The sequence below is a fragment of the Adiantum capillus-veneris genome, chromosome 4 (genome assembly GCF_014529385.1).
Source record: "Adiantum capillus-veneris isolate H3 chromosome 4, ASM1452938v2, whole genome shotgun sequence".
Taxonomy (NCBI): Eukaryota; Viridiplantae; Streptophyta; class Polypodiopsida; order Polypodiales; family Pteridaceae; genus Adiantum; species Adiantum capillus-veneris.
The window spans coordinates 106997919-107142097 of record NC_140934.1 but is presented as its reverse complement, the minus strand read 5'-3'; the positions used below and the strand labels follow the sequence as shown (position 1 = coordinate 107142097).

The window sequence follows — 144179 nt, the reverse complement described above, 5'->3', positions numbered from 1 at the left end:
ATTCATGTACGCTATAATTGCAAAACCCATGGACAGCTTGATTGCACTCTTTGAATGGACTGATGAGTGTGAATAATCCTTCATAAAGCTTGAGGAAGCTCTCACTTCAGCCAATATTGAAAGCACCAGATTGGAATAAGATATTCCACATACATGTAGATGCTTCCAATTTTTCCATTGGGTGTATACTAGCTCAACCAGGAGACGAAAAATTGCTTTTCCTATTTCTTATGCTAGTAGATAGTTAAATATGGCAGAGAAAAATTGTACAACCACCAAAAGAGAAGGATTAGGAATGATATATGCCGTACAAAATTATAGACATTACCTATTAGATACCAAATTTGTGTTCTTTGTGGACCACCAAGCCTTATTGTACTTGGTCAACAAGCCATGCAACACAGAAATAATAGTGAGATGGTTCATCATTCTTTTGGAATTTGATTTCATTGTAGTTGTGAGAAAAGTCACCACTCACCAAAGAACAGATCATTTATCAAGGATTATTTCTGACCAACCACCAAAGGGAGTAGATGATGATCTACCAGATGCATATCTGTTCTTCGTGGAAATGATACCCCGATGGTCAAAAAATATGGTATCATTGATGACCATAGCTGAAGTGGATTCGCAAATACCACTTCCTATTACAACAGGATTAATTAAGCAATTGGCTATGTATCAGTTACTAGCTAGAAGGCTGTACAAAAGAAATCAAGATGAAATATTGCTTTTGTGTATTAATTATGAAGAGAAAACCCAATACCTAAGTCAAGCACATATTACCATAGTGGGACTTCACTTTGCAGAAGACCAAACTATGCAACGGATCCTGAGACTTGGAGTATTTGGCCAACCATGAAGAGTGATGTTCATTCATTTGAAAAAAATATCCTCGATGCCAGAAAAAAGCATCCATACCTCATGTGACATTGTTCCAAATATCACTCGTTCCTAAGTGGAGTAACTATCTAGTTGCTTACTTATCAAGCTGAACATTTCTTGAGGTTATAAGTAAACGCCACCAAAGAGAAATTGAAACTGAAGCAAGAGACTATGCTTTTATTGGAAACCAATTCTATCGAAGAGGAAAGGATCAACATCTGCGTCTCTGTGCAAATGAAGACAAATATATTCCCATTGTAGAACAAGAACATGCTGGATTAGCTAGAGGTCACTTATCTAGTGAAACCACCACAAGAGTAATCTTAATAGCAGGCATATGGTGGCCAACACTTTTTCCAGATGCCAAAGAATATGTTCAAAGGTGTGATGCATGTCAACAAGAAACATTCCAACCCGTGTTGATAGCGTGACTTTAAGACCAATGATGGGGGCCAGAGCTTTTGCAAAATGGGGTATAGACTTTGTTGGGCCAATATAGCCACACGCCCAAGCTCAATATATCATTGTAGCTACGGACTATTTGACCAAGTGGGCAGCAGCTAAAACAACCCAAAAGAATGATTCCAAAACCATAGCTGCATTCTTGTTTGAGAATGTGTTCGTCAATGAGGTAATTGAGTATCTGCTTAATGAATTTATGGTCATCCATAACAAATCGTCTCCCTATGACCCACAAGAAAATGAACAAGCTAAGCATACAAATAAAAATTATTAGCTCGGTATTGACTAAAGTGGTTAGTTCAGGACGGATTGATTGGGAAACGAATCTCCATGCCGCTCTATGGGCTTATAGAGATTCATTTAAGATAGCTTTAAATGCTACACCCTTTAACCTTGTTTATTGTCTGGATGCCATACTGCCAATAGAATTTATATTGCCGACACTAAGGGTAGCTAAGGATCTTGAGTGGACTGGACATGAATTTTCAGAGAGGCTTGAAGATTTAGAAAACCTTGATGACCAAATGCTAACAATTGTAGCTCACATCTATACACAAAAGCGGAAACAAAAACAAATTTTTGATTCCCATCTAGTTATTACAAAAATCTTCAAAAAAGGGGACTTAATTTTAATATATTCCCTTAAGCAACACATTCCCAAGATTAAGAAAGATGGAAACAGACCATTTATCATTGAAGATGTATCTCCAACTAGAGCAGTTATGTTGTCCACCCTAGATGGTGAACCAATGGATGCCGTTTAAAGAAGTACAATTTGCCACTAACCAATGAATTGCTAGAAAAGATGCACGCAGCAAAGCAAAGAAAGATAAAACGACAGCAGGTCATTGATGAAGCCCAAGAGGAAGCTCGGCTTCAAATACTCAAAAGGAAAGCTTCTCTCAAAAATCAGCAAATACCTATTCCCATCAACACTTTGGGATTAGGTGAACAACTATGGGAATTACAAAGGCATTGGTCAATACAGGAGCTCGCATAAATGCAGCCAGTTATTCTACGTACAAAAAATCAACGAATCAATCTTTGACAATAGGAATATCGGCTATTAAAGGATGCAACAAGAACCCAACACCGGCCCTAGGAGTAGTCAACTTAATGTGGTAGTACATGGATGTTCATGCCCTCATCAGTTTGTATGTTTACTAGATGAACACATGAATGAAACAATGATTCTTGAAATCTCATGGATGCGGACGTACAAGGCAGTACCAGATTGGGATACCAATCAACTCAAGATATCACCTAAAGGGGGGCAACTCATTGTTCCAATTGCACCAAGCAAAGAAGAATGGAAAAGAGGTTACCAGCAGAACAAACCACGAAGCAATCAATCTTCTCCATCATATCAACAAGAAAATGCTACAAGTATCATGCAAGGAGTCAGGCATATCTGGGTACCAAAAGCACAACTTAAGGACAAGCCGTTTCAAATTTGGGTGCCCAAAACATCATCTATTGTACCAAAAGACGATTCCAAGGTTCAAAACACAAAGAAGAGTATCTCCGAGCAGGGAACCTAAAACAAGATGGATTTGGAGGAAAAAGGAGCACTTATCTTCTTCGCAAACTGTAAAACCAATGAAGCAATGGAGAGTTAAGTCTCAAAACACTCAACCACAACATTTCATTGAAGAAAAACCAGGATACCAATGGTGAGTTAAAGCTCAACAACCATCATCATTGATACCAAAAGATCAGGAATTCAGAGTGCCAAAGCATCCTGGTGGTACAATAAAGCAAAGAGCACACAAGCTATAAGATTTGCTCTTTGGGAGACAACAATAAAAAAAACCTTAACCTCAGAAACCCTTGAGTTAATTACTCAAGACCCAACTCTTGCATAGCATAATGGTTTGAATTGCATTGATCTTCGAAGCATCATAGAGCCAACCAAGGCTATGCATAGACACGATTGTTCAACCCATGCACACAATCATCCTGGAATACTCCATCTAGGAGGGGTGGAAGGGAACTAAGTAACTAAGGGCAATGTTTGAAGAGGGAGGAAAACGTTGGATGTTAATGTGGGATTTTTTGTGAAATTACCTAATAATGCCCTTACAAAATCATCAACAGGGAAAATTTAACTAGTAACATCTCCCCGATGAGTGTAAATAGTGCATATACTATCAGAAAATCATCAAAAAATGGTCTTTTTGTTTATTTTCATCATTTTTTCTTGATATTGGGACTTAAAAATGAAGAAATCCACCAAAAAATAATAAAACTGTGTTTTTCAATGGATTTTCTTAATTATTGGATTTTCACTTTGCTTTTTTAGCGCATTTTGTTATTTTCTTTGATTTTTTTAATAAAAAGGTCAAAAATTAATAATAAATAGCAAATGAGCTCAGATGGAAAAACTAAAGATACACTCATGATTAGAAGGACAAGGCAGACAGGCACAAAAAATTTCGATCAAATCAGCAGACGGAAGCGAGAAGCCTAAATTAGGCTGCTAAGGCCTACTTTCGTAAATTCTTGCAGAATGAGCTATCGGAATCCGATTGAGGAAATTTTTGAGTCTAGCATAGATTTCACAGTCTAGTAGGACTAACAAGGAAATTTGGGGGAAAATGTTTTGGGAAGTTCGAGTATAGATATCCAGGGTAATCTAAAATCCCCTCATTTCCACTAGTCGCCCTTGGAGAAGAGAGCTCTCGAGCTTCTTCGAGCGCGATTTTCGGAGTCCACAGTCACCCGTTTATAGCGCCATCTCGCACAAGACATGAGGGGTAAGTTCTAAGCTTATCAATGGACAATTCTATATGGCCGGGTAGCAAGTCTAGGCTAAGGAAAAAGCCCTAGAAACCCAGCAATGCGCGAAGTCCTATGACACAAAATTGCCCATACCGGCCTGTCAGCTCAACCGAATTCGAGTGACTTGAACTGTATCATGACCCTATATAATAGAACACTTCCATATCACCAGATGACCATTTGACAGGGGTCGGAGAGGGTCCTAGGTAAATAATCTAGGTTTTTGCTAGATGCCAAAATTGGATTCTGACTCCACAGGAAACTTATAGACTACGTCTATACACAATGTACCTGGATGGTTTCATGTAAACAGTCAAGGCAAGCTCTCGAATAGCAGAAAATAGCTAAAAGACTACAAAGCGTCAAATTTGACATATGAAGTCAAATTGACTCCAAATGGGCCAAAACTGGATGGGTAGCATCAGAACTATGTAGTAGACAAGTCCATAGCTTCAAAAGCAACTAGCCAACTCCACATGCCATCTAGTCACAAAAATCAATGATTTCAGAGTCAACAAGAGCATGAAGTAATGCCGACACGACCGAACTTTACCAAATTCATTTTAGGACTTGTTTTCGATGTATTAAATATGTTTAGGTCATCAAATTGCCAAGTCTTGCAAAAAACTGACTGTTGTAAACAATTGCGATTATCTACTTTTTTGCTTGTTTGGCTTGAAATTGATCTCTACACATGTATGACATGCCAACTGTCAAGTATGAGCCAAAATGATCAAGAAAAACTATGAAATTATCAAAAAACGCACCAAAGTCTTTTCAATCCATTTTTTGCGTTAACTCACTTTTTTTGATCCAAATCACCCCATATCTCATATACAAACTCTTATCGTGCCTAGAACCAAGTTGCAACAAAAAATGTACAATTTGATGAAAAAGTTAATAATCACGATTATTTACCCTTTTGCCAAAATGGGTGCAATTTACAATTTTGACCTTATGGGACCAAAGAACATGATGTCCCAAGTTCACTAACCAAGTTGAGCAAGTTTGGATCTCAAAAACTCAAAAACTCAAAATCTCTTTATATCTACTTTTCGGAGTCTAAAAGCCTAAATCTGGCACCATTTCCACCTAGTGCAATCAAATGAGCCCACACTTCACTTAGAGTACCTAAATGCCACATGTTTCAAGCCAATGATGTCAAAAATGCAAAAAGTTGGAAAAATTTCCCAGCTGTAAATAATCGCAATTATTTACGTTTGTTGCAATTTTTGCCTGAACTGTATGATATTGATCTCTATATGTTTTTATGCATCTATGCATGCCCCAAAATTGACTTGAAGCAAAATGAACATCATTTGTCAGCAATTCAGAATCAAGGCATTTCAGAGCGGAATTCGTAGAATTTTCTAACTTTGACACTGTATTCACTTAATAGGAGCAATGCAAGCGATTGACAAGGCAAAGAAAAGGGTGTCCCAAAAAGACAAGTTGCAAGAGTTTCCACCATACCAATTAGATCCAAGCTCAGTGAAGACAGCAAAGGCAACCTACTTATCTAAAGAAAATCTTGAAGAAAACAACACAACGGTTTTCATTGGCAGGTTAAAGAGCGAAGAAGGACACCAGGTAGGATTGCAAATGCTACCAAAGGAGATTTATGATGTAGCTGCAAAGCCAGACACCAAGGAAGCCAACAGAAGGCTAGGCCTAAGAGATTTCTACGACCAAGAACCATGCGGTGTGAATTTCTAGAAGGCATATAAATTACTATCCACGATCAAAGAAGATGGGTCAGCCCAAATCATGGATCAACAAGGGCAAAATATAGAAGTGGTAATCACTAAAGAGATAGTGGTCGAGGCACTGAAGCTGCCAGCAGAAGGTATGGGGATGCGGGCCAGAGATAGAAAGACAGTAGGTACTTTTACAAAAGATATTGTTGCTGCCACCTTTCTGATCTCATCCAAATGCAAGTGGAAGAACCAGCTCGCCTCTACCATCAACATTTCCACTTCCTATCAAAAAGGCTGCCATGGTACACAACTCCAAACCATACGGTTGCGACTACCTTCACTCAAGTATTCAAGTCGACAACCAAGCAAGAAATTGATCATGCACAATATGTGCTTACAACACTGAAATGCACAAAGAAAGAGGGCAAGATCACATATCTGGGAACTCAAGAAGTGCTAACCAGAATAGCATATCATGCTATTGGAATGGCCAACAATTTTGCCAGCCCAAGATCAGAACACCTGGATCATGTCCGCTCAAGCTTCTCCAAGAACCACTCGATCAACAAAGAGAGTGTACAAGTCAGATGAGGAATCTGTACAAATTTCCCATGAAGCCCATAGCAGTGAAAGCTCTGACAATGAATAAAGAAGGGCAAGGATTGAAGAAATGAAAAAGAAAGCAGTAGCATCTCACCAAGAGGAACCGCAACAAAAGAAGGCAAGATTTGAAAGAGAAAAGAAGACATACGAAAGGAGCCACCAAGCTGTAGGTGAGGACCCTGAAAGATGGATTCCAAGAGATATAAGGGGACCAAGAACCAAGAACCCTGCAAGGAAAGGGACAGAGGATCCCAAAGATTTCCTTGAGCGGATGTATGCAGAAACTGAAGCTTTAAAGCTGAATAAATCTCAAAAGGCTCAAAGGAAAGCAAAGGAAGAAGCGATTGAGCAACAGAGACAAGTGGAAGCTGGTGAACAAAGTGAGTCCCATCATGACCATGAGGAGATGTCTTCAAGACCCACTTCACCCACTACGGAGCAAGAAGACCATCCCATGCCAAGCCCAAGCCCTTCACCAATTGCTAAACCCAATGAAGGCGAGGATGCCAAGGGGAAAGAGAAGCAATAAGATGCGGCCAGTTTTGAACATCCAAAGGGAACAGACAAGACTAAAGCTAGACCTTCTGCAACAACCCAGCCAGAATCAATCGAGGCATCAACGGAGCCTCAAGAAGCAGAAGCAATCGAGGCAACCACAAAGCCCCAAGAAGGAGAAGTAGAACCACCTCCACGGACATGCAAAAGCCACCGCACCAACCAAAGAGCCACAAACTAAAACAACCCAAACCTCTAAACAACCCCAGGTAGAGCCTGAAGAGTGGGAAACAAATGATGAAGTCATCATGCAAGTGAATGAATACGCCAAGCAAATGTAGCTGATGAAAGACAAGATGCAAATAGAAACACTTAGCCGTAGTGCTAAGGCTAAGGAGCTTGAGCTAGTCATTGATGCTCTACAAGGAGAGCTAGATGACAGCATGAACATCATTGAAGATCTTCAAAGGCAGAGCAAAGAGTTAAAAAATAAAGCAGAACAACACAAGATTGCAAAAGAGAAACAACAAAAAGAGATGAAAGAGCTAGGAGAGCTTCTGACTAAATTATCTGATGCATGCAAAAGAAAATATCAACAACTGATAGAAGTAACCAATGAACTTCTAATAACTACTTTGTCAGTACAAAAGATCCAAGAGCAGCTCGATGCAGCTAATGCTTCTTTGCAATACTCCAAGCAATGGATCAATGCTTAAGTAGTATTTTTAAGGCAGATAAGAGAAAACCGTGTTGTCGCCTCAATCAAGGAAACAGATGAAGTCTACAAGACTTTGGAAAAGAGAAATAAAGACCTTGAGCTAGAGCTAAAGTTGAAACAATCGCAAAGACGAGACCTTGCATTGAAATAGAGGAATTAAAGAGAGTCAATCAGTTGCTAAGAGAGGGACAACTAGAAACTTGGGATGAAGCAGGAACCTTTGAACAACCAGCCATCGACATACCCTCAGTCCCTTTTGCTGATATGGAAACACAACCGTCAGAAGAGCTAGCAGGAGAGTCTCATTTTCAAGTCCACTCACTTAAGCCGAGCAAGTGTCCATGGTCGAGCTTTCTAAAGCTGAGGAAGATGCACTGAAAGAGCAGATTGTCCAAGAAACAGATGTTGAATGGAAAGCAGCAATAGATTGGGAGTTGAGAGTTCTCCACTTAGTAAATGTAACTCAGCTCACTTCCACCCAAATCAATGCTCAATAGCATTAGCAATCACTACCCTACCCATTGATAAAAGTGGAGCTACTGCAGGTTAAGGAAAGATTGTACAAAGGATATGTAGGCAGAAGGCTCAGAGGATATCCACCCCAAGTGGAGAAAGAACTAGCTGAACAAAAATTCTAGATACCTAATTGTTAGCAGCAAGTTAACTTGAATATCATTTTTCGAAGCTTTCATTGTAAAAATGTTTATTATTTTGATGAATCAAGAATATTGTAACTCCTACTTTTTAGATAAACATTGTAATTGATGAGCCGGGGCTACAAGCTTTCAGATTGTATCAACCTATCTTTAGTTAGAGCTCCCAGATAATTAGTTTTGATCACAAAAACCTTGGCTAAGGTATAAAAGCCAATTTTTGTAAGTTTTTGATAAGTTTTTGGATAATAGAAACACAACGTAAGCTAATGGCACTCACTTGTCTCCTTCTTGCGCTTCCTACTCCCTTCCTGATTGTCACATTGCAGTCGTGTTTGTTGCATTGCAACAACAGGTAAGAGCTCTATGCATTGATGTAAACATTTCATGGTAATCCGTAGCTTTTGGCATCACCGACCTGTGGCATAATCTCATCATAAGTAGGAATTTAAGCTTTAAAATAAAAAACTAAGTATAGGCGGGATATTGGGGCATCATTGCTAACCATTTAGATGCATTTTGGGTTGAAAACGACTAAGTCAAAAACTTACTGCTGTTAATAATCGTGATTTTTGCACTTGACCTAAAGTGAGATTTGAGACTATAAGCATGTGTGCTTAGATCTTATAAACATGTCCTAGAAGTTTCATAACATTTGGATGTCGTTTGATGCTGTAACAAATGTGATTTGTTTGCCGATGAGCGATTAGCTTTTGGTAATTTCAGTCATTTGAGTGTAGCGTGAGTTAGATGCGAGTTGTGTGTTGTTTTCCAAGAGATTGAAAACCTCTTGTAGCCTCTATGCACTAGTCAAGTCAGCTTTGTCCCATGGATTGACAATTATATTCGTGGTTCTCGCTATGTCTGCAGTAAGATAGGAGTGAGGTTAGACACCCGTCCCACATTTGGCATTGTCGCCCGGGATTGAAGAGACTTAAACTAGGGAAAAACACGAGTGTCTTGTGAAGTTATCCTTTAACTTCCTCTAGGATCTCCTAGAATCAAAACTTTCTTTTTAAAACCGCATAGCTTAAGATTGTCGTCTTTTGTTGTGTAGAGGTACCTTGGAAGTAAGTCGTACTTGCTAAGTACCTTTTAGGATTGCAGGATTGTAGAATTAGGTTAGGATTTTTAGAATGATTGATGGACAAGACAAGTCTTAAGATCAAGGCTCAAAAAACCATTAAAAAACAAGAAAACGAGTGTTTGTGGACACTTTCCACAACCCCATTGCAGTAGAACCTAGGAGTAGGGTAAGTAGAATCCGAGGTGGAATCTCAGAACATTGCTCTCTCCAAAAGAATCAATTGTGAGTTGTTTATGTGAAGTGACAGAATTTCAGGTCTACAGCTAGAAATAGCACCAAAAGACTGTCAACCACTCGATCCGGCTAGAGAGTATGCTTTAAAAGCTGTATGAACAAGTGGGTAAGCTTAAGGACGCATTAAGGTAAAAAATTTAAGAGTTTGTAAAAACTCAGATTATTTACTTTTTCTTGACATTTTAGGCCATATTAAGTTTTGACTTGACTCAGAGGCTTAAAATAGCTCATGAAAAGATTGTCCAGGGAAAAAGTTCAAAAAAAATGCTCATTTTAGGCCTAAAGTAAATAATCACGATTATTTACTTCTGGCTCAAAAGTGACCAAGGTTGATACCAAAGACTCTATGCATGTGTACAAACATCTTTTGTAAAGGCCCATAGAATTTGGATCACCAAACTGACCAAACACTTGGTAGAAACTGAATTTTGTACTGACTTTCGAGAACTTGAGTGTAAATTGGAAAAATTTTGTTCAAACTCAGTGAAACTTGACTCATAGGCTTATACTGATGTGATAAAAAAGTGTACATGCTCAAGTGTACATGTTTACAACTGTCCCATTTTTCAACTTTTTTTACCAACCCAGCACACCTTTAGTTTTAGCATGTTGTAGTAAGCCCAAAAACCAAATTTGGTAGGAATTGGATCATTGGATTGAAAATTGTGGCCAACTTTGCAAAGTCAGTATGCAGACACAAAACTGTTGATGACCATTAGAAAAAATTTTATCCAAACTTGATGAAACTTGGCTAGGGACCTTAAGTTGAACTGCTTAACAGATCTGTGTCAAGATTGTGTCAAAAACTTGCATAAAAATAGCAAAAGTAGATAATCGTGATTATTTACATCTTCTACAAAATTGGACATTTTGCACATACCACAAGGTTAAGCATACCAAGTAGACCACACAAATCAATTTTTGTGAAAATTGGATCACAAAAGTGAGATTTAAGTCAAATTCTTGAAAACTGAGTCTACGAAAACGAAACAGTTGATAACCTAAATAAATTTTATTCAAACTTAGTAAAACTTGTCCAAAGACCTCAATAAGTTGCATACTTGGCAAAACAATCTAGAAAGTGCAAAAAATTGAGAAAACTAAATAATCGCGATTATTTACTACTGATACACAGAGACAAACTTTTTGACTTTTGAACTTGTACAATGTTAGTCCAACATAATACAAGGCCATCGGGCAATTTTGGGTTCAATCGGGTCCAAATGGGTACATGTTTACTCTGTTTTCAAGTTGTAGATTAGTCCTTTAGCTTTTTGCAAAAGTAGAATCTAAAGTCTCAATTGCTGACTTACTTAGCTTGATTTGAAGTCATATACATAAACCAGTCACAATAGCTAGCAAGAATTGTACAGTCTCTGTGAAAGAATAGCTAACTTGATTAAAACTGATACAGGAATCAGGTTGCAGACAAGGAATTGAAAGCTTGCCAAAAGTTGCAATCGAGTCAAGTGGAAGAAGTTGACAACAAGTCAATCCGGCGGTAAGTACTCTATCCAGGGCTTCACAAGTCTATATGAACCTTAGATATGGTCGTATACTGGAAAATCAAGGCATATTTTGAGAGACCGCTAGTAGAGTATCCACCGAAGAGAGTGTGAATCAAGGCGAGCACTTGGACATTATCTTTGAAGAAGTCTCAAACACTTTTTCAGAATTAACATCTGAAATGTCTTCCTATTCGACTCATTCAGAAACCAGAACAACAGTGCGTTATAAGCATATACTCTCTTTTTAAGATTCTAATCGCCATGGAGCTCAGGTTTACTTGGATCCTAATGAAGAGTATGCTATTCGCATTGATAACCATGGAATAGAGTTTGAAGAGGAAATCAGGGGAAACAAACAAGGGAAAATATACATGGATAGAAACGAAACTCAGTATTTACAAGCTGAAAACCTTGACGTGATAGACAAATGGGTGTTAGAAGTAAATACATAATTTCAGATATGGTAGCAAAAGAAGGACCACTGCCTTTAGAGTTTGAAGGATACAATCAAGTTGATTTGAAGACTTTCAAACGGCTTAGTACGGATAATCCTAGGATCGGAGTCTACTGTTGGGAGGATGGAAATGTCAAAGATCTTCTATGGACTTCTCATGCCAAATCCAGACAGTTAACACTCATGAAGATCATCTATACCTTCAAAATCAAAGACAAGGGTTCAGTAGATCTACCAGCCTACCAGTCTAGGGATTTTTATAACTTTATTATGATATGATGACTCTTGAGGAGGTGGAACAAACCAAATATCAAGGGTACTCCATAAGGGAGCCAAAGACCAGAAACTATTCCAAGAGATGAGCACCGCGAGAGATTTTTTGAGAGTAATGTTAAAAAACCAGAAACCACCTCATCATAAAGAAAACCGGTTGACACTAAAGCCAGTCGAGGGCTACATGAGTCACTATTTCCAATAGACTGGTTTGAAGGACTCGGAATAGGACCAATTGCTTGGAGACCGAGAGTTGAACCAAATAGACTTGTCAAACCAGCTAATTTTAAGAAATGGATCATAAAAACAGTGGATCTCAGGATCCATATGACCACTTAGCAAGCTTTAAGCAAGTGCTAAGAGCCAAACGCATATTTGATTTCCATACTCAATTTGAGGGTTTTGGAATGACATTAGAAGGAAAAGCACTGACATGGTTCCAAAACATTCCACCAAGGTCAATCATGGACTTAAATATGTTAGCTCAAGGATGTGTAGCTGCATGTTCCAAAACGGGGATCAAACATAATACAGTAGCTCAAATCTATAGCTTCAAACAAATGACCAGAGCCGCCTGATAAGAACATTAAGCCATTTGAAGCTTATTGCATACAACGTTGCAAAAAGGGAGGAAACTTCCCTAAAGATTGTCCAAAAAATCCTTTAAACAAGGATAAAATAGTAGTGAACGTAGTCCAAGTGATACCTAGTAGCTCTTCAGAGAGTGAATCGATAGTTCCAATTAAGGTAATCACCAGAGCCCAGGCTAAGAAAAAGAAACATAACTCCTCTTATGATTCGGAGAATATTAAAATTTCCTCTCAAAAGACCAAAAGAAGCCAAAGCAAAAGGTATGAGATGAGAAAAAAGAAAATCAAGGAAAACGAAAAGAAATTATTCCAGGAAAAGGTGAAAGAAACTGGAAGTAAAATCAAGGAAACCACCATGAAATGTGGAGGATCCATTTTGGTAGACAAAATTTTTGAGCCAATTAATGCAGCCTTGGAAGCTTACCAAGCAGGACTTAAAGCAAAGGACTTAAAGCAAGCCAAAAAATGGAAAACAAATGAAAAACCTATCCTTCTACAAACATGGAAGCAGCTAAGCTTGAAGCTTATCAAAATTTGGTAAGAATTACTCAAGAGATGCTGGAAAAACAATAACCCAAGCTCGAGAGTATGGCCAAACCTGAGGAGCTTATGGTAGGAACCAGTAAAGAGAAATCCAAAGTGGTGGTAGAACCCCACCTTGAAACAAAAGAGCCAGAACTTATAGTGTCGGACAACGAAGATGCCTTTGACGAAATTCCATTCGTAGAAGAAGACTGGCAAGGACACTTATGGGAAAAAGTTAGAGGGATTAATGATGGGAGCCTAACTTTGAAGTCAGCTCCTATAAAGGAAGTTTGGATAGACAATCTACCTCTTGATATGGGCATGGATGTACAATCCTTGTATGGGGATTGCGGTTCTGAAGCTTCAGGAATGTCTAAACCATTGACTTTGAAAACGCTACCCTCTTACTTGGGAGATAACAAAGATGAATCCATAGTGTGTAAAACCACTCAGATAAAGAAATCGGAACAGACCCTAGAAGTAGACAACATCCATTCAATCATGTCTACACCCATTCAATGCACTCTTACTTTAGGAGAATTGATAAAAATCAAACCATATTTATGGGATGATCTACAGAAAACTCTAGAGAAGGTGGGGATAACAAGGCTAATTGCAAAAAAATTGGGAAAATTGAAACACGAATTGAATAGCAAAGAGATTAGATCTGTTCCAATGAACAAAGTCAGAGAATACTACGAAGGGAAAGAATGAAACACAATCCTTCCAGTGAGATATAATGATATAGAAACCATTGGCAATACTGGATAGTGGGGCAGGCATAGCCATAGCCACAAAAGCAATAAGGGCATCATGGGGAAGACCAGCCATTAGACAATCTCGAATGAAATTGCAATTGACTGATGGACACATCAAAAGACCCTTAGGACTGCTTGAAAAAGTGATAGTTAAATCCTGTGGGGTTGATAATCAACACGCTTTTTCCATAGTGGACTTTGGAAAGAAACTCAATTATGAAATGATCTTGGGAAGACCTTTCATGCAACAAGTACAACTTATACAGGATTAGAAAAACAATTGTCTGTACTTGAAGCAAGTGGGATCAATAACAAGGGTTAATCTAAAAGATCACACTTATAGAGATGTCATGAAAACACCCATACAAGAATTTGACTCGGCCTCTTTGGCTTAAACTAAGCTTCCATCTTGGTTGAACAAAGACACACCTATTTGGATGTGCGGAGCCTCAAAAAACGGGAGCTTAAAGAGAGAAGAATGTATCTTAGAAAGGGATTTCACAGATGAAGCCTTGTTTGAGCCATTTGAGTGGACACAAATTTTGGAAACAATGGATGTATGTGTAAATACGTCTATGCCTACTCAATTTTTCAATGAGGATGGCTATGACATAATTCCCATACAAATGATTTCAACCCTTCACATTGAAGACAAAATTCAAGAATCCAAGGACTTGACAAAAGCTCAACAAGTCTTTTCAGACCTCTACTATGATGCAACAGATGAGCTAGAAGAGCATTCAGCTACCTCAGATGATTCGGGGTCGAAAAAAGAACATGTGAGAGCTAAGCTACTCATGAAAGGAGGGGAGGATAATTTTTTTGACTTTCGAAACCAAAAACCAAGAAGATAGAAATGGTATAGAAGAGAAAGAGACACAAGAAACTTGAAATCTAGACTTATGCCATCAGTCTCTAGTAGAACACAGTTCTTGATGCAGATAGATGCACATGATTGTGTGAAGGACAAATCACTGGTAGATATCCTTTGAACGAAAAATAGGAAATATAAAAAACATTGAGAAAAATGAGAAAGGGAACTCAAGCAAAACCTAAATGCCAGAACAAGGATTCAACCATGACCCAAGTTGAACAAAGAAAGAAATATCAAGAGTTGAAAAAATCTCTAAAGGATATATATACTACTGAAATGAAAATCACTGTGAGGAGGATGGTAAAGATGTAATTGAACACACAGATTGGGTGTCTCCAATTATGGTAGTCCCCAAGAAAAATGGAAAATTAAGAGTGTGTGTCAATCTCAAGAAAGTGAATGCAGCTACCATTAGAGACAACTTTCCTCTTCCAATCACTAAGCATGTTTTAGAACCAATGGCAGGAAAAGAAGCTTACAGTTTTTTATATGGATTTTTGGGATACAATCAACTTTTGGTTGACCCCAAGGATCGGTATAAAACTACCTTCACAACTGAATGGGGTATTTTTGCCTATCGGGTTATGCCTTTTAGGTGAACTAATGCTCCAGCCACCTTTCAAAGATTGATGAGCCATGATTTTAAAGAATATCTTCGGAATTTCTTGGAAGTAAATATGGATGATCTATGCGTACATTGATCACTCTCAAGCTGATCATTTTGAACACCTCAAAAAGGTATTCGAAAAATGTAAACTTTATAGAATTTTCTTAAATCCTAAAAAGTGCACATTTATAGGAAGACAAGGAAAAATTCTTGGGCACATAGTGTCTAAAAATGGCATAGCTATTGATATGGATAAAATCCATGTTATTGTTGATTTGCCTATACCTACAATAGTCAAAGGTGTTCAAGCCTTCATGGGACATTGCGGATATTACATACGGTTCATTTACAAGTACGCTATAATTGCAAAACCCATGGATAGCTTGATTACACTCTTTGAATGGTGTGATGAGTGTGAAGAATCCTTTATAAAGCTTAAGCAAGCTCTCATTTCAGTTCCAATATTAAAAGCCTAGATTGGAATAAGATATTCCACATACATGTAGATGCTTCCAATTTTGCCATCAGTGTATACTAGCTCAACCAGGACATGGAAAATTTGATTTTCCTATTTCTTATGCTAGCAGACAATTGAATATGGCAGAGAAAAACTACACAACCATCAAAAGGGAAGGGTTAAGAATGATCTATGCCATAAAAAAGTATAGACATTACCTATTAGCTAACAAATTTGTGTTCTTTGTGGACCACCAAGCCTTATTGTACTTGGTCAACAAGCCATGCAACACAGGAAGAATAGTGAGATGGTTCATCATTCTTTTGGAATTTGATTTCACTGTAGTTGTGAAAAAGGGCACCACTCACCAAAGAGTAGATCATTTGTCAAGGTTTTGTTTCCGACCAACCATCTAAGGGATTGTTTCCGACCAACCACCTAAGGGAGTATACGATGCCTACCAGATGCATATCTGTTCTCTGTGGAAATGATACCTCGATGGTCGAAAAACATGGTATCATTGATGACCATAGGTCAAGTGGATTTGCAAATACCATTTCCTATTACAATCAAAGTAATTGAGCAATCAGCTATGTATCAATTATTAGCTGGAAGGTTGTACAAAAGAAATCGAGATGGAATATTTCTTTTATGCATTAATTTTGAGGAGAAAATCCAATACCTAAGTCGAGCACATATTACCATAGTGGGACTTTACTTTGCGGAAGACCAAACTATGCAACGGATCTTGAGACTTGGAGTATTTTGGCCAAATATGAGGAGGGATGTTCATTATTTTGTAAAACAATGTCCTCAATGAAAAAAAAAAGCACCCATACCTCATGCAACATTGTTCCAAATATCACTTGTTCCTAGGTTGGATCAGTAACTATCTAGTTACTTACTTATCAAGCCGAACATTTCCTGAGGATATGAGTAAACGCTGTCAAAGAGCAATTGAAATGGAAGCAAGAGAGTATGCTTTTATTGGAAACCAATTGTATAGGAGGGATAAAGATCAACATCTGCGTCTTTGTGCAAATGAAGACGAATATATTCCCATTATAGAACAAGCACATGTTGGATTAGCTGGAGGTCACTTATCTAGTGAGACCACCGCAAGAGCAATCTTAATGGCACGCATATGGTGGCCAACAGTTTTTGCAGAGGCCAAGGAATATGTTCGAACGCGTGATGCATGTCAATGAGAAAAAATGCCAACCCGTGTAGATAGCATGCAATGAAGGGCCTTAACGTTCAAAGAAAATGATTGGGTCTTACTTAAGTTTCCTAAGGCTCGATTGAGGCAAACAACGGCAAAAATCCTATGGGCCATCAAAAGTATTATGCTAAACTAGCAAAAAGATACTATGGTCCTTTTCAAATTTTGAAGCCAATCAATGAGGTGACTTGTCAACTCAATTTTCCTAACCATTGGCTCATACACAATGATTTTCATGTGAGCCTACTCAAGCCCTATAAAGGAGAGCCTCAAAATGAACCAATTATTGAAGATCCTCCCAAAATCGAAGATCAAGAAGAGGTACTACAACCCGAAGCTATCCTTCAGCATAAAGACAAGGTACTACTACATGGTAAGATTATTTGACGGTATCTTATTAAGTTCAAAAATTATCCTTTGGAAGATGCTAGATGGATGCAAAGATAAAGAAATGGTTCGGTGGGTGGCCGGATGTTCAATAATTTTTTTATGTTAAACGCTACCATATCTGAAATTATGTATTTACTTCTAACACCCATTTGTCTATCACGTCAAGGTTTTCAGCTTGTAAATACTGAGTTTCGTTTCTATCCATGTATATTACTCCGAATCCGCCCACCCACCGAACCATTTCATGAAAATTCCTTCTCGAGGTAGTACTTAACTACTACAAAATCGAGGAAGACAGTCTATCAGACATCGCCAAACAACAAGCAGCATGCAATCTGTTGCATATCCTCTTTTAGGGAAATTCATCTGGTTGTTTCCACCAGATCTTTATTTAGAAACTTTTAATTCATTTATTTTTCTTTATCTGCTATAATTAGCTTGTAACTAGTTCCCTAATTAATCATGCAACACATGTAGTTTCAACCAATTCATCTCGCCTTACTCAGGACCGAGATAATCGGTTATTACAACCATCAGAATGGTGACATCTTCACAATATTTACCAAAATCAAGTGTTTGGAAAAGGCTCTTCTAATTTGATCATTCCTTCTTAAGCATTTTATTTCGAGAGGTATAGCACCATCTGGTGACAAATGCACAGGATAGCCCCAGCAGTTCCTTTTTACGCAACCAAATTGAACAAATTTACTTAATTCAATTCACATCATCCTCCCTGAGTATGACCTTCTCATCCAACTATTGGCATCAGGCCATACCGAATTATGGCCATTTTCCCATAAGAAACCGCGGGTACTTTACCCGGCCGGGAAAAAATAAAACAAACCCATTCATCCCTTATCCCTCGAGCATGACCTAGGTATAACAAACTTGCCGATTACGCTGCCTTGCCGAAAAGGGCCGATCTTCGTCAAGTTTCTCAAGAGAATCCTCTCAATGGGCCGGCCTTTCAATCAAATTAACCCCAAGAAGATCCATCTCGGTTTCCGGTCATTTCCAGACAATCTTCAAAACTCCTAGTTAAATCTATGTTTTGCAATGGGCTATCCCTATCACCTCTCGAGATTCCTTTTTAACTCCTAGTTGGTAATTTCCAGGTTCATTTATTTATCAACCTTAATTCCTACTTTCATTAATTATCTACCAACCAGTTTATTTAGAAAATACAAGCGAGTTTTTGCCATAGGAATTTGATGGTTAATGTCTTTTCGAAAATGCCAACTTTTTAAGTTCAATCCCCGTTTTGTACGATTCCCACGTTTTTGCAATCCTTTGCCATCCATGGGGCATCTCCATGGAAGCTTGTAGAGTTTTCGGTTCAAACAACACGGGGATCAATTCCAGTTATCCCCTATCTCCCCCATCCCGTATTTGCAAACAAACTTGAAATTGACAACTTTAGAAATACTCTTCAATACCAAAAATTGAACCACTTCTATCGAGCTTAGACAACTACTCTTTTCTTATGGTGCGTAGCTTTTCATTTAGGAAGCTAGAAGGTCGTCCTATAATTTATGAGTCTTCGAGATTTCCATTAAAGCTCGCTTTGGAGATAAAATGGGAATCTAGAGTTTTCCATTAAAGCTTAGAAGAGAGGATTATAACCATACATTCTTCCTACCGTAAAGAGACATGCAAACCCTAAGCTTGATGACCATAATGAGACTAAACCTTTCTCTCTTTAATGAGACAAGGTTTCCATGGAAGCTTAACCCTAATCACATAAGGTCACCATGGAAGCCTAACCCTAATCACACACAAAGTCACCATGGAAGCTAAACCCTAAATTGCAAGCTTGTCTTTCAATGCTTCTCCTAAGTGCAAAGTTACCATCAAAGCTTAGCTTAAGGATGCAAATCTACTTTTGAAGCTTAAATTAATGATGCATAGATACTCTTAGCACTTAACCCTAATTGCGAGGTTACCATTAAATCTTAAACCTAAAATACTTACACCCAAGTGCAAAGTACCATTAAATCTTAGCTTAAGGATGTAAATCTACCTTTGAAGCTTAACTTAATGATGCATAGATACTCTTAGCACTTAACCCTAATTGCGAGGTTACCATTAAAGCTTAAACCTAAAATACAAGGTAGTTACTAAAGCTTACACCTAAGTACAAAGTTACCATTAAAGCTTAGCTTAAAGATACAAATCTACCTTTGAAGCTTAACTTGATGATGTATAACTACCATTAATACTTAACCCTAATTCCAAAGTTACTATTAGAGCTTAAACATAAAATACAAGGTAAACACTAAAGCTTACACCTAAGTGTAAAGCTACCATTAAAGCTTAGCTTAAGGATGCAAATCTACCTCTGAAGCTTAAGTTAATGATGCATAACTACCATTAATTACTTAAGCCTAATTCCAAGGTTACCATTAAAGCTTAAACCTAAAATGATGCACATAAACCTTCCTAGTATTAAAATACATGGTTTAGGTTAATTAATCCTACTAGAAGTGAAGATTACCTTCTCTAATAAAGAGGGAAGTGGGTTGAAGTCTTTCTTGAAGAGATGTGAGGCGCAAGGAAGAAGGAAAGGGATTTAGGATGAAGAGGAAGGAGAGAGGAGGTTCTTCACAAAACCCTCAAGGGTTTGGCCTTCAAGAGAGGGAGAGAGCAAGAGCAAGGTTTAATGAAAACCTTGATTTACTTAAGCATAATCTTGAGCATGGCAAGTATGCAAGTAGCTTAGCAATATATGTCTAATATTACAAAGGAGAGGGGGTGCTTTATATAGGAAATGGTGGGTAGAATACTCAACTCCTATTGGACCCTAATTCTTATTAGATCCCAATTTCTTCTCAATTCCTATTGGACCCCAATTCTCTTCTTAATTTTTATTGGACCCCAGTTTCTTCTCAATTCCTATTGGATCCCAATTCTCTTCTTAATTCTTATTGGACCATAACTTCTTCTCAATTCCTATTGGACCCCAATTCTCTTCTTAATTCTTATGGGACCCCAATTTCTTCTAATTTCTCATCTCTTAACTTTATCTTTCAATCAAGTTAGTCCCTTTTTCCTCCATTTCTCAATCTAGATCAGTTCCCACGTGGCTTTTTGATGAAGAAGTATAAAAATAATCTTAATCTTTTTTGGAAAAATATAGGGATGACGTAATTTCTTATCCAAAATATTCTTGTCTTTTTCACCTGGAGTAAAGCCTCATTGTCCGCATGACTTCTTTGTCGATCTTGCTTTTTCTAAATTATTTTCTAGGCTGAAAAAGTTCTGAATGGCTCTAGGGTTTAGGGGGGGACCTTACATACCATGTAGAATTTGTCACTCTACTTGGGAAGATGAAATGGAATAAAGAGCATACATACTTGCGGCAGCTATATCTCCCAAGCACCAAATGGATTAGTCATCCATCTTGGAATGATGTTGTAGGGTAAAAAGGAATCCTCTATCCGCTAAGACAAATTGACTAATGACTATGACTTTATCTCTTTTACCTCATAGTCGAGGACGACTATGATTTCAAGAGAGAGATAATGTCATTAAATATCTAATATCTAATCAACCCAAATGATTTTCTCATATTAAACTAATCATTTAATGTGGGATAATAAACAGGAACAAGTGTTAGAATATAGATATGTGCTTACGGATCTATCTCAACACGGGGCCAATGGTAAAGGGACCCAAATGAGAGATGGTCTATCAAAGAGAAAGGTTAACTAATGGAGCTTAAAAGACATTAGGGTTAGCTTCATTAAACACCTCCAATGGTTAGTGTTAAAAGTCCTTTGACCTTAAGCAAGCTAGGGCTGAGCTTGAGGTGGAAACCCGACCTAAACTTGCCTTTGACCTTAAGCAAGCTAGGGTTGTGCTTGAGGTGGGAACACAACCTAAACTTTCCTTTGACCTTAGGCAATCTAGGGTTGAGCTTGAGGTGGGAACTCCACCTAAGATGCTTGCCATGCTTGATGACTAAGGTACTTGAGGTACTTGTCATACTTAATGAGGAAGTTGCTTGAGAAGCTTCCTATGCATGGGGGGGTAAGATTCTTCAGTCAAAAAGAGACCCTACACACTTAATGAGGAAGTTTCTTGAGAAGCTTCGTATGCATGGGGGGGTAAGATGCTTGAGTCAAAAAGAGACCCTACACACTTAATGAGGAAGTTGCTTGAAAATCTTCCTATGCACAATTAATGAGGAAGTTTCTTGAGAAGCTTCCTATGCATAAAAGTTCCAAAGTTAGGGGAATCTTTGACCTAACCTTCCACTCACCCAAGGGGCACCCCTTTTCTAAAAGGGCACATGGGACACATGTCAAACTCTCACTAAGCTTAACCACATGGGGTGCTTGAATGCTATTGATTGGGCTAAGGAGGGGTCCAATGAGCTTCTACTTCCATCCAACAACTATCTATATATTTTCAAGCTCTCTCTCTCTCTAAGGGGTTAAGGAGGACACTTGTCAAAAGACTACCCATGTACTTGATTGCATGCTGCATGTGATTGGCTAGGGGGAGAGGGGTCCAATGAGATTGAAGCATGTGGAAAAGCTACCACTTGCCCAAAGCAAGGAGGGGGGGTACTAGGGGGATATACTCCACACACACACTCATTTGCAAGGCATTCTCACTTGGTGAAAGTTGAGGAACACCACCTCCTTCTCCAAGCTTGTGAGAAGTGAGAAAGACCCTACATCAACACTCTTGGCTATGGAATGCAAATCCAACCAAGAGCCATGTTTCAATGCTTAAGCTTGTCATCTTCTCCATCTCCATTACTATGCTATTATGTATGCTAGCAAGAAGAGTAATGATAAGTGAGGAGCTATTTCTTTCTCCTATGGGATGTTTCTTCTTCCTCTTCCCTACCCTCATTCCCCGCGAGCTCTATCCACCTTTGAAGGTGTTTGAGGCCTTGAGACTGAGGCTTGGGATAGTTAATGCTTTCTACAAGTTTATGTTATGCTTGTGATGCATGAAGCTTTCCATCTTCATTGCATCACTCATGTCACAAGTTTATGTTATGCTTGTGATGCATGAAGCTTTCCATCTTCATTGCATCACGCATGTCACAAGGAACACAAAGATTGTATTGTACCAATTCTCTCTTGATGGGAGAAACTATTATACAAATGCCTATTGGAGGGGGGACCGGCTCCATATGAATCCGGTCCTCATTTATTGTCATGTTCTCTAAACTCTCTCTTGCAAAAGTATTGTTTATACCAAGTTAACTAAGTACCATGTTTATGTTGCTACCACCAATTAAGTTCACCCGCTATGCTCACAAAGTAATCTCTCAAAAATGCTTCACCTAATTTCCTAATTCCGCTACTCTCAAAGTTCATTGGCCATTTCCAATACACATAGAGTCTACATCATGCCTAGAACCAAGTTGCACCAAAAAATGCACATTTTGATGAAAAAGTTAATAATCGTGATTATTTACTTTCTTACCAAAATGGGCGAAAATTGCAACTTTGACCTTATGGGATCAAAGCACATAATGTCCCAAGCCCACTAACCAAGTTTGAGCAAATTTGGATCTCAAAATCTCAAAATCCCTTCATATCTATTGTCTCAGTTAGTGAAAGCCTCCTAGATCTGGTACCATTTCCACCCTGTGCACTCAAATCAACCCACACTTCACTTAGAGCACCCAAATGATATATATTTCAAGCCTATGATATCAAAGATACAAAAAGTTGAAAAACATCACCAATTGTAAATAATCGCGATTATTTACATTTGTTACAAATTTTTGCTTGAACTGTATGATTTTGATGTCTACATGTTTTTATGCATCCATGCATGTTCCAAAATTGATTTGAAGCAAATTGACTCAATTTGTTAGCAATTCAGACTCAAGGGTATTTCAGAGCGAAAATTTGCAAAATTTTCTAACTTTGGCACTTTATTCCTCTAACAGGAGCAATGCAAGCGGCCAAGAAGGCCAAGAAAAGGGTATCCCAGAAGGAAAAGTTACAAGAGCTACCACCTTACCAACTGGACCAAGTTCAATAAAGACGGGCAAGGCAACATACTTGTCTAGAGAACAGCTTGAGGAAAATAATACAACGGTTTTCACAGGAAGGTTTAAGAGTGAAGAAGGACACCAAGTAGATTTGTAGATGCTACCAAAAGAGATCTACAATGTAGCTGCCAAACTGGACACAAAAGAAGCCAACAAAAGGTTGGGACTCAAGGACTTCTATGACCAGGAGCCATGCGGCGTAGATTTCCAAAAAGCCTACGAGCTACTCTCGACAATTAAAGAGGATGGATCAACCCACATTACTGACCAACAAGGACAGAAAGTTGAAGTGGTGATCACAAAAGAGATTGTGGCTGAGGCACTGAAGCTGCCGACCAGAAGGGATGACAATGAGGGCCCGAGATAGAAAGACGGTAGGCACCTTCACTAAGGAGGTTGCTGCTACAACCTTTGCTAACCTCATCCAAAGGCAAGTGGAAGAACCAGCATGTTTGTATCATTAGCACTTCCAATTTTTAGCAAAGAGACTGCCACGGTACACCACATCAAATCATGCAGTTGCAACTACCTTCACCCAAGTGTTGAAGTCGACAACCAGGCAACCAATTGATCACGCATAGTATGTGCTGACAACGTTGAAGGGCATCAAGAAAGAAGGAAAAATTACCTATCTGGGTGCACCTGAAGTATTGACAAGAATAGCATACCATGCTATTGGCATGGCTAACAATTTGGCACAACCTTCTCCAAGAACTACACGTTCGTCAAAGAGAGTTTACAAGTCAGATGAAGAATTGGCAGAAAGCTCTCATGAAGCTCATAGCAGTGAGAGCTCAAACAACAAAGAGAGAAGGGCAAGAATAGAAGAAGAAAGGATTAGTTGCACACCAAGAGGAACCTCAGCAGAAGAAGGCGAGGTTTGAAAGAGAAAAACAAACTTACAAAAGAAGCCACTAAGCTGCATGTGAGGACCCGGAGAGGTGGGTTCCAAGAGAGATAAGGGGTCCCATAACCAAAAACCCTGCAAGGAAAGGAGCAGAGGAGCCCACGGACTTTCTTGAACACATGTACGCAGAAGTGGAGGCTCTAAAATTAAAAGAAGCTCAAGAGGTTGAAAAGAAAGCAAAAGAAGATGCAGCAGAGCAACAAAAACAAGCAGAGGCTACAGAACAAAGAGAGACACATCACTATCAAGAAGAGATGTCTCCGAAGCCCACCCCACCAACTACGACCATAGACCACCCAATGCCAAGCCCTCCCCCTTCACCAATAGTTAGACCCAATGAGGGCAAGGAAGCCAAAGACAAAGAGCCTAAACCACAGGAAGCAGCCAGTTTTGAGCAGCCCAAAGCAACAAAGACAAAGGCCACCCCTTCTACAACCACCCAACAAGAAACAGCAGAGGCATCCATGAAGGCTCAAGAAGTAAAGGCAGCCAAGGCAACTGCAACGTCTCAAGAAGAGGTAGAACGCCCGCCGCAACCACAAGCAGCCACCACAGAACCACCCAAAGAGCTACAAGCTAAAACGGTTGAAACATCCAGATAGCCTATAGATCCTGAAGAATGGGAGACAAACGATGAAGTCATCCTACAAGTAAATGAATATGCCAAGCAGATGCAGTGATGAGATCGAGAAAATGCAAACAGCGGCAATTAGCCACAGTGCTAAGGCTAGAGAGCTGGAAATGGTCATTGATGCTCTACAAGGAGAGTTAGATGACAGGATGAATGTTATCTCAAATCTACAGAGACAAATCAAAGAGCTAAAGGATGAGGCAAAACAGAACCAACTGGCCAAAGAGAAGCAGCAAAAGGAAATGGAGGAGTTGGGAGAAATTTTCACCAAGTTATCAGATGCCTGCAAGACCAAAGACCAACAGCTCTGACAGAGGCAACAAATGAACTCCTGACCAGTGTTTTTTTTTGGGCTAAAAATCACCAATTTGGCGAATCTTGAAATTTTTGAGCTTTTTTTTGCTCTCATTGGTGTAGACCTTGAGATGTTTTTCGCCAGACGTTTATATAAGGTTTTGTATTTTGGGGTAGCTAGCCAAAGATATGCCCACTGAAGAACTTGATGGTAGGGGAGATTGATGGCCAAGTAAGGTTGATGAAACACATCACATTATGACATGGGGACCCAAAATATTAAAGCCTACATGTGGTTGTAAGATTTTGCTACATGGAATTTCAATGGGCTCCTATCATCATAATTACTTTTCTTTTCACTCTCCTAACTTTTCTATGATTGACCTATGCATGATTAACTAGATTTTATGTAGGAGGTCTGAGATCTTCACACTTTCTCATTTAGTTTTCATATAGATTTCAAAGACTTTACCCTACTCAACAAGACGTTGTCTCCTAGCAAAACCATAGTACATATAAGGTGTGTTGTGACATTGATACTTACTTGAAAAGTCTAGGTGGCACTACTTAAATCACTTCTTTCTATTATATAAAAGTTGTAAGAGATGTTCCTTTTATCCTTACTTGTGATATTGAAAAAAATGACCAATTAAGGTCTAAATTAAATTTTTTGTTGAGAAAATGATAATTTAATTTTAAATATTTTGCTCGCCAAATTCATAAATTTAGATTCATTTTGAACCCGACAATCCAATTAGTAAGCATTTATTGCTATAGTTGAAATTTGTTTACCATAAGTTATAACATGTTTGTGACTAGGTTTAGTCTCTTCATGTATAAGTTACGTTATCAACCTTGCACACTAGTTATGGTGGGGTTGTTTACTAATGAAATTTGAGAACAAGTCAAGGACTTAAACTCGGTTGATGAGTTATGTTAGCACGTTACTTGCATCGAAAGTGACAAGAGGTACTCTTTCCGGTACATCTTTGTTGTGATAACTCGTTTAGCATGCTCATGTGCATTCTAAATGGAGTCTACACACTATGTTTGCATAGGAACCATTATAATCAGATGGTTGCAAATGGACAACGATGTGGAAAATCAAGATGTTACTCTTGGTTTCATCGAACCTCCTATTGAACCGTGTTCCAGTCAAGCAAACAGCTGGATCCATGAAGGATGCCACTGTGGAAAACATTAGTGTATCAATTATCTTGTTTTTGGGGACGAAAATGCTTCTCCAAAGTGGGAGTAATGTCAGGCCAAGGGTCACCCTGGAGGTCAAGGACCGGGGCCTAGGGTCGGCCACTAATGGAGACGAAATCCTAGGGGCAAGGCCTATAAAGGAGGTTTGGCGGAGGATCAAGGCAAGGCAGTCCCAGGGTCTTATAAGCTTTGGGAACCTTGAGTGTTTTTTTTGCAAGCATGTGACAATGTGTCTTAAAGAATGTTCAGCTTGTGTCTATTATTTTATGCCAAAAGAACCAATGCACAACAAACTATTTATTCATTATGACAAGCATACACACATGGTTTCTAAGGGAATGTGCCTAGCATCGATACGTGATATCAAGGCCTTTATAGAATGTGAAGTGGGCATCGACCACAATGCTGGGCCCATAAAGGTACAAATGATTGTGGCAAGAGAGGTGGTTCTAAGAGTGTTCACTAATGACATAGGTACATGGAGAATTCATGACAGAGAGGGAGCTCTAGTGAGATGTCGCAAGAGTTGCAAAGTTTGATAAATGTCAAAAAAATAGAAAGGAAGTGTAATTGAGCAAAGAATAGTATGCAATTATTATCTTTAATACACTAAGTATGCTTTATGAATGCAGGGTGAAGCAGATGGTAATCCAAACACGAAAAACAACACGGTCTATGGGTGAAGGATATGAAGCCATTCTTAATCTAAAAAGAACAATTCATTTTGAGTTCTTCCATGGTTCCTACTTTCCATTGTAGGACACCACTACTACTGAGCGTTGTTTTATCTTTAAGATGTCTACTAATGGACCTGGTTCTAGGATTGACATTGTTTAACAAATGGACAAGTATGGTAATGGAGATCTTCATCAAGCATGGGTCTACTTTGATCATGTTCATCGAGGGGATACTCGATGGCATACAATGGGAGAACATGTTTATGACCACATGTTAGTTATAAGCGACTCAGAGCATTGCTTGTTCTGTGTCTTTAATATAACTATGCTTCCATTTTTGGCATGCAAGATTGATGAGCTACTGACAATAGCAACTTGTGAATTTGGTGATGGTGGAGCACATTGGGAAGGTCGTAATTTTTTTTGGGTTTATGTAGGGATGCATTGTAGCACGACCTAATCGCAACCCACAAAATTATCAAATCGTGGATCGGCAACCTGGCTAGGGCATGGAAGCACGAGCCTAAGATGTATAGATATAGAGGATTCAAGGGATCCTTCTACTCATCATAGAGAGAAGCCATGGAAAAGGCTTCCTCTAATCAACAACACATTCCTTCTTACTAATCACTTGCACACAATCATGCGGTTGAAATTAACCTCTCACATCAATCACTCTTATTCACAACTCTTAATCACAACTACACAAGCATGCAATTAACATACCTACTTCGCATTAGTGTGTCCATTCTGGCACAACCCCTCAATACGACTACGTATGCACACACACTAACTACACCTTGTAGAGAGAGCTGAAGAGAAGGAAGGCACGGCCGTCACACACCATGGCCAATGGTGTGGATAGAATAGATTAACTCAAAAAAGGGATTAGAGATCTACCATCACACTAATACAATCTCACTCCACATAATGAAGCAAAGAAGACTAATAAGAAAGAAAGTGTAATTGATTATTAGAAATTAAGAACTACATGGGCATGGAAAGCCTATGAGCCTCATGACCATCCACTCTACAAAGAGGAGTCCTCACCCAAGAATGACTACTCATTAAGCATAGGGCTCTTTTATAGCTTTGGGCCTCAAACCCTTCAACTATGGGATAAAGTTGAGCTCTCTAGCTTAGACTCATACAACTTTGGAACTCCTAAATGAGCCCAAGCCCTATACAATGAAAAGGAAATATTGTGCACTAGTGCCGGTGAAGCAAGACACGGTGACATGGTAGAAAGCAAGTCCATGGAAGAAATGTTGAGCTGCAAAATATAAGAACAAGTAATGAGCATCAAAGGCCACCAAGTAAATAAAACATGAAGCACAAATGAACAATCATGCAAAGTGATTTTTTGCTTCTAAAAGATGAGTCAATCATAGTCGAAAACTAGACAGCATAAAGCAAAAAAAACACTCAAACTATTGTGAAGATTAAACCACTTGAAATTTCAGTTTTATGCATGAAACACAAGCAATCAATTATGACCCTAGGCTAATGCAAGTTCATAAACCTACTAGCCTAAAAACTATGTGAACAATCTTAATAAATCATCCAAGTCTATCATGACTACGGGCTATAAAAAAGCTCTTAATCTATTAGTACATTGTCAAAGCTTTTTGAAGCTCAGGGAAGTTTTGATTTTGTCATTCATTGAAAAAAGTAAAGCACAATCACAAGGCTACCACCCCAAGGCAAGTCTAGGTGCGACTCTCGGCTCTTTGAACACTCAAGAAGGTATTCCAAAAGCCTACTAGCATACCAAGGCGACGGCTAACCCCTCTCAGCCCAAGGCATCGGTTTAGGGCCTTGACCAAGAGAGCCAAGGTGATTCTCCTCATCTGCCAAGTGCCAATAAGACGCTAGGCCTCACAAAGACACAACATAACATATAAATTTTCTTTTCATGTGTCTAGTAGCATTTTTGCTACTTTTTCTTGACACTTTTTTTCTTCATTGATTCATTTTTTTTTAGCACTTTTTATTGCTTCCAACCATATATGCTTATGGCAATTGGACTAAATGACTAAAGTCTAATCATAGCCCTAGGTCATGTTAAAAATGAATGGAGTATTAAGACTATCACTAAGAGTCTAGGACTAATGAGAAATGAACCTACATTAAACTAAGGTCAAGGTCAATTACCTATGATTAGCACACATAAAACCTAATTTTTTGATGAGTCAATTTTCACAAAGCAAAGTGTTGAAACTTTAGGATGCCTAGCTTTCGAACATGAAAAAACCATAGCTTAGAAGCAAACTTTCACTTAAGCCAAGCATAAAGAATGAAGAGATGAACAAAAGAGCAAAATCATGGAAGGATTACACCTATTCATGCTCTTTGAGCATTCTTGAGCAAGCATCCCCTTTGTATAGAGAAGCCTCTTTATCTTTTTATTTGCAAAAGAAGCTGATTTGAAGACAAGTGTGACCACAAGCTCCAAAAGCCAATTATTGAAAGCCAAAAGCACACAAAAACATTAATGAAAACTTAAAGCTAGGGTCTTGCTAACCCAAATTTGCCAAAGGGAAAAAACCCAAGAGAAAAAAGTGCCTTTGGTTATGCACATGATGCTCTTTGATAGCAAATTTATGCATACATAGCAAAAAATGAGAGAGGTAAAATGCTTCTATATAAGCAAATTTTGCAATTTTTACAATCTCTCATGCATGGTTCAAAGTTTGATTAATTTCTAGCTCAACTTGAAATATGGAAAAACAAGTCAAGAGCTGAAAATAATGCAACCTCTGAATGAAATGAAGTGGCTCTCGAAAGCCAAACTTTACAATTTAAATCTTTTCAAAAAGTTGGCTAACAACTAGCTCACATGAAATTTTACATTTTTTTTATAGCAATCTATGAGCTAGAGATGACTGCAACTTGATGAAATGAAGATGAATAGCTCTTACTAGCCAAATTATGTACTTGAAAGTTCAAAAAAGTTGGAAAAACACTAGCTCAAAATGAAAAAAAAATTTAATTTTTGACCAAGCTATGAGCTAGTATGTATACAACTTTAATCCAAACATTTGGAATGGCTCTAATTACCCAAATTTTGCAATACATTACAATGATGACCCCTTCTTGGATCATTTGAAAGTTCTTGTTTCCCACCACCCTTCAAAGCAACTCAAATCAATATTAGTGCTCTTTAGCATACAAACATCCAATACAAGCACTAAAGATGCACAATTAACCACAACCCCAAAAGTTTTAATGCTCTCTCTTGGCCATTAAAACAAGATCAATGTTAGTGCTTTGTAGTGATTTTTGCATTCAAATAAAGCACTAAGAATTCACAAGTGAAATTTTTAAGCTTAGGTTTGGCCTAAGAAAGCTCAACTTTTTAGTGCTATGCAATGATTTTACAATAATATCAAGCACGAAAAATGCACAAAATACGTCAAACCAACATGGATTCATGCCCTATGCAGTTCTCACAATCGAGAAACTCACATGCATTTCAACAAGAACTTTCCTTTTAGTGCAATGATAATTTCAAAAAAGGACTTAAATAATGCTTGAATAAAAATCTCAATGCAAAATTTTCAATGTCGCAATATAGGCACACACAATCAATGGCTGCATGCTCTTATGTGACAAGTTTTTCATACATAGCATAGGAAAGTAAATGTCATCTCTCTCAAAACCATCAATACCCACTTTTTATAGAGTGAAAAAAAGGATCTTTTACAGCTTGAGTGATCCTTTAGGCTCATTCTTTTCATCGCTACGTTTTACTTTTGTTTTTTTTTTTCCCTTGAATTAGGCTTGGTCTCACCTTTTGTTGGGCTCAGTTTTTAAAAATCCTCAATTTGGAGCTCGAAAGTGAGGAGGGTGAGAACCTTCCTTTGTTTCCATTAAAAAAAAGGCCTCTTGTTTTTATAAATATATTTGTGGTCGTTTTTTAGTTCCAGGTCGGAAACAGTAGCAAGTGAGCATCTGCGGCTGCGCTTTTTTAGGCTGCAGTGTGTGTGTGGAGGTTTGCGAGCTAAAGGTGGGATGGGATAGGCTTTGTGTGTGCGCTACAAGCCAGGCAGGCTCTTGTTTGCTTTGTTCGTGTGTGTGTTTGCAGGCTATGAGCCAAAGCAGGTGGGGTCGCCACTCCGAGTGAGCAGGTGTGTGAGTGTGTGTGGGGTTTGAGCGTGCACCGAGCGTGGGTGTGTGGGGTCTGAGCCCTTGAACTCGGATGAAAATCGTAGCTTTTCAGGTGCTACCGCAATGTTTAGTGTGTATGTGGGTGAAGTCAAGCCAAGGCAGGTCCGGTAAATGGTGATAGGCTAGAGTTGTGGGGCCTGCGTGAGTGAGGCCAAGGCTGAGAATGGTGCCAGCCTGTGTTGCATTGCGGTTGTTCACGTGTGTGTGTGTGTAAGAGTGTTGTGAGCGCCGAGCACCATTCCAGGCAAGTAGGTGTGTGTGAGTGTGTCGTGAGGGTGCGCCATTCTAGGTCCGCATGGCAAGTGGGCGAGGTAGGCAACAAAGGTCCCTTTTCTTTTCATTTTTTTTGAAAATCTCATTTAGGGCTTGTTCTCACACAAGGTATTCTGTGTGTGTGTGTGTGTGTGTGTGTGTGTGTGTGTGTGTGTGTGTGTGTGTGTGTGTGTGTGTGTGTGTGTGTGTGTGTGTGTGTGTGTGTGTGTGTGAGAGAGAGAGAGAGAGAGAGAGAGTATGAGTATTCCCTTGAGAAAATTTAGGATGAGAAAAGATACGGCCTATAATGAATCGAATCACACATTTTCCCAATGTCAAGTCCTCCGCTCAATGCTCATACAACTTTCATTACAAGGAAGTACTCATAATAATTAAGACAAATTTCCTTCACATGCATATCTTTGCATATAATTGAATGCTCGCAATCCACAACTCCACTCCACAAGGATCAATTGAGTGGCACATACAAAAAATCATATTGATGATGCCACATTTTTCATAGTGTTTTCCATATTCAATTGATTTCAACACAAATCTCAATGGAGACCCATAAAAACTTCTTGTTTTGGCATCAAGGACACAGTTGCAGTCCAATTTCAATCCAATTCATAGCACATAGGAAATCAATTAAGACATACATACTGCAATTGAAGCATAACGCATACACACTATTAAGTGCAACACTTCTCCCTATTTGCAAGTCCATGTTCAATTTTCAATCATTGCAACATAAGTTGCTCATATTCGCGAATATCCACAATTAGGAAAACCCAATTGGCGCAAAACATGGTCTTTTCTTTTAATCATCACAAAATTAATTGCTCAAATTTCAAAGCCCTAATCATCCAAATTCTATCGGATTTGTCATCTTGGTTTGTGAGGCTATTTGATTATGGCATTTGCAAATGCACAATCAATCAAAATTCTTACCATATTTAATCAAAATGGCATACATGACAATGGTAATACGTAAAATCACTTTCAATTGTGTATCAATCGAATCATCCCAAATCAACTATACACATAGAACATCAACCATTTTAGGTCTTTTGATCATCACAATTGGCAACCAAGGCCAATCATTCATCTTCAATTTGGACTTTGAATGCCATTGAGTAGGCACACACACCCAAATTTAGACCAAAAATTTATGCAATTAATCCATCAATTACACATTGAAATTATCAAATTTCAAACTCAATCAAGCATAAGTGAATGCATGCATGCTAAATTTCTAAAAAATTAGCATCATTTTTACCCGATCAAGCAATGCACACACTCGAAAATTAAGCACAAAAGATCAAATTTGGCTCAATTGGCAATGCATTTAGGCTTATACCTAATCATTGCACACACTTTTTATAATCATTTCACAATAAAAAATCATTTAGGTGCCCTAATTGACCATCAATCATAGAAAATCAAGTGGTCTTGGATAGGCACACACACTCAATTTTTGCCAAATTTTTTGGCATTTCGGCTTATCCAATGTTTGAATTAGCCTCACATACTGATCATTTACATGATTGCATACTCATGTATCATTAATTTCATCAATTTTTCTGTATGCACACATTCAAGATTAGGTGCACACACACTTGAAAACTTTGACAGTTTTTTCCCTCTTTGGTGTGTGCACATACACAATGATTTTTATGCACACACATGATTTCTTATTGTAAATCAACCTTAATCTTGACACAATCATCATTCATTAGTCAAAATTGACCATCAATTTCATCCCAAAACAATCAAATTAGGTGCAAGGTGTAGGTCAATTGATTTACACACATAATTTTAGCAATAAATTAGCAACACATTGGAATCAAATTAACCACTCAAAAATTGAATGAAGTAGATCAATGTACTTACATTTGATTGCATCCAAGCTAATCCTTGTCCCACGCGACGATTCCATCATGCACACACATGTGTGACTCTTCCCAATTAGCCCAAAAATTGACCATTTGTAGGTCAAAATCAAACACTCAAATCATTCGATTACGCATAAATTGGCACAATTAACTTGATTAGCGTTGTGAGCAGGAGGAAAACACACACAGCGCCTCTATAACGACCTGACACACACTCTTGGGAAGATACACACACACACTATGGGGCACCACTCGGCTTAGACAACACACCTGGCCGAGACAGGGAACAGACCTCTGGAGTGAGAGGAGAGAGACTATCCACTTGCCCACTCCACACACACACACACACCCAAAAAACTCAGCTCAAAAGAGGATAATTTCTGATGTTTAGATACAAATGAGCTTGGGCCAACACCAATGGGGTAAACAGCTCACACAATATGGGTAAAAGATACCAGATACAATCACAAACTGGAGGAGAAACTTCGCTCATAGGAGAAACTTACACAGCCAAAACAACAGAAAAAGAGGGAGGAATTTGGCAAAATGGACAGCGCCATCGCGTCCAGAACGGCCCAAAACCCCAGTCTACAATGTCAAAGTGCTCAAATCCGACCTCGGATGAGCAGTTTACGGCCAAAACAGGCTCCAAAAACCCCAAAAACACACATGCGGCTGTTCCTCCTCTCTTCTCCACGTTTTTTTTGGTCTTCTCTCTGTTTTTTCAGTTCCCACACTTAGCTTTTTTAGTTGGGCACCCTTGGCCTTTTAGATGACCTCAAACGGACCCCGAACAAGCCAAAACGTCACTTTGCAGTGCATAGTTGTCACCTTTTTGCATCATCCGCACACCTGGCACTCATTTCTTTTCAATAATGCGTCTCACAACCACGTGAAGTGGCCCCAAAAAGTGGTCCTAATGATGACCTTTCTGCATAACTCTCACAAGAAAACACCCACGTTGTGTCCGTATTCATCCACGTGCAAATATTGACCCCGTTCGGCCTCCTGACGCCACTAGATGCCATATGACGCACCTGCCTACCTCATGACGTCGGCCCGTAGATAGCTTCCTCGAGAAGTTTTACGCACTATAAACTCCTCATTATTGTAGAAAAAACATACTGGTACTGGTGATAGTGAAAATCGATGCACTATGTACATGTTGTCCTACATGTACACATGTGGGCCCCACGTAACCACCTGGCTCTGGAAAATGGGCAATTCTTTATTTGATGCACCATGCATGTGTATGTACATATGCGCAATCCCTTGCTCCAAAAAACTCCTGACATAATTTGCCCCTCCCCTAGCCTGCTAGATCATTCATGATCAGCAGCAGCAAAGAGAGATATGAGACTCGCCGCATCACAGGTCTCCTCATCCCTCACCAACACTGCTTTATCCACAGACAGCTCATCTTGCTCCACCATCATCAATCTAGCATGATACAATTTAAGACGCAATCCATTTACCCTTGACTTATGTAGAACACCATCCAAGTTAGCCAGCTGATATGTGCCATTTGGAAAACACTCCACTACCTTGAAATGGCCTTCCCACTTAATTTGAAACTTCTTTTGGAAGGTGTTGTCCAGCTTACTGTTGTAGCGCAAAACCAAGTCATGTTTCTTGATACCCTTACTTTTGACCTTTTCATTTATCTTTGCCAAAGCCTTATCCTGCATCTGCCCATAATGCTCCAATGCACTCATCCTATCCAACTGGACCTCTTGTAACTGCAAGAGCCTCTCTTTGAATGCATCACTAGGTGGCCCAAGCAACTTCTCTAACATCTTGACCGCAGGCAACTCTACCTCCACAGGCAATAGTGCTTCCTTTCCATACACCAAATGAAATAGAGTAAACCATGTACCTGTCTTCACCAAAGTACGGTAAGCCCATAATGCACTAGGCAATTCCAAATCCCAATTGTTTCCTTGGTGCTCTGTCACTTTAGAAATAATTTGTACCAACTCACCATTGAATCTTTCATTTAATCCATTACACTGCGGGTAATAAGGAGTGGTATGCTGGTGCCTAATCTTCATCTTTGTGCATAAGAAGTCTAGCAGTTTAGCTCTAAATCCTGGCCCCTTATCTGAAAGTAGCTCTAATGGCACCCCAAACTTGCAACATATTTCATCATACAAAAATTTTGCCACATCCTTTGCAGTGATCTGTTTTACTGCTATAGCCTCTGCCCATCTAGAGAGATAGTCCACTGCCGTCAAGATATAGCTTTTGCCCCTGCTTGTGATAGGTAACGGGCCTATTGCATCAATCCCCCACTTTTCAAACACATCAAACGCCATAATGGTTTTTCGTAGCTCTGGCTTCAACACTCTCTTCCCAAATGCTTGACACCTATTGCAAGACCTACACCAATGGTGAACATCCTTGTGCAAACTAGGCCATACATACCCCTCTTGCAAAATCTTATGCAAGGTGATCTTTAGAGCAAAATGGCCACCACATGCGCCTTCATGATTCTCTTCCAACACTCTGTAAAGCTCCTCCTGCCAAGGTACACGTCTCAACACGAGATCAGCCCCTTTCATGTATAAGACATCACCAATCAATTTGTACCTGTATGCTCTACACACAAAGCCATACTTCTTAGACTTCTGAATCTCCTTTGGAATGATTCCTGTTAGCAAAAACTCCTCTTCTTGAGCCAAACTTTCCCGGCCATGATAAAGAGGTAAGGTGGTCCTCAACACAAATAGCTCCCCAATCATACCTTGAGCTGCTTCATGTGCCTCTCCATTTAGAGCACGTTCAATGTGTCTGATGATCCATGCTTCGAACTTTTTTAACAGGCCTTTAATTCTGAAGCACATTTCCTTCAATGAGGTGTTCTTGCTCTTCCACACACCCAGCACTTGCTTCACCACTAACAAGGCATCACCTTTTATGCTCAACCTTCAAACCCCATGCTTCAAACAAATGTGTAATCCGGCTTCCAGAGTGAAATATTCAGCCTCATTGTTACTATGAGCATCCAATTTGAACCCTCTCTTGCATACTAGCTTCCCCTCTGGGTCATAAAGTGCTATACCCCTTGAAGCTGCATCATGGCTCTTTCTGTATGAACCATCAAAGAACAACACATGTGCATTGCTGATCTGTGGCACTTCTTCAACTACCTTTCTCACCACCTCTTCCTTAACAATAAGGGGATTCTCCTTGTAGGTCAACAAATCAGCTAGGGTAGCCCTTGTACTATCTTCCACTAGAAAAGAGAACTCAAACTCTTGCAGCTCAATTACCCATTTCTTCACCACATTTGACATGTTAGTACCATTAATTAACTGTGGTAAAAAGGCATAACTCGTCAAGAAAACAAAAGGCCGTGGTAGCAAGTAATGACAAAATCGTCGACAAGCAAATATTACACTGGCCATCACTAGCTCTACTTCCGAGAACTTTCTCTCCGCTACCAACTTCACTCGGCTTGCACAATACACTGGCCTCAGATAATGGCTGCCCTTCCCCTTTTGCAATAGCATGGCTCCAATGGCATCATCCCCTACTGAGGGATTTACATAAAAAACTTTCTCCCAATCAGGAGCCTGCATGGCTGACAACCCCCCTAACACCTCTTGAAACACTTCTTCACACTTGTCATCCCATTGCAATGGATCATGCTTTGCCACTTATTGTAATGGATAAAGAATCTGAGAAGACAATGGAATAAACCTTGCCATGTAATTCACTTTGTGTATAAAGGTTGCCAATTGCTTCGTACTCGTAGGTGATGGAAGAAGAATAATAGACTTAACCTTGTCTGGATCAGCCTCAATGCCATTTTCTGACACCATGTGGCCCAATAACTTCACCCTTTGCTGTGCTAGATGACATTTCTTTGGATTTAGTTGTCCTCCACATTCATCATATCGAGCCAATACCATCTGCAGCTTCTCATGGTGTTCAACCCTACTGCTATAAACACAGAAGTCATCCATAAAAGCTTTAACACAACTACCAATGAATGGTTCCAACACCCAATTTGCTCTCTCTTGATAGAAGGAAGGTCCATTTGACAACCCAAATGGCAATACTGTGTAGCAATAGCAGCCCCATGGCGTAATAAAAGTTGTCTTTGTGCGGTCTTTAAGAGCAATCTTCAATTGAAAATAGCCTGAAAAACCATCACACACACTGTACCTCTCATAACCTGCCACTGAATCCAAGATCTGATCGATGAATGGAAGAGGATATGGGTTCTTCTTAGTGGCTGCGTTTAAGGGTTTAAAATCTACACAAATTCTCCACTTCCCATCCTTCTTTGGACTGACTACAACTGGACTCACCCATTCTGTGGTCTCCACAGGGACTATGAACCCTGCCTTTAATAACTTGTCCACCTCTTCTCGCAAGGCTTCCATTTGCTCTTGACCCATCCTTCTTAGCCTTTGCCGCACTGGCTTAGCACCTTCTTTCAGCTCTATATGCATCTCTTCGCCCTTGAACCCTCTGATCTCTTCATATGAAGTAATGAACAAATCAGGAAAACTAGTCAGCATGTGCAAATAAATATCCTTCTCCATAGCTGAGAGGTCTCCACTGATAATTTGTGTCATCAATTCCTGCTTCTTTGACAACTCAACCTTAGTTTGCATCAGCCCTTCAATCACTTCATAAGGCCCTTCACTTTCATCTTCAACCTCATTTGCAAATGCAACTAAACCAAACTCCTGGATTTTTTTGTCCATCAAAAGAAATGCAACATTAGCATCCTCATCACTGCTGGTAGTGCTATCACTGTCCTCATCTGTCACCGTGGAAGAGTCTTCATCACTAGACTCATCCTCATCTTCATAAAGCTCCTCTAATCGTTTCCTTGTGTCCATATTATAAATCTTCTTGGTACATGTCTTTCCATAGAGGCTAATCGTACCATGTCGCCAATCTTGAACAGCTCCCACTGCACGTAACCATGGTCTGCCCAGTATAATAGGATATGCTCCCAACCCTGTTGGCATCACATGAAAATCAACCACTGCCTTTGCATCATATGCCTCCACTTCTAAGCTCTTTACAACACCCAATCATTTTACTTTTTGATGGTTTGCCAATCTAATCCGGAAACCTGACACCCCAGCCACTATGAGACCCATCTTCTCAACGCATGAGTGTGTTATGACGCATATTTGGGCTCCGCCATCCACATAACCTTGTCCCAAATTTTTTCTTTTATGCCACACATTTACTATTGGACAAATGTCTGGTAGCTCATCCATTGCCAACACCTTTACTGAACCTCTCTCTGGCTCTTTCTCCATTGGGTTAACCATCCTCTTCCACTGTCGCTTTAGCTTAGGCACCATCTCTATAAGCTGCCCAAAAGTAACATCTGCCTTCCTGCTCGTCAGATCCTCCTTCAAGTCATAGCTTAATTGCCCATCCCCTAGTGGAAAATCTGAAACATGAAACTTTCGACGAGCTCTCCTTTTCCTCTTGGCCTTGACATCCTCGCCTTCATGGCTCTTTCCTTTCTTCTTACTAGGACTTGGGGCACTTCTTCCTTCCTTATCCTTTGTGGTCCTCTTCCCAATAGGCATCACTAATGTATCCTCTAGCTTTGATGCCTTCTCCAAGGTGACTACACTTAGCACTTTGTCTTTCCCTTTTCCTCCTGGGTCAGTCCACTGGTTCCTTCGTCTCCCTTAATTTCGATGCCATAATCATTTGACCTAGTTAGCACATGTCTTGGCAATGGATACATGTCTCCCCCCATCCTTGGTGGCTTATCACATTGCGGGCTGATGTAACCCAACTCTTCACAATTATAACATGTGGGCGTCTGCCTCCAAAACCTACCATTGCTTTGTCCAACACCATTCCTAGGCCTTTCTTCACCTCCTGGCTGATTTGCAAACCTCCCTCGACCTCGATTATTTCCCACTTGACCTAGCATGTTTAGGCTGAGATTCTTCATCAAATCTACCACTTGCCTCATGTCTTGCCTTAGCCCATCATCTTGCACCGATGTAGTGACCACTGCTGGCATAACCTGAGTAGTAACAGGAACCACTGGTTCATGATGAACCTCTGACATGCGACCTTGTAAAGACTCTATAGGCTGAAATTCAGACCTCATTGGCAAAGACTCCACCCCTAACTGGCTCATTTTCCTCAACTTCCACTCTTTGTTCCTTGATACCTCTAGTGCATCTTCATATGTCCTAGGCTTCTTTAGCTCCACTCTCCAACGTATATTCTCCCAAAGACCAGCTAAGAACCTGTCCTTCTTCATCATGTCAAGCGGGGGTACCTGTGGTGCTAAGGCCTTGCACATTCGCTCCCATGCCAATGAAAACTTACGTATGTATGCATCTACTGGCTCACCTTCCTTTTGCACCAAAGCCTGTACTTCTTGCCACACTTTGTCAGGATCTTCTATCTTCACAAACTCCACTTCCAACCCGTGTCGTAGACTGTCCCAACTCAACCTTACAGGTGGATCAGCCACACGCAACTCCTCTTCAAATGCTTTAGACCAAACTCGTGCATCACTCTTCAAACGAATTTGGAGAAGGTGTAACATCTGCGCAGGGTCATGAATCTGGTTGCTAATGCAGGCAACCTCCATCTTTTCCAAAAATTCTTCCACATCTTCATCACTTCTTCCATGAAACTCCGGATAAGAGAAAGCCATGGCTACCCAAGTTTCAATGCTTTGAGAACCCCTTTGAACACACGTGCAAGAACCCAAAACTTTTGACTACCCAATCCCCAGAAACTTCAATGGAGCTCAACTTTAGATAAGGACAAACACATGCACATCAAATGAGTTTTCATAGTTGATCATCGGAATTACAACAGGCAAAGGACATTCCAGGATCTCTCTTAATCTTCTTGGCCCGAACATAAAGACTATGCGCTGCTGGAAAAAAATCTTCCTGGACACATGAACATTTATCTGGATGCTTTGAGTTAAATGAAATGGAGTGAATTGAGGGCCATTTTGATCATCCATTAAAGCCAACCATGAAGCTCCCAAGAAGGCAGACCTGACTTAACCTCTGATTTTGCCAAAATTTCAGCAGCATAACAGTATAAATGGCTCAAAAGACCAAAAAACCAGCCATCATAACTTGGAAAAATTTTGGCAGAGTTTCCCCAGAAATAGAGCAGTAGGAACCCAAAATATAGACTGTATATGTATGCATAAACTGTCAACAATAGAACCCGAGCATCAAGTAGGACTCACTAGTACATAGCCTATGGCGAGGTCACAAAAAGGGTGCTCCAGCTACCTGTATCACCGAAAGGATCTCCACATTTGAGAATCCCCCAGCTCAATAAAAACCTCACGCTATCGACCGTCACACGAAGGCTAATGCAAATCGCGTATAGTCAAGTCTCAGAAATGACTATCTTCCAGACCAAGTCTTAGAAATGGTTGGGACTGCCAAATACAACCAAGTATGGCTCCAGAAATGCGTACAATGGCAATTTCCACAAGTAACGTACAATCCAGTAGACAATGCTCTCAAATAGGCGCCAAGTGATGCATACCCACAACAACTGCAAGTGACATAACTGCTAGTATATCACTGTACTCCAGCTACCTGTACCTGTGTGAATCACCTGTACCTGTACCTGTCCCTATAACATGTAACCTGTAACCTGTAACCTGTAACCCCGAATCTCGAGGCTTGAAGCTCGAAGCAGAAGGTACTCGAAGAAGATCCTCCGTGGGGCCACCAAAAGAATGTGAGCAGGAGGAAAACACACACAGCGCCTCTATAACGACCCGACACACACTCTTGGGAAGATACACACACACTATGGGGCACCACTCGGCTTAGACAACACACCTGGTCGAGACAGGGAACACACCTCTGGAGTGAGAGGAGAGAGACTATCCACTTGTCCACTCCACACACACACGCACACACACACACACACCCAAAAAACTCAGCTCAAAAGAGGAGAATTTCTGATGTTTAGATACAAATGAGCTTGGGCCAACACCAATGGGGTAAACAGCTCACACAATATGGGTAAAAGATACCAGATACAATCACAAACTGGAGCAGAAACTTCGCTCATAGGAGAAACTTACACAGCCAAAACAACAGAAAAAGAGGGAGGAATTTGGCAAAATGGACAACGCCATCACGTCCGGAACGGTCCAAAACCCCAGTCTACAATGTCAAAGTGCTCAAATCCGACCTCGGATGAGCAGTTTACGACCAAAACAGGCTCCAAAAACCCCAAAAACACACCTGCGACTGTTCCTCCTCTCTTCTCCACGTTTTTTTTGGTCTTCTCTCTGTTTTTTCAGTTCCCACACTTAGCTTTTTTAGTTGGGCACCCTTGGCCTTTTAGATGACCTCAAACGGACCCCGAACAAGCCAAAAACTCACTTCGCAGTGCATAGTTGTCACCTTTTTGCATCATCCGCACACCTGGCACTCATTTCTTTTCAATAATGCGTCTCGCAACCACGTGAAGTGGCCCCAAAAAGTGGTCCTAATGATGACCTTTCTGCATAACTCTCACAAGAAAACACCCACGTTGTGTCCGTATTCATCCACGTGCAAATATTGACCCCGTTCGGCCTCCTGACGCCACTAGATGCCATATGACGCACCTGCTTACCTCATGTCGTCGGCCCGCAGATAGCTTCCTCAAGAAGTTTTACGCGCTATAAACTCCTCATTATTGTAGAAAAAACATACTGGTACTGGTGATAGTGAAAATCGATGCACTATGTACATGTTGTCCTACCTGTACACATGTGGGCCCCACGTAACCACCTGGCTCTGGAAAATGGGCAATTCTTTATTTGATGCACCATGCATGTGTATGTACATATGCGCAATCCCTTGCTCCAAAAAACTCCTGACAGCGTGATGATTCCACCTCTTACAAGGGGATTTCACATACTTTACACTTAAAATGTTAGTGGTTAGGTTAGCAAAGTTAGTCAAAATAAGTAGAAATTAGCATGGAAACAAAGCGAAATTAGCAAGGGTTAGCATGAAATTAGTGAAATTGGGGGTTTTGGGTATTCATAACTCAACATTAGCATCAATGTTTTGCACAACATCATCAAATCAAACCAAAAAATGAGTTACACACACTCAAAAACCAAGAAATTAGTAATGAAATTACTCTATTCTACACATCTTAAACTCACTAGCTTAGGTTATCGATCCCCGGCAGCGGCACCAAATGTAGGGATGCGTTGTAGCACGACCTAATCGCAACCCACAAAATTGTCAAATCGTGGATCGGCAACCCGGCTCAGGCATAGAAGCACGATCCTAAGATGTATAGACATAGAGGATTCAAGGGATCCTTCTACTCATCATAGAGAGAAGCCATGGAAAGGGCTTCCTCTAATCAACAACACATTCCTTCTCACTAATCACTTGCACACAATCATGCGGTTGAAATTAACCTCTCACATCAATCACTCTTATTCACAACTCTTAATCACAACTACATAAGCATGCAATTAACATACCTAATCCACATTAGTGTGTCCATTCCGGCACAACCCATCAATACGACTACGTATGCACACACATTAACCGCACCTTGTAGAGAGAGATGAAGAGAAGGAGGGCACGGCCCTCACACACCATGGCCGTGTGGATAGAATAGATTAACTCAAAAAAGGGATTAGAGATCTACCATCACACTAATACAATCTCACTTCACATAATCAAGCAAAGAAGACTAATAAGAAAGAAAGTGTAATTGATTATTAGAAATCAAGAGCTACATGGGCATGGAAAGCCCATGAGCCTCATGACCATCCACTCTACAAAGAGGAGTCCTCACCCAAGAATGACTACTCATTAAGCATAGGGCTCTTTTATAGCTTTGGGCCTCAAACCCTTCAACTATGGGATGAAGTTGAGCTCTCTAGCCTAGACTCATACAACTTTGGAACTCCTAAATGAGCCCAAGCCCCATACAATGAAAAGGAAATATTGTGCACTATAGCACATCCATAGCTTGGTGCATATTTGGTGTAGCCTTCGTTAGCCGCTGCTAACAGTTTATGGTGGATGAGGCTGGCGCTAATTGGAATGTAATGAGACGTGTCTTCAATGATGGCAAGGAGATGATTGAAAGGGAAAGGCTTTTTTATGGCATTGGGAAGACAACCTTCATGTCCACATGCAGAGGTACATTTATAGCCCACATCAAGATAAGCACAGGGAGATGTTTGAGAAGTGGAGGACTGCCCCAGATAAAGAAAGTGCACGTGAGCACTTTCGTAGGATACAAGCATGGTGGTCAACTAGCAGGGAAGCTGATAGAAACACCCCTAAGCTTGTTAGCTGGTTGAGTTGGTGGCACTACAGGGTTAGTAAGTGGGTCATTTCATTTTAAAGGTAATGTTTGTAAGAGATTATTCATTGTATTATTGTGTGCCTCCTGCTTATGTGCACCCGCATTATTTTTAATCAATTTCTACTGCTCTCTTGTAGGATGGAGAGCCTATTGTCAATGCTCTTGTCCAAGGACAAATATGTCGGAGACCAAGCATGCGAGCTGGTTGGCAGGGGAGGGGTATAGGCAAAAGATTAGTCTTTATGATGCTTGTGTAACAGATCTAATCAATGCTAACTTCCAATGTGCCTGACAACTGGCTTTCTTGGAAGGAAAATACACAAGTTGTGGTCCTTAGAGCTTTTGGTTTTGAGAGCTCTTTCTCGACATAAAGCAAGTCCATCCCCAATAGCTACCTCATGAGCATTAAACGATGCAGTGGTGGCAGAAACCCCTATGTTTTCAAATAGGGTAAAATTCAAGGGTAAGAATAATATTGTTCAAGCCAAAAGGCCACTACACAACTTGACAGAAGAAAACTTTAGCAACCCTAGCCATAGGCCTGAGTTTAACTATGTGACAACAAAGAGGTTGGAGCCCGCAATAGAGGTCGATGAGCAAAGCAAAGTTTTAGAGAGCCTCAAAAGTGATGTGTATAATACAAAGTGGGCCTTGTAGAGGATATCAATAGTGAATCGAGTTGAATGCAACCACTGGGCATCAAGGAAAAAGTGTAGCACAAAGTTGTGAGGGGCTGATGTTACACCTTGTTTTTGGAGTGATTGTCAAAAACAATCCTCCTGTGGAGAAAGGATAAGTATTGATATTTTTGTAATACAGAGGCTAGGAACACTTGGAAAATTACAAAGACCATATTACATCCACCAGAGGATGTCCCTTGTGTTTGGCCCATTGCTAAAGTTACCAAGTTACAAGTGAAAGAAGCCTGCAAGCTTCTTATAGCAGGATATGGCATTGGTATTCCTATTGAGTTTTTTCTAGAAAAGGATCTTGCAAATGGTGCTGGCAAGACAAACAAGGAGGATAAACTATTTTCATATCGATGACAAGGAATTTCAGAGGCTGCATTTGGTCAAATCACTGCGGCCTTAGATATGTATGTAGAAGTTGTAGGCAGTCATATACATATAGACGGGGTAAGGGAAACATTTAGTATTAACCCATTGACCAGTGGGAGCCAAGACACACCTCTACTAGAGATCACTATTCAAAAGAATCCAATGTGTCAGTGTGTGGAGTTCAGAGATAGAGTGGCCAAGAAAAGACCATATCTTCCATGCAAGCACATATACTTTGTGTTCATAATGATTCTTGGACAAGATGTGAATAACAATATGCATATTCATCAAGTTTGTAATTCTTATAGCATTGTAAAAGACATTCTAACTAAGTCTATTAGAAGTCATCCTCAACAACTTTAGAAACCTGCAACCCACCTTAGTTGAAATATGTATGGGGTTCGTGTCATACCAACTGAACCGTAGTACGTGTTTATTAGTTATTGTTTTGGAAATGTTTTGGTTATTTTATAAATTTTCCTATCTATTGTGTTTTATTTGCTAATGGCTCTCCAGCATTGTGAATACTATAGATTCGATATCTTTTTAGTGAGCCAAGCAATATGGATTTAATAGTGATTTTTTGTATCTGCACCATTGGTTTGGAAGTGTTTTGATTGCAACGGTCATTTTAGAACATTTCATGTCTTCTTTGTTTGATTGCTACAAAATTGCACTTTGGTTCCACTCTTCTCTTTAACATTGCATGCTCACTTAACATCATACCATGTCCCTACTTGGTCAATTTCATAAGAACTTGAGCTCTACTTATTGCTTTGTGCTCGCTGGTCTTGGCCCGCTTTTTGACCACCCCCACCTAACGCTAACCCAGGAACATTAGCAAGTGCTACACCATGGATACCACTTTTCAAGAGGTACTGCTTAGGCTACAATATGAAACATTTTCCGAAGGACTATCTACTTAAGCCCATTGAAATCTCACACCCTCAAAATAGTGTTGGTGATCCCATCTCCAAAAACATAGAAGAAGGTAGTATCATCGAGAGTGATTACAAGATACTAGCAAACGAATGCTTAGATCCAAGCGAGAATTAGCCCTAGAGTGGGACAAACAATAAAGAGAGAACCCAAGAAAGAGGAGAGACCTTTAAGAAGAAAAGCATGGAGTCAATGGAGTAAGAAATACAAGGAAAAGACCAACTCATACAAAGAGGATCCCATTCCAAGACATTTAGAAGGACTTTTTATACCAAAGAAGAACCTTAAGTCACAATCAATACCCCAAGGTAGTAACCTAGTGCAAAAGGAGAAAGTTTCACTTTGAGAAGGATTCAAGCGGATTTTTTCCTGTGGAAAAGGAGAATAAGCCATTAGACACTATGTCAGAGGTTCCAAAAAAGCTACAAGAGTACCCTAATCCTAGAGGGTAGAAGATCAATAGTTATACATCAGCAATTGATTAGGCATACCCAAACAGTTTTGGAGGGACCACCAACCTGCTTACAAATGGAACCCAGGCTCCTTGAAGCCCAATTTAGAAACAATCATTGAAGAAAATTCTAGTGTAGAGAAAGGAAGTGAAGTGTATCTTTTCCTCCTTTTGATAGCACAATGATTGGGGACATACCAATTGTCAATGTACCTACAAAACCTTTCACGATTGTGGACTTCAGAGATGAGATCCCTAAGTTTGAGGAAGCATTGGCTAACAAAATGTGAGAAGTAGTGCATACACAAGTAGAAGGATGATGGTCTTTGGACAAATCCCCACCCTTCTCTATTATGGATTTCACTAGTGGAAAGGCTGTGGATGAAGATAATTTATCTCTACCAAAGGAGAAGCAAATTGGAGTGTTAGCATCCATCAAGCATACCCTGAAGCCATGACCTCATACTTAGGTGAGTCAAAAATATATACTCAAATCATGAAAGTACCATCCATCAGGAAAAATATTGGGAAGGATAAGGTGTATCTAACCTGCATGCTTTGATGAAAACTCTTGCCACTTGTACACTTCCATTAACTGATCTTTAATTGAAGATCCAGACCTGAGTTGTGGGAAGAGATAGCTACATGTTTGACTAGGAGTGGATGTCTAAAAAAGAGCTCTTGTCCCAAGAGTGAATGTAGAGCTGAGATTCTAAAATTTCTCCCAAATAACCCATTACAATGCCACTCAATAAGGTGGGCCAGTATTGTGAAGACAATGAAGGGAATGCCACCATCCTATAGAAGTAGATAAGGTTATATCTATAGCTATCCTAGATAGCAAAGCAGGTGTGACTATTGTGACAAAATCCATATGGGAAAAGTGGGGAAAAATAGCTATTCAAAGAACAAGAATGAACTTGCAATTGGTAGATGGTAGGTGTGAATATTGTGAGAAAATCCATATGAGAAAAGTGGGCAAAACTAGCTATTCAAAGAACAAGAAAAGTCTGGGATGCATTATGTGAAGATACACATTCATAGTGTATGAATTATTTTATGTGGTTGACAAACACTAAGTTATAGAGTAAATTGTTTTAGGCAGGTATTTGAAGTCAACAAACTACAATTTGGATTGGGAGCTTTGCTAGTACACCATGCATGTACACTATGTATCCCTAATAGGTCTTTTTCAAAGACAATAGAGAAGGAGAAGAGCATAAAGTTTCCACAAAAGCCATCAACATTGGCATACACATCAACAAAAGCTGCCACAAAGAACACGATTTCTCATTCCAAATGAATTTCTACTTCAAGCAAAAGCATGCCTTCACAAAACCGAGCTCAACTAAGGGGGGAAACATTGATGCGGGTCCTCTGAAAGAAGCTATTATGAATCTTATCCTTGCAAAGAGACCATGCATGTGTTGGGGTAGAGGTCTTACATGGAAGTCAAAGGCTAGTTGGTGGATGACAAAATGAAATTGATGGAAGCTTTGATCCACCAGCTTTATACCTTCAAATTGAATCAAGCATGTCCATATCAAGTGTAGGAATTTTTTGAACATTCTAATGGAAAATTTTGGGACACGTCAATAAAGATCAAGCTACTGAGCACACACGTGTTCTTATGTGAGATTGGTGAAGTGCTCTGGACTTGGCACTTTTGGGTAGTTGAGGGCCAATGGGAACCTTTCTTGAACCTTTGCAAAATCATCCCAACTATACCGGTGTAGATAAGGGCAATAGGTTTGATCTATTCTTAGCTCCCTTGGCGAGTTCCTATAGATTTCCAAACTACTTTTTGTTTTTTGCATCCACTGCAGCCTCTAGGGAACTTGATTCTCTAGCATTTGTCTTCAGCATATTTTGACCTTGTCCACTTCATATCCTGCTTGAGTCACTTTTGGATTATCTAACTCCCACTTCTCCCATTCAATTTCTATTTTCACTCTCAAAAGGAGTCCGTTGAGTAGCATATTGTATGTCTTCTTTATCTCTGGCCATAGCCTACGGCCTATGTGCCTTCATACTTGTAAATCTCTTTGACATTCACCTTGAGCTCTTGGAAGTACTCTTTAAAAAACTCTCATTTCGGGTTGGTTCTTCAATGTCTCTTGATCAAAATGAAAAGGGCTATGAGGTGGTGGGGGAACCTTTTCTTGTTGGATAGGGCCCATTAAAGTGCGTGCTTCTGTGAAGGGAGGGATCACCGATGCCTTCGATAGCTTTTGTTGTCCTCAATCATTGCCTTCTAGAGCTTCGCCAACTAGGTTCCAATGGAATCCACATTTAAGGGAATATTGAGTACTAGTTTGTTGGTATACTCAACAGCTACACCCTTTTCTCCCATGCTCAAGCAGTGAGGGTTTGTCAGTTTGCAACAGATTTTGAGTGCAAAGCTAAAAAGCAATCCGGATCTCTTGATGATTGAGATCGTCCCAAGTGGTATGTTCCACTACTAAACATCTCTATTGGTCTTCATTAGTGTGTGTTCGATCATTGTATGAAATTTTTCCTTCATCCAATCCCCAAGATTGTCTCACCAATGGCCTTGTGAGCACTATTTCTCTCTGTTGGCCTTCAAAGTTTGTCACGCTTCACCTGAATCTACCTTTCAAGGTAGTCAATACTTCCAAGGATCTATTGAAATCTAGACCCTAAGCATGCAATTCAAAATATCCTCGTACGCTTAAGCTCTCCCATAGTTGCGGTACATTTGTATCAATGGTGTGTAGGCCAAAGGAACTTCTTGTGGGCACATGCACAAGCACCCATCTTCCTACTGTATCTCTGAAGTGGCCTCTTGCCACACAGGCATTGTGACCCAACATCACTTGTGTCAACATAATAGTTAGTCGAGTACTATTCTAGCATGAATTCCAAGGGCTATGGGGCAACATTGTTCTAGTACAACATGAAGGTACACATTGTATCCCCAGCAAGTCCTTGTTCAAAGACAATAGAGAAGGAAAAGAGTACACCTTAATCACTTACAATCTCAATGGGTAAACCATAGCATGTAAAAACATACTCATACAAGAATTTTTCCATGGTTCTAGAATCATTATTGATGGTTGCCTTCACTTCATACAACTTTAACTGATTTCTAACCAGTTTTGATGGGACAAAGGTGTCCCATGAATCTGGTGACAGAAAAATGATATTGTAATTCTGATGCATGTAGGTTGTAGAGAATGTTCTTCTCATTCAAATGATATCTTGAAGTCCCAAAATAGATGAGTTTTGACCCCTGATTTAGTGTGGGACACTCTGTTTTTTCCTAAAGTGCAAACTCGATGGTCTAGATGACCAAATGAGCTCCAATTTTGAGGTGAGACTAGATTTGTCATGTGCAGAGCATAGGCAAGCTGAATGTGCAAGTCTGACTCATTTCTTACCACTCTTGATGGAACACGCGTGTCCCATGAATCTAGTGATAGAAAAATGATTTTTAAATTATGATGTTTGCATGTTGTGGGAAATGTCTCCTCTTTCTATTGATATCTTGAAATCCCAAAATGGATGAGTTTTATCTCCCTTCGACGTTTTTTCCAAGTGTCTCACCCTTTCTTGATGAAATGAGTGCCAAATGATATGCAAATTGAAAAACAAGAGTGGACAGGTGATGTGTAGGCCCCTAGGCAAGCAATATGAAGCATTTTAGGTCAAAGTGATGAGGTTTGATGGGAAACTTGTGTCCCATGCATCTCCCTACAAAAACTAATTTTTTTAGAATGGACTAGTGCAGGTTGTAGGGCTTATTTTTCTCATTCCGATGATATAAATAACTCCAAAAATGGACAATATTTGCTCATCCAAACATATGCATGAACGTTATGGTCAAAGATGCACTAAATGCAATGTGAGTGCATATGGGCATGCTGTGGCTGGGATAGGTGTATGCCTACTTATCCTACTCCTAGAAAACATGTATGTACATCTAATCTAAGAAAAGACCGTGCTCCATAGAGATCTTGAGGGTCCTAAGTCCTAAATGATATGCATATGGTGTGAAACCAAGAAGGCAATGAATGTCACACACTCATTCCTTACTCAATCCACTCCTTAATCCTAAGTGAATGCCCTAGGTGATCCTCAATCCTAGACCACCCTTGAGGGCCTTAGAAACCCCGTTCCAACGTCACACTAATCTAACTGAATAACAGTGATGATCCTCACCTAGCACACTAGAAGAAAAGAGCTTACTATGTGAACACTCTAATCTAAGAACACCGTCCCTGGCAACGACGCCATTGTTAGCGGATCTCCATGCAATGGGCCTCACTAAGCATAGCTTTAAGCATTGCTAACAAAATATCAAATGTAAGGGAGCGACCAAATTATTGCATGGAGGCTACATTTGTGTGTCAAGCCTAAGGCATTCACATACACAAAAAGGAATACTTCTTGCATCATACACACATTCAAGCAAAGAGGCAACACCTAATGGAAGCCTCACACACACTTTGAAATAGAGGAAATAGGAGTGTAGCCTATCAATCCGCTACACATAAGTGAAAATTACTACCCCACACTCTTAAGCAAGCTAAATCTACACCATTCAATGACTTAAGCACAATCAAAACACTTTTAATCAACACTTAATCACCACCATACACACTCTTTTACCTAGAGAAACACAAGCTAGAATCACCATTTCTCAACCAAAATCAATGAAATAAAGCTTGTAGAATGGACAATAACAAGAGGGAAAGCCTTGCCTTGCATTAGAATTTAAGAATGTTACATAATACGCACGCAATGAGCGCTGCAAGAATTACCTTCTTCTCTTGTCAAAAGATCCTCCTAATGTAGCTGAAGTGAGAATCCTCTAAAAATCCTAGAAATTGACTTATATACTTAGGGATTTTTTTTGGAGATGGCTTCATACTAGGCAAGAGCTCTATTTTACAACTTGGAAGCCCAAGGCCCCAATTATAAACATGAATCATTATTACACGGCTTTTTAGTAAAAAATAAATAAATGGGTGCGGGAAAATCAAAATAGTCTTCATGTAGCTTCTTCCCGCATCTGCTCCCACTTACTTCACTTTTCCTGCTTAATTGCTTTGTGGTCCTATTGCATTCCCATCACATTCCCATTCAAGCTTATTCTCCCCGAGGAATCCCAAACTCCGAGCAAGTGTTTCCAAGCTAATACAAAATCGAGCAACATCTAGCAAAGCACCTTGAACATATCCATGTTGTAAAATTGATGCAACTCATGATCAAGCAAGAAAGCATATTCAAAAGTACTTTTTTACAATTTTTAACTTCACATATGCATCTTCTCCATCATCTATGTTACGGCCTCCAAACATCACTTGTGCTTCCAAAATTTCAATGGACAGAAATATACATGGTCTCCCATAGGCCATCTATGGTCAACTTTCCAAAAACCAAAAGTCACGTAATGGTTTTGAAGAGTCAACTGTCCAAAAACCAGATAACTCTTTTGGTGTGTCAATTGATTAATATCCATCTCTCTCTCTCTCTCTCTCTCTCTCTCTCTCTCTCTCCCCCCCCCCCCCCCCCCCATAGTCAAAGACTCAAATGTCATTTGCATTGATGATAGACACATGCGAGTATGAATGTAAAATACCTACAAAATTCAAGTCCTAAAAAATATCGCTTAGTTCTTGGATATCTTTGTGGTCTTGCTAAACGTGACTATAACTAGAACAACTTCAACACCAATAGCTCTTCCCTTCTTGCACCCTTCCTCTAACAAATAGCCTTTCCTTGGGCTCTTTGATATTCAAATTGATTTGAAAATGTATTCTTGCATGCCTTTTTAGCCTTTGACATGTGGATACTCTCCACAAAGAAGTCAACGTAGAACACGCATGCATCTCAGCCACAAGACCTTGGATGGAACCACACTTCATCCTTGGCTTATAGTAAATATTGGCTAGATTCCAAATTACAAAACCATCTTTGATGATCTTGGTGATGTCCTGCCATACTGAAAGTGAATTGGCCAAGGAAATCTCATTGACCTCATTGGGATTGGGCCATTACACATTTGAGAATGCTGGCTACCAGGCACTTCTGCAGCTTGAGAGAAACCATGGACTTCACGCGAGGTGACACTCACTATTCGCCCGTCTCTCTCTCTCTCTCTCTCTCTCTCTCTCTCTCTCTCTCTCTCTCTCTCTCTCTCTAAATGGACACATACTTAGGCCCTGGCCCTAATGCTATCGATAGAGAGTACGTGGAATGCAGCTTGACAATGGGGACCACTAGAATGGTATAACCTCTCTATCACACAAGTGTGGTAGATTCGTTATGCCATTTACCTCTTGAATAACAGGTCTTGAGTTCAACTCTCCTCGGTGAATAGATCTTTAAGGTCATTCTTGTGTGTGTGGGTGTGCTAATAAAGAGGAAAATGGTATAATCTTTTTATCACCGAAGTGTGGTAGATTGGTTATGCCATTTCCGTCTTGAATAAGAGGTCTTGAGTTCAACTCTCCTCGCCGGATAGATCTTTAAGGTCTATTGGGATAGTTTCCTACAAAGTTAAAATTCTCTCCTTCTTCTTCTTCTTCTTCTCCCTGTGTGTGTGTGTGTGTGTGTGTGTGTGTGTGTGTGTGTGTGTGTGTGTGTGTGTGTGAGAGAGAGAGAGAGAGAGAGAGAGAGAGAAAATATACCGACTATAGTATCTTCTGAATGAGCAAGGAGAGGATCCCCGCTGCAGGTTGCAAGCCTGCAGGCAAGCTGCATAAGCTCTTGCTCACCTACTGGCTCTCTCCTTAAATAAATACCGCTAATACTTTAAAGATGTTAGATTCCTCATGCAGGTTGCACCATCCTCCTCAGCCTTCGCATGCACCTCTTGCTCCTTCTCCTTACCATCCTCCTCAGCCTTGTAAGCAGGATACACCTCCCCCAAGCCCAAGGGCTTCCTCCTCATAGCGACGCACACAGAGAGCCGTAAAATATCTTGCAAAATATTGGCTAGGCAAGTGATGAATGAGTTTGGCAGTTTCCTCAGGAATCCCATAACTTGGAAGAAACACCCCAGCTCGAGCTTCACCATTCTCGTTGTCCTCATTGTCATCATCCAAACCTAAAAAGTTGATGGGAGCCCTTTAAGAGAGCAGCTGCTCCGCCTGAACCTGCATTGTGTGCAGCTATGCTAGATTTTGCAGCTTCTTCATCACGAGGAAAAAACAGAGAGAGAGAGAGAGAGAGAGAGAGAGAGAGAGAGAGAGAGAGAGAGAGAGAGAGAGAGAGAGAGAGAGAGAGAGAGAGAGAGAGAGAGAGAGAGAGATCAATTAGCATACAACCGGATGAGTAGCTGAGAGAAAGAGAGAGAGATTCTCTTTAAACCTCATCCACTCACGGCTGGAGACACAGGAAAACGTCTCTTTGTGTTATTTGAGCGTAGAGGCTTCTACTCTGCATCCATCGCTACAATATAGGCTTGATCCAAAGCTCGCAGAAACAACGAGAGCTAATCTGATGAGTCAACCAAAAGTGTTGAAGTGCACACCGTCGCTTGATAATGGCCACGGCTCCATCTGCTCTAACCTCTCACATTATGCACGGGAGAGAGACAAAGAGAGAGAGGAGAAGAAGAAGGAAGAGAGAGAGGGAGCTGGGAGATAGATAGATTGAATTATTGTCCATAGAGGTCAGATATGACCCATGGGACCGAAAACAAAACATTACAACCACTTTTCTTAAGTGAGAGCGATCGATACATATCAGCTAGGGACTGAGGGTCCATCAAAAGAAAAAGTAAAACCTAAGGGGGGTCTTGTGTGGCACGGGCCGGTTTAGGAGTTCGAAACTCCTAGATGATAGCCTTCCCTCCGCGGTAAACTGCCCACTTGCCTTTGGCTCGTGCTTCACGCACTTTCTTCAGCTCTTCACCTTTGTGCTTGACTTGTGTAGGAGTGAGTTCTTCGGCTATCCAAAATCCGGTGTCTCTAAGGAGATGTGATTGCTGGAGTAGTCGAAGCCGTTCCTCTTTGTCTTTGAACTCAAGAATGACATGTCCACTAGGTGTGCGCTTGGTGTTGAATTTGTTGACGATACATTCTACCGCATCATAGTCGACATGGACCGGTTTAAGAGTTTCATTGAGGAGGTCAATTAGTTTGCAGAAGTCTTGTTTGCACTCATTCCATGCTTGGGGCAGCCCTCCAATGCGAAGCTTAAGGGCATTCTCTTCTTGAAGCTGACGTTCCTGCAGTTCTGTTTTCACATAGGTTTCCACTTTGGCGAGTGCGATCGTGTGAGCTTGAGTGACTTTTTCTTCGACTTCTTTCACCTTGTCTGTTGTGAGGCCCGCCATGGAGTCAAATGGTGCCTCGAGCGTGCTAAGGCGCGCTTTGAAGTGGAGGTTTTCTTCCATGACCATGTTGAGGGCAGCTTGCAATTGTCCAATACGATCGATTTTGCTCGGAGCTACTCGGACCGCGACAAAGCTAGCCTGCTCTCCCCGTTGTTTTTGGGCTGTTAGTCGCCATCTTTTCACTCGCTGGAGGGGGCTTTGGTGAGAACATTAGTTTACTTACTGTCGCAAACCAGAGCAAAAATGCTCACTGTCGCAAAAGAGAGCAATCAATGCGCGAACCGGGGCTCTATTTTCTTGCTTAATGTTGCTCAATATTGCACAGAATCAACCTTCTTACTGTTGTTTGTGAGGTCGACAAACCAGAACCATTTGCTTACTGTTGTTTGCAATCAATGTGGGAACAAAGGCTATTGCTCACAAAATCAAGCTGCTTACTGTCGTGTGTGAGGTCCCAAACCAGAACTCGGCGGCAGGAAACCAGGTTCTGCTTGGCTTCCTTCTTGTGGTCGGCAGACCAAAAATAGCTGATGTTCTCGGTCAGCTGCACAGGCTTGCACATTATACCTACGATCCTACCAAATTTAAGGCTATGCCCTTTAGTACTGTCATTTGATCGAATTAGATACATGCAGTACTAGTCGGATCTGCATTACATAGCCCTATATAGTTGTTACCTCACAAGATCTTCATGAGCTCGATGCATCATCCTTTCCAAGAGTTCCAGAAGATATAAAGACGTAGCACTCTGAGAGCGTTTCTTGAGGGGCAGGAGAAAACTGAAAATCGTTGGGTCGGCTTGGTTGTCGCAGCAGGTCGAACCAGTAAAACGAGTCTTAACTCACCGGCTGTGAATCGATAGGAGGAGCAGGGCGAAGCTTGGCTAAACCCCCCCCAGGGCTGCCCTTCGCCCAGGGGGGACTGTGGAAAACGCGAGAGAGAAGGGGAAAACTAGGGCACGAGCTTTGAGAGAGAGAGAGAGAGAGAGAGAGAGAGAGAGAGAGAGAGAGAGAGAGAGAGAGAGAGAGAGAGAGAGAGAGAGAGAGAGAGAGAGAGAGAGAGAGAGAGAGAGAGAGAGAGAGAGAGAGAGAGAGAGAGAGAGAAGCAGACTTTCATCTTTGCACTGTAGCATGGCATTAGACAAGAAAAAACAGTGACGTGAAACTATCTGTAGCCATCCACGCCGGCGTGGATGGCTATAGGCAGTTTATTTTTGGGATAATTATCAAAATACCCCTTTAGTTTGTGGAAATTTCTAATACATAGCTACTATTATTTGCTTGTCTTTTAAAAAATTCAATAGATAGGCATATTCCGCGTTTTACCTCCCCCTCGCCCCGCCCCCCTCCTCTGCTCGATCTGAGCCCGCCTCCCTTCTTCCTCCGCTTTCTCCCTCCTCCCCTACCTCCCTTCCCCTCCTCTCCTCTTGGTGCACAATTTCTTCCCCACTCTGCTTCCAAGACACCTTGCCTATAGAGAGTGCTTTCGCTATGCACACACATACAGAATTGAGAGAGAGAGAGAGTACGGCCTTCACCACCACGACAGCGTTGAGGGAAGGAAAGAGAGAATGGCCTTCGCAGGCTTCTGTGCATGCGAAAGAGAGGGAAAAATGCGGTTTGCAAAAACTGTGTTGCGCATGCGACAAAGAGAGAACGAGAGAATTCACACCACACATGTCTGCAAAACGAGTCGCCTCCCGAAATAGAAAGAGAGAGAGAGAGAGAGAGAGAGAGAGAGAGAGAGAGAGAGAGAGAGAGAGAGAGAGAGAGAGAGAGAGAGAGAGAGAGTCGCTACGACTAGAAAGAGGAAATCTGTAAAAGATTATGCATATTTTTTTAAAAAAAATTGAACCACCTACTAAATTTCAAAATAAAAAAACTCCCAATGTCACAATGGTACATACTGGCTCCGCTGATATTATATTCATCGGATACTCATCATATTCCAGTTCTGAGTTGAGATCTCTCTCAAGAGAGTAAAAGGCGGATGAGGAATTCGAACGCGCGACATAATTATGGTACGACCTCACAATGTTCTCGTAGCCAACATAGCATGCAATAGGTGTTGCGATGTTGAGCACAATTCCCTGCATATAAAAAATAGCATGAACCTCCTGCGCTCCCATAGCTGCCAGTTCCTTGTGCAATAGAATGCAGAGCAACTGCAGCATGTGGCTGGAGCATGAGCAGCCGAATTCGCCTCGCATCTCCCCCCTCGCTCAGACATTTGTCTGTAAACTTCGACACCTCTCATTCAGCTTCAAAATGGATCTCACGTGATTCTATCGTTTTTTCGATTTTCCCCAGCTAGGTACCCCCTACTTCGTGATAAATTCCCAAAATGCCTTTCAAATTTTCCAAAATTCCCAAAATACCCCTAGTTGTGAGAGTAAATTTGTCCGAAGATTAAAAAATTTGTAGCTTTTCATAAGAAGATTGATTGTCTATCAATACAAGATACTTAAACTAGAATTTGAGCTAGTTATGTAGGTTTTGGAGCTGAATTGCTTCATTATTTTTAGACATAATTGTCTTTTTTTGGGAGGTAATTTGTGACAAATTACATGCTAAGCACTAAAAACAGATCTCCATTGTCAAAAAAGAATAAAGATTAGGAAAACATCAATATAAATAGTTATTGATCGCTATATTCTTTTTTAAAAACCATCAAAGTTTAATGCGACATATCAACTCAAAAGTTCATGCATTGCAAAATAAAAGAATTGCAATTTTGAGCACTTTTTGGGTCAATTATAATGATAGAAATCACCCAAATATAGCGTTATCGTCGCAAATAGGCATGTTTTCCTTTTGGGTCAATTATAATGATAGAAATCACCCAAATATATTCTATGTTTTCTGATCGCTTTTTCCCCTCATCCAACTAGACACATCTCTCTCTCTCTCTCTCTCTCTCTCTCTCTCTCTCTCTCTCTCTCTCTCTCTCTCTCTCTCTCTCTCTCTCTCTCTCTCTCACACACACACACACACACACACACACACACACATTGCTCGCTCGATTTTCTCCTTGCTCAAAAATATTCGCTCGCCATACGGTAGGACTCTTCTCCCCTGATACTCTATATTTGCTTTATAAGTGCTCCTATTCTGCATTTCGTGCTTTAGCTTCGTACAATCAATGCATTCCTAGAGACAACTATCTGTGAAGGCATCCCCTTGAGCAATTGTCGTGCCTTTGAAATAGCATCGCACTTGGCATACGTGCATTCATTCGCAAGAGAAGCTGGAATATCCATGAAGGCATCCCCTTGAGCAATTGTCGTGCCTTTGAAATAGCATCGCACTTGGCATACGTGCATTCATTCGCAAGAGAAGCTGGAATATCCATGAAGGCATCCCCTTGAGCAATTGTCATGCCTTTGAGACAACATAGCACTTGGCATGCATGCATTCATTCACAAGAGAATGAATATCTGTGAAGACATCCCCTTGAGCAATTGTCATGCCTTTGAGACAGTATCTCACTTGGCATACACCCATTCATTTACAAGAGAAGGAATATGCACATGTGATCCCATGATCATTAACATAATGCAATATAGGGAGAAGGCATACAGTGTGGCATGTGTTACCCCTACCCCTTCTTCCATTCTAAGAATGCATACATTCGTCGTTACACACAATGCTCACTTGCCACGGTTGGTAAGACCCTCTCCTTTGTCTTTGATCAAAACACCGCTATGGTGATTCGACTTAAGGCAGGATGTTGCCCCCTTAGATGCAAGGATAATGCTCATTGTTGATACATGACTTTCATTGGATAAATTTCTCAAAAAAAACACCAATGAAGATAATGATAGCTTTGTTTCCCCTTGTTAGCTGCTCCAATCATGGCACATGCTTTCAATATGGATGCATAGGTCAAAGGATTCCCTCACACTGCATCTCTTCAAAGCTTCCTCTGAATATCCTACAATAAACGTAGTCCAAGAGACAACATTCCAAGAAGGTAGCCCATGAAGCACCTTTGAGAAAACACCGCACATTGCATATATGTGTCCTAGAGTACCGCCCATCTCAATGTAACCACTACCTTGCAATCTCGTTGTGGATTTTTTTTCCATTGTCAACTCATATGATCCTATCACATGCTTTCAAGATGCACATGTTGGTCACTGCATTTGGAAGGATGCGTTCATGGTCAAGTGCTTCCTAGGCATGACCACCTAGTGTATATGCTGCAATTAGTGCATCCCTAGAGACAACATTCTCTGAAGGCAACCCATTCAGCATTTGAGACATCATTGCATTTGGCATATGTGTCCGCTAGAGCATTGCCCAACAGAATGTCATTTTGCAACAACCCCTGCCTTGCAGTCTTGTCATGGACTTGTTTCCCCTACTCCAATCATTGCACATGCTTTCATGATGGACATGTAGGTCACTATATTTGGAAGGATGGCCTCACGATGCATTTGTTCAAAGAAATCTAAAGCAATTTGGCTATGCCAGTCCTTGTGACAACATTGTTGTTTCTCTTATGCATGTCTAGTAACTCATTTTCCTTTCAAAGCTCACCACATTTATGTGTACATGATTGCTAGACTAACTTGCAATCTTGTCATGGATTTGTTTCCCCTTGTCAAATGGTCCCATTGTGGCACATGCTTTTAAGATGCACACATAGGTCACTGCATTTGGAAGGATGCCTTCACAGTGGCATTCAGTGCATTCCAAGAGACAACATTCTGTCAAGGCATTCCATTGAGCATTTGAGGCATCATTGCACTTGGCATATGTGTCCACTAGAGAATTGCCCATCACAATGTCATTTTGCAACAACCCCTACCTTGCGGTCTTGTCATGGATTTGTTTCCCCTTGCCCTTAGAGTGCATTTTTTTCAAAGCAATCTAAAGCATTTTGGTTGTTGTGCCAGTCCATGTGACAACGTTGCTGCTATGCATATCCAGTAAATCTTTTGCCTCTCAAAGATCACCACACTTTTTTGTACATGATCACTTCTCGTGTCTTTGAGACAACATTGCACCTGTCATACACATCTACTAGAGCACTACCCAACACAATGCTGTTCTGCAGCAGCAACCCCTGCCTTGCAATCTTGTCTTGTATATGTTTCCCCTTGTCAATTGCTTCGATAGTGGCACATGCTTTCAAGGTGCATGCATAGGTCAATGCATTTGAATGAATTGCCCTCACACTGTATCTCTTCAAATCAATCCAGTGCTTTCTTGGCGTGACCTTCTTGTGCATATCCTATAACCAATGCAGTCCAATAGACACATTTTGAGAAAGCCAAGCACAATGTAACCCCTGCCTAGCTTGCAAGCTGGTCATGGATTTGTTTCCCCTTGTTAGACGGTCCGATCGTTGCACATGCTTTCAAGATGCATAAATAGGTCAAAGGATGCCCTCATGTTGAATCTCTTGAAAGAAGTCTACTGTTGGTGTACAATCAATGCAATCCAAGAGACAACATTCTAAAAAGCACTCCTTGAAGCACCTTTGAGACAACACCACACTTGGCACACAGTCCCACTAGAGCATTGTCCAACAAAATGTAACCATTGACTTGCAATCTCGTCATGGATTTGTTTACCCTTGTCACCTAGTCCCATCACGGCACATGCTTTCAAGATGCATGCATAAGTCACTGCATCTAGAAGGATGCCTTCACGATCAAGTACTTGTTGGGCGTGATGGCCTTGTGTATATGTTGCAATTAGGGCATTTGAAGAGACAACATTCTGTGAAGTCATCCCATAGAGCAATTGAGACATCACCGCGCTTGGCATATGTGTCCATTAGAGCATTGTCCATCATAATGTCATTTTGCAATGACTCGTGCCTTGCAATCTCATCATGGATTTGAAAAGCCGTGTATATTTTCACATGCGGCAACACATTTAATTTTTTGCCATGTATATTTTATGAAAAACTGTTGTAAAAAAAGTGAGAAGCATTGGACATACATTTGATAAAAGGAAGGGGCCAAAGGGCTTCCAACTTGTAATGATTAAGGGGAATGTGCCTAGGTCAAGGGAAGGTAGTATATATGCCGGAAAGGCTTCTGTAAAAAGACCTCAAAGAGAATAGAGTGAATGGTGTTCTGTGCAACTGTGTAGTGAGTTTTCTCTCGCTATTTCCTTGTCTTTTGCTTTGAGTATGTGAATGATTCTATGTACACTTGTTGTCTATGTTATCATCTACTACTTGATGTGATTATTGCATGCTTTAGTTGTGATTAGCATGCGGCCGTAGATTGCCTATATCTTGAGCTAGAGTTATCCATTTTCTGTATGGGATATTGCATTAGGATCCCCTTTTGATGCACTACACATCCACACCAATAAGTGATCAAGTCTATAACCTGCAAGACCCAATACGCCCTTTGGACAAGTATCCACAAACCTAATTTTAGATCAAAACACATATTTGTGATCCTTATGCATTGGAGATCATGCTCATGTGCTCACCTGACCCAAACCAAGTGGCGCAAGGAGATTCTCAATTTAGCCGTGTAAATAATAGCAAGAACGTTTTTTACACTCTCTCGTAACATTCAAAATCGCTTCGCTGTCTCCCTCATGACAGTAGCAAAAATTTCTGCACGAGAGTTCTCTTTTACCCGAACTACCTCCTCGTGCACTCAGGCCGTCTCTCCCCGAACAGTCTCTTCGTTCGAGAGATGGCCTGGATTTTGGGAGGGCATTGCCAGCTTCCTTGGATGATAAATAGCTATCATATTTGCCTCCTATGGACCGCTTCGGCCTGCATCCGACGGGACAGACATCCTCCATGCATTGGAGGATTTATCATTGTAGATTCACTGGTTGGTCTTTTGAACATCCCCTCCAAGTTTATGAGTGCAGGAAGCGGAAGAAATTACAGTTGCACAGACATTGTGCTTTTAGATACCTCTTGTGCAGCACAGACATTGTGCTTTTAGATACCTCTGTTGCACAAGAGGTATGTGATAGATCAGCATTGTCTGTGCGTGTGTTTGGAAACGGTGAAGGAAAGGGCAACTGACAGTTTCACATGGAGGACAATGAAGAGCTTGAGAATGCCCTCAATAATCCCAAGAAGGTCAAAAAGGTCTTAGACACTATTCAACAGATGTTCGGTGTAACACTTGCTATGAAAACCTTACACTTGTATCATGATGGTGCAACGGAGACCTTTGTGAAAGAGCAGATGGCATACTATGCTCTAAAGGAATTGCAAGGAGACTGTGTCCCGTTTCTCTTTGCAGTTCGTCTTCTTCATTGTAATGTCGCATACTTGGTCTTGTCAGATTGTGGCACATGTTATCTTGCGTTGGTGAAGTTGACAAATGGACGTAGAAAGAGTATCGCATAAAATCTGAGAAAAATTCATGATTGTGGTGTTTTCCATAATGACCTAAGATCTTCTAACATTCTTATATGTGATTAAATGTCAATATTCAATGACTTTGAGCAGAGTAAGATTTTAGTCAACATGGAAGCTTTTCAAAACGAAGTTCAAGAAATGGAGGATATGTTAGTATGTACTTTATCTATATGAACCCTTCTCTTGATCGGCAAGTGAGAAGCTTATGCATGCTACTTACTAATTATTAACATGCTTTGCAGACATCTCTTGTAGCTGAGATAGCGGTGGAACAACATGATGACTCTTGGACCACTTGTTTCTCTTACTCAGGTATGTATTCTCTCTTCTTTCCATGATGTATGTGTCTATGAAAAATGTACGGAGTTGCACACTTTTGCTTTATAGTTATTTATGTGGTAGATATACTCTATGGGACTGGATTCGTCTTCCCTTTAAGGATGTCATTGTATCTCATGTGTTACTCTTTTAAAGAATTGGTCACCTCTTTAGGAGGGTATATAAATCCCCTTGCACACCATTGTAAATTACTCTTTATAGCTAATGATCTAGCTGTTCGTCTCTCTCTCTCTCTCTCTCTCTCTCTCTCTCTCTCTCTCTCTCTCTCTCTGTGCGCGCGTAAAAATTACAATTAATGTACGCCATGTATGCTTAATGTGAGAGAACATGTATGTATAATGTGGAGGCACTTGTGTGTGTAATGTGATCTCCTTCCGTCGCAAAATTCTTCTCGTTTTTGGCAGCGACCAAACATGAGGAAGTAGAATGATAAACCCGATCTCTTAAAAGGTGCAGTCAAAAGTGCAAAGAAGAAATGATCGAAACCATTAACAAGATTAACCACAACTATTAAGGACAATAAAAATGCTCGAAGATCACGTTTTGGCTCAAGAAAGCAAGAGCATTACAATGGGAGATCATGGGACGGTCCAAGACGAAGAGATTGCGTCACTCAAGACTGAGCTCGCTGAGACACGATCACGAAACATGCTTGAAGAGGGAGAATTACAACCCTCTGTAATAGAAGAACTCAACACAATCAAAGAGAAAGTGCGACCCATCAAAGAGGGGGAAGAGCAGCATAAAGAAATGATGATTTCTTGGGTGTACGTTATTACAAAGACTCAACAGAAAGCAGATGAAGCTGAGAAACGGATTGAGATTGCCAAGAAAGAAAAAAGAAAGGAAACAACGTTCGCACCGACCATTATTAACCTGACACTAGAAGAGAAACAAAGAAAACATATACGCTCTCAACATGTGAGAATTTGCGGCCTTAAAGAAAAAGATAATGTAGACGAAGAGGTAAAATAACTCATGGCTTTGATGGAGGTTCGTGAGCCGATGCACTCAAGAGCTTGGAGAGTGGGGCATGGGGAACAAGAAAAATAGCAACAAGGGGGGAATCTCGAAAAAAAAGGCACTCATCCTTCGTTTTCCTTCTATGGAAGAGAAGAAAGACTTTTTGAAGAAGAGACCAACTCTTAAAACGACGGGTATCTTTCTCGGGGATGACCTTATCCTCTCACAAGTCACCTATATGTAGGAGGTAATGCCAAAGATTAAAGCGGCAAAGAAAAAAGATAAGATTGCTTTTCACCGAGATGGAAGAGTGGTGATGTTGGAGCGAGGCTCCACATGACGGTGTGAGGTCTATGGGACCGCACTTAAAGTTGCTACCTAGAATTGTAATGGATCTATGCGCCTTGATGTGTGTGGTTTTGAGGAAAGTTTTACCTGGAGAGACATCATCTTCTACTCTGAGACACATCAGGCCCCTGGGCAGTCTATGTCTCACATTAGTGGATACAGATGGGAGACAACTTGTAGACAGGAGACACGATCAGAGCACAGAGGGCAGGGCTCAGGAGGAGTGATAGTGTTATTCAAGGAGGAGTTGCAGCCATTGATACATATAGCCCGCAGATATGAGCAAGCTAGGTACATGTGGGTGAGATGAGTCTTACAAGATGGTGAGCGAGTTTTTCAGAGCGAGGGAAAACACGAGTAAGTCCTTCAATAATGTTTGGAGGGTGGATAAGGGAAAAGATTTACATGTTCTTTAGAAAAAGTGAGAGGACCTTGCATGCTTAAATGTGCCCAACAACGTGCCTCTAGTCTTAAGCTAAATGGCATAGTGCCACCATAGACATCTATTGTCTTCCACCCTCTCATTTGAAATCCCTTTCCTTATCAACCTAAGCTTGGCTTCTCTTGAAATTCTTGCCTTGCATTGAATGGTCAAAAGACATGCATATCGACCAGCGAAAAGTATTGCATGTTAGAACATTATAGACGTGCAAAGGCTTTAGGGGTTAAAACATGAAATTGTGAATCTTTTTTTTTTAGGCTAATGGACAATTTTTTTTTTTTGGGATGTGGGCTAAGTGTTTTTTCTTACGGGCTGTCAACAACAATCGACATTGAGGGAGCCTGGATGAGCAGCCATCTTCCTTTAACTCTTTCTAGACTTGGAAATTCCAACTTTAATGCGCTGGTCGTACATGTAGACACACACACAGAGTGCTCTGTGTTTGTGTTTTTGTCTTCTTGAATGAGTGTGGCCCGTACGAGCTCTCTTAGTTTCCTATTGGATTTTTCTACGGATGGCGTAGATAAGCCATCCCAACAGTCATTTTATCTTTCTTGTTACAAGGTACATGGCTATGGTGTATCTATGTTAGGTGCAGCGGAATGATTGTTTGCGCTTTGCTCAAGATGAGTGCTCCGAACTGTGCTCAAGGTTTCTTTTGTTCTTATGGAAGGTAGAGCCTTCCGTTCTTAATGAGAGAATGATATGATCACAAACAAAGTGAATGGACATTGTGCGTGCAAGTGTATGAGACTGAGAGATAGAGAGAGAAGAGAGTACGACACCAGAGACTATTGTAAAACCCTCCTCCGAAGGCCCCACTCTCGTCGGCGAGAGTGGTCTACTTATTATTGCACAAAGTGGTACAATGATGATGCATGGAAATTGATGCAACTTGGGACTGTCGGTGATGACGACGGGGAGGTCGATGATGACCTAAGGGCTGAAATCGGCAACCTTCTAATGGCTGAAAATCTGCTGAATCTGGGGCTGTTTTGGGTGGCTAGGTTTTAGGGCTGAAAAACGCTGATCTTGGCTACGTTTTCTTGATGCTGAAATCATTGACAAAAACACTGAGGCTACTGGTTTTAGGGTTGAAATCGTTGGCTCATCTGCTATCCTTAATGCTGGAAATCGCAGCCTGATCGGCTATGCCTTTAAAGCTGAAAAACGCTGGATGGGCAGCCTTGCTGGCGTTAGTGGAAAACGCTAGGTCTAAGGTATGCTGGCGATGAGGGAAAACTGGAAATGCTAGGGCTAGGGGACTATGGGTGATGATCAAAACGCTAGGCTGACATGTTGGCGATGAGGGTATGAACCAAAAACGCCAAGTGCTTATGGGTGCTGAGGAGTTCTTGCTGAGAGAGAGGGAGTACCTGTTGCCTAGGGGCCTGTTGTGCTCTTTGCTCATCTGCCCATGAGTGCTAGCTTTGGTTTGCTTATATACAAACTTAGCAAAATTACCCTACCTACTTTTCTTGGGAAGTCACTTAAATTAATAAGTGAAAAATGTCAAAAATAGGAAAAATAGGCTAAAATCACTGGAAAAATCCCCTAACTGATTCTAATGGATTCTGATGGGAATACTGATGATCATGCTGTGTGCAACCAGAGGATATGCATCTACACTAAGTGACAGGGCATGCACGGTCTACGAATAGACTCACAAAAAGTGCCAGATCACTCCTAATCTAGACTGACTGAACTCTGTTATGCTGTAGCTCGTCCACGAACACAGGGTTTGATGTGTCACGTGACATCCCCTCCTTTTCAAAGTGAGGTACTGGTACCGAACTGTATGGCGTCGAGGGAGATCGCCAATAGTATCCGGAATCCTGGAAGGGACTCTTCGCCAGCCCACGCTGTTGTGTGGGTCGTGCGGTACTTGAACTTCATAAAGGTCTGCAACGCTTGCTTCTTTGGGCTGCACCGAAAGTGACAGTCTTTCCTTCAATGCTTCAACTTCGTCGAGAGTCATGCTTCTTTTTTCTTTAAGAATCTCCATGGTTGAAAATTCCTGAAACCATTTCCAATACAAAACCATGAACATACCGATTCCATGTAAAGTGAGTGGAAAAAATCTTGTCTTCCTCAAAGACTATGCATGCAATGTAGATGAACAAATAGACGGAGTGACAAACCGTTCATCAAACACATGCAAACAATGAGATCGAATCTTTCTCTTTTGATCTAGAGCAATCAACTGTGGCAAAACACAATGGAAATGCCCACGCTTGGTGCTCATACTCTCATGTGCTCGTTCGGAAACTGTGTCATGCCAAGGAAGAGACATGAAATGTGACTTCCTTACATACATACTTTTCAGCTTTTCATGAAAAATCCGCATACATTCGTGCTCATCCATGAGAGAAACGTGCTCAACATACAATATGTCGTGCCTAGGAAAAGGGATTACATAAAGATGCTGACTAAAATACAGGAAACGATCACGAATGAAACATTCGAACAATGCGTGCGTATCAATCATGCGAACTTATAATACTTCCTGTGAGGGCTCTTTGGACCGAGGCTCGAAAGCCAAGATCAGTTCTTCGTGATTGATCAGATCTACAACAAGGTTAGCTTCGCTAGAAAAAGCATCAACTAACACATCATCCTTCTTGTGAACAATCACATCTTCTTCATGCAATTCATCATGCTTGTGAGAAATCACATCTTGATCATGCAAATCATCATGCTTGTTATTATCATCCAAATCATCATGCAAATCAATATCATTCAAATCATCATGCTTATCTTTGTCATCCAAATCATCATGCTTCCCACAATCATGCAAATCCTGTATATCAGGCTTTGGAGAAAAAGAGACTCAGAGAGTCTCCTTCTCATGAATCCGTTCAATCTTGTTCTGCATATTAGCAATGAGAGATGGAGAATGAACAATGTCCTTTCCATGAATGACAATGGAAGAATCACTTTTGGCATTGAGAGTGAAAGTGTTAGCCTTCCAATCAATGAGAGGGTTAGCATCACGAAACCATCGAATGCCCAAAATCATATCACATCCTGAGAGAGGAGAAACAACAAATCTTCTAGTGAAGGCAACTTTCTGAATTGCGAACAACACATCAAGGCACTCCTCCGTGATGAGAACGTCCATACCGGGAAGAAAGCCAGAGACCTCGATAGGAGATCTCTGACTAACTTCGAGGCGGGCTCTCTCAACAAGAGAGGGACTGATCACATCATGCATACTACTTGGGTCAAACAACATAACAAAACGCTGCCCCGACGTACGACAATAACATTTAATGAGAGAATCATCAATGGGAGGGTCATGAGAAACTTGGGGCACACTCGTGTTATCATTAATTGCATTGACAGAGGAAGTGGGTTCTGTGGATTTTTTAGATTCATTGGATTCAAGCTTAGGACATGTTCTTTTTATGTGACCCTTGATGTGACAATGAAAACAATGACCTTCCTTAGAATAAGTGCTTTGCTCTTCCGATGTGATGTATCCTCCTACAATTCCTTGTGCTATCTTTTCACATGGAGTAAGCTTAGGTTTAGCAATTGTGTTAGTCTTACCCTTAGATTCATTGGAAGAATTCTTTTCTGAGAGACTGTTGGAAGATTGGTTAGAAGAGTTACCATTCTTACCGTTTTGAGGGTTTTGAGAAGTCTGTGAGGTACTTGTGGACGTTCTCAAGGTTGTACCGTACGTACGTATGGATTGGATCCGTACGGACAGATTCAATCCGTACTTTTTTTTTTTTTGGTGGGGTGGGTTGTTCTGGATGGTTTTTTGTTTTTTTTGGGGTGGTGGTGGTGGTGGTTTCTCCCTCCTCTTAAGTTCCATTGCTATTATTGACATGTGGTATTGTGTCTCAAGTTCGTATCATGGATCATGGTAGGTCGGTTCATTGATGTTTAATGCCATATAGACATATAGAGTGATATATTTGTAGGCTTCTCTCATGAAATTCCTATTTTCTTTCTAATTTTTAAGGGATTTTTACCAATAGTGCGTATTTTTACGTACCTTAAACCTCAATCCATACAGGACTGTGTACCTCACGTACCGAATACGTACAGAATTTTATGTTTGGTTTCACCTTGGACGTTCTCCTTAGGCTTTTCCTTGTTGTGCTTCATCTCCTGTGCGAGAGCAATCGCTACCACCTTGTTGAGATCGATTGGATCGAGCACCTCGACATCGTACTTGATATACTCGTCCAATCCAAAAAGGAATGCCTCTTTGCGTTCATCATCCGACTTGCGTAATTGGGTATCTAGCTGCAAAACACGATTAGAAAAAGACATAATCAGCATATCATTTTGCTTGAGAGCACGCCAATCGTCCTTCAATCGTGCGAGGTACTGAGGTGGCATTAACCGCACCTTGAGCTTGTCTTCGAAATCAGCCAAATTGAAAGAAAGGGGTGTGAATTCGTCGGCTTCCTCTAGGTGCGTGGCTAGCTGTGCCTCTTGCCATGCGTGGTACCAATTGATGGCATCACCGGCAAGGTACATAGCTGCCGTCAAAACCTTGCTATTTCCTGTCTTCTTAGTTGTCGCAAAATAAGCATTAAATTGATGCAACCAAGAATGAATAACCGTAGCATCTATCTTACCATCATACTTACTGAAAGTCAACTTCTCGGTGACTGGGTTGTTGAAATCCGCATCGTGGCTTGCACCACTTGAGGAACTTCCACGATCTTTGACTGGTTCAGTCTTCGAGGCTAGCACTTGTTGAAGCAATTCTTGAGTGCGTAGCTCTCTTTGAGCTTCACGCTTGGCCTCCCTTTCTGCTTTTCGTTCATTTCGTTCATTGTGCTCGCGTTCGAAAGTAAGGCGATTTGTTTCTTGTTGTGCCAACGCAACACGATTCGCTTCTTGTTGTTGTATTGCATTTCTTTCATTGCGTTCCAAAGTAATGCGAGTCACTTCTTGTTGTGCTAACATCATGTCAATCATTGACTTGATCTTCGTCTCCATAGGAGTTAGTACAACTCGTGGCATGGATGGCGAAGGGGGAGGGTCGGAAAAATCTCTTGGTGGGGAAAATCCTTCGTTGCCTCTCTCATGCTCATCACCTGTATACGAAGTATCCATTCCGCTTTGGGTGACGACCATGCACTAGGATCTTTGGTTCTTAAGTTCACGAGGAACTTGGGTTCTTGAGGTTTTCTTTTGCTTGCAAATCGCGTTTGAGAAGGATCTTCTCTTCACCCGAGTTCTACTCTTTTCCGTGGGCGCACCCCTTGGCGGCCTTACGCTCACACCAAGGTTTCTTTTTCCTACCTCACGTCGATTGGCCGGCCGTTAAGTGCACGGTCCGCTCTCAATGAGTGAAAAGAGACACAAAGGGAGGCTGGACAAGCCCTTCTCTTTGGGATTCCTGTCACTCTTCAAAAAACACGAATAGGAATCGACACGCCCAAGTGAATTTGGGTTCGGGCGACCGTAACAAGCAAAAAAAATTCTTGTGGTTTTTGTGGTTCTTTCCTTGAGTGATACAGAACACTGCCAAAGCTCTGATACCAATGTAAGGTGCAACGGAATGATTGTTTGTGCTTTGCTCAAGATAAGTGCTCAGAACTGTGCTCAAGGTTCCTTTTGTTCTTACGGAAGGTAGAGCCTTCCGTTCTTAATGAGAGAATGCTATGATCACAAACAAAGTGAATGGACACTGTGCGTGCAAGTGTATGAGACTGAGAGATAGAGAGAGAAGAGAGTACGACACTAGAGACTGTTGTAAAACCCTCCTCCGAAGGCCCCACTCTCGTCGGCGAGAGTGGTCTACTTATGATTGCACAAAGTGGTACAATGATGATGCATGGAAATTGATGCAACTTGGGACTATGTCGGTGACAACGACGGGGACGTCGATGATGACCTAAGGGCTGAAATTGGCAACCTTCTATTGGCTGAAAATCTGTTGAATCTGGGGCTGTTTTGGGTGGCTGAAAAACGCAGGTTTTAGGGCTGAAAAACGCTGATCTTGGCTGCGTTTTCTTGATGCTGAAATCGTTGACAAAAACGATGAGGATGCTGGTTTTAGGGTTGAAATCATGGGCTCATCTGCTGTCCATAATGCTGGAAATCGCAGCCTGATCCGCTATGCCTTTAAAGCTGAAAAACGCTGGTACATCTGTTATGATCAAAGCTGAAAAACGCTGGATGGGCAGCCTTGCTGGTGTTAGTGGAAAACGCTAGGTCTAGGGTATGTTGGCGATGAGGGGAATCTGGAAACGTCAGGGCCAGGGGACTGTGGGTGATGATCAAAACGCTAGGCTGACATGTTGACGATGAGGGTATGAACCAAAAACGCCAGGTGCTTGTGGGTGCTAAGGGGTTCTTGCTGAGAGAGAGGGAGTACCTGTTGCCTCGGTGCTCCTTGCTCGTCTGCCCAAGAGTGCTAGCTTTGCTTTGCTTATATACAAACTTGGCAAAATTGCCCCACCTACTTTTGTTGGGAAGTCACTTAAATTAATAAGTGAAAATTGTCAAAAATAGGAAAAATAAGCTAAAATCACAGGAAAAATCTCCTAACTGATTCTAATGGATTCTGGTGGGAATATTGATGATCATGCTGTGTGTAACCAGAGGATATGCATCTACACTAAGTGACTGGGCATGCACGGTCTACGAATAGACTCACAAAAAGTGCTAGATCACTTCTAATCTAGACTGACTGGACTGACTGAACCCTGTTATGCTGTAGCTTGTCCACGGACACATAGGGTTGGATGTGTCACGTGACAATCTACATTGTCATGCAAGTTTTATTGGCCTTTAACGAAGGAAGGAGACTCTGAAGCCCAGCTTGTATGGTTTACTATGGTATCCCCTTTTCATTATTTTGACTAGCACGAATCTCTGCTTTCTCTTAGTCAAGTGGTCAGTTTGAATCCGTGCACTATTAAAGGGATGGATGAGGCTACTTTGAGGAGGGTTGAGATTCCTCACATGATCCGCATTGATCTCGTTGGACACCATGGAGATGAGTACAATGAAAACTTCGACGCTTAGCGTATGCCAATCACTATCCAAAGATTGAGCCCCAGAATTCTAACAGCAGCATGTGTAGGAAGCCGTTGCCTATGCTTTACATTGGGTGTAGAAGAGAATGCTAGTATGTGATGATGGTGTAGAAGAGAATGCTATGGACTGTAAGGGTGGAAGAAGAATGCATTGGGCTACTGGAGATGGTGACAAGTAGCTCATGCTTGAGCACGGTAGGAATGCTAGTGCATTGCGGAAGAGAGCTTCCGTCATCATCAAGCCAATCACCAACAAAGGAGTTGGGACACAAAAGGAGCAATATATCAGGATCAAAGAGAGTGAGCTAGATGAAACCGCAGTGGAAGGTGATTAGATCTATTTTCTACCATAGGCTCTGTGCGTGTAAGCAACAGTAGCTATGCAACCGCTTGCTCTTCAAGACCTTGGCGCCACAATGCCCCTGCTCCTCAAGACCTTGGCGCCACAATTCCTATATGACGTACTCGTCCAATGAGCCCGTCTCCCGTGACAGATTCATCGCAACTTGAAAAAGTCTGGGTCAAGGCCAACGAAAGTAAAAGGCACGCAAAAAAACTGTGTATGTGTAGGTGGTTGGCTAGTACGGACTCAGAATGAAGTCGCCATGAAAACAGCAAGGAGGTGCATGCAGGAATCAAGAGGATGGGGGCCAGTGCTAATTGTAGATGCCTCTCTCTCTCTCTCTCTCTCTCTCTCTCTCTCTCTCTCTACGGTATAGCTCGCACGAACGCACTGTCTGTCTTTTTGAAACTTGTCGAAGCCAATCCGTGCCGGTGCGAACTGGTTTGAGTAGGTTTGTATACATACAACAATGAAGGATTTTTCTTTTTTAATAAAATGGGCTCTAGTAAATTGTTTCATTATTGGGTGTCAAAAACAGAGAAGGACACTCAGGAGGTCAGCACCCGCATTCACATACGGCGAGGAGACAGTGGAGTACATAGATGCTTACACTTACTTTGGAGTGGTTTATAGTGGACCAACATTTTCATTGAGGAGAGCAACAAAGACTAGATTGACCAAAGCCTCGCGGACCTTGGCAAAAGCCGTGTCCAAGTCACGCTTGTACTCATCAGCTTCAAAAATCTTATCTTTCGTGCTTAGGAAGGGTGGAACCTTTGTAGCACCTTCAATAATCTCAAATGGCGCCTTCCCCGTCGAAGAGTGTATCGTGTTATTGTAGGCAAATTCCACCAAAGATAAATACTTTTTCCATTGAGTCTTTTTATCCGAGATGTAAGACTTCAATAAATGTAGTACCATTGAATTGGCAATCTCAGATTGCCCGTCAGTCTGCGAGTGGAAAGATGACGAGAACTGCAACCGCGTGCCAATGTTCTTCCAAATAGCCTTCCAAAACAAACTCGTAAATCCGGGGTCCCTGTCTGAGACAATCGTCTCAGGCATGCCATGTAATCTGAAGATCTGGGCCACAAACAATCTCGCTAAGTGATCCGGCTTGATTGTTTTCTTCACTGGAATGAAATGAGCTTGCTTGCTAAACCTGTCAATAACAGTCCAGATACCATCATGACCACTCTGTGTTCTCGTGAGATTAAAAACGAAATCCATTGCAATACTTTCCCAGGGGCGGGTGGGTATGGGTAAAGGCTGTAACAATCCCTGTGCTTTATGCCTGTCAAACTTAACCTTCTGGCATACGAAGCAACTGCGTACAAACTTGCCCACATCCTTCTTGAGTCTCGGCCAAAAAGAGTATCTCTCTACCCCTTTCAAGGTGGTAGCAATGCCGCGATGACCCGTAAAAGGTGGACAGTGGCATTCGGTCATAACCTTTTTCCTCAACGGCTGTGTAACGCATAGCATGGTTTTCCTCATCAAGTAGCCATCCCGAATGGAATTTCCCGCTACTATCTTTTCATTCCGTATCCGAGTGAAAATATCTGCAACATCTAATCCGTGGCATACTGATCGACCATATCCTCGAAGCTCCTATAATATATCGCGGAAATAGCCAGAACCAACGTCTTCCGAGATAAAGCATCTACCACCAAATTCTTCTATCCCTATACATGGACAATCTGGAAGTGAAACTGTGACAAGATATTCGCCCACCGCATCTGCTTTTCCGATAGTTGCTTTTGTGACAAGTAGCGTAAACTCTGATGGTCTGTGAAGACAATAAAATCCGCTCCGAGTAGGTAATGCCGCCAAAAGCTCTTTCTCATAAATCTGTGCTTTCAATTCCGGCCTTGAGAACAATTGGCTCTCGTAAGCAATGGCATGACCTTTTTGCATTAAGACCGCACCCAGACTACTGTGAGGATTCTAGGTACTAATCCTTTATTAAGTACTTAAACTCATGATTAAGACTTAAGAAACTGAACTCAACTCAAAGAAAGACTCAGAAGACTTTGTGTTTGATTGATTGATTGAAAGTGTGATACAAGGGCTCCTTATATAGAAGACGAAGAGACATAAATGAAAAGACACATCTCTTGGTGAAGAGACATGACTTTAGATGTAAAGACACATCCTTTCGGCGAAGAGCTGCAACCATTGGGCGAAGAGTCGCACCCGTAGAGCGAAGGGGTGTGACCAGTCGTCAAAGGAATGTGGCTTTTGGCGAAGAGGCATGTCTCTTGGGCTGGGCGAAGGGGTGTGACCATCCAAGCGCAGGGGTCCTTCTTGGCATGGCACTTCGCGTATCTGCATCAATGAGTAAGTATTGTAATGTAACTAAGTCACAAACGTGACATTCCCTCCCTCTTAAAATAAAACCCCTGTGTCAAATAAAAGTTTGCCGTTTGTCGAAGAATTCTTGGAGGAGGTGAGGGTATTGTTGCATTTCTTCATCAGTTTGCCAAGTAGAATCTGACTCATCTAAGTCCATCCACTTAACAAGAAATTCAGTTATGATCTTTTGTCTAGTTTCTTTTTGACAAACATTGAGAATCTTTTCTGGGATAAGAATAATGTGTTCATCTTCAATTTCTGGCACATAAGAAGATAAGTCTGCAACAGGCGAATCTCCTTGAATATACTGTTTGAGCCAGGAAATGTGAAAAGTTGGATGAATTTTTCCCCATGAAGGCGGAAGTTCCAACTTGTAGCTGAGAACTGAATTCTTCTTGATGATCTTGAAAGGTTCATAGAAGCGCGGTCGTAATTTTGGGAAGACTGACTTCATTGTTTTGTAGCGATAAGGTGCTACATACAATAAGACCAAGTCACCTTCTTTAAATTCTGCATATCGACGATGTTTATTTGCCTGCTTCTGATAACCTTGTTGGACATGTAGTAATTTATCTCGAATCTGTAGAAGGACATCTTGCATTTCTTGAACCAATTGATCTGCTAACGCTACTTTGTGTTGAAGAACAAAGTTCGTAGGCACAAGAGGAGTATGTCCATATGCTTCTTGAAATGGTGTCATTCGAGTTACCGAATGAGGAGAGTTGTTATAAGCAAACTCCACAAGTGGCAAATAATCCTCCCAAGATGCTAATCGAGTTTGAATGTAATGTCGAAGCATCTTGTCTAAAATTTGGTTCACTCTTTTTGTTTGACCATCTGTTTGAGGATGGTAGGCCGAACAAAACAATAGATTGGTTCCAAGAGACTTGAATAGCGATGTCCAGAAATGTCCTGTAAACTTTGGATCTCTATCGGATATGATGGATTTTGGTAATCCATGTAATCTGAAAATATGTTGTACGAATAGTGTTGCAACATCCAGAGCAGAAACTGTTTTCTTGCAAGGTATAAAATGTGCCATTTTGGAAAATCGATCAACTACCACAAGAATTTGAGCATTGCCTTTATGGGATTGAGGCAAAGTGGTAATAAAATTCATGCTGATACTTTCCCATCTTTCGTTAGCCACGAGTAAAGGTTGAAGTAAACCTTGAGGTAACTGTCGAGAAGCTTTCATGATCTGACATGAGTGACAAGCTTTTACAAATTTAATAACATCTGCTTGCATCTGTGGCCAAAAATATGTTGCTAATAAAAGCCGATATGTTTTGTTAATTCCAGGATGTGCAGCAAAAGGTACTTCATGATGTTCCTGTATCAAAATCTTCCTCAAAGAGCCTTTGTGTGGAACACAAATACGATCCATGTAGTAGATTAACTCATCCACTATTGTATATGCTGCAAACATATTCATCTCTGATGGAGTGGGACTTAGAGATTTGAGGGCTCGAAAAACATCTCCAAAATCTTTGTCTGTCAAATATTCATTCTTGAAACACACAGGAATTTCCATCTGCACATTTGTAATGGCAAAATTGGTTGCTTGAGGCATGCAGCTCAAAGCATCTGCTACCACATTTTGTAGACCAGGCATATACTGAATCACCATGTGAAAATTTGCCAAAAATTCAACCCATCTTCCTTGTCGAGGACTCATCATTGGTTGAGTAAAAATATACGTTAAAGACTTATGATCTGTTTTAACCATTGAATCTGCGCCAAGAAGGTAATGTTTCCAAGTGCGGTAAGCATGTACGATAGCCAAAAATTCCTTATCATATACTGGGTATCGCCTTTGTATTGCTGAAAATTTCGACTGTCAAAAGCAATGACACGATCATTTTGCATGAGAACGCCACCTGATGCTTGATCAGAAGCATCGGTCATCACGTCAAATGGTTGAGTAGGATCTGCAATTGCTAAGACAGGTGTTGTCATCAAAGCATGCTTGAGTTCATTGAAAGACTTTTCTGCTTCATGAGTCCAATGTAGCTTATCTTTCTTTGTCAATTCCGTTAGAGGAGAAGCAATATCTGAGAACTTATGGACTTTGGTGTGATAAAAATTAGCAAGACCCAAGAAAGATCGCACATCTGTAATAGTGAGAGGTAAAGGCCAGTCAACAATGACCTTAATCTTCTTTGGATCCACAGCAATCCCTATAGCAGAAATCACATGTCCAAGGTATTCCACGTGATCTTTGAAAAACTCGCTTTTCTTTTTGTTGATGTACAACACATTTGTGCGTAATGTCTCAAAGACAATCTGCAAGTGTTGTTTGTGATCCGCCATGGTTTTACTGAAGACAAGGATGTCGTCGAGGTACACGATTATAAATTTATCCAAATAAGCGTCAAAAATTTCATTCATCAAGGTCATGAAGGTTGCTCAGGCATTGGTTAACAGAGGCCAGGACATGCCCCCTGTGTGACATGGAGCCTGAGACAGAGTTGCACTACATATGCCACTACCCCGTGTACTACGAGATACGAGGCCGCTTCCACAACTTGTTCAGAGAGGGCTTTGGACCACTCTCCAAAGTCATGAGGTACGAGAATGAGAGATGTCTGCGTTTGTTTCTACTCGAGCTGCGCAGACACAGAGACAGCCCGATGAGAGGAGAGACTAGCCAGTCTCAGAGACACATCACAAACTTCTTTAGAGCAGACACTAGACACCCGTAGGAGCTACTACCACAACAGAGCTTGTCGCCTCACACCAAAGGCACACTGATCGACTGGGCGACTGAGCTGGGGAGATCCAGACACCCACGACTACGGAGACTACACAGCATCGACGGAGGCTACATCAAAGAATTTGGATCACTTTGGGACATGCACGACGCTCGATGAGACTACTGACCATGGAGGAGATTGATGAGATCCGCTAGCAACCGATGCTAGATCTCTTGTAATTTAGCTATCCCAGCTAGCTGCTTAGTTTATACCTACCAGTTTAGGATTCCGTAGTATTTTTATTTTGTCACTTTGTTACTCTGACTTTGTATCAGATCCACCACATTGTAACGTTCTAGTCTCATAGGTCACTTTGGCCTTTTGAAGATGTTAATATAACATTTCATTTCATCTCTCTCTCTCTCTCTCTCTCTCTCTCTGCCAGGAGACGGTGGAGTATACAGATGCTTATACTTACCTTGGAATGGTCTTTGGTGGATTAGCATTTTCATTGAGGAGAGCAGCAGAGACTAGACTGACCAGAGCCCATGCAGCATTGGCTAGATTGGAGAGGATGTGTTCATTGGTTCAGTTTTAGGAGCCTCGGACGAAGCTCTGGCTCTTTGACACTCTGGTGGCTTCTGCATTGCTCTATGAAGCTGAGATATGGGGACCTTCATTGGATCATCACGAGAGATCGGGTCGCATTGATGGATGGGGAGACATGGAGAAGCCTCTGGTATCTATGATCTTGCGACTCATTAGAGCCAAGGCTTCAATACCACTTGACATTATACGAGCAGAGCTAGCTGTCCCCGCACTAGTGATTGAGGCGCTCATCATATCAGTCTCCTTCATACACCGCATATGGAAATTTCCCAGGGATAGATATGCTCGCCTTGCACTTGAGTCCTCGCGATAGTTAGCCATGTAGGGAGACGCAGCATGGTGGTATGGGGAGATGACAACATGGTTTTAGGTGCATGGGTTCAGCATAGGCAGTTTGCCCTCTGTCACAAGGTGGGCACCACGTGCCAATAAAAAAGAACAGACTGAACAGACTTTTAGCACTTCAATAACAACTGAATTGAGAGAGAGAGAGGGACGACACGCGACACAGAGTGGCGGAATTCTACCCCAGAGAGTATTGGCCCCAAACCTTGGCGCCTCTTTCGATATTTCTTTATAATGCATCAACACAGTACAATGCCGATACTCGCGCTCTACAGCTTCTCACTGAAGCGTGCCAGAGAATGAGCCCTTAGCATATATTTAAAGGCCCTTGGCCTATGAAAAGCAGTTTACATGAAAAGCCTTCAAACTCAAAAGCTTCTGGTCCAAAAGCAATGCCCAAAAGCTGTCAACATAAATCACGGAAGTCCGTACAGCAATCAGTGCAAAACAGGGAAATCTGTACATCTTGCTACGTCATCATGTCAGCGCAATTTTTGGAAATCTGCCATGTTATAAGTTTGTGCAAGTCCTTTGTGTATATATGAGAGTCCAGCTTTATTTTAATCCTTTTTGTCACTTGGGGCCCCATCGGATGGGGTCCCCATAAGTTGGTAGGACTTCTTTTTCTTTTACTTATTCTTCTTAAAGTTTAGGCCCCTCGGCCGACATCTGCAAGTTGACTCCCTTCTTCAGGGCTTTGACACATCAGCAGTTTGTGACATCTCCCCTTCTTGAAAGAGAGTAATCGTCCGCGAGTGATTACAACATATCTGCAAAATAACTCAAGTTAGCTCAAAAATTTCCGAGGGTCGTTCTGAGGGACATTCAGAGGGACAATCAATTTGCTCTTTTTGTTAAGGAGTTAGCTTCTCCTTTCGGCTCTTTTGATCAAGGAGTTAGCTTCTCCTTTCGTCCAGATCGAAACTCTTGATATTCCGGCGTAGTAAAATTAGCCATCAAACCCAGACCGTACTGATCTTCCACGGGTGTCTTGATGCACTACAATTACATACCTTGGCAATCTCATCCAATTAGAAATATTAAGTAGTTGGCACATAACAATGCAACACAAATGCTTACATATGCATGTTACAAGACACAACAAACAACACAGCTAAGCACTCCCCGAGACAAATGGTCTACGGTATGAAGCTACTCAACGACTACCTCGTCACTTCCCCCGCAAATAACCTAAAAAGGTTCGGGCCATGAGCTCAGAGAACTGTACAACCAAACGCTCCCCAGACCGCAATCTACGTCGCTCGGAGATTCAAGCATATAACCAAACGCTCCCTAGGCATTGGCCTGCGTCGTTCCGAGGTTCAAACAATACCAGAACAATATTTCTCACTTCTCCACCTAGGAGTAAAATCACCAATTATTGAAACCAGTATTAAAACCAGAGTCAAAACAATTCAAATCGGCACCAAGACAAGTTTAAAACAGATAGGATCCATTTCAAACAATACCTTCTCAAACAATGTTCAAAAGTATCTGACTAGAAAACAACTAGAGAGGTCATTCAGGGTTTTGTTCGGACAAACGAACTTTAAGGACAACGGGCTTGCCCTTCTACATCACGGTGATGGTTCGGTTCCGGACCCAGAGAGTTGCATCATTCTTGTCGTGCCAGGGCATGCCCAAGAGAGCGTCGCAATTGCCCAACTTCATAATGTGGAAATCGGCTTTTCCATGATAATTTTGTATAGTCACTGGAAGTGCACCAATGAGCGGTACCACTTTCTGAGTTTGCCCCGTGGCTAGCTCAGCTTCAATTTCTCCACCCTCTGCATCATAATCAAAGTGCATCTGCTTCAAGAATTCTAGAAGGATGAAGTTCTCCATAGCTCTAGGGTCAAAGAAAATAAGGGCTTTCAAGCTGTTGACTTTTCCATAAGCTCTGCATAATTCATTAAAACTCTCGAGGTGTATACCATAAATATCGGGTACTAGTCCAATAGCAAGTCTAGCCTTCTTGGGCGGAGGTGGCCCCGGGGATCTGTCTGACGTGGGAGCAGAAGGTTGCACTGAGGATGTCGAGGCTCGCTTAGGACATGTATTGAACGTATGCCCTATTTGGAAAGATTCGAAGTATCGGCCTTCTTGTAACAAGGCGTCTCGTTGACGTTGTGTCAGACGAGGCTGTTGAAGTTGGTTTTCACGGGATTCCCGAGAATTTGTTCGTTGTTGCCGGGAGTTCTGGTTAATGGCCGGAGGTTCTTCTTTCATGAGCTTGTAGCCGACAGTGGCATGGTCCATAAGCTCTTGCATGGTAGAGACTTGCTTGGAGAGACAATATTTCTCCAATGGTGATGGTAGTGCAATGGTTTAGTGCTCGCACTGGTCCTCCAAGAAAATGAACTTAAAGAAGGACATCGGAAGGTACACGTCGAGAAACCTTTGGTTATAGTCGTTCATGGTTTTGGTGGCAAGCATTTTCAAGTTATCCCACTGTGCCAAAATCCGGAGTCATGTAACTACGTGCAAAAACTGTCTTGAAAGCTTGCCAGGTCCTTGGAGCATGCGGTTGTGTCGCGATTGAACTCCACCATTGCATAGCATTATCTTTAAGAAATCCCGCTGCTCGAGAAATCTTGGATTCTTCTGTATAGTTCCCTAAAGCATAGATATTGTTGAATAGCTGTAGGAACTGCAATGCTTTCTTACGATCTTCTACCCTGGAAAATTTTGAAAAATTTTAATGTCGTGCCGCCATCTTTGAAATCTTTGGGTTGGTTAGGTACATATCCCGGGTATGGATAATAAGGCTATCCATATGGGCTCCAACCATTGTAGCCTGGTGGCGGTGGTGGTGGAGATGTGGGCAATGGGGGTGGCAAAGGCGGTTGCACTGGATTAGGGTCAAATGGCTGTACCATATTCCTGAAGACTCCCATGATAGGAACAGACGGCTGAGAAGGTTGCCGGTTGAAAGCTCTCGTACTTTCTGGTGCCGAAGGAGGAGATACCACGTGGGGTATCAAAGGGGGTAACATGTAGTCCAAAAATTGTTGAAAACTTTGCAGCATCAAAAGATTCTGCTGAGGATGCCGCGAAAGAATGTGGTGAAGCTCATTGAGCAGAAACTGCAAATATTCTATTGAATCCATGAATTCTATGTCTTGGGTTCTTTATGGTTTCTGCACTGTAAGACAGAGCGATGAAGCCGGGAGCGCACCCGATGCGCGATGAAGCAAGGGTGGGAGTGGCTAATAAGTCCAGGGTCAGGACCCGAAGAAGTCTCTGGTTCGCTCTGTCTGCTCTTTTGTGGGACCGGTATGCTTTCAGAAAAGCACGTGCCTGATGCTCTGATACCATTGTCACAAGGTGGGCACCATGTGCCAATAGAAAAGAACAGACTGAATGGACTTTTAGCACTTTAATAACAACTGAATTGAGAGAGAGAGAGAGAGAGAGAGAGAGAGAGAGAGAGAGGCGGAATTCCACCCCAGAGAGTATTGGCCCCAAACCTTGGCGCCCCTTTCGGTATTTCTTTATATTGCATCAATACAGTACAATGCCGATACTCGCGCTCTGCACCTTCTCACTGAAGCGTGCCAGAGAATGAGCCCTTAGCACATATTTAAAGGCCCTTGGCCTATGAAAAGCAGTTTACATGAAAAGCCTTCAAACTCAAAAGCTTCTCGTCCAAAAGCAATGCCAAAAAGCTGCCAACGTAAATCACGGAAGCCCGTACAGTAGATAGCACAAAACGTGGAAATCCGAACAGCCTGCCATGTCATCATGTCAACGCAATTTTTGAAAATCTGCCACGTCATCACTTTGTGCAAGTCTTTTGTGTGTGTGTGTGTGTGAGAGTCCAACTTTATTTTCATCCTTTATGTCACTTGGAGCCCCATCGGACGGAGTCCCCATAAGTTGGTAGGACTTCTTTTTCTGTTACTTCTTCTTCTTAGGGTTTAGGCCCCTCGGCTGACATCTACAAGTTGACTCCCTTCTTCAGGGCTTTGACACGTCAACAATTTGTGACACCCCCCTTCCAGTACTTGTTGGATGCACCCTCTCTGAGTCTTACACAGTCCGAGATCACCAGGCTCATCCACCAAGACCTCACTCAGCTAGACACCAGGAGGACATGGATACAGCCAACACAGGAGATGGACACGAAGATGGCCTTCTACAGAGAGCATCTTCTCCAGCTTATGGAGGACGATTTTGTGACGAGACCCATATACATGGATACCCACTTGGCTCATGGGATAGGTTGTGCTATTGGCCAGATACGCACATCTTCACACCAGCTACGTATCGAGACTAGGAGATACAGCGGAGTACTAGCAGAGACCAGGATATGCCCCTTGTGTCACATAGAGCTTGAGACAAAGTTGCACTACACATGCCACTGTTCGCCTCGCACCAGAGGCACGCTGATCGATCGAACGACTGAGCTGGGGTGATCCAGACGCCCACGACTGGCGTCTGAGGAGCACTACACAGTATCGACGGAGGTTACATCAGAGGATTCAGATCACTTTGTCTTGACAGCCATGCACGACGTCCGGTTAGAATACTGACCTTAAAGGAGATTGATGAGATCCGGCAACGGCCGATGTTAGCTAGCCCAGCTAGCTGCTTGGTTTCACATCTAGCAGCTTTAGGATTCCATAGTATAAGATTCACTATATTTTGTACCCTGACATTGTATCAGATTCATCAGGATTCTATTTGTTTGGTCTTATAGGTCATTTTGGCCTTTTTAAGACGTTTAATATAACATTTCATTTCATCATCATCATCTCTCTCTCTCTCTCTCTCTCTCTCTCTCTCTCTCTCTCTCTCTCTCTCTCTCTCACTCATGGATACAGCCAACACAGGAGATGGACACGAAGATGGCCTTCTACAGAGAGCATCTTCTCCAGCTTATGGAGGACGATTTTGTGACGAGACCCATATACATGGATACCCACTTGGCTCATGGGATAGGTTGTGCTATTGGCCAGATACGCACATCTTCACACCAGCTACGTATCGAGACTAGGAGATACAGCGGAGTACTAGCAGAGACCAGGATATGCCCCTTGTGTCACATAGAGCCTGAGACAAAGTTGCACTACACATGCCACTGTCCGCCTCGCACCAGAGGCACGCTGATCGATCGAACGACTGAGCTGGGGTGATCCAGACGCCCACGGCTGGCGTCCGAGGAGCACTACACAGTATCGACGGAGGTTACATCAGAGGATTCAGATCACTTTGGCCTGACAGCCATGCACGACGCCCGGTTAGAATACTGACCTTAAAGGAGATTGATGAGATCTGCCAACGACCGATGTTAGCTAGCCCAGCTAGCTGCTTGGTTTCACATCTAGTAGCTTTAGGATTCCATAGTATAAGATTCACTATATTTTGTACCCTGACATTGTATCAGATTCATCAGGATTCTATTTGTTTGGTCTTATAGGTCATTTTGGCCTTTTTAAGACGTTTAATATAACATTTCATTTCATCATCATCATCTCTCTCTCTCTCTCTCTCTCTCTCTCTCTCTCTCTCTCAGAGAGCAAACACTCGACATCCGAAGGAGCTACTACCACATCAGAGCTTGTCGCCTCACACCAAAGGCACACTGATCGACCGAGCGACTGAGCTGGGGAGATCCATACGCCCACGATTGCGGAGGATACACAGCATTGACGGAGGCTACATAAGAGGATTCGGATCACTTTGGCCCGACATGCACGACGCCCGGTCAGTCTGCTGGCCATGGAGGAGATTGATGAGATCCGCCAGGGTCGCTAGCGGATCTCTTATGATTTAGTTATCCCAGCTAGCTGCTTAGTTCATACCTACTAGTTTAGGATTCCATAGTATTTTTATTTGTCATTTTGTTACTGACTTTGTATCAGATCCACCACATTGTAACGTTCTGGTCTCATTGGTCACTTTGGCCTTCTTTGTTGACCGTCGCACATCAACGGGCACATCTCTTTGTGAAAGGGCACCACGCATCCCTTTGCAAGAGACCTCTCCGTTGGCATGCCTTGGTAGCTTCTACACTCTCTAGTGTGCTTGGTCCAATACCCATCTACAGGTTGAAGTCTACGTAGCCAAGCCACCAACGATGACAATTCTTCCCAGCGCTGCCCCTTCAAGTTGCCCTTTCGCTGGCTGCCCTTTGCGCGTGCCTTTTCATCGTGCAAATATTTTTTACGCTGCTGTATTAATAAGCCAACGCTGGAATACATTAGCCAAGTCGTTTGTTAAAATTATAGGTTTATTAAAATTGGCTGGCCACTTCCAAATTTTAGGCCCGATTTTAAGAGGCAGTTTGGACACACCAAATGCTTCATTTTTTAAAAACAATTAACCCCTTTCCAGCCAGCGTAAACCAGCTAACGTCAAATGAACCTCTCCCCATGGCCAGATTCAGTCCAATAACCTCCTTTTTCTAATTTACATGCACGTGGGATTCCCTCAGAGCGGATGCAATGTATGTGCAATTGCTGATTCCGCAAGGTTTATATTTATCCCCTACCTGAGTAATGCGGAATAATCGAACCTGAGCCAAAGTTTCTTGCGGAGCAACCGATTCTTGCCTTGGTATTCACAACCTTTTCCTTCTTCTCAAGCTGGCTCCTCAGAACCCATTACCACTACCAGATGCAGTCCCCACCCAGCACGAATATCTTGTGTATGTGACACATCGTCATGCCACAATTCCAATTACACTTTTTAAGTAGTTAGTATGACTGGATCACAAGATGGCGATGACAATTTTATACCCGAGGACCCGATAGCAGTTATCAAAGAGCAGATGGCAGCACTTTCCACGAGCCTCGCATCACTTCACACTCACTTGGAACAAATGTAGAGGCAGATGCAAGCCTCTTCCCGGAGTCATACTAGGACTACAAATGCTGCTTCTCCACCATCTTTTTCCGAAACTTCAGTGGTCGACCAGGAAGAACCACTCAAACAAAAGCCTTCGGAACTCAAATTTTCTCACCCAAAGCATGGTTTCTTAGAGACAACTAGACACAAAGTATCTTCATGCGAGCAGTAAAAGTCTTAGCATGAATATTCTTGGAAAAGTTACAGTCTTAAGCACCTAACTTCTTATCGGAATAATCAGCAACAAAAGTAGCAATATGAAGCTTCCAAAGGATTATCAGCGATATCAAGATGGGCTCAATTGGAAGCCTTAATACCCACTGAGAAAGCTGAAGATTCAGAAGATTCTAGTTCTTGTGCGACAACCAACAAGCACATAACCCTTTCTTTGGCCGTGATCCAGGCAGAAAAATTCGCTACGTCACCGCCCTTGCAAAACAAAGTCTTTGTCTCTGAACGCATACCCAATGTAGTGGTGAATGATAATTTTTCAAACTTGAAGACTCCAGTCCTTGCCTTCAGTGATGCAAAGAATAAAGCAGATACAGACTCTTGCAACACGACTTCAGTCGCTGCAATTAAATCTTTGGACACAACTTGTTCCAGTGATAAATCTTTTCAGATGGATATACCTCCAAACACTACTCTGTCTCAGTCTACAACATCCCTTCAGGGGGATTTTACCGTTCCAAACAAACCAATGGAATACCTTACAGATTTCCAACCAGTGGTCTTTACTCAACGAAAACTCAAGTCAGTTTACCGATAATTTCACTCGAAGCAGATAAAGATTCAATCTTTCCTTGGATAAAGCTCGAAGTTAAAAATGACTTTGACAAAGGCACTAATCAAGTTGCAGATGTGATATTGATACTTTTGACAAAGATGAGACAAGTTGTAGATATGATCAGTTTTCAGTTTGACAAAATAGTCATGGTCAATAACAGTGCCATGACATGGGACTTAACAGAAAGAGCTTAATGTCACGATTGTCACTATGTTGCAGTATTACATACACTCCTAGTTGCAAATATGCAAAGTGCCATGCCAAGGAGAACCCCTACGCTTAGATGATCACAAACCTTCGCTCAAGATACGTGCCTCTTTGCCAAAAGCCACACTCCTTCGACGACTAGTCACACCCCTTCGCTCTATGGTTGCGACTCTTCGCCCAATGATTGCAACTCTTCGCCGAAAGGATGTGTCTTTACATCTAAAGTCGCGTCTCTTCACCATGAGACGTGTCTTTTGATTTGTGTCTCTTCGTCTCCTATATAAGGAGCCTATTGTACTCAATTTGGAAGCATTCAAGCAATCAACACAAAGTCTGCTGAGTCTTGTTTTTTAGTACAGTTCAAGTTTCTTAAGTCTTAATCATGAGTTTAAGTAATTAATGAAGGATTAGCAACTAGAATCCTTACATCTTAGATCAGAAAGCTGAATGAAAGAAGTATTTGCAACTCATGAAGTTCGCACATTCTTCCACAGGCAAAGCACCATTCGAAATTATTCATGAAAGCCTCTTCTACCTCCTATTCTTTGCACAAAAGAAAAGATCTGTGCTGCTAATGAGTTCGTGTGTGATCTTGATACAGCTTATCTACAGGTAAAACAAGCTATCTCTCATGCTCAAGAGAAGCAAAAGAAAGCCGCAGATAAGCATCCACGACAGATAACTCTTGCCAATGATCAATGGGTGCTCCTCAAGTTTCATCCAGTAAGGCTACGAACGATAGCAAGGAAAGAAGGCCGGGCCATTAAACTTTCTCCTCGCTATTATGGACCATTCAAGATCATGGAAAGCATTAACGATATCACATTCCGCTTAGCTCTTCCAGCTACTTGGAAGATACATAATGTCTTTCATAGCACCTTATATCTAATCTTAGGGTCCCTAACCCTTGAGGTTTCAAACCCTTAATTAATCTTAGGGTCCCTGACCCTTAGGGTTCCAAACCCTTTTCTAGCTTTCACACATTTGGTTCTCCAAGAATCCATCAAATGTGTAAACATAAATACACATGTATTCTTCTATTCATACGCCAATTCGTTTAACTCAAAATTTAGAGACAACTTCAAAAGGTGCATTCACTATTCTTTAGCTAAAATAGCTAGTCATAACAGGAAAAGTAACATTTCTCCCAACTTTTATTCAGTTGTCCTCAACCGAAAGGCTTCTAAATAGTGATGTACAAGATGGAAAAAGTTATTTATTTCTTGGGTATCCATCCACTTCGCATCCAGGGGAGAATAATTTTTAAACTTGACTAAGAAACGACGTGTTTGTTTTTCTTCCTTGAGAACACGATCTTGATCGGAAATTATCTGCTCAAGCTCGAGAACTTCTTCAAATTCATCAACTTTAGGAGTATCTTTCATAATAGGCTTCGAAGGTGGTTCACCAACATAAGGCTTAGGGTTTGGAACCCTAAGGGTCAGGGACCCTAGGATTAAATAGGGGTTAAGAACCCTAAAGGTCGGGGACCTTAGCATTTGAGTAGCTCGAGATACTCAAGTGAAATGTATCTGATGGATCTACGAGAGCCAGATATCTACTAAAATAGAAAGTATCTGTTGTGATAAAGATACTAGATACAAGCACTAAAGCTAAGATGGGACTCTACAGAAAATGGTGCATACATATGGGTGATAAATGCACGCATTTGGCATGACTTGTGTACTTTTCATGTTTAGTTGCACCCGGGGACGCTTGGAATAGTAAGTTTAGGTAATAGTCATACTATCTGTGAGCACTCTAACCATGCTTTGAGATGTGCAGGGTCAGATTCGCAGTCGGCACAAGAAATGGACCATTAGGAATTGTTCTAGGCCAATCAAACGACCAACTTCCAATAGTTGGGTCAAATTCCATGGGAACCACCTCTTAGTTTAAATAACTCATTTTTAAGTAAGTACGCCACCTCTCACTTTATGAAAGACAAATTTACTCTCTCCACTCCCTTCTATTAAAAAATGCGCCATCTTGAAGAAGAAGAAGGGGAAAAGCATAAAAGGGCACACTCTCTCTCTCTCTTCCTAGCACATTGATGCTTTAATTGAAAGGTTCATCATTGTCTCTACCAAGCTCTCCATTGCTGCAATTCAATTTAAGCAGTGATTTAAAGCTCTTTTCCATGCTAAAACAGCCCCCTTATACCCTAGAAACCATCCCCAAGAGGTCTCACATGAAGGAGTAGGGCTTCATCACAAAGAAACCCTGATTTTCAGCTGCTGCAGAAAATTACAGCAAGCTGAATACCCAGTGTTTAGAGGGTATCATTGCGTGGGAGCTTGAGGAAACCTGACGTGTCAAAGCCCTGAAGAATGGAGCCAACTTGCAGATGCCGGCCGAGGGGCCTAAACCCTAAGAAGAACAAGTAATAGAAGAAGAAGTCCTACCAACTTATGGGGACCCCGTCCGATGGGGCCCCAAGTGACAAAGGATTAAAATAAAACAAGACCTACACACAACAGCTTGCGCATGAGTTGATGACGTGGCAGCTTTGTACGGACACTGCGGATTTTTCAATGGCTGATGACGCGGCAAACTGTACGGATCTATGCGTTTTGCGCTGACTGCTGACTTGGCAGATGTATGGATTTCCGTGATTTACGTTGGCAGCTTTTGGACCAGATGCTTTTGAGTTTGAAGGCTTTTCATGTAAACTGCTTTTGGGCCTAGGGCCTTTAAATATGTGCTAAGGGCTCATTCTCTGGCTTGCTTCCTGGAGAAGGTGCAGAGTCTGGAGTACTGGCTTGTACTGAGTAGATACAATATAAAGAAATACCGAAAGGGGCGCCAAGGTTTGGGGCCAATATCTCTGGGGTAGAATTCCGCCACTCCGTGTCGTGTGCCGTCTCTCTCTCAATTCAATTGTTATTGAAGTGCTAAAATTCTGTTCACTCTGTTCTTTTCTATTGGCACGTGGTGCCCGTCTTGTGATAGTATCCAAAGCTAGCCTCTTCCGCGCTGATCCATGGAAAACTGAAAGCGCTCAATTTGGAGCACTACAACGGAAGATATTGGAGAATCAAGGAAGGAGAAGAGAACAGGACACTTCCAAAGGAAATTGAAGGTGGATGTTGGGCATCCTTGTCTTGGGAAAGAGGTGCGGGGCATCCCTTTCTCAATGCATAGACAGGGCTAAGTGCTGGGCACTCCCTTGAATAGAGTGGAAGCAATTAGCTTGGCTAATTGACTTCTCGGCTTTGAGCTTGTAAAGAATTCCTAATTTTCTTAATAGAAAATCTCTCTAAGGGGAGAACCGGCCCGGCCCATCTTTGGTCCCCAATAGTGTGTCGACTCTCTCTTATCTTTCTCTCTTTCTCTTTCAAGTCTATAGCATTAAGGTCTATTTTATCTAAGGAATACGTGAATCTTTTCAAGTTCTCTATTTTATGTGCTAAGTTGGTGCCAAAAAGCAGCAAAAGTGGGTTGCAAGTTGAATTGCGTTTTTTGCAAGGCTGTCCTGCAGGAAAACAGTAGCGTTTTTCAGCAAGAGGGGCGACCAGACATCAGCATTTTTGCATCTACAGGAGGAAACATTTGTGATTTCTTTTTCCAGAAAGGCCTGGAAAATGAGCAGCGTTTCAGGGCCTCGGGTGCAGCAAAACAGCAGCGTTTTGAGCATTTAGTGCGTGAGGGAAGCATCTGCATTTTTTAGCAGTAGCAGAGGGGAAAACCACAGCGTTTTCAGCAGTCTGCAGGAGGGAAAACAGCAGCGTTTTCAGCAAAGAAAAGCATCTGCATTTTTGTGTTGGAGGAGGAGCGCTTTATCGGGAGCGGTTTCAGCACGCAAATCAGAGTTTTCAGCAGCATTTTCAGCGTTCGAAACAGGCTGAGCAACGTTTTTGTCGTGTGAAAGTGGTCAAAACATTTGTGTTTTTGGACCAGGAGAGGAGAAGTTCGTTCGTGCTTCATTGGTATGGCTTCCGAAGACATTGTGACGTCTCGTGAGGGGAAGTCCCCCATCGACAATGATGATGAAGATTTTATGCAAGAGTGGATGAAGAGGAAGATTCCGCTTCTTCCTCAATTTCCGGAGAGTCGGCAGAAGGTGCTGATGGAGCCAGTGTACGAGACGCATGATCTTTTAGAGAGGGTGTCTCAAGATCCCCCCCGGCCGGTGGTGAAGAGTGGAGAGGGATCGTCGTCGTCATCTTCCTCTCTCTCACAGTCTGCGACGTCGAAGGAAGCAACCCAGTGGGATCGGCTGAATGCCAAGATACGGTCATTCAAATTCCTTAACTATTCACCATCCGTGATTGAGCACATTAAAACGATGATGGGAGCCCGTGCGATATGGCTACGTCTTGGTTCGCTATACAATCGGATGACCCCGATGAAGAGGGTGGCGATTGAGGTCCAGATGAGGACGCTCAATCGTGCCAAGTCTGCCTCCATGCAGGATCACATCAACAAGCTCCAAGGGATGCAACAGGATGTGCAGGCGGCAGGCAAGGTCATCTCATCCGAAGACATGGCAATCACTTGGTTGTCTCATCTACCGGACACGTATAGTAGTTTCTTTGATTACTTCGGGACGGATGACTGATTTGACGTGGAAAGAGCTAGTTCCCATGGTGTTGGATCAAGAGGATCGGTTCAAGAACAACTCTGGAAACAGAGGGGACGCAGTAGTCGGCTTGACTGGCCGGGGTTCGAAGAACCAGAAACAAAAGAAGCAGCAGTAAACCAAGGGCAAGAAAGAACAGTCAAAGGATGATGCTAAGCTAGAGGCTTAAAAGGAGGGGGTTACTTGCTTTGATTGTGGCGAGGAAGGCCACATCCGTCGCAATTGCCCAAAGAAGTCTACTAAGGGAGCGAAGGATGTCAAGGACACGAAGGAGACTGCAACGGTGGCTCGACGAGGAGCTTGTGTGCACATAGACCTTCTGGAGAGTGATAATTCTGACGAGGAGACTCTCCTTCATCTTCGGCTTGGGAGTGGATTGTGGACAATGGTGCTTCAAAGCACATGACACCACTGCGAGATGGTCTTAAACATCTTCAGCCTAAGAAGGGGAAGGTGTTCATTGGGGATAAGACATTCGTTCCTATTCAGGGGATTGGCGACTTAGACATTATTCCGAACGGCAAGGGAGGTATGTTTTCCTTCAGAGTGTAGTATGTTCCAGATCTCGGTTATCACCTGCTTTCGATGAAGGAGCTTTGTAAGCTTGGCCTTCTCGTGGAGTTTTCCGAGGATCATGTGTGGATTCCGGAGGATGTGAAGGAGTCGTCCTACCGACTGCCTCCTATTTGGGCTCGTCAGACAGTGCGCGACTCGGACATTGAGGACATTCCTCCAGAGTGGGAGGGTACAGAGGGCCCGCGGCGATCTCATTGGATTCGAGTGCAGAGTCATGTTGGAGAGGTTCTTCATGTGAATTATGGCTTGATGACTCGTGCTCTCCACGATCGGGAGCCTACAAATGTTCGTGAGGTTCAACGGCGGTCCAAGAGATGGTGTAAAGGTTGAAGAAAGTCTTGTATGGGCTAAAGTGGGCTCCCAGACCTTGGAATGAGAAGATTGATGCATTCTTCAGACGTACAAGGTGCAACCAAATTTGTACATTCATCGAGAAAATGGCCTTTCAACAGTCAATATTCTTTATGTGGATGACCTCATCATCACAAGTGATAAATCGGAGCATATCCGGAAGGTGAAATCAGCTTTGAAGCGGGAGTGTCAGATGAGAGACATGGGGCTGTTGCACTTTTTCTTAAATTGGAGATTTGGTAGGATGAGAAGGGAATATTCATCTCTCAGAGACGGTATGTCCAAGAACTTCTATAGGCCTTTGATATGCATGACTGCAAGTCCAGTAGGAGCGGAAAAGTGCCCCACCCCATCAAAACTCCGAATAATTGCAGAGTGACGACCAAAGCCCCAGAGGACCCTATGTGTGAAGCTGCTACTACAGGCGGCACAAATCTGTTGAACACCATTCCCGCAAGGGTACCTAGCGATATCGCAATGGAGCACTTTAAATTCTTCCCATGGCCAGCTGTTTCGGGCTACACCACAACCAGAATAACACTTTGAAGAAGAAGCAGTCGCAAAGACACACCATAAGCACAGGAAGAAGACCAACTAGAGGAGCAAGTACAGGTTGCAAAAGCAACAACCCGGAGGACAAGTGTAGCGGCCACCACCAGAGGAACAGGAGGCAACTTGCAAAAACAACCATCATAAGCAGGACTAGTGCACCCAAATATGCAGGGAGATGAGGAACAAAATCTTGAAGAACCACTGCAGAAACCCAATCGAGAGAGCCATCTCTCCCACCTTCGAAGAGAACTAAAGAAGAGGAGGAGGAACACAACACACCCACACACACCCTCCAACCACTTCAGCCCCACCCTCCCGGGAAAAGCCCACAACCACCGGGCAAACCAAGCAAAAAACAAAAAAACACAGCACAAACACATGAAACCCTAATCTTCCCGCAACTCACAAAGAGCAAACCCTAAAAAACAGTCAAAACGCATGCAAATAAACATGCAAGAACACACACCCACCCATCACGTGCGCACGTGCAAGCCCAAACATAAAAAACAGCAGTGCACGGACGAGCAAATGCAGCCTCTCTCTGGCTGAAGCATGTGAGGGGAGTATACCCTTGGTTATGTTGAAGCCAACACCTCCCAATCACCTTTGCTTCAATAGCCCGAAGGAGATAAAGAGTGTCATTGCTTGTCACAGAAGTCATCCACATCCTTGGTGTTGACCAAGTGAATGTCATGTAGAAAGTCCTCAGTAAACTAGAAACTGCCTGAGTTATGAGGATAATGATCCTCGGATCAAGATCTCGGAACCAAATGACCAACATCATAGTGTCCACCTATCCACCAGCATGGACAATCTTGTCCCTTCATATCTGAATTGAAGACTTTGTTCATGCATGGAGAGTTCATCGCAGTTGGAGCTAGGAAACAACCGCCAAGATTTTGCCGATGCTCAACATGTGAACGCTCCATAAAGATCCACTCGTCAAGGTCAACTCTTGCCAAACTGGAGAGCCAATAAGCATGGGAACTAGGTGCATTAGTAAACCAACAGAATTGTCTGCCTTCCGCGCTTAATATGCTTTGACCAATACGAGGCTATGGGTAAGTGTGGCCTAGGTGGGAACAACAACCAGAGAACCTTTAAAATAAATCCAAAGCTTTGACCTTTACAAAACAAGAAATCTGAAAAACAAAGTAGCTGCGCGCCTATCACCATTGTTGTCGGCCTACACAAGTCAGCCACCTCTGCAGTAGCAAGCAGAGCTATCACCTGCACTCTGCTGTCGTCAAAGAAAGTGCCAACAAATAGTCTGTACTCTGGAAAAATCCTATCCATCATCCGGTTAAATGTTGCAGGAGCATTGGTTAGGCCAAAAGGCATTATCAAAAACTCAAATAACCTAAAAGTCGTCCGAAAAGCTGTCTTGTAGACATCTCCCGGCGTGATTCGGATCTGATTATATCCGCTCTTCAAATCGATCCTGCTAAAGCACGAGGATCCCTGTAGTCGGTCAAGAATATCATCGATCCTAGGAATCGGAAATCTGTTCTTGATGGTGATTTTGTTGAGAGCTCTATAATCGATGCACATTCTCCAAGATCCGTCTGTCTTCTAAACCAACAACACCAGAGAGCAGTAAGGTGAAGTACTCGGCTGGATATGACCCTTTTCCAAGAGGTCTTTCACTTGGTTCATAATTTCTTCATTCTGGGCTCGGCTCACATGGTAAGGTGGCCGGTTCGGTGGTGTGCTTCCAGTTATCAGATCAAGGTATGATCCTCAGGACGAGCTGGTGGCAACTCGCCTGACAGGCCCTCAGAAAAGCAATTGGCATGAGTGTGGAGAAAATCTTGGCATTCTTTTTCGAGGTCAAAACATATTCGACCTTCAATCATCATTCAATTCTCTCCAGAAAGTCGAGGAAACAAACTGAATTTCATCAAGTACAATATCTATGCCCTTCATTTGTTAAAGTCACTTTCTCAACGTGATAGTCAACCATGGCATTGTTCTTGTGGTACCAAGGGATTTCGAGGAGGACGTCACAACCTCCCAAGGGAATTACGTAAAAGTCCTTGTGCCCTAAATACCCCTGACATTGCAAACAAAGTTTGCCAATGATCAGTGTAATGGCAACATCCCGTCCGGGTGCCGCTAGAACGACCTCCGCCTGTGACCTCAGCCTGTCGGGCGTAATTCCAAATCGAGCCGCCAATTCAAGTGTAAAAAAGTTGGCCTTGGCTCCTCTATCCAAGAAAATGAGGGCTTCCTGATCTTTCACTTTGCCCTAAGTGCAACAAAGTTTTGTACTTTCGTTCATCTGATTCGGTTCGGGCCCCACGCAATGTGGTGCAAGTTCTGTTTTCATCTGCCTTTTCTGCCACATTCCTCTGCTACTCTAGAACTCTCTGGCCTGTCTGCAGTCTGTTCTTGCTGTGCCTTTTTGAGGCACTTTGCGGAGATGTGCCCATGTTCCGCATATCCAAAACACTTCTCCTCTTTGAGATAGATAACCCTTTCTCTAAAAGTCTGTCGAGAACGTGGATCATTCTTTTCGTTGTTCTGGGAACTCTTTCTCTTTCTACTTTCATTGTGAGAGGTTTGTTGGGTTCTTTGAGTCAAGATCTCATCAATGGGGTAAGTCAAATTTCCCGAATGTATTGCAAAAACCCCGTTTTACATGACCCATCAATTCTTCAAAAGAATTGAACTTCTGTTCCAAGCAGTAGTCTCGGATCTCTGTAGGAAGTCCACAGCAAAACCGCTCAATCTGTTTCTTAAAAGACCTTCATAAATGAAGAGGCTGGTAGAAAAGAGTTCCAAAATCGCTCGCAACAATAAGCGTCCAAAGAATCTCCCTTGGTCATCCGAAGATGAGTCCAAGCAGTTTGTATATCTCGTTCGTACTCCCGAGTTGGCCAAGAAGAAATAAAAAGCCTTTCAATCATTTAACCGAAGCTTCCCTTCTCAGTAGAAGAGTGAACTGCCATGTTCGAGCATCACGGAACCCAGAAAAGGATTCAAATCGACTGTCTACCTTCTTTAAATTCTTTGACCTTCTTGCTTTTATCTTCAAGGAAGTCATATTGGTTGGCTTTTTTTAAAAAAAATGTTTCTTCTTTGCATAAAACATGTGATCGTTGGAGTCCGAAGTATCTGAGGATAAGTCCTCGGTAGAACTGTTAGAAACTGGGCGAAATCTAGGCTTCTTTGCCTTTTTCTTGTCCTTTCCGAAGCTTTGCTTTGTGCTTCGCTTGTCCATGTCTTTCTGCGAGTACAGGTTCTGCTTTACTGCACTCGTTTGTCTTTTTGGCTTTACTCCCTTCTTGAGAGTAAAAGCAATGGTCACACGCCATCTCGAGTAAATCGTATCAATCGGGTAATTCTTCAGGTGTATTACCAATCTCGGGTTCTTGGAGTACTTAATCAATTTGTTCACACATATGTCAATCTGCAGTTGACGTTTGTACTCCTTTTCTGACAATCTTGTCCAAAATCTCCAAGGATGAGGCAGAACATAGAGAACATCTGCTACAGGTCTTTCAAGCATTACGAGATCACAAGTTGGTGATTAATGCGAAGAAAAGTGAATTTTTCCTACTAGAGATACACATTTTAGGACACATTGTGTCAGCAGATAGACCTGGCCAAGATAGAGACTATCCGTGATTGGCCCGATTTGAAGAATGTCCATGAAGTTAGAAGCTTCTTGGGATTGTGTTCGTACTGCAAACGGTTCATTAGAAAGTTTGCAGAGGTTGTTTCCCCTTCGCATATCTTGACACAAAGAGGAGTCCCTTTCTCGTGGGGACCCACAGAGGTGACTGCCTTTCAGACACTAAAAGAGAAATTGACTACAGGACCAGTTTTGACTTTGCCAGACTTGCAGAAGTCATTTGAAGTATATTGTGATGCTTGTGGTCGTAGTTGTATGGAATCGGAAGAATGGTGGCTTACGCACACATCTCGGCATGAGGTAACATAAATTACTTATGTTCTCGTATAAAAAAGTATAATACGGTCACCCAGAAACAGCAGCATGGTTGTGTGCATATGTGATTCGCGTACTACTGCATGGACAAGATCAGAAGTGTGTGCCTTTTCAAAGTGCTAAGGAGTACCTATGAACCTGTGAGTACCCGTGAGCACCCCTTGGCGGACTTCCTGCTCCGACGGGCTGAAATTTTAGGCAGGCTGATTTGCACCCCTTTGTGGTGTCTCTTCGTTGGTGACTCTCCGCATGGTCCAACTCACCCAAAGGGCACCCGTCTCAAGGGGCATCCTCAGCACAGCCTGCTATCGATGGCAACTCTTCGTTACGAAACGCTACGCAAGGCAATACAGAAGGCTGCGATGCAAATTCTGCCCAGCCAGCGTAAGTTTTATTAACAGCCAGGGCTGAATTTAATAAGAGGTCCACCCTTTCAAAATTTTAAAGGCCTTGGCCGGCCGCCCAATTAACTTAAGTGGGCACCCACTGAGTACCAAATCTTAAAAAAAAATAAAGATTACAAGCCAACGAAACAGCCAGCGCTATTGGCAATTGCAACCAGCGTGCGTACAATCCGCCGCCCCCTCTTCACCCAATTCCCCGCCCTCTGCAGTCTGGCCTTCGCCTGGTACACACGCGGGATTCCTCGCCATCATGGCCGATGACGCTTTCGACGTTCCAGTGCCCTATCTCTCGTACATAGACGAAATTCCCGATGCCATTTTGCCGTCGCACCCGCTCTCGACACCAGAGGTAATTTTTATTTCGGATACTCCACAGCCCGAACAATTGACCGTACCTGAACCAGAGATTATTATAATTCCAGACTCTCCAAAACCCGTTCTAGAACCCGTCCCTGCACCTGTTTCCGTGCCACAGGCCGTGCTGGTCCAGCAGGAATATTTACTTTACGTCACCCACCGCCACGAGACACAGTTCCATACTTGGGTGGTGTGGCATATTTTTCTAACCTGCGAACCTCAGCATCTTCAGCATTACGAGTTTCTCCTTGGGCGTTACCCCATCTTGCCTACACACTGGCAGAGTGCATAGTAGACGTAGTCAACAATATTATATCCCTTCAGCCCCTGGTACGTGTTCATAGAGAGTTACGCATTTCGGAGTACACACCTCTGTCGCCCGCTCCAGCAGAAACACCTCCAGTGGAAGAGATCGAGGATCTCGAAGATTCGGACTTTGACTCCGACTTTCTAGGAGAGCTTGGTGACTCATTAGAACCAGCTCTCCTGTTTACCTGCCTCATACTTCTCCAGCGTCTCCTCGATACTCTCTTTGGGGCAAAACCATGTCCCAAGCAAAAGAAGATGGCCAGCAGGCACAGATGCTTGCTCTTCTCAAGGAACAAATGGAAGCTTTACAACAGGCTTTTACAACAAGTCTTGCTTTCCTCAACACTCGTTTGGAGCAGATGCAGCAGACGCACACTTCTTCTTGAGCAAACCCATCTGCTGTTACACCCCTTCTTCAGAAGCTTCAATGGATGCACACGAAGACGAACCAGATCCTACAGTAGAGGTAGACAATACTGAATTACAGCTTCATTATAAAAATTTTAATTTCGCACAAAAAAAGAAGCTCGATGTTAAGCCGCCAGAACTTTACAATGGTCGTCGCGACAAGCGCGTGCTAGATCAATGGATATTTAAGATGGAGGTCTACCTGTCCAATACGGACTTGGTCGAAAGTAAAAAAGTTGCATTAGCCAGTTCTCTATTAAAAGACACAGCATTCCTGTGGTGGCAACGTAGAGTTGCTGATGGTAAACGCACCCCTTCATGGGACAAATTCCGGCGCTCCATTCGCAAAGCATTTGAACCTGCAAATGCGGACTTTCATGCCCGGTCTGCTCTCCGCCGCCTAAACCAAACAGGTTCCTTGGCCGCGTATTATCACAGAGTTCCAAAGGCTAACTCTGGAGATAGAGACCCTCAGTTCCTCGGATAAACTACATAGTTTTATCGACGGACTCGAACCCAACCTTGAGGATGATGTGCAAAAGTTTAACCCAACTACATTGGATGCTGCCACTGCTTATGTCGAACGGCTTGGAGACAATCGCCGTCCAACACGGACCACATTTCTGGACAACCAATCTTCAACCAGTGGCCGCTTTCCTCAACGTGGTCACCCAAGCAACTTTAAGCCTAATCGGCGCTCACTACAGCAGCCTCAGTCTTCTGGACAACAATTTTCTAGATAGCAGTCTTTTTGGCCTCGGTTCTCTGGACAAGCAGCAGCATCATATAACGGTTTCTCTTCCGGCAACAACAATCGGAATCGAGGACCGTTTCAGTCCGACCGCCGACGTAAAGGCCATCGTAATGGTTCAGGAGAACAACAAGCCTCTTCATCGACTCCCTCCACCTCTCAGTCCAGTAGCACAGGATTGTGCACAATTTGTGGAGGATCACATAGGTGGTATGTATGCCCGAAGCGTCCAAACCCTTCAAATATAAGGCAAAATTCAAATATGGAGTCATGTACCAGAGTTACCCGGAACGCGGAACGGGAACGGCGACGGGCCTCCTTGCGGAACGGGGGAACGGGAACGGGTCCGGAACAGGAACGGCGCTGAACGGGAGGCTAAAAAAACACCCAAATATTGTTTTTTTTTGCGTTATGTGTTTGAATACAAGTAGTACTAGAGTCCTTTGACTCTAAGACCCACAAAAAACACGATTCGAAGACCATTCAACCTTATTATGACTTGATTGGGATGTGCGGCGCCCAGAGTACATAACACATATACAACATTGAGAAAACACAATGCCCATACACAATGCTCTCAAATAATTGCAAGAGTAGTAGTCGGAGATAACACTTTGGAATTAATTATGGCTAACAAGCCTCAAGGGCTGCCAAGGTTCTACAATGAAAACAAAGGGGGGCAAATCAATGACCACTGACCACAATACCAAAAGACTGAAGGTGACAAATACCATAAAGATGCTAGTAGCTACAAATGGCAAAGAGGGCAAGCCTCAAGCAGCCATACAAAAAGGTAAGGATAAATGGCAAAGACTCAAGACTCAAGAGCCACTAGCCTGAGAGGCCTCCCAATCCGTAGTAGCCGGCTGTAAATCATGCACATCCTCCCATTCCTCATCATCGAGCTCTAGGTCCGGCTCAATCTCAGCCACGGATGAAGTACCTGGTGTTGGTGGATGTGCATCTCCACCTACCTGAGAAGCCTCTTGCTCCATCTCCCACTTTGTAAAAGGATCTGTCTGTTTGTCTGTACTCTTGCAAAGCATTTTCAAATTTGCGCTGACGAAGACAAGATCATTAGCCTTCTCCACTCCAAGCCAATTCCTCTTCTTGGAAGCAATGTGGCTAAAGGTACTCCACAATTGCTCCAAGCATGAGGTACTAACTGACTGGCTGAGAATACGGATCGCCAATCTCTGAAGCTCAAGGCCATCATAGCCATAGTCCTCCCACCATAGCACTGAACCTATCTTCTTGCGATCAATCTGAGCATCTGGACTGCCAAATGACCCCCGCATCTCTCTGTACTGTCTCAAGTGATCTCTGACAATGCGTCGACCATCTCTGTCTAGAACCATCTTGTTTAAGATCTCTGTAAATTGGTTCATGACTTCTCTATCTGTCTCTTGCCCTGCACCTTGGAACTCTGGATCCACCATGTACGCTGCCCCGTGTAAAGGAGAGGCATATGAATTCCACCTTGAGTTGCAAAGCGCATGGATCTCCTCATACCGCTCTGCATTCGGCTCAAGCTGTGCAAGCTGCTCAATCATGCGGTCCATTGCCTCATAAATCTTGCCAATGCAAGGATCCATGCCATCCAGAACTCGAAGCAAATGAACCACCGGTTTTACCTGTGCGTCTAGACTCTTGAGCTCCTTCCAGAACTCAAGATCCTCTGCCTTATCCTTGCACAAAATCCCTGCAACTGTCTTTGCATAGGGGGAGGTGGTGAACTCATCACTGACGAAGACTTGTCGGACCGCATTTTGACATTCAGACAGGCTGCGCACAAGAAGAAAGTTGAATGCGAAGCGGGTGTCTGAATACTTTAGAAGCACTTTCCCGCCCGACCTCTTGAGGTACTCACTCCGAACCAAGTTGTGATTGTTGATGAAAGTAACAATCTTCACTGCATCAGCAATGACTGGAGCGATCCAGTCTAGCTTGCCGATATCTTTTAGAAGGTTGTTCAAGCAGTGTGCCATGCAGAAGCACACTGTCACATGCGGATAGTGGCCCTCTATAATAGCTGCTGCTGCCCTATTTGATGCCTCTCCATCTGTGACAAAGGCCACCACGTGTTGCTCACCGATGGTTTCTATGGCCGCTGTCCACTCTACAGAGAGGACATCGGCGGACTTGCCACTCTCGGTGGCATCATGAGAGTGCACAAAGTACATCTCTCCACTCGAGTATGCGACGAGACCATGGATAGATCTCTTTCTTGTATCGCTCCACCCGTCGGCAATGAGGGAAACACCATGCTTTGCCCAAAGACGCTGAATATTGAGGGTTTCTTGCTCCACGATAGCCTTCTCTCGATCGAGCAAAGTGGTCCGGAGAGCCTCTGAAGATGTCGGCACATAGCCGGTGCCATACTCTCCTATCCGTTGCACCATGACTTTCCAATACTTCGACCTATTTCGATCAAACATAGAAGAGGTTAGTATCAAAAAGGTGAAACCGACGATAACGGAAGAAATAAGAGAGAAGATTGATAAATCATAAAACAATGAACATGCCTCGCCGCGACAAATGGGATATGGTCGTGATAGAAGAATCGAGCCACGGCCGCATCCACCTCTTCCTTCTTCTTTGGGTCCCAAGAGGTGGCAAGGGTCCTTTGGCGACGTTTTGGACCTTGTGAAGATGCATCAACACCTACACCGGGTAGAGAGGAAGAAGGGAAAATGAGGGTCTTTGGATCAATACCTTTGCGTGCGGGCTTGGCTTTGTGGTTGAATTGCCGATCCTTTTCCTCGAGGTCCTTCCTCTTCTCGATGGTTAGGTTGGAGCAAAATCTCACCTCATGTCCCGGCACTCGAAGAAAGTGTGCCCTCACTTTGTCATGGCCCCCTTTTCGCGTGTAAGAGCATAGCTTGCATGGCCATGCACGAGAACCTCCCGCCGCCGACAAGGTGCCCTCCGAGGTCACTTCATCCCACCACGACCATGCCTTTGCCTTTTGAGTGTTGCCCGCATGAACGGAGGGGGTTGTACGAGAAGAAGAAGCCATGGATTATCCGTGAAAGAGAGAGAGCTTGATCTTTGAGGATTTGAGAGAGAGAGAGATAGCTTCAGAGAGGGCTTGAGAGAGAGAGAGGCTTGATTCCGTTCTTGCTTGAGGCTTGAGCAATGAGAAGTTGAGATAGAGAGCTTGAGAGAGAGGCTTCACCTCTTGGAAGTTGAGACCGAGAGAGAGAGTTTGACCCTTGAGCCTTGAGGGTTAGCCCAAGAGAGAGAGAGAGGTTGAAACATGAGAGCTAGAGGCTAGGTCCCTATGGCTTGAGAGTTGAGAGCAAGGGAGAGATGGCCCCCTTCAAACTTCCTTGATGCTTTGGTGAAGAATGGGGGAAGGGGGGATTTATATAGGGCTGTAAATGGCCGTTGGCTGCCCAAAAGTCCCAAACAGCTACATTTTTAAAAGTTGAAATCTGCCCATTTCTGCCCGTTCCGGCCCGTTCCAGCCGGTCTGTTCCGGTGATGGCATGTCTGTCAGAACGGCAGTCCGTTCCGATGCGTTCCAGGGAATTTTGACTGGCCGGAACGCCGTTCCGGCGTTCCAAGCCCCCATATTGGCGTTCCCCGGTAACTCTGTCATGTACAGATGCAGAACACTGTCCACCTCCTATAAAAGACAAGGGCAAACAAGCAGTTCGTGCGATTAGAGTATCCAAAGTGGTTAGCGCCTTAATGCTAAATGCCCACAATCGCACCTCAGTTCCCATTGATCTTTCTAACCAGGTGCTCAGTCTTCTTGGTTTCATTGGTCAACATCCAATCAATGTGCTCATAGATAGTGGATATTCCACAAATTTTATCAGCACTTCTTTAGTCAGCAAGCTTCACCTACCAATCCAACAGAGTGTGGAAGCTTTTCAAGTGGAACTTGCAGATGGTTCATTTTTGAGCTGCAAGAAACTTCAACAGTTACAATTTCAAATTCAAGGTTACCAGGATCAGTTAAGCTTTGCAGTAATGCCCTTATCACACTACAACATGATTCTTGGTCAATCTTGGCTGTATCAGTATAATCCTGTCATCAGTTTCAGAGATCATTCTATTCGGCTTTATCATGATCATCAAGAAGTAGAACTTCGTGGTCTTTTTAATGCAAAGCCTATCACCTTGGTCTCAGCTTTACAAGTTAAGCGTTTGGTTCGCAAGCGTGATTGTGCAACAGTCTTGATTATGTTGCGAGAAAAGAAGCAGAAACGGAAGAAACCTCAAAATCCTCAACATCACCCACTGCTTACTTGCAACAGCCTTTCTTTAAACCATTTGTGGACTTATTTCCTGATGAGCTCCCAACTACATTACCTCCTCCTCGTCCTATGGATCATACAATCGATTTGATTCCCGGACAACCTCCTCCAGTTCGAGCTCCTTATCGCGTTTCATATTCAGAATCTCAGGAAATTCAGTGACAATTGGAAGATTTATTGGATAAAGATCATATCCGTCCCAGCAAAAGTCCTTTTGGCGCTCCGGTCTTATTGGTAAAAAAGAAGGATGACTCCATGCGTCTTTGCATTGATTATCGTGCTCTCAATAAGCTGACGATAAAAAACAAATTTCCTTTACCTCGCATCGATGAACTCTTTGATCAGCTATTGGGTTCAAGGGTCTATTCCAAGATCGGTCTGAAGTCAGATTATCACCAGATTCGCATTAGAATTGGCGATGAATACAAAACAGCTTTTCGGACAAAGTATGGTCGTTATGAATTTCTGGTCGTTCCTTTTGGGTTGGTACTCCGTTGTATCTCCCAGTCTCGATCCGCAGCTGGTGTGAAGATGTGTGTATCTGGCCAATAGCACATTGTATCCCATGAGACAAGTGGGTGTCCATGTATTTAGGCCTCGTCACAAAACCGTCCTCCGTAAGCTGGAGAAGATGCTCTTTGTAGAAAGCCATCTTCGTGCCCAACTCTTGTGCTGTCTGTATCCATGTCCTCCTGATGTCTAGCTGAGTCAGGTCCTGGCGGATGAGCCTATTGATCTCGGACTGTGTAAGAGTCAGAGAGGGTTCATCTATTAAGTAGTGAAAGGGGAGCAATCTGTCTATGTTGAACCTATGCGCTTGAAACCATGATGTCATCTCCCCATACCAACATGTTGTATCTCCCTTCATGGCTAACTGTCGAGAGGACTAAGTGCAAGGCGGGCGTATCTGTCTCTGGGATGTTTCCACATGTGGTGTATGAAGTAGATAGATCTAGTGAGCGCCTCAACCACTAGTGTGGGGGCAGCCAGCTATGCTCGGATAATGGCACGTGGTACTGAAGCCTTGGCTCTAATGAGACGCGAGATCATAGAGACCAGAGGCTTCTCCATGTCCCCCCATCCATCAGTGCGACTTGTCCTCCCGTGATGATCCAATGAAGGCCCCCATATCTCAACTCCATAGAGCAATGCAGAAGGCACCAGAGTGTCAAAGAGATAGAGCTTCGTTCGAGGCTCCTGAAACTTAACCTATGAACACATCCTCTCCAATCTACCCAATGCCGCATGGGCTCTGGTCAATCTAGTCTCTGCTGCTCTCCTCAATGAAAATGTTGGTCCACTAAAAACCACTCCAAGGTAAGTGTAAGCATCTGTATACTCCACTGTCTCCTGGCCGTATGTGAATGCAGGCGCCGACCTCCTGATCCATTGTGGGGTGGTATTAAATACCATGACCTTGGTTTTACCAAGGTTGATAAACAAACCACTTTCATGGGCAAACCTATGCAAAGCTGACCTCTTGATCCAGTGTGGGGTGGTATTAAATACCATGACCTTGGTTTTACCAAGGTTGACAGACAAACCACTTTCATGGGCAAACCTATGCAAAGCATCGAAGTGACGTTGCATCCTCTCCGAGAGTCGGAGATCAACACAATATCATCAACATATAACAATAGCGGAATCCATGTCCTTGCTAGCGGTGCACCTCTATCACCATCTCTCTCAATGTAGTCAAAAACCTCATCCCCATACATACCAAATAGGTCAAGAGAGAGCGGGCAGCCTTGCTTCACCCCTATAGTGGAGTGAACCGGTGTAGATAGACCCTCTGAGGTGCGTACATGCCCTACTACTGATCCGTAGAATGCCATGATCCCCCAAATGAGCTCTGTGGATACTCCCATCTCCTGTAATCTGCTCATGAATCTAGCTCTGGGTACTGTGTCAATGCTTTGCGGAAGTCCACAAAGCTACAATAGATCCGTCTCCCATGGGATCTGCCCTCCTCAATGATGGCCCTGAGTGTCAAGATATGGTCAAGAGTAGAAAAACCTCTCCTGAACCCTGTCTGCCCACCAGTTACACGCATTCCCTCCCTCTCTGTCCATCTACTGAGCTGCTGCTCAAGAATGGATGCGTACATCCGTGCCAATGTGTGTCCAATCATGATAGTGCGATAATTTCCAGGCTCCATAGGGTCTCCTGACTTGAAGATAAGTACAATCGTAGATAGGCTCCAAGTATCAGGCAAGCCCTCAAATATGGCACGGTTAAACATAACTGCTAGAAGCTCTACTAGTAGATCTCTGGCATGCATGAAATGCTCAACCACTAAGCCATCATGATCATATGCTCTCCCAATCCTCATCCTGTCAATGGCCTTCTTGACCATCTTAGCGGTGAAAAAAGCGCATGTGTGTGGGCATGGATCGGGGGGGTCGGGAAGGGGCGGCTATCGAGGAACTGTGTACAAAGATGATGCGTATTGACCCCAGGTTTCTGTAGAGGTAATGGCAGGGAGGGGGAGGGGGAGACTGCTCATGAAAGAGCCGCCATGCCTCACGCGAGTCTTGACTCAAGAATAGCTGGTATAGATCCTGCTCTAGTCGAGCCAAAAATGCAGTCTTCTTTCGCCGCACTAGGCGTCGGAAGTCAATCTGTGACTGTCTGTGAGTGATGTCCCCCAAAATCACCTCCCTCTGAAGTCTAGCTCTAGTCTGGCGCCATTCCTCATCATACCAGTTGTTTTGACGCATGCTCCCAGAACGACGTCTCTGCTCAGGCTGGGTGTGTGGATATGCCTCTGCTGTTGCATCATGTAATGTCTGTGTCAGTATAGTAGTAAGCTCCTCCAGAGGTCGCCCTGTCTCCTCAATGCATAGACATCTGTATACAGAATCTGTCTCCCGCGTGAAGGTGTAGCGAGTAGGGGCTGCTACCCGTGGTCTGTGTGCTACACTGAACTGGAAAGAGATGGTCAACGACACAAGAGCATGATCCATTGCCACCCCAACACCCCAACAGGTCTGGGCCCAACTATGAGATCTTGGATACTAGGGATGAGGCTCGGCTGTACCATGACATAAATCACTGTGCTGGCTCCATGTCTTTGTGAAAAGCATGTGAAACCTCCCGCAAGTAGGAAATCTCTGTAGGCATTCAAGATGGCCAATCCATGTGCAGTCTCCATGTCTACTAAGTGCCGTCCATACTCAGTATGTTCCCCATCTTGTGATAGTCTGGATAGGCCCGTCTCTGCATCATCCGGCTCTCTCAGCATCTCCTCTGAAGTATCATAAGATACAGTCGGATGATTGACAGTCCTAACATTGAAGTCCCCTAGAATGATAATGTCACCATTTCTAGAGAACTCCCATATGTCATCATCTGAAATAGGAAGGGAGACTGTCCTTTGGGTGGTGCATATACTGACGTACTTGGTGGAAAATAGCAAATAGCATTGTAAAGATATTTGCCTGTCTCTGCTCTCAATCTCACCCACATATACCTAGCTTGCTCATCCCTGCGGGCTATATGTATCAATGGCTGCAACTCCTCCGTGAATAACACTGCCACTCCTCCCGAGCCCTGTCCTCTCTGCTCTGATCGTGTCTCTTGTCTACAGGCTGTTCCCATTTGTATCCACTAATATGAGGCATAGACTGCCCAGGGACCTGATGTGTCTCAGAGTAGAAGATGATGTCTCTCCCGGTAAAACTCTCCTCAAAAGCACCCACATCAAGGCACATAGATCCATTACAATTCCAGGTAGCAACTTTGAGTGTGGTCCCGTAGGCCTCACACCGTCATGTGGAGCGTCGCTCCATTATCACCACTCTTGTATCTCGGTAAAAAGCAATCTTACCTTTTTTCCTTGCCTCTCTAATCTCTGGCATTACCTCCTACATATGGGCGACATGTGAGAGGGTAAGGTCATCCCTGAGAAAGATACCCGTCTTCTTAAGAGTTGGTCTCTTCTTCAAAAAGTCCTTCGCTTCCATGGAGGGAAAACGAAGGATGAGTGCCCTTTCTTTCGAGGTTTCCTTCCTTGCTCCCATTTTTCTTGTTGCCCACTCTCCAAGCTCTTAAGTGCATCGGCTCGTGAACCCGCATCAAAGCCATGAGTTCTTTTACCTCTTCGTCTACATTATCTTTGTCTTTAAGGCCGCAAATTATCACATGTAGAGAGCATATACGTCTTCTTTGCTCCTCTTCTAATGTCAGGTTGATAATGGTGGGTATAGACGTTGTTTCCTTGCTTTTCCCTTTCTTGGCAACCTCAATCCATTTCTCAGCCTCATCTGCTTTCTGTTGAGTCTTTGTAAGAGCATCCACCCTAGAAGTCGTCATTTCTTTGTGTTGCTCTTCCCCGCTCTTTGATGGCTCGTACTTGCTCTTTGATTGTGTTGAGTTCTTCTATTACAGAGGGTTGCAATTCTCCCTCTTCAAGCGTGTTTCGTGATCGTGCCTCAGCGAGCTCCTTCTCAAGTGATGCAATCTCATCGTCTTGGGCCGTCACACGATCTCCCATTGCAGTGATCTTGCTTTCTTGGGCCAAAACGGGATCTTCGAGCATTTTTATTGTCCCTAATAGGTTGCGGTTGATCTTGTTAATGGTTTCGGTCATTTATTCTTTGCACTTTTGAACTGCATCTTCTAAGGGATCGGGCTTATCATTCTTCTCCTCATGTTTGGTTGCTGCTAAAAACGAGAGGAATTTTGCGGCAGAAGGAGATCACAATAACACAAGTGCTTCCACATGATGCATACATGTTCTCTCACATTAAGCATACATGGCGTACATTTTCTGCAATTTTTGCGCGCGCACACACACACACACACACAGAGAGAGAGAGAGAGAGAGAGAGAGAGAGAGAGAGAGAGAGAGAGAGAGAGAAACAACTAGATCATTAGCTATAAAGGGTAATTTACAATGGTGTGCAAGGGGCTTTATATACCCTCTTAGAGAGTTGACCAATTCTATTAAAACAATTAGATAAATGCCTTAAAAGAGTCACACATGAGATACAATGACATCCTTAAAGGGAAGACGAATCCACTAACATAGAGTATATTTACCACATGCATAACTTATATGGTGAATTTATAAGGCAGAAGTGTGCAACTCCGTACATTCTCCATAGACACATACATCATGGAAGGAAGGGAGAATACATACCTGAGTAAGAGGAACAAGTGGTCCAAGAGTCATCATGTTATTCCACCGCTATCTCAGCTTACAAGAGATGTTTGCAAAGCATGTTAATAATTAGTAAGTAGCATGCACAACCTTCTCACTTGCCAATCAAGAGAAGGGTTCACGTAGATAAAGTGCATACCAACATGTTCTCCATTTCTTGAACTTCGTTTTGAAAAGCTTCCATGTTGACTGAAATCTCACTCTGCTCAAAGTCAATGAATGTTGGCATTCCATCACATATAAGAATGTTGGAAGGTCTTGGGTCATTATGAAGAACACCACAATCATGATTTTTTTAAAGATTTTGTGTGAGACTTTTTCTACGCCCATTTGTCAACTTCACCAACCCAAAATTACATGTGCCCCCTTTCCACTCCTCTTTGTCTCCTTGCCCACTCTCTCTCAGCCTCTCAGGTCCTCATCGTCCCCTTGCCCACCCTCGCCCTCTTTCTCCTTCACCCCCGCCCTCTCCTCATTGTCCCCTTGTCCACCCTGTCTCTGCCTCTCGCTCGCGTCCTTTCCCCCACTCCTTTCCCTTGCCGCCGTGCCGCCTCATCCTTTCCTTCCCAGGTTCTAACCCTAACTTGCGGGGATTTATTTAAAAAAAAAACCAGGGTTTTCCGTGCAACAGCAGCAACAGGTTTCAACAGCACATTTCTTTCTACCTATTGCACCTATCTCCTTCTTTAGTGTAACTAAATAGGTAATTTCTGATAGAATTAGCAAATATTCTTCTAGAGTGCTCATCGGCCAGTTTGTTTGTTATCGGCGCATCAAAGGCGCATTCAAAAATTGGATTCAGGCATCCCTCGGGCTTCGAGAAGGATACATTGAAGACATTCTCTTACTTGGGAAGGGCAGTATTGCTTTCATCAGAGGAAAGTGTTGCCCCTCTCATCGGATGGTCTCCTCTCTCTTTCGGTAAAGCTAATCTTTTTGATAGAGTGGTACACATGTCTCTACATGACTACTTTCGAGGACAAATGCAGGGTGCCTAGGTTTCCGGTTAAACTCTCTTTCCCAGACCTGGCCCTAGAGTTAAGAGTGCTAGAGGTTCTTTCGTAGTTTGGTTCAGTTTATTGCACTCCTTTTCAGAGTTCCATTCAGCTTTTGGCATCTGTTCCTTCCTTGATGTTGGCCGTCCCCCCCACTACAGAGTTTCCAGAGTCCATCAGATTTGAGTGGGAGGATTTGATTATCACTCAGTGTCTGGTTATCACAGGTAGATCAAACCAATGTCTAAGATGTCATTCCTTAGGACATCTTGTTAAAGACTGTCCTAAAGCTTGGAATTGGGGAAGTCAACAGACATGCTCAGCCACCTTAGACCCGGCCTAGGGAGGCCATGTCCTATGCTACAACAGTGTTGGGTCAGGCAGCAGGTAGGGGGTCAGACTTGCAGTTTTGCCAAGCCCCAGCATCAGAAGATGGCTGAGAGGTCACAGGCTGTAGAGAGGAACGTCTACCGTCGCAGAGACAGGACAGGAGTGGAGGAACCTCCAGGTAGACCTCTTGAGATGACAACATAGGATGAGAGGTCCTGTGGGAAAATTCTCCCAGGCAACTCGTGCACTTTTTGGGAGCCTGCCACGGGAGTGATGTCTAGCAGTGGTGGTGTTCCTATTTCGGTTGGTCCGCGGTTTGTCTCTTGTGTTAGGGACCATGGGACTTTGATTGCTGGTCGATGCATATGGGTTTCGATCCAGATTGGTGATCAGCTGATTGGTTTGCTATGCGTTTATGCTCCTACATAGGCTCGCTTGAGAGCGGATTTCTGGTAGGGGATTGTGGATGTATTGGCACTTGTGGACTCTTGGATAGAGGGAGGGGATTTCAATAATCTGGAATCACCCTCAGACTATGGTGCTGACGTTCCTCTGCACCTGCTTGATATTGCTCCAGTTGAGATAGATGCTTGGGACAGTTTGCTGTTTGCTCTCAGACTTTCAGATGCGTGGCATGTGCAGTCTTTCATGCACACAGAGGGTACCTTAAATTTCTCATGGGGTTTTCGCAGACAGGCCAGTGGGCTGCTTGAGAGATTGGATCGCTTTTACATTGGTGCCTGGGCATCTATGATCGGTGGCTCTATGACGATTTGACCTGGCACTGCGCTTTCAGATCATGCTCCAGTTTCTATCCGAATTGTAGCACAGAGACCAGATGCTCCTCGTAGGGCATGTAGGATTCCTGACGTGGTTTTGTCTTCTGACACTTTACATGCTCAGCTGGAGGACTTACGGCGTATATCTCTTGAGGCTCCCCCCTTGGATTATGCACATTTCATTATGGATTGTCTTGCTGTCTCCAGTGAGATATGCCGACATCATGCGATTGCGCGGAGACGTTTCTTGAGTGCCAGTGAGCACCGTCTCCATGTTCGTCTTGCCTCTATTCATCGGTTACAGGAGCAGCACACACAGGACCCTTTTCTTGCGCAGGAGGAGAGCCAGGCTAGGGCTGAGCTTTCTCTAGTCTTGGAAAGAAGGGCAGAGTTCAATTATCATGCTTCGGTCTCTCAGTGGATCACCAAAGCGAATAGGATGAACAAGGACTTCTTTGCCACTTTTAGAGAGCGCCCCTCTGGTTCTTATTTGAGAGCTATCAGACACTCGGACGGGGTTCTTTATTCACAGCCTGATGAGGTCTTAGCGCTGACAGCTGATTACTTTGAGGCTCTCTTCGTACCAGACATTCTCACCGCATACATTGCCAATGCTAGAGATGAGGTCTGGTCGCACGTACCAATGGTAGTTACTACAGACATGTCTGCTTCTCTTTTGCGTCCGTTCACAGATTTAGAGGTTCGGGCTGCAGTTAGCGCCTTGGATGCCTCCTCTTGCCCAGCAGATGGTGGTCTCACCCGGCAGTTCTTTCTAGAGTACTGGGAGTTGGTGCATCGTCCACTGCTCCTTGGATTACAACAGATGTTTGATACTGGTTTCATGTCTCCATCCTTGACTTCTGGTTTGATTGCACTTATCCCAAAGGGCAGGACACTACGATGTTACGACAGTGGAGACCTATTACCTTGCTTTCATCCTCTTACAAGCTTATGGCTCATATGATTTCGGGTCGTTTAAAGCCTCTTATGCCTAACCTTATACATGGTTCGCAGACTGCTTTCATTCAGGTCAGATGCATACTGGATAATGTGTTTATCTTTTATGCAGTGGCCAAATGAGCCAAGTCTTCTTCCCTGTATTTGGCAATCCTTCTTCTTGATTTTGAGAAGGCCTATGATAGAGTTGATTGGACTTCCTAGAGGGCACTCTTGCCAGACTCGTGTTTCCTGAGTTGGATTAGAGGTGTCTCAGGTCTCTATCGCTCAGCGACCAAATGCAATTACCATCGGTGGGTTTGTTAGCCACCACTTCACTTTGGGCAGGTCGGTCAGACAGGGTTGCCCTCTTGCTCCTTATCTGTTCTTATTCTTTGCAGAGGCGTTGTCCTCCTTTTTATGCACTCAGTCTACTCGCATCCCTGGCCTGCACCTTCCTATTTTCTGCGGGACAGCAGACTGATCTTTTGGATTCAGAGTATTCAGATGACACCCTACTGATTACGGAGTTCTCTGAGGAGACACTTGATAGAGTTCGAGTTTTGATAGACAGATTTTGTGTTGCTAGCGGTGCTCGTGTCAATTGGAATAAATCATCTGGTATTTCTTTTGGCACAGACGCACATACTGATTGGGGTATTGCAGATGGATTCACTTGGCTGCAGCCAGGAGAATCATGCAGATATTTGGGATTTCAGATAGGCCTGGATGTGCCCAGCAGTTCACTCTAGTACTTGATTCGATCTGCAGGAAGCTCACGCACTGGTCCGCTTGTCACTTATCTCTAGCTGGTCGGGCTCTTGTGGTTAATCAGTATTACTAGCCACTGCATGGTACATTGCTTCATGCTGGATGCTGCACCCTGGGTGATCTCTAGACTCAGGCGCCTGGTGCGCAATCACTCATGGACTGGATCCGATGGTTCGCATGACACGAGAGCTAGGGTTGCTTGACACACATGCATTTTGCCTCGGTCACAGGGAGGACTGGGTATCATTGATCCCGAGCTAGGGTTGCTTGGCACACATGCATTTTGCCTCGGTCGCAGGGAGGATTGGGTATCATTTATCCCGAGATGCAGAGTAGAGCACTTATTTCCAAGTGTATCATCCGGGGGCTGTTTCCCGGAAATGAGCCTTGGAAATCTTTTCTTCAACATGCAGTTCTGCACTCGACTCCTGTAGGGAGAGGTGACTGGGATCCCTCTTACAGATTCATCTTTTGTGATGCACCTCATACTCAGCCAGATTCCTATTTCTTGCGATCAGTTCTGGGGGTGTGGAGTGCTTTGCGCAGGGACATCATTTATCGACATCTGATTCTTACGGAGGAGATTCAGCGTCAGCCACTCATCTGGAATCCGAGGGTTCTAGATGAGGAGGGTTGACAACTAGGCATTTGTACTCACATTGATTGGGCAGCTTGGAACAGGGGACCTGCGGTTTACAGACTTGGCTTGACGCCCGATGCTTGGATGTAGATTTGATGGTCACCACCTATTCTATTGGCAGGAGTGTTGTACCACGGATGCTCGAGATTGATGCTGCTATCCCACAATGCTGGATTGATAGTGTCACAGACCCGCAGATTGAGAGTCAGCTTAACTGTATCCTGGCTTCTCCAGTTCTCTGGCCCTCATGTTTTCTTCTAGGGCGAGCCTAGTGACCCTGTTTACTTATTGGCTGTCGGTACTTATTTTAGAGGCTCCCTATCCATGATACATGCTTCAGTTTGGGATGTGTCTGACCAGAGCAGGGAGCCTATTTTTGCCACTATTGCGTCTATTACGTTGTGGTGTATTTGGAAGGCTCGATGTGTGCACGTTCTTAGCGATGAGCCTTCTTTTGAGACGGGTACATTGCGGATTATTTGATTAGGGCTACAACACACTCTTTGCAGCCAGTGGGATGCATCACAGGGAGACTCTAGAGCAGCAGAGCAAAAGAGATTTGACTTTCTCTGTACTTGGGGGCGGTCTTCACTGTTCTTTCATTTCTCCAAGGGGTTCATGGTATGGCATTATGCTGTGCATACTACATGCATCACATCAGCCACCTTGATTATATGATTATGCATTGTAACTTGTAACTTGTCCGTTGTGTTTAGGAGAGACAATTTTCCAATACATTGATGAGGCTATTGAAGAGGTTGGGCCAGAACATGTGGTGCAAGTGGTGACAGATAATGCGAGCGACTGCAAGCTCATGGGAGACTCGATTGATCTTATGATGGAGGACATTAGACATCTTTCATGGGTAGCTAATGTGATTGATAAAGCATTGCAGCTTATCAACTTTGTCACACGTAAGTCCTTTGCTCTTGGATTATTCGCTCATCATTGCAAATGGGTGCTCAAGAAGCCAGCCAAGACACGATTTTGCTACATGTTTATTGTCTTACACGTATCTTGACTCTTGAGTCATTTAAAGTTGATTTATGAGTCTTGAATGTATGCATGAGACCTATGGTTGTGAAATTTTCAGCCTAGTCAAATGCAAGGATGGTCTTCGACACATGGTGGCTGATCAGGAGTGGCTTGATTGGTCGGAGTCAACCTCACCTGCTGTAGTGAATGCTCAAGACGAAATCTACAACAACACTTTTTGGGCTGATGTAGATGTCATCTAGGTTGCACTTTTCCCCATTGTCTCAGTGTTGCGCTTGTGTGACAGTGAGGGGTCTACCATGGGACTACTTTATGAGTTCATGGATAGACTTAAGCGTGCTATACACAACTGCAGAGTACTTAGTCCTGAGAGGTGCCATCTCGATTCTCGAGACTCAAACCTTTCATGTTTATCATGTATGTAACTTGTACGTTGAATGTTCTTATGTGTTACAACTTACCATGTAATTCAGACGGCCTATTAATTGTGTAGAGCATATTCTCCACCCTTTGTGGAGAAATGATTCACATAGGACCGATAGGAGGAGGACCTCTTGGAGTATAGAGGTAACAGGGGTGGGTTCTCACGACCAATTGCAAAGGAGCCTGAGAATAAAGCCATCCCAGGATCTTGGTGGGAAAAGTTTGGAGGTTTTAATCCTACCCTCCAGGCTTTGGCTATGCGAGTCCTCTCACAAGAGGTAAGCTCCTCTGGCGCAGAGAGATTATGGAGTATCATGGGCGACATACACACAAAGGATCACAATAAGTAAAGTTATAGCATATCACTTACAGGTAACATGATACATCTTATGCTGTCGATGGTTAATCTTAAAGCTTGTTACTTAACAAATTTCTTTTGGTAACTTGTAGGCTCAATACTCTGAAGGTAGATAAGTTGGCTTATGTCAATGCCAACCTTCGAGGCTTGGAGAAGGTTGGAGGATTAAACAGTGGAGGTACAGTGAGCTCGACAATAAAACAGGTCGACCATAAAAAAGTCGTAGTGGAGGTTGCGGACATCTCGAAGCTTCAGCCACGCACTACAGAGGATGATGTCTATGACTTCATTTGAGAGTACATGATGCGCTTCGCTCGACAGACTTGCTCTACTATACGATGTCGTCTTGGAGAGGCATCAGATTCGGGTGTTGCTGTTTGTGTTGCAGCTAGCTACTCATGGATGTCACGGTTCATGCAACCGCTTTACTCGGAGGGTTGTGGAGCCTTTACACTTACTCCAGAGTGTGAGAGTGATTCAGAGGATTCTCATTCTGACTCTTGATTCTTATGAGACTCTAGAGTTTGGATCATGGATGATCATTGATGGAATCTATGGCATCGATCACATATTTATTTAGTATCATGTTTTGTTTTGGATTTTGAGATGTATCATGATTCATGTACTATTTTGTTTTGATGACTCACCATGAGTCTTGACTCTCGATTATTTCTGAATCTACATCCTATTGTTTACAGCTCAATGGTTTTGTGTTCAATGGTTTAATGCTATTTGTTAGTTGCAACTTCTTCGTATTGAAATTTGAATGTTTTGAAATAGCTAGAAGCTTGTCAAAGACTCAAATGGTGCTTGAAGCTTGTTTCTTATGTTGTGAAATCTGATTCATTGTGATACTAGTCATTTTGCATGATTGTATCCTATTATCCCGTAGTTGTTTAATGTCTTAGTTCTTTCAGTGTCCTCTCCTTAGTGACTTTGTTTGCTTATGTTTGTTTTTTTTCTTTTTGGGTTTGATGTCCTTTCAAATGCTTGCTATTAAACTCTGAATTTTCTGTTCTTATGACGGTATATATATCATTTCTGCGATCTCATCATGGTCTTCAGCAGGGTAGGTTGCCTCGAGAGCTTGCTGAAAGGTCGATTTTAGGGTTTGTTGTGAGGCAGCTTGAAACACCTTTTTGGGATCTCCTTGTTTGATTCACTTGTGGGAGGTTGAGTGTCTTGGGCTGAAAATTGAGAGAAATGAAATGATATATTAACGTCTTCAAAAGGCCAAAATGACCTATGAGACCATCAGATACAAAGTGGTGAATCTAATACAATGTCTGAAGTACAAGTACAAAAAGTACTGAAAGTAAAAATGAAAACTGAAATGAAGTGTGAAATGTGAGATGTGAAAATGTAGAATAGGCCCTCAATGACAATTTGGGTGTCGTGCTAGAATGCCTCTGATCCTCTGCTGGAGTCTCCGTCGATGTAGTGTGCTCTTGTGTCTCGGTCGTGGTCATCTCGATCTGCCGAGCTCAATCGCCCTGTCAATGAGGGTGCCTCTGGTATGAATGCGGGTACAACCCTGTGCTGGTGGTTGGTCCATGTCTCTTCAATAGACTGTCTCTATGTCGGTGTAGCTCAATTAGATATAAGCCAAGGCATCTCTGGTCCTGATACCTCATGACTCTATCTAGGGGTACAAAACCCTCCCTGAATAAGCAATGGAAGCGCCCTCGTATCTCATAATACACAGTGCAGTGGCATATGTAGTGTAGCTCTGTCTCTGGCTCTCTACCGCATAGTTGACATATCCTAGCCTCTGGTGGTATCCCTCTGAATCTACCCGTCTCAATCTCCAGCTGGTGTGAGGATGTGCGAATCTGACCAATAGCACATCGCAGACCATGAGATAAATGAGTGTCCATGTAGTTCGGACTAGTCACAAACCCATCCCCTGAAAGTTGGAGAAGGTGCTCTTTGTAGAAAGCCATCTTCGTGCCCAACTCGTGTATCGGCTCTACCCATGTCCTCTTGGTGTCCAACTGTATAAGATCCTGACGAATGAGTCTAGTGATCTCCGTCCGTGTGACTGGCAGGGAAGGGTGCATCCAAGGAATACTGAAAGGGAGGCAATCTATCCATGCTGAGACCATGCCTCTGAAACCATGAGGTCATCTGTGCATACCAACATGATGCATCTCCCTGCATCGCTAACTGTCTAGAGGACTCAAGAGCCAGTCTAGTATATCTGCCTCTATGTGTATCCCATAGACTGTGCATAAAGGACACTGATCTGGTAAGAGCCTCAATCTCTATAGGAGGGGCGGCTACCTCCGCTCGAATAATCGCATGTGGTACCGAGGCCTTGGCTCTAATCATCCGGGATATCAAAAATACCAAGGGTCTCTCCATGTTCCTCCAACTGTCATGATTCACAGATGGTCCCCAAACTTGGACCCCATAAAGCATAGCTGAAGCAACCAAAGTATCAAAGAGCCATAGTTTTGTTCGTGGTTCTCGAAACTGAATCTGCGAACACATCCTCTCTAGCCCTCCTAATGCCGCATAGGCTCTGGATAGTCTAGTCTCTGCTGCTCTCCTCAGGGTAAACCTCGGTCCTGTGAATACCACCCCCAGATATGTATATTCATCTGTGTACTCCACAGTGTCCTAGTCATATACGAGTGTAGGTGCCGATCTCTTGACCCACTGTGGTGTGGTGTTAAACACCATAACCTTGGTTTTACCAAGGTTCACAGACAGTCCACTATCCTCTGCAAAGTTGTGCAATGCATCCAAATGTCTTTGCATGCCCTGTGGCGACTCTGACATTAACACAATATCATCAGCATATAATAATAAAGGGATCCATGTCCCTGCCAGCTGAGCGCCTTTGTCACCCTCTCTGTCAATGTAGTCAGAGACCTCATCTACATACATACCAAAAAGTGTAGGGGACAAAGGACACCCCTGTTTCACTCCAATAGTGGAATGAACAATGTCAGAAATCCCCTCAGGAGTGCGTACCTAGCCAGTCACTGAGCCGTATAAAGCCATGATCCCCCATATGATCTCTGTGGGTACTCCCAACTTCAGTAGCCTGCGCATCAATCTGGCCCTCGGCACTGTGTCAAATGCCTTGCGGAAGTCCACAAAGCAACAATACATCCGTCCCCCATGTGCCCGACCCTCCTCAGTAATGGCTCTGAGTGTAAGAATATGGTCCAAAGTGGAGAAACCCCTCCTGAATCCAGCCTGTCCTGCTGCTCGTATGCCCTCATTTTCTGCCCATTTACTCAGTTGCTGTTCAAGAATGGATGCATACAACCGTGCCAATGTGTGCCCTATCATAATAGTACGGTAGTTCCCTTGTACCGTGGGGTCCCCTGCCTTGAAAAGAGGTACAATAGTAGATAATCTCTAGGACTCGGGTAGTCCCTCACACATGACACGGTTAAACAACCGCGCAAGAACCTCTGACAGTAAATCTCTAGCATGTATCAAGTGCTCTGCCACCAAACCATCATGATCATATGCTCTCCTAGTCCTCATCCTGTCAATGGCGTTCTTCACCATCTCAGTGGTAAAGAAGGTACTAGTGGTGGGACATGGCTCTAGAGGGTCTGGTAATGGTGGTTGCCCAGGTACTGTATATAATGATGCTGCATATTGACCCCAAAATCTCGGGAGAGGTAATCACTGGAGGAGATGAGTGCTCATGGAAGAGACGCCAGGCCTCACCTGAATCTCGGCTCAAAAAGAGCTGATACAAATCACGTTCCATCTGGGCTAAAAAGGCCCGCTTCTTCCGTCGCACTAAACGCCGAAGGGCAATCCGAGACTGTCTATATGTAATGACTCCAAGTATAAGCTCGCTCTGAATCTGAACTCTCATCTCTCTGCACTCCTCATCATACCAACTATTCTGAGGCATGTTCCCAGAACGTCTTCTCTGATCTGGTTGAGTGTGTGGGTATGCCTCTGCTGCTGCCCCATGCAAGATCTCCGTCAATAAAGTGGTGATCTCCTCCACTGTATATATAGGCTCGGCTGCCCCCATCCGTCTGTAAATCTCTTCCACATAGACTGAATCCGTCTCTGGTGTAAAAGTATACCGTGTGTGTGCAATCCTCTGTGGTGTCTGAGAGACACTATACTGGAAAGAGACTGAAAAAGTCAGGAGAGCATGGTCCACTGCTACTCCAACAGGCCTAGGGTCCACATTGAGATCTTGAATATGAGAGATGAAGCTCGGTGAAGTCATGACATAGTCCACTGTACTGGCCCCATGTCTGTGTGGAAAGCATGTGAATCCCTCAGACGAAGGAAAAATCTCTAGACCATTAAGTATGGCCAGACCATGCGTAGTTGTCATCTCCATGAGATATCTCCCATACTTTGTGTGCTCTTTATCCTGTGAGTGTCTGTCAAGTCCCATCTCCGATATATCCATCTCTCTAAGCATCTCCTCCGAGGTATCATAAAGTAGCGTTTGGGAGTTGGTCGTCCTGGCATTAAAGTCTCCCAAGAGAATGATATCTCCATCTCTAGAGAACTCCCATATGTCAGCATCAAGTATAGAGAAAGGGGATTGCCCTCTAGGTGAGGTATAGACCGATGTGCTAGGGGGAAAGTAACATATAGCAATGTATAAGAATCTGCCTGTCTCAACTCTTAGTCTCACCCACATGTATCTCACCTGGTCATCTCTCCGGACAATCTGTAATAGCGGCTGCAACTCTTCCTTGAATAAGACTGCTACCCCTCCCGAACCTCGACTTCCATGCTGGGATCTAGCGTCTGGCCGACAAGCAGTCTCCCATAAATAGCCAGTCACACTTGGCATCAACTGTCCAGATTTTTGATGTGTCTCCGAGTAAAAGACAATGTCTCTATTTCTGAAGCTATCTTCAAAGGCACCCACATCCAGCCTATATGATCCATTACAATTCCATGCCGCCATCCGGAGTGTGGTCCCATATGTCTCGCACCGTCATGCTGTGCGTTTTTCCAAAACCACTACTTTCCCTTCTCTGTAAAAGGCAATTTTTCCCTTCTCCCTTGTTGCCTTGATCTCTGGCATCAACTCTTGCATATGTGCTATTTGTGCTAAAGTAAGGTCATCCCCCATAAATATTCCAGTTTTCTTAAGTGCTGGTCTCTTCTTCAGAAATTCCTTCCTTGTTTCCAAAGTCGGGAAACGCAAAATAAGTGCTTTCTCTTTGACGTTTCCCTTCTCATCCACTCCCTTCTTTCCTACTCTCCAAGCACCTGTGTGCATAGGTTCCGGGATGCCCATGCGCTGCAAGAGTTCCTTCACTTCGTCTTCTACATTTTCGGTGTCTTTGATACCAGTAATACGCACATGGAGGGCTCTAGTCCTCCTCTTCTGTTCCTCCTCAATGGTCATATTGATGATGGTAGAAGTCTGTGCGGCTTCTGGCATCCGGGCCTTTCCTTTCTTTGCACCTTCAATCCATTTTTCTGCTTCGTCAACTTTATCCTGTGTTTTAGAAAGGCGCTCCGCCCATGAGGAAGCCTCTTTCGAGTTTAGTTCTTCCCCTTCGCACAGAGTTTTCACCTGCTCCTTAATATCTTCGAGCTCCTTTAACATCGAGGGCTGATTTCCCCCTTCCGTTTTGGGCATAATTTTGCACGCTGCAAGTTCCCCTTTAAGCTCTTCAATCACTGCATCTTTTTCCTTCATGCACTTTTCCACATTGGTTTTCCAAGATTCAAAGCTTGCAATTGCCTCATCCAACTTTTTCTGCATAATACATTCCATTACATTCACTTTTGCCTGCATTAGAGCCTGCATCTCCCCTTTCACAGATAGATACATCTCATCATGCTTACCAAGCATCGCTTTATCGAATTCTTTCCTCATATCTGCAAACATAGAATTCTTATAACTCTCTGCGTTTGCGTACATCTCTTTCCTGATGTCATCTCTCATAAAGCTGAGCTCAGATTTAATCATCACTTGAACCCTCTCCATCATTAAATCATCTTGGATTCTGACGGTTTTCCCTGCCCGCAATGAGCTTGGCGAGAGTATGCTATCTTTGTTCCTCCGCTTGAAAGTCGCTTTCATTTTTTGTGGCGTGGTGAAGCCACTTGCATCACCATCCTCGACTGGTTGGTCCATCTGAGAGAGAAGAACAAAGCGAGCACTGAGTCAAGGCCCTCACCAGCTGAGGTCTGGCCTCCGCCCTGGTTGGCCTTGCCCTCGTCACCAAGTCCTCGCCCTCGTCTTGGCTTACTTGACTGCTCTCGTCCTCGCCCTGGCACTGGTCTCGTCTGGTCGCCCTTGGCTCTTCTAGCCCTCTCCCTTGGTAGGCAGCTAGCTCTCGCCCTTGGCACAGTTCGCCCTCGTCCTTCAGAGGTTAGGGCCCTCGTCCTCGCCCTTGGCAAGCTGCTCGCCCTCTTGACACAGGACCAGCAGCTCGACCAGGTCCACCTGCTCGCCCTCGACCAAGTCCAGCAGCTCGCCCTCGTTCCTCGTCCAGCAGAGAGAGAGCTCGTCCCTCGTCCTTCGTCAGCAAGATGCAAGAATCAGCAGTAAAGTGGCCTCTTGTGCAGTAGATGCGAAGGTTCTGATGATGGCTGAAGATGCAAAGGTTCTGGCCTGTTTTCTGGAGACCATGTTTGAGAGTGCTTCTTCATCAAGTCTTTCTAATACGGCCACTCAAAGTCTGCTTCTTGAGAATTGCTTGAAAATACCACATATGGAAGGATGAGTAGACCAAGGGGCATCCATAGGCTATGGTGCTCAAACCAAGTAAGGTTGTGCACAGAGGGTTCCATGAGTCCTTGAAAGGGTGCATGACCCTTGACCACTGCTGCAGGGAGGGCTGGTCCAAATAGGTGAAGTCCTTGAAAAAAGGACAAGGCCAAGGGGCTGGAGGTTGGGGAGAGGGGGGGGTTTCTCTGGAGGTTTGTAGGTTGTGCCACGTCCCATCGAAAAACAAATAACTGCAGAGTGAGGACAAGAGTGTTTTCTCCTTTTACTTCAAAATGAATCACATTGCCAATTTGAATGTTGAATGGAGGTTGAATGACATCAATAAGTGAAAGATCTTTTCTTTTCTTTTGTTTATAATGACTATTACTCACATTTTAGGTTTATCATTACTATTACTCTCTATTTCTTTATCCTTACCATTTCTCTCTCTACGGTAAGGCAGGCCATCCAATTTTTAATTGGTTGTATCATGTAAGTGATGTGGATTAATGATCCATTCAACAACTCTAGTTCAAAGTCTATTAAGGAGACTTCTAAAGATTCCAATTACCTCATCCTTGTTAAACCTCAAGAATTGCTTTGTCTCTTTTCAAGTTGTTTGTTTATAAGTTAGTATCCAATTCTTGAGATTGCTTTATCTCTTTCTAGCTCATACCATTTCATGTGATTTTAGTCTTTAGCATTAGTTGTCCATTTGCAAGATAAGATAAAGGTAATTTCAGGTTATGCATTGAGTAGGAAGGCTAGATAAATGCATATAGTTAGCAAGTATTGTACATTCAAGCATCTAAATAGTTTTAAGCTTCTCAACTAGAAGGCTTGTTAATCTATCTCTCATAGGATACCTAAGTCTTATTCTTAGGGTATCACTAGTAAGGACTTAGCACCTACCTACCAAGGTTTCAACAATTGCGGGGGTTGTTACATAGGAAGTAGCTCCTTGGAGTACGCTAGTGATGCTTGAGAGTGAACCTTCAAGAGTTGCAATAGCATTCATGCATTGACATCGGAATTCTACTCAAGCAAGGCTTTGAGGCTATCACTAGCAAGGACTTTGAGCACCTGCCTACCAAGGTTTCAACACTTACGGGGGTTGTTACACGGGAAATAGCTCCTTGGAGTACGTTAGTGATAGTTGACAAGAGCGAAGCGGGGGAAAAACTGTTAAAGTCGACATCGGGACTCAAATTCTGTTAATATTTTTGACTTGTGATCTTAACAAAAGGGTTCCACAGGGCTCTAACCACCCCATGCAACTTAGGATAGCTCTATGTAATCAACCATCAATAACAAGATGGTTGGCCATTTTGGGTCAAATTTTTTTTTTTCAGCTCCAGGTTTGGACAGGTGAAGCACATGCTTTGAGCTACAAACACAACAAATATGGTGTTAGTTTGAACTGTCGACGGTTGCTGGTCCTGAGTTGCTATAACTTACCATGTAATTCTGAGACTAAGGGCAAGGTTTGTATAGCACCAACTGGTTCCTGGATGTTGAAATGCTCTAGAAGAGGCTCTAGAGTCTTCTCAGTTTGCTTTGCAAAAAGGTTTGCGTATATTACTTCAAGGAAGCGAAACAAGGATACATACAATCCTTGCATCCATAGCAGAAGACATGACCTGTGAATCTAGAAAACCCATGTCTCCTTCCATAAGCGAAGCATTGTTTGCTATGGTGACTTCTAAGGACAAGATGAAGCAACAAGCGGGTTTAATGGACTTCGATTTGACATCAAGCTATTGTATGTTAGAACCAACATGCATGGTGCAAACTTTATGGAGATCCAGAAACAGTCAAAATAGAGGATATTTTATCCCCTTGAGAGCCTAAAGTGTGGGTCAACTTTCAAGATGACCAACATATGAGCTTAATAGGGATACATTATGTGCAAATGCCTTATTTTCAGCATGTGGATCCCACATGTATGATACATCTAGGAGAAGAGGGACGCACATTGTCTACCCTAAATTTGGTTGATCATCGGGAGACTTCACATGCACCTGATCCATCAAGGATGGTGGGCTTCGAACCAGACGCTCCACCATTGCCCAAGATGGTTCCAGATGAGGTAACATCTAAACCATTGGACATTCCAACCAGTGTTTTTTTAAAAGGAAAATTTAGGAAATTAGCAATTTTTTTGACTTGGTCTAGATATTTAGGTTGAAAAATACCTTAGTATGTCTAGTATTTATGGTAAACCCATATGCGCATGTGGCTTTGTACCACCAACTTCTTTATGCAAAAGGACACACTTTGTACCACCAACTCCTTTATGAAAAAGGGGGTCACAGATGTACACACTAAGGTACAAGAGTTTGATTTGACTTTAGGAGGAACAAATGTTTCCTAGTTTTAGACACTAAAGCTGTACATACTTTATGACTTTGACATGCTAATAAACCAGTTCATAGAAGCCCATTCGAAGATCGGTATCAAACACAACACTGCTACTAAAATGTTGAATTTTAAGCAAGAGGATTGGGAAACTGTCAAGGTAAGCATAGACCGACTGAAGCAATACATTGCTAGATGTCTGGAATTTGAAGTTTCAAAGGAGGAATGCCTTATTTCCTATTTTCTAGAAGGATTGCAAGATGATTAAATCTACATGACTCTACTTTCACAAAATCACACAGATTTTGATACATGTTGCTGTGAAGCTCAGAGGATAGACGATAATTGGCATGGGAATTTTATTGGAGAGAGAACTAGAGCTTTGAGCAGAGGAGGGGATGGAACATTACCAGATGCAGAAAACATTGCACATATGGTGATTCAAAGGCTTAGACAAGATCTAAGGAAGAATCAATCTAATAGGCCTCCTCAAAAATCTTCCCCTTCTCACAAGTAGGGTATTGCCCCTTTAAAATGGTCCAATCCTTGTCAAAGATGGGGAAACCATGATGCCAATGAGTGCCACATCCATCAAAGATATATAAGAGAAATTGGAGGCACCCTTGCACAAGGTATCTTTGCTTGACTCAATCAAAATTCCACACCAGATAAAGCCAGGCGTATCTTAGGCACACAAGCAACATCCCCACGCACCGTTCCTCTGCGCTATGTACCAAGAGGAAGATAACATGTCTCAAGAGTTAGTGCTAACTTGCTCTTATTATGGAGAAGATAACCCTTCAAATAAACTATCTCTTAATCCAATGGGGGAATATGCCGCCAACTACGGAAATGAGGGGTTAATTTTTGCTCACATGGTCACCATGAATGCACAACGCTCATGCTCTTGACCAATGGAGGCTATAGGCAACAGGGAGGATATGGCCAACAAAGAGCAATTTCAGGTTCAAAACCATCCACTTTGGTAGGACCTTGTTTTGAGAGTGGGTGGATCACTGGGTTAGAGATTATCTAGGAAGAAGGGAAGGGAACTTAAGTCCAAGGGGACTAAGTTGGCCTTGAGTGCCCATATACTATGAAAGTTGTGGCATTGAGCATTTGTTTAGGGATTTCCCTAACAAACCAGCTGACTCTGCAACAACATATGTGCTATGTTAGGATTCATTGATGTTGTACTCTCTCATAACAGATTCCAAAGTGGAGTTGAAGTGGTACCTTTAAATGTAGTTACCAGAGCACAAATGAGAAGAGACCATGAGGAGAAAAAGAATAAAGGGACGAGTGATAAAGAAGTCTAAAATAAGATAACACGACCCAAAAACGACGACACAAAAAGATTGCAAAAAATGTAAAAGATACTATTAGTTTGGAAACATATTTAAAAGAAAACTCTGAAAAAGGAATACGGGAGGAGGCGGGGTAAAATCCAACAAAAAATAGGGCTAACAGGGATCATGACATGTATTCAAGAGGATCGGTAATAGTGGACAAGGTTAACAAAACCCTTCGATAAATTTCTTAATGCTCTTGAGGGAAGATTAACTGAGAAAATAGATTACCTCCGAAACTACAAGAATACCCTAATCCTATACAAGAGAATTGGACATTGTTATGAATAACATGAGGACATGTGAGATACAAAATGAGATGGAGGGCCTCCCACCTTACCATTATGGAGGTGAAAACCTACCTTAGAGACCATCCTTCAAGTGCAAGAAGAATTGGATTTTGGCCCCCATCAACACACACGCCAACAAGGAACGAAACTAAGATATCCAAACCTTAGGATAGGATGTAGGTGAAGAATTGCGGCAGGATAAGGGAGTAAAAGAATATTGGGAAGATGTGGAGAAAAACACTTGTCGGATACAATTCCTACTCTACCTAACAATGTTGAGGAGACTCCACATGAGACCTATGAGAGATTGAGCTTAGGCAAACATGAAGAGGCCATTTCCTTGGCCACTTTACCATCGTATGTGGGTGATTCCAAAGTGAACTTTAAAAATCCTACTGGATCAAGCCAAGCTCTAGAGAGACCTGTAAGGAAGGGGGTTTGGACATCCTTTCCACCCAGTGGCAACCACCTTGTCACCATTGAGAGATCTTTTGAAACTCTGACCTAAGTTATGGAAGAAAATTCACAAGGCTCTCCAACCCTTTGAGTTTTCAGTCAAAGAAACTGATAGCGGCTCGCCGCAAACGAATGACTGGAGCACAACTTGCACTAACACACAAATGTCAATATGTATGGGAGAGACCCTATTAGTGCATGGAGGCAAACATAGTACTTGTCAAGCACTATAAAGTCTATGTACAATGTGTATGACTAACTAACACACTCACTTTAAGTGGAACAAGCTCTGAAACACATTCATAGCAATACTTGCATATGAACATACACACAGATTTTGACATAGCAAACAATATCCAATTGACACGAGACTTCACGAGCTTACTCACACAACATTAGGGAACACAAACATGCGACCAAAACCATCATTTGACATAGTAAAACATTTCAAATTTTTGCCCGTCAAGGTGACAAAAGTTATTGTGTGAGGTACAAACACACTAGATGTGTGTGGAGATACTTGTTTTCTATGTTTGTATATGCAAATAAATAACTAATTAAGCCATTAAATGCACAATTGATCTTATAGACTACAAGCCAAAGAGTGCATAATTACATCAAATTGACCATTAATTTGTAGAGAACCACAAGGGGAACACTTACATTCAATCAATGGAGTAAGGCCTTGTGCTCCATGAGCTTCACAATGCACTTCATGGAAGAGAAAAGAGTAGTCACATAGAACATTGAGTTATCTTCACTTAATAATAATCTTGACTTTACAAAAATAAGGCTTATGCTTATAAAACTAGCCTTGAGAAGATTGTGGGTTCAAAACTTATACAAATAATTGGAAACCTACGATCCCATTCTCCTCAGAGATAAACCCACTTATTGAATTACAACAAGGATGTTACCATATACATGTGGTAGTGATGTGTGTGACACTAGGACCGCCGGGGCATTTTTCCCCTCTTTAGGAGGTTTTTTCCCCCGTGCATTGTATATACGCCCATCACTCTAGGGCTATGTATCTTTCCATTGCACACTAAGTAATACACTCTCTATTGTGTGCCTTGAGCTTCCTTCGTCTTCTCCAAGCTGTGTGTGTTTCTCTGCAACCCTAATTCCAACAATTGGTATCAGAGCAGGTTGCGTCCTCCCGGGCTTAGTCGCCAGCTGCTCCAGTAGACGCCTGCTCACTTTCTCCGATTTCAGTGAGCTTCGGCGAGCGTTCGGAGGTCGACAAATATTTCGGGAATACTGGAAGAGCTCGGTCTGCTCAGATTTTTGATTTGGGCTCATTTCGGCCTCCGTTTCCACTACAGGCAGTACTGCATAGGCTATTTCGTCATTTTGTACAGAATTTCTGTCAGTGCCGTTTTCTGCATAATAGGTGCCTTATAGTCTTCTACGGTTTGTGCTATATAGCACGTGTTGTTCCCGCTCCGTTTCTCCTATTTTACGGTAGTTTTCACATCAGGTGCAGCATTTACCATGGCTGACAACAACAACACAGATGTGTTCAAGATGTTTGTTGTCTGCTGAGGACAGGTTGGATGGGGACAACTACCCTATGTGGGCTTATATGATGCAACATGTTCTTGTGTCAAAAGGCGTCAGGAACATTGTGCAGGGCATTGATGTATGTCCTGGTTCTGAAGATGTAGGCGATGTTGAGGATGTTGCAGGTCTTGCTGCAAGGATTGCTGTTGTTAGAGTTGTTTTGCCTACGGTAGAACAAGCTCATTGGGATATAAAGGATGTGCAGGCTGATGCATTGATTGCATTGTCTGTGAAGCGCACCATTGTTCCTCACATCCGTTCAGCAAAATCTGCAAAACAGGCTTCGGATATATTGGCTGGTCTTTATGCAAGTCGCAATGAGGCTAAAATTGCTTTGCTGCGTAAAGAGCTGGAGTCGAAGATTATGCATGAGGAAGATGATATGGAAACTTTCCTTGCTAGTGTCAAGGATATCAATGAGCAGCTTATTTCTGCAGGTGAAGTCATTTCAGACAGTTCCCTTGTGCAGACTGTTCTTAATGCCTTACCAAATTCCTACCAGACTTTTGATAGTACTTGGAGACTGATGACCCAAGGAAATCCTGAAGTTGTCAAGTTTGATGCATTATGCACATTGCTATTGCAAGAGTCACTTTCTAGAAAAAACAGGACTAGGCAGCGTGCAGTTGAACAGGCTTTTATTTCTTCTCAAAGAAAGGGTGGTAACAGTAATGCAACCACTTCTTATGGTTCTGCTGCGAGTGGCAAAAATTCTGTTCCTAATGCTTCCGTTGGCAGCACTTCGTCTGGCAATTCTGGTGATAAGGGCAAAAAGAAGATGCGTTGCCATTATTGTAAAGCCAAGGATCACTTGATCAAGTCGTGTCCTAAGTTGAAGGCCAAAGAGGCTAAGAAGAAAGAGGGTGGTTCCACTGCAAATGTAGCCATTGTTGAGTCTTCTGTGAAAGGAGACTGTGATGCTGATGTTGATGCAGAATGGGCTTTTAGCGCAGAGTTTACTTACAATCCTGCTGTCCATGATGCATGCTTGTCAGTTGCTACAAATTCACATGTGTGGTATTTTGACAGTGGTGCTACAAAGCACATTACCTCACATCGTGAATTGTTTACCTCTCTCGAGTCTGTCCCTCATGGGAATTCAGTCACTTGTGCCAACATTGCCTCTTATCTAGTTCAGGGAGTTGGAAAGATTGTGCTTACTGCTGCTAATGGCAGTTCTTTCACACTTGTTGATGCACTTTATGTACCTGGGATCAAGAAGAAATCTCTTGTCTGTATCCGCACTTGCTAGACTTGGACTTGTAGTCAAATTTGTGGATGACAAATGTAAAGTTCATGATCTCAGTTTTGGTGATGAAATTGTTGCATCTGGACTTCTGTGCCGTGGGCTGTATAAGCTCACTTTGCATGACAAGTGTGGAAATTTTTTTGCAAATGCTGTTGCAGATTTAAGGGCTATTTCAGATGAAAAACTTTGGCATGCACATTTTGGTTATCTGAATTTTTTCCAGTTTGCTGCGTTTGCAGAAATCTGATATGGTTGCTTCTTTGCCGCCTCTTGAAGCACCTGTCAAACATGTTTGTGAAGGCTGTATTTTGGGTAAGATGCAGCGTTCTAAGTTTCCAAAGGATGGTTCAATTTGGGCCACATGCAGGTTGCAACTTGTGCATAGTGATGTTTGTGGGCCCATGCAAACTCCGTCCTTGGGCAATTACCTGTACTTCGTGACTTTCATTGATGATTACTCCAGGCATGCATAGGTATTTCCGCTTAAAGCAAAGTCTGAAGTTTTTATGTACTTCAAACAATTTCTGGCTATGGCTGGAAATGTCTCGAAATGTACTATGGGTACCCTCCGTTCCGATCGAGGGGGGGAGTATATGTCTCATGAATTTAATGCATTTCTGGCTAGTCGTGGGATAAAACACCAATGTACAGTGCCTTATACACCTCAGCAAAATGGTGTTGTTGAGAGGAAAAACAGGTCACTGACGGAAATGGCACGATGTATGGTCAAAAATCAAGCTTTGCTGCATTATTTTTGGCTTGAGGCCATCATGTGTGCCACTTATGTACTTAATAGGTGTCCTAAGAAAGCTTTGCAGTCTATTACTCCATATGAAGCATGGCATGATAGAAAGCCTTCTATCGAGCACATGCGTCTTTTCGGCTGTTTGACATATGCTTTGGTGCCACAAGTGCAGCGCAGAAAATTGGATGATAAGGCTGTCAAATGTATTTTTGTTGGTTATACTGCTGAAAGCAAAGGTTACAGGTTGTACCATCCGCAAACAAAATGTATTCTGGTTTCACGGGATGTAGTGTTTGTGGAAGATTCTGTTCAGCCCTTGCTGTCATGTACTAGAGACAGTAATGTAAGCTAGAGACAGTAAAGTACTAGAGACAGTAATGTAAGCTTACATGACATTTATTGTAAGGTCTCTACTTTCAAATTGCACACAAGTTCTATTACGCATTTGTATTTTTTTGAACCATCACTCCTTATTTAAGATATTCGAGTTCAAATTATGAATCGTAGGTTGAGAAAACCTAGAAATTAAAATTTAGGCAACAAAATTCTGACATGTTTAGCTATATGAACCACTAACTAACTTATTGCAAGACTTATTTACTAGTTGTAGAATTTTCTTTTACTACTATAAAGTTAATATAAGACTGTAAAGTTTAACTTAAAAATGTAAAGTAAATTATCATTAAGGAAATAAATAAAATAATTATAAAGACAAAAGAATACACAGGGATGACAAATGAAGGCACATGGATCACATAGGAGGGGACAAAGTGGGACACACTGTTACATGAAAAAGGAGAGGCTACTCTTGACTAATCTTAATGAGGGGGGGCTTGTGTGACCTTATCTTTTGATGATAATGACAAAGTGGTTAAGCTCATGGGTACCACAAGGGTACCAAAAATGCAGGTATGATTTTTGGAAAAAAATAAAAAAATTTTAAAAAATATTTTTTTTAAAAAAAATAAAAAAATATTTTTTTTGAAAAAAAAGTTGGATGTCTTTCTTTCTACTATAAATAGAGCATCCATGCTCACACTTTAGACATAGAGATTGCCTCTATAACGCTCACGAAGTGCTGCCACTTCTCTTAGAGAGAACGCGTCCACAAACCACTAAGAGAGCAAAAACTCTAGTGGACTAATAAGTACAAAAAAATGGCTCCAAAGCGTGCTCGAACATAAGGCGCCAATGATCATGAAGCCGGTACAAGTAACGGTGGAACTCCTGCGGAACATGCTATGTCTCCACCAATCGGACCAATCGGAGCTATGGTACATGTTAGTATTGCAGTTTCAAGTTATGCATCATTGCATATGCGAGACCATAGGAATATATTATTTACCTTATGAAAAGAAAACACGGACCGAAACCACGGGGCTTAACCCCAAGAAACTCGTCATATGTTTGACAAGTAGGAAAGGTTGTCTGGTTAAACTGGTTGCTATAGGAAAGAATGTTTGTCCAAAACCTTCGGTATGGTTTTTCTCAAGTATCTCTACTTATTAGCGCTGGTATTATGTGGCAGTTGCCGAGGCGTGAGATGACGCCCAGGATGGCACCACTGATGCTGTGGTGGGAGTACAGCCAGATTAGCCCAGCTGGATACTGTAGTTTTGTTTTGCCGTGGCGTGAGGATGACGCCCAAATTGGCACTGTTGTTGCTGTTACGGGAGTACGTCCAGATTAGCACAACGAGTACTTGTCGAGCGGTATGGGACGCTCATGAGGATAAGGGTTTTTATAAATAATGTATATACCGATCGGACATAAGAGCACCAGTAGAGATTCTTGAGTGAACCTAATCCAAGAGTTGTTGGTTTAAAATTGGACGACTTTTTGTTTGACTATTGTTTGTAATACTGTTTAAAGGGCTGTTTTGACGAACCAGTATCATAAATGAAGTAAAGGAACATGTATGTTTAAACAGTGTGGTAGTAATTAGATAACAAAAGAAGGGTGAGTGTGGTGTGGAAAGTGGGAGAATGATACCCCGACGGTATCATTCTATGGACGGGTGGACCCGATGAGTCGGGTAACTTTCCAACGCTAGAATTTTTTTTTTAGTCATAAATCTTAAAAGAGACAAACCTTGGCGGCTGTGCTTCTGAAACATGGGGAAAAAAGCGCACAGGTTGGTCACTCTAAGATTTATACTTTTAGGTATAATTGATTATAGATAGTTTTTAGATAGGGTTATGGTGGTCACGCTCCGCCATAGCGAGATAGGACCAATCCTTCACTAACGGTTCATGCCCGTGGCTACGTAGTAGCTAAGGCAATGTCCGTTGGTTTTTCCTTATCAGGATTGGAGACCTATCAAAGGTACTCCACTCCTCTCGACAAGGGGCAGGGACCTCGCACTGGTATCAGAGCCTAGGTTAAAACTTGGGGAGATTTTTAGATTGATGTTTGGATGTTGAAGGATGCGAATGTTTGAAATAATAGAAGAACCTAGAAAAATTGTTTTGAGTTTTTATATGGTATTGAAGACTGAACTTTCCTGGTACAGGAAAAAGTTCATTCAGCCTACAAGAAATTCCAGCTGTTCACCATCATGTTTGAAAATGCATGCCAATCACCAAATTATCAGTTTCGAAAAAGGGTGATGATGATTTTGGATAGGGTGTTTGCACCACCTATTCCAAGGGTGCATAGAGGATGGGGCATCAACTGGAGTCCATCTGGAGGAATCTATACCATCGATGCTGACAAGATATGGTGCATGGATACCAATCTCAAGAAACTTCGTTGGGCAGAGGAGTTAAAAGTCATCGAAGTTTATCTTTTCCTTGGCACTAAGAATTCGGATGCTACCATTACCTTGGGAGGAGAAAAGATATCTCAGACTCAATGGGTCTATAACCAAGTTACAAAAGTTATCCATGGTGGTAGGATTCGACCCATATGTGTATCTCGTAGCTTTCAAGGGTCAAAAGAAACTTATTATTTTGATCATTTTGAGTTTAGTCACTAAACTCAAAATATAGAGACATTACAATCCTTGTACCTAAAGACTACCAACCTTGGTAGTAAATAATGTGTATATAAATAAAGTTTGGATTAATATTATCTTTTGTTTGTATTATTGTCTGATCAAGTCTTGCCTTAAAGTGGATTAAAGTTAGACTATCCAATAAAGTTTCACTTAATCTATATTGCACAGAGTGCGGTGTATACATCTCTTCAAGAGAAAAAGCTACTTCTCAAGCAAGCTAAACTTCCCTCTTTCAAAGGGGAAGGAGCCCTAGTTGAGCGTGATGCAGAAGTGTGGCTCGAAGAGATGGAGGATTATTTTTCTGCTGCTGGTACTACTCCCGATAACCAAGCAATGTTGGCTATGTTTCGTCTCACGGGGGATGCCAAGCTTTGGTGGAAACAACACTGCAAAGATAATCAAGTAGCTCAAAACACTCAAACTTGGGAAGACATTAAGTATGCTGTCAAACGACGTTATCTTCCACCTGCACACGAATCCCTTAAGATGAATGAATTCTTCAACTTACGTCAGTTTCATCTTACAGTGGAAGAATACTACTTCAAATTTGTAACTCTTAGATGCTATGCTCCGCCAATGACCGCAGATCAACAAGTAGCCCGTTTCTGCCAAGGGCTAAATGCTCCTTCAAATACACGTCTAGAAGCCATGAGGCCTGTAAATTTTCAAGATGCTCTTTTAAGAGCTAAACCCTTAGCTAAAGAGATGCCAAACTCTCAAAGGGTACGAAATGGAAATTTAAGGAATGCTGGAAGGAGAGGACGGCCTATGATGTGGAACCAAAGGCAAGTTTACCTAGTTCACCAAACTCATCCAATAGTTGCAGTTTCAGCAAATGGAGCTCAAAATGCAGATCTTAGATGCTATGAATGCAACGAGCTAGGACATTTCAGGAATGTATGTCCTAGGCGAGTCTCCGCAACAAATACACCTAATCGAGCTAGAGGACGAAGCCAAATAATAAATCGTGAAGGAAGAAATGGAGGACGAGGTCGAGGGCGCGGAATGGCTGCCAGAGTCAATGCTATCATAGGAGAACCAACATTGGGAGAAGAACAAGAGGAAAGAGCAACTCTACATGCTGCAATTGATAACCCAAGAGCAAGACAACAATATGCTGTCATTCAAACACCTGCAAATCACCAAGGTGAAAAATTTGAGCTTCTTATTGATTGTGGTAGTACTCATTCTTTCTTGTCACCTAAATGTTTAAGGAGGTTAGGACTTAATCAACATCCTACAAGAAAGATGAGAGTTGAATTAGCCAATGGAAAGGAGGTGTTATCTCAGTACACTGAGGGAAAAATAGATTTCAAGTTGGGAGAATACTCTACTTCTGCTACTTTTCGAACCTTACCCATAGGAATCTATGACGGAATTCTTGGAATGGATTGGTTAGCCGGTCATAATGCCAATATCCATTGTGCCCAAGGAAGTGTTACTTTTGTGGACAACCTAGGTCAAGAAGTCACTATTCAAGGCCAGAATGGACGACCAAAAGCTTACTTGGTCAAAGCTAATTGTCTTTTGAAAGGGTTACGCAAGGGTCAACAAATTTTTGTAGTCAAGCTAAACAAAGTAGAAAAATCTTCTTCCAACCCTAAACCAATGTGGCTAGAAGAATTTTCGGATGTTTTCCCCAGTGAACTTTCTGAACTACCACCACCTAGGGAGATAGACCATGAAATCAAAATTTTTCCAGGTAGTGAACCAATCTCAAGAGCGCCGTACAAGATGTCACTTCCAGAGGCTATAGAACTCAAGGAGAAGCTCAAGCAGTTGATTGAGCAAGGGTTTATCCGACCCAGTACATCTCCATGGGGTGCACCTGTTCTCTTCCAGAAGAAAAAGGATGGCTCTCTTCGACTTTGCATAGATTATAGGGGCTTAAATCAGGTTACCATCAAGAATAAATATCCAATTCCTCGTATTGATGAGATGCTGGACAGATTACATGGAGCCAAAATATTCACAAAGATCGATCTTCGATCTGGCTATCATCAAATTCGAATCTAGGAGGCTGATATCTCCAAAACAGCTTTCAACACTCGTTATGGCCATTACGAATTTGCAGTGATGGCTTTCGGACTTACGAATGCTCCTGCAACTTTCAATCGTCTGATGCACGATATCTTTAGAGAATTCTTGGATGATTTTGTCCTAGTATTCTTTGACAATATCTTAATTTATTCCAAATCAGAGGAAGAGCATGAAGGACATGTTAGGAAAGTGTTAGAGCTTTTACGCCGAAATAAGCTGTATGCAAAGAAAAGCAAATGTACCTTCTTTACCCCTAAGGTCTGTTACTTAGGGTTTATCATTTCACCTGAAGGAGTCTCTGTTGACCCTGACAAAGTCAAAGATATTGTGGAATGGCCTCAACCCACTTCACAAACCGAAGTCAGAGGGTTCTTAGGTATCGCAGGGTGGTATAGGATCTTTGTAAAGGACTATGCTCTTAAAGCTGCACCACTAACCGACTTGCTAAAGAAAGGAGCAACGATACTTTGGGAAGGAAAACATGAATCTTTCTTCAAACAGCTTAAGGAGTATCTTGCTTCAGAACCTCTCTTAAAACTTCCAGACTTCACCCAAGAATTCGAGGTGATCACAGATGCTAGTAACCTTGCATTAGGAGGAGTCCTTACTCAAGAAGGAAGGCCTGTAGCTTATACTTCTCGGAAGCTTAGGATTCATGAAGTGAATTATGCTACACATGATTTAAAATTGCTAGCAGTTATTCATGCTCTCAAGCTATGGAGACATTATCTATTGGGACGCAAATTCCAATTGGTAACAGATCACAAGAGCCTTAAGTGGATTTTCACCCAACCTAACCTTAACATGAGACAGAGGAGATGGATAGAGCTCATGCACGAATATGATTTTGATATTAAATTTAGACCAGGTAAGGATAATGTTGTGGCAGATGCCCTAAGCCGTAAAGCTTTTCTGGGGGCAATTTCCATGGCTAACAACCCTATTCTAGACAAGGTCTTGGATGCTGCTGTCAGAGATACAGATTACCAGATGCTTGCTAGTATCCTACGTGAAGAGAGGGTATCATCAAATCAGCCTAAACCTCTACATTACTCCTTAGAAGATGGGAAAATTTACTATAGGAATCGACTATGCATACCTAAGGATTCTACCCTAAGGAATGCTATCCTATATGAAGCACACGATGGCCCAACTTCAGGACATCTAGGTTATGCCAAAACCATCAATGCAATTCGCAGAAGTTACTATTAGCAAGGTATGAAGGGTGATGTCCTTCGCTATGTCAAGCAGTGTTTGTCTTGTCAAAGGACGCAAATTCTGACATGTTTAGCTATATGAATCACTAACTAACTTATTGCAAGACTTATTTACTGATTGTAGAATTTTCTTTTACTACTATAAAGTTAATATAAGACTGTAAAGTTTAACTTAAAAATGTAAAGTAAATTATCATTAAAGAAATAAATAAAATAATTATAAAGACAAAAGAATACACACGGATGACAAATGAAAGCACATGGATCACATAAGAGGGGACAAAGTGGGACACACTGTCACATGAAAAAGGAGAGGCTACTCTTGACTAATCTTAATGAGGGGGGGCTTGTGTGGCCTTATCTTTTGATGATAATGACAAAGTGGTCAAGCTCATGGGTACCACAAGGGTACCAAAAACGCGGGTATGATTTTTGGAAAAAATTTTATATAAAAAAATAAATAAAAAATAAATATTTTATATAAATAATTTTTTTTATAAAAACAAATAAATAAAAATAAATAAAATAAATAAATAGCTTGTGTCTCGGATGCTGCTGTCAGAGATACAGATTACCAAATGCTTGCTAGTATCCTACGTGAAGAGAGGGTATCATCAAATCAGCCTAAACCTCTACATTACTCCTTAGAAGATGGGAAAATTTACTATAGGAATCGACTATGCATACCTAAGGATTCTACCCTAAGGAATGCTATCCTATATGAAGCACACGATGGCCCAACTTCAGGACATCCAGGTTATGCCAAAACCATCAATGCAATTCGCAGAAGTTACTATTGTCAAGATATGAAGGGTGATGTCCTTCGCTATGTCAAGCAGTGTTTGTCTTGTCAAAGCATTAAGGCAGAGAGACTAAAGATGCCAGGTAAATTACATCCTTTAGATATTCCCCAAATGAAATGGGAATGTATTAGCATGGAATTTATCACAGGGTTTCCTTCTATCCAAGCTAGATATGATTCAATCATGGTCATAGTCGACTTGCTTACTAAAGTGGCTCACTTAATCCCAGTCAAGACAACCTTTACAGCTCCAGATATTGCTCGTCTGTTTGTGAAGGAGGTTTTCAGAATTCATGGTTTACCCAAGAGGATTGTTAACGATCGTGATGCCAAGTTTACATCAAAGTTTTGGGTATCATTGTTTCAAGCTATTGGAACCCAGTTATGTTTTAGTACTGCTTATCATCCTCAAACTGATGGCCAAACTGAAAGAGTTAATCAAGTAATTGAAGACATCCTTAGAGCCTACTGCAATAGAGAACCTCGCAAGTGGATTCAATACCTACCCTTGGTAAAGTATGCATACAATTCCTCTACTCATAGAAGTATTGGAATGACACCTTTTAATGCTCTTTATGGTCAAGAATGTTTATCGCCTCTTAACTTTTCTGACCCCACTATAAGGGTAGAAGCCTCAAAGAAAATGCTTGAAGAAATGGAAGCTCAAACCAAAGCTATTCGAAGGGATATTCAAGCGGCTCAAGATCGACAAAAGAAGTACGCCGACTTAAAAGGATCTAATCGGATTTTCAAAGAAGGTGACAAAGTTTTGTTACGAGTAAAGCCCAAAAAGAGCAACCTGTCTCTCGGAAGGTATAAGAAGCTTAGCTACCCATATTGTGGACCTTACGAAATAATCAAGGTTGTAAGTGATCAAGATTATAGACTAAAACTCCCTTCTCATCTCAAAGTGCATGATGTATTTCATGAAGTCTGTTAAAACCTTATGTATATAACCCTGACCATGTCCTTGATGATGAGCAAATCATTTTACCTGCTCAAGATGTTCTACAACTCCAACCTGATACTATCCTAGAAACTCGAGAGAGAAAGCTTAAGAATAGATCCATCAAAGAACATCTTATCTTATGGAAGGATTTCCCTATAGAAGATGCTACTTGGGAAGATGAGACATCCCTTCTCAAGGATTACCCTTCACTGTTCTTGAGATGAGGGCATCTCAAATTCTAAGTTGGGGAGATTGTAAGGTCTCTACTTTCAAATTGCACACAAGTTCTATTACGCATTTGTATTTTTTTGAACCATCACTCCTTATTTAAGATATTCGAGTTCAAATTATGAATCGTAGGTTGAGAAAACCTAGAAATTAAAAATTACGCTACAAAATTCTGACATGTTTAGCTATATGAATCACTAACTAACTTATTGCAAGACTTATTTACTGATTGTAGTAAAGTCAATTATCATTAAGGAAATAAATAAAATAATTATAAAGACAAAAGAATACACAGAGATGACAAATGAAAGCACATGGATAATATAGGAGGGGACAAAGTGGGACACACTGTCACATGAAAAAGGAGAGGCTACTCTTGACTAATCTTAATGAGGGGGGGCTTGTGTGGCCTTATCTTTTGATGATAATGACAAAGTGGTCAAGCTCATGGGTACCACAAGGGTACCAAAAACGCGGGTATGATTTTTGGAAAAAATTTTATATAAAAAAATTAATTAAAAAAAATATTTTTTTTGAAAAAAAAGTTGGCCGTTTTTCTTTCTGCTATAAATAGAGCATCCATGCTCACACTTTAGACATAGAGATTGTCTCTATAGCGCTCACGAAGTGCTGCCACTTCTCTTAGAGAGAAGGTGTCCACAAACCACTAAGAGAGCAAAAATTCTAGTGGACTAATAAGTACAAAAAAATGGCTCCAAAGCGTGCTCAAACAGAAGGCGCTAATGATCATGAAGCCGGTACAAGTAACGGTGGAACTCCTGCGGAACATGCTATGTCTCCACCAATCGGACCAATCGGAGCTATGGTACAGGTTAGTATTGCAGTTTCAAGTTATGCATCATTGCATATGCGAGACCATAGGAATATATTATTTACCTTATGAAAAGAAAACATGGACCGAAACCACGGGGCTTAACCCAAGAAACTCGTCATATGTTTGACAAGTAGGAAAGGTTGTCTGGTTAAACTGGTTGCTATAGAAAAGAATGTTTGTCCAAAACCTTCGGTATGGTTTTTCTCAAGTATCTCTACATATTAGCGCTGGTATTATGTGGGAGTTGCCGAGGCGTGAGATGACGCCCAGGATAGCACCACTAATGCTATGGTGGGAGTACACCCAGATTAGCCCAGCTGGATACTGCAGTTTTGTTTTGCCATGGCGTGAGGATGACGCCCAGATTGACACCGTTATTGCTGTGACGGGAGTACGTCCAGATTAGCACAACGAGTACTTGTCGAGCGGTATAGGACGCTCATGAGGACAAGGGTTTTTATAAATAATGTATATATCGATCGAACATAAGAGCGCCAGTAGAGATTCTTGAGTGAACCTAATCCAAGGGTTGTTGGTTTAAAATTGGACGACTTCTTGTTTGACTATTGTTTGTAATACTGTTTGAAGGGCTGTTTTAACGAACCAGTATCATAAATAAAGTAAAGGAACATGTATGTTTAAACAGTGTGGTAGTAATTAGATAACAAAAGAAGGGTGAGTGTGGTGTGGAAAGTGGGAGAATGATACCCCGACGGTATCATTCTATGGACGGGTGGACCCGATGAGTCGGGTAACTTTTCAACGCTAGATTTTTTTTTTAGTCATAAATCTTAAAAGAGACAAACCTTGGCGGCTGTGCTTCTGAAACATGAAGAAAAAAGCGCACAGGTTGGTCACTCTAAGATTTATACTTTTAGGTATAATTGATTATAGATAGTTTTTAGATAGGGTTATGGTGGTCACGCTCCGCCATAGCGAGATAGGACCAATCCTTCACTAACGGTTCATGCCTGTGGCTACGTAGTAGCTAAGGCAATGTCCGTTGGTTTTTCCTTATCAGGATTGGAGACCTATCAAAGGTACTCCGCTCCTCTCGACAAGGGGCAGGGACCTCACATTTATGACACTTTATTGCCTCTTTTCAGTGGTGGAAATACGAATGTAAGTTCCAATGAGGCAAATGTACAACCTATGGCGGTTTCTGAAAATGTTTTAGATCAGCCTATTACTCATGCAGATGTACATGAAGTACTTGATGAGGAAAGGGCTGGAAATGAGCAAGCTAGAGGTATGCCAAAATGGCTGGTGCACACTTTGCATGACAGTAAATTGGATGCACCTTTGTCTAGTCGTACTCGTTCAGGCTCTCGCCATGCATCTTATGCATCAGATAGTTATGCTTTGGCAGAGTCTAGCTTACATGATGTTGAGGAGCCTCTGTCTTTTGATGAAGCACAGAATTCAGAAAATTGGATGGCTGCCATGCAATCAAAATATGATGCACTTATAGAAAATGACACATGGACTTTATGCGATTTGCCTCCTGGCAAAAAGGACATTGGTACAAAGTGGGTTAACAAGTTAAAACGCAAGCCGGATGGTGAGATCAATCGCCATAAGGCTCGACTTGTTGCAAAGGGTTATGCACAGCAAAAAGGCATTGATTATTGAAGAGAATTTTGCTCCCACTTGTCGTATGACTACTGTGCGTTTTCTATGTGCATTGGCAACTCATTTTGGTTGGGATGTACATCAATCAGACATTGTTACTGATTTCTTGAATGGTGACATATTTGAGGAAGTTTATGTAACGCAGCCTCGCGGTTTTGTCATAAAAGGACAAGAGGACAAAGTGTGCAGATATAAGAATCCTTTGTATGGGTTGAAGCAATCTCCTCGTGCTTGGTATGAGAAAGCTGACACTCATTTGGTTAAACGAGGCTTTCGTAACAGTCCAACAGAAAGCACATTGTATGTAAAGCGTGAGGATGATGCACTTCTCATTGTGGTTCTTTATGTCGATGATTTGCTGATCACTGGACCAAATGAGAGACATATTGTTGAATTTAAGGCTGATTTGAATGCTACTTTCAAGATGAAAGATTTGGGGATGTTGCATCATTACTTGGGTATACAGTTTAAGCAGTGTGATGGTGATATTGCCTTGTGTCAGAAAAGTTACATAGAGACATTGCTATGTAAGTTTGGACTTGAGGATTGCAAACCTATTGCCACTCCCATGGAAACAGGTTTGAAGTTGAGTCTACATGATGCTGGCGATCCTACTGATGTCACTCTTTACCAAACTGCTGTTGGATGCCTCATTTATGTATGCAACACCAGGACGGATATTCAGTTTGCAGTCTCACAGGTCAGCAGATTTATGCATAGCCCAGGATCTAAGCATTAGCGGCTGTCAAGAGGATTTTCCGCTACCTTAGTGGCACTTTACATCTTGGCTTGTTTTATCCCAAGGGGGGATCATTGCTGCCAGACTTACATGCTTTTTCGGACTCAGATTGGGCTCGCTGTTTTGACACGTGAGTGTCCACAAGTGGTTTTTGTTTCATGCTTGGCAGTTCATGTATATCATGGTTGAGCAAGAAGCAACCTACTGTGGCCACTTCGAGTAGTGAGGCTGAGTACAGAGCAGTCTTCACAGCTACGGTTGAGTGTGTATGGCTCAGACGCCTTATGGCTGATTTGGGTGTTGGACAGGACACTGCCAACACTATCTACACTAACAGTCAGAGCGCATTGGCAGTTGCAAGGAACCCAATTTTTCATGCTCGCACAAAGCACATTGAGGTGCATTACCACTATGTCAGGGAGAGGCTCTCAGCAGGAGAGATCAGCTTGGCTTATGTGCCAACACAGGACAACCTTGCAGATCTTTTCACAAAGGCATTGTCTCGTGAGAAGCTTGAAGCTTTTCGCAAAGCTTTGGGCTTACTCCCCTTTGTGGACCGATCCTTTCCTCAGAGCATGGAACTTCCCTTTACTCATGTGCCAGCTCTCATTCACCGCATCACTCCAGGGGGGATTTGTTACCATATACATGTGGTGGTGATGTGTGTGAACACACTAGGACCGCCGGGGCATTTTTCCATCTTAAATCATCAACTTGTGCATCCATCGGAGGCTACTGAAGAAATGCAAACCTTTGTGGGGCCTGGTATCAAGATGTCACACAATCGCGAGCTCATCCAAATCTCGAGCACCAAACTTATACAACACAAGATGCTCATCAAGAAGCTTTTGATCTCTAAAACTGAGGCAGAAGTGTCCCCAAACATGCGGGCATGATACTTCACATCCATCTGGTTGAAATTTTTGCCATATTCATGTGGTAGTGATGTGTGTGAACACACTAGGACCGCTGGGGCATTTTTTCCCTCTTTAGGAGGTTTTTCCCCCGTGCATTGTATATACGCCCATCACTCTAGGGCTATCTATCTTTCCATTTCACACTAAGTAATACACTCTCTATTGTGTGCCTTGAGCTTCCTTCGTCTTCTCCAAGCTGTGTGTGTTTCTCTGCAACCCTGATTCCAACAAAGGAGGTAAGCCTTTTAGATTTAAAAAGTTAACCATGTAGCTTCCTTTGGGTTACACAAAATCCTGCTTTTACAATGTAGTTCCCGTTGTCCACGACCACTTTCTCTACTTTCTTCCATTTTATTGCTTTGTAGATTCATCTCATTCCCATATCATTCCATTCTAGGCTCATTCCTTCTTGAATACTCTATATCTGCTTTCTATGTGCTCTTGTTCCGTATTTCCTAGAACACTCTCCCCTTCCTAAACTGACGACCATCCTTGGGCACCATGATTTTTGGAACTTGGTGAGTGTTGAAGTGATTGTACTAGGAGTTTACGTTGTTGAAGGCTTGAAGCTACTTAGGTAGTCAATTTTATGTTGGTCGGAAGAACCTCTCTACAATGTGTTGGGTTGATTGGAGTTGTGAGTGGTTGTAGAAGTTTGATGCCTTGCGTGGTTGTGGTTGATATTTGCATGAAGCTCCACTCTCCATAATAAGATGATTGTGATTTAAAGAAGAAAAAAAAACTTTGGTGCTAGTAGACACCGAATTTGGCGGAGGGGAATAAACCTAGTGGAAAAAAAATGCCCTAGCTTGTCGATCTTATTGTATATGTACATAAGCTAGAGTTGTCTTGAGAGTGTTTTGCATGTCAGAGAGAGTGTGTAGGTAAGTTAATAAAGAGAGCCTAATGCATGTGTCCAAGAATAGGACACACCCTATTTATGCCACATAGTCAATGCCTTGGAAAATAATTATGCTATGTTAGAAAACCTAAGGATACATAAGTGATACATGATAGCAGTTCTAACTCAAAAGTCCAAATAGGTGCCCACAATCAGTTAAGAGGCATTTGTTGTAGAGGTTGCTTCTCTCATACCTTATTGTGCATAAGTATGTGAGTGATGGACTCCTTTTGTTTGTTAGATGCATTAATTAGACTTAGAATTTGACACTTATGCCCATCTCATCTAGCATGAGCAACATATTGATTGATTCAACTCTCTAGCTTGAGCAATAGCCTAGTAGCTATGACTCATAGATAATAGTTAATATGGACATGAAGCTTTGGGACTCATATCTAGGCACGATTTTGCTTAAGAATGCTTGACTCTTGACTCTTATGCCTACCAACATGTTTTGGTTGGTGGTAGCTTTTGGTCTTAAATTGAGAGAGCTATTACCACATGACGTAGGCCGTTGTGTAACATTTAATGGTCTAAAAACTTATGTGTAGCGGAAATTAGCATGAACATAGTGGGCATTTCATTAGAATAGATTCCTAATGAGAATTACAAGAGTGCTTGGGTGGAGAGAGCAACAAAAAGCATAACACCTAGTTAGATAGCATCGAAAATACTTTCAAAAGAGAGAGAAATTAAGCTATTGACAACAGTTGAGGACCGGATTTACATGGAGCCGGTCCCCCCTCCAAAAGGCTTTGTATTATGGTTTCTCCCATCAAGAGAGACATTGTACAATACAATTCTTTGTGTTCCTTCAAGACTAGCTAGTGCAATGAAGATGAAAGCTTCATGCACTAAGCAAAAAACTTAACAAACACAACTTTAATTATCCCCGTTCTCAGACCCAAGACCTCACACACCTTCGAAGATGGTGAGAGCTAGCAGGGTATGAGAGTAGATTGAGAGGAAGAAGGAGTATCTTACGAGAAAGATGTACATCTCCTCACATAATCACTCATATTAGCATAGCTTAGCTTAGTAATTAGCTTGGTAGAGGATATGAGCATGCATTGAAGCTTGGCTCTTGGTTGGATTTGCATCCACATGCCAAGAGAGTCTTGATGTAGGCTTCTATCTCACAAGCTTGGAGTAGGTGATGAGCTCTCCATTAAAGCTTGGGAAGAGATAGTATTCTCTTTCTTCACACAGGAGATTGTGTGAGTGTGTGAGTGATAATGCCTTGCAAAAATCAGCCCCCTCTCTCTCCTGGGCGAGCCCCCTTGCTATTTGCTCTTGCTCTAGCCTCATTGGCTCTCCCCAAGTCAAGCCAATGACTATTAAGCAGCATAAGTGATAGCCTTCTGACATGTGTCCCCCTTTCCCCTTTTGTGAGAGCTTTAGGTAATTAAATAATTAAACTAAACTCTCATTGGACCTTTTTGCCTCCTGGCCAATAGGAATCAGGCAAGCCATTGGGCTCCTGAAGGCTCATTGGACCCCTTGTGAGACTATCCAATAGTCTTCTAGGAGACTTAATTCTCATTGGTTCTTTTATTAAGTGTTTTTAAATTAATTAAACTAGATTTACTCTAGCCTAATTCTCATTGGTCCACCTCCAAGGCCATCCAATAGGAATTGGGCACACCTTGTGGGCATCTGGGCTAGGGAGATGACATGTGTCCCTAATTCCCTTTGTGTAAAGGGAGCCTATGTGTGTATGTGTGTGACTTTGTCTCTCATCCCCTACTCCCAAGGCTCGCCCCCTCCTATGTAGGGATTTGAAAAGACTTTTTTGGTCACACACAAAGCATCCAATTTCCCCTAGGGTTGACCTTTGGACACAACCTTTGAATTTTGGAACCTTAGCATTTTGGAAGTCTTACTGGGCTGAACCTTAGGGTCTTTTTAGCCCATTATTGCACATGGCTCTTTTGCAGATGGCCCCCCCTTTGGATCCCTATTTTCCCTCCTTTGGATCCCTATTGTGGCCGGTCTGCTAGCTTAACCAATATTCTAGCTTTTTCTCCCCTGGCACTTCCCCACATTAAACGATCAGTTTAATATGAGAAAATCATTTAGGAGAATTAGATATTGATTATTATGACACGTTGAGTTGTCTAGCTCTTCTTCTTGCTGCAACTGTTGATTGTGAGACTTGATATTCCATTGGGATGCTTGTTTTGGGTATCTTTGTGAGTTTGAAAACTTCACTTTTTCTTCCCTACTTTGGATTTTCTTGTGACATTATGAATGCAGACACAAAATGATGCCTATATTGAAATCTAGAGCTCAGATTGTGATGCCGTTTTGGACACTGTTGGTATCCCCATTAATGCGGAGAGAATGCAGAAAATCCTAGCTCTTCACCTTTTCAAGTGTTAAGGGCACAAAAAATCTAGATTTTTTGTGTTGTACGTAGTGCTACTATTTCTTGTCATGGGGTAGGGAATGGTCATTTACTCACCATTCCGCATAATATTGACGACCCCATGGCGACCGGCGGAGGCCGGGAGATATGGTGGGAGTCAATATTATGGGAATGGTCAATGCCGTCAAGGTCGATGGGAGGGGGGCCAAGCGAGTGTTGCCTGCATTGTGTAGTTGCATGTGTGGTAGCGTATGACAGTTCATGGCAGTGTGTTTTGACAAGGCGAGAGCAGGGGAGTAGGAGAGACTCGAGAGCAGATGTAAGACTTGCTACCGCCCTTGCCAAGCTCTTCCTCGTCAGTATCATCATGTTCTTGCACCCTCCTCCACCAATAGTGGGCTCTGATTGTACGTTGACAGTGTACCTGCAATGAGTATTACACACGCTGAGGTGGTCAATGGTGGTTGACACAGAGTACAGAGCCTGTTGAAATTCATTTCGTGCACTGAGGTGGAAAATGGTGGTTAGCATAGAGTATCGAGGCTGCTGAAATTCATTCCTTGTGCTGAGTTATCGAGTTCATGGGGCAAATTCCGGCATGGAATGTCTAGTAGAGGAGCGGCTGCAGGTCTCTACCCCCCGACCAACGACCTTGAAGGCAGCGTAAAACACACTCATATGCCTCCAATGAGTTTTCTTTCAGCTGAATCAAACTTTTAAATTTCCTGTTAGGAACTCTGCAGTGTTTTTATTGCTGTAGACACGAAACAAGATATATATTGAAATCCAAAAGCTTTGATCGCTCTGATCATTATGTCATTTTGGAAACTTTCATTCCACTCCACGATGCCAACGATCTTAGTACTTCACCTCTTCATGTGTTCAACCTGCAAAA

The 144179-nt window shown here is 42.4% G+C and overlaps 1 protein-coding gene and 1 pseudogene across 7 annotated transcripts; both read left to right on the top strand.

The window, feature by feature from the left end:
- The first annotated feature begins 60876 nt into the window (after positions 1 to 60876).
- Positions 60877 to 113716, top strand: LOC147459755 (uncharacterized). Of its 7 annotated transcripts, none has more exons than XM_086510965.1 (5): positions 61683 to 61921; positions 62011 to 62080; positions 111909 to 112106; positions 112286 to 112983; positions 113062 to 113716. In XM_086510965.1, the coding sequence occupies exons 1-4, from the start codon at positions 61832 to 61834 to the stop codon at positions 112288 to 112290; spliced, it is 363 nt and encodes a 120-aa protein (XP_086367091.1). In that variant the 5' UTR covers positions 61683 to 61831; the 3' UTR covers positions 112291 to 112983; positions 113062 to 113716. The 7 variants fall into 7 exon arrangements, 6 of the variants coding, with proteins under 6 accessions (XP_086367090.1, XP_086367093.1, XP_086367092.1 ...); XM_086510963.1 differs by having other exon boundaries at positions 111909 to 112605; positions 112682 to 112983; XM_086510962.1 differs by having other exon boundaries at positions 111909 to 112983.
- On the top strand, positions 101833 to 108270 carry LOC147459756 (uncharacterized; annotated as a pseudogene).
- Positions 113717 to 144179: the final 30463 nt, after the last annotated feature.

Excerpts from the sequence above, each read along its gene's own strand:
- LOC147459755 (XM_086510963.1), top strand. The coding sequence starts at position 61,832 with ATGTCAATATTCAATGACTTTGAGCAGAGTAAGATTTTAGTCAACATG. Across the intron at positions 61,922-62,010 it reads AAGAAATGGAGGATATGTTA|ACATCTCTTGTAGCTGAGAT; the intron begins GTATGTACTTTA and ends CATGCTTTGCAG. Across the intron at positions 62,081-111,908 it reads CACTTGTTTCTCTTACTCAG|GAGAGACAATTTTCCAATAC; the intron begins GTATGTATTCTC and ends CGTTGTGTTTAG.